Source organism: Eschrichtius robustus, chromosome 1, assembly GCF_028021215.1.
Source record: "Eschrichtius robustus isolate mEscRob2 chromosome 1, mEscRob2.pri, whole genome shotgun sequence".
Classification (NCBI taxonomy): Eukaryota; Metazoa; Chordata; class Mammalia; order Artiodactyla; family Eschrichtiidae; genus Eschrichtius; species Eschrichtius robustus.
In genome coordinates, this window is record NC_090824.1 from 120,463,894 (window position 1) to 120,564,984 (window position 101,091).

Here is a 101,091-nt window from a genome sequence, read left to right on the forward strand (position 1 = left end):
GTGAGGAGCACGGTGTTTCTCAGCCAAAACCGAGGGAGACTGGAAATTGTGCAGTACAGTAATCCAAACACCTCGAGTGAATCCCAGCCTTTAAAATCTATATCTCGTAAGAAATTCCTTCCATTTTCCATATTACAAGCTGGGGAAACAAATCTCCGGAGCTCTTCAGGGATGAGCTCTTTTTCAAATACTACAACCACTGCCACCTCCCCATCCTTCAGTCCAAGGTTGAAACACACACGACCCAGTTCTGAAGGGTCACATCTAGCTGACCGCCTCCCGGCGGGCCTTTAAAGAAGCCGCGCGCGGTCGAGCTGCCCCAGAGTCCAACTTCCGGCCACAAAATGAGAGGATGTTTTCCTCCTGGCCACACCTTCCTCGCCTCGCCCTCCACGCCCCGCGCGAGCAAGAGCGCGCGGGCGCGCGGGAGGGGCGGGGCCGCATAGGCCGCCGCAGCGAGTTTCGCCCTCCCTCAGCGGCGCGCAGGAACGCCCAGGGCCCACGGACGGCGCGGCGGCGCGCGCGCGCGCTCTCGGTGCCCTCCTCCGTGACGTGCCTGGCCCAGGCCGCGCAAGGCTGCTCTAGCTGCCAGTGCCTCTGTCATGGCGTCTGAGGCGCTGTCTGAGGAGAACCCGCCGCGGTCTCTTTAGAGCGAGGGGCGGGCGGCTGGGTATGGAGAGCGGCCCCGAGAGCCTGCAGCCGCTAGAACACGGAGTGGCCGCCGGGCCGGCGCCAGGGACAGGTTCTCCGCAGGAAGGGCGACAGGAGACCAGGCTCGCCACTGGGGATGGTCCTGGAGTATGGGCGGCGGAGAGCAGCGGCGGGAAGGGGCAGGGGGCGGCAGCCGCCGGGAGGAGCCTCTCGGACTCGGCTTCTCCCGCCGGCTCGCCTCGGGTTCTCGTACCCTGCAGCTCCCTCCCGGGCTTGGACTTGAAGGGGAGCGATTTGGAGAGTCCTGCTGCCCAGAAGGCGCCTCTGACAGGGCAGCACAAGGTGACCGCCTCCCCGGAGGCAGCCGAGGCCGGAGCCGACCATGAGTTGGGTCCGGCCGGAGACGCGGGCGCCCTCCCGGATCCCGCCGGCACCTGCCGGGCAGAGTCGGCGGCCGCGGGCTCCGAGGAACCCAGCAGCGGCGGCGGCCTCAGCAGCAGTTGCAGCGACCCGAGCCCTCCCGGGGAATCGCCGAGCCTGGACTCCCTGGAGTCGTTCTCTAACCTGCATTCTTTCCCAAGTAGCTCCGAGTTCAATAGTGAGGAAGGAGCTGAGAACAGGGTCCCCGAGGAGGAGGAGGGCGCGGCGGTGTTGCCCCGGGCTGTGCCTCTGTGCCGAGAGGAGGAGCAGGAGGAGGGGGAGGCAGCCCAGGTGCTGGCGGCCTCCAGGGAACGCTTCCCGGGACAGTCTGTTTATCATATCAAGTGGATCCAGTGGAAGGAAGAGAACACACCCATCATCACGCAGAATGAGAATGGCCCCTGCCCTTTACTGGCCATCCTCAATGTTTTGCTTCTGGCCTGGAAGGTACACTTCGCAGCTTTCTATTTCCTACAGCTTTGGGGAGGGGGAACACGGGGCGAGGGTGCTGCTGCCTGTCAGCTGATGGCTTCTTCCTTTTTTTCCCCTCATTCATCAATCCATCCCTTTTTCTTCTTACATGCAACTCATTCTGAGACTCCCTTGTTGGAAGAGTGTTCTCCTATGTATGTCAGAAAGAATTGCCGGCAACCTCAGGTCTCTCTTGTAGCGTTTAGTGATGAGCGTTCAGCATTCAGCTATGGCTGATATACTTGGAAACAGCCGGGACTAGGAGCATCCTAAACTCTTTGATTTGTTTTTTTAACCTATATTTTTCTGTGTTATTCCTTCTTACTGACTTTATCACGTATGCAAAAGAGTGAAGAAATGGGGAAGATCATCTTCAGAAGTTACCATCAATCCGTGATATCAGGGAGCAAGTTTTGATGGTTACGTTTAGTCTGTTTTCCAACTCCTGCTTGCTCCATTTGGGTGTGGATACTTAAGGACATGGTGATGGGGAAGATGTGGCCCCTTAGACAAATTCCATTTAAGGAAAAGCAGTGGCCTGAGACCTAATTACCATAACTTCTTGGTTTTCAAAGATTGTTTTTATTTTATGCATGATTTTTACTTGCCTCATTTCTTTGACTCTACTTAAATAGTCTGGCATTATTACCAGTAACCACACATCAGAATGTGTGAAGGGAGCTAAAATTATAACAACTAAAATAAGAAAAGATATATTCAAGTTAAAGGAGCAAAAGAGGGAAGGGCCCTTCAAAAGGAAGTATATCGAGGACTCAATATATTGAGGACCTGTAAATGAAGTGTCTTATTTAAGCTTGCAGTTTTAGAGTGCTGAGAAGATGCATCCTAGAGTACATATTTTACTTTTAAATTGAGGATTGTATCTATAGATAAAATGTTCCCTAGAAAAAAATAACCTGGATTATTGTGACTAGTTAGGAAGAAAATCAAGTAAAGGAAACAGTGTTTATTAAGTCTCTTCATCTTCCTTTCTAGCAAGGGCTAATGCAAAAGAAATAAGATTAGATCTTACCAGTATCTAGTACATAATGGCACTCAAAGGTTTTGAGTGAAAACTGCCTGCGCTTAAAGAGCTGTTGAGCTATTTGGAGTTGCAGCATCGACTTACTTGAAATTACTAAAGAACAATGCAAGACAATACACTATAAATACTAGGTTACAGGAAGCAGATTGAAATGCATTAGACATCCCCAAAGGTGAAGTTTTCCTTTGGTCTGGCATAGTCCCAGAGAGCTTCATGGAATTTTTAGATCTTGAAGGAAGCTTTTAAGGAAAAGTAGGATTTAAAATAACAGGAAAATGGAATTCCTGGGAGAGGGAAGGGTATAAATAAAAGGGATGAAAATAAAATGGATAATGTGTGTGTGTGTATGTTTTGGATGACAGGAGTGGTAAGTTCATATTGCAGGATAATAGAAAATAAGATTGAAAAGGTGAAGAGCCCCTTGATGAAAGCCTTTGAATGTCAGACTAGGGAGTTAAATTTCATCCTATGAGCCAAAGTCCCCAGTCTTTCTGTCAGAAGGAGTAACAGTTTCCTTTAGGCTTTTCTCACTTCCTAGTTTCTACATAGTACTGCAGAAGTTCAGAGGAAAGGGCAAGTACCGTGGTCTCAAATATTTGGGGATAGATGAGCATTGAATTTGTCTTTGAAAGACAGCATACATTTGGGTTCCCACTATATGTGAGGTACTAGAAATACAAAGATGAGTAAGATGCAAGTGTACCCTCATGTAGCTCATTAGTAATGGGGAGACAGACGTAGAAACAATAACCACATTGCAATGTAGAAGTTCTAAATATGCTGTGGAATTACAGAGAAAAGTGTAATTGGGAATGGAACATGTCAAGGGAAAGCTTCATAGAAGAGGTAACCTGTGTACTGGGTCTGATGGATGAGTACGAGAAGTTCCTTCCAGGCAGAGGGAATAGTGTGTTCAAAGATGCTGAAGCAGAAAAAGGTTTGTTCTATTTGGAGACTCCAACCTTGCTTGGAGTGCAGTGGAGGAGGAGAAGGAAATGGCAGTAGCAGGAAATAAAATTGATAGGTGGGTTAGACTCTGAATGAGCAGGCATGCTAAGGAACTTCGAGATTGTTTTATACATCTTTGGTTCTTAGCCTTTTTTCTGCCTCAAGGCTATTGATGCACACAAAAATTACTCATCAGTAATCATCAGTGACTGATGGGGAGATCGATTAAGAGAAGCAAGGTTGGCTAGAGCAGTGTTCTCAAAGTGAGTCAGGGCTTCTGAGGTCAGTACTGTTCATAATAGTACTAAGTTGTTTTTTGACTTTTTCACTCTCATTCTCTCAGCGTCAGTAGAGTTTTTCAGGCTGTATGATGTGTGATGACATCATTGCTCTGACAGTTAACAGACTCTGTGCTCGTGCATTCTTGTGTTTAAAATTTTTCTCAATTTTTATTTCTAGTATGGTAAATCTTGATAGATATAATCCACTTAAACAAGAGCTCTTTGGGATCCTTAATAATTTTTAGGACTGAAGAGGGTCTTGAGACCAAAAAGTTTGAGAAATGCTGTAGTAGAGAAAAATAGTAAATAGGGTATGAAGGTAGTTGTCAGATTTCAGAGGACCCATCATTAGGCATGTTTAGACTTTATATACAGCTGATAATAGGAAGCTACTATAAATTGCTGGATAGAGGAATGACATAAAGAAAGGGGTCTTTTCATTTGAGATTAGACTGGAGATGAGATTGTAGTGAGTGTAGCAGGAAGAATTGATGAGGATAGCTCTTTTGGATGGGAAATTCTCTGCCCCTTCCCTCTGATGAGGATAATGTCACAGCCTAAATGATGAATTGATTGCTATCTGGATATAGGAAATGAAGGATGTGATACTTTTTCTAATTGGGTAATAGAGATTGGTTGGATCATTCAAAAGGTAGAGAATGTGTTTTAGATGGGAAAGTTGATGTCAGAGTTTGGCTGTGTCAGGTTGGAATTGTCTGTTAGTGGGACATAAAAATATAAATGTCCATTGTGCCTCCAGAAACATAGAATGGGCCTCAGGAAAGACGTCAAAATTATGAGGAAAATTGAACTGGAGAATTATTGCATAGATATAAGTATGGTATCTGTGAGAATAAATGAATTCTCCAAAGAGAGTGGTGAATAGTTCTCAACTATTTGCCATCCCAGTATATGTGAGGAACTACAAGTTGCCAGTATAAACATCCTCCCTCTATTTTCTCCCTCCCTCTTCCGTCCAGTTCTCCAGTAGACATAGAGAAAACAGAGGAATAAAGAGGAAAACGGAGGAATAAAGTTGTTGGGGAGAAGGGAATGCTAAGCCGTAAAGATGAGAGAGTGTAAAAGAAATCAGTATAGGCACAATTTGAGATGTAAATGAGAACTAGAGAGAGGACAAAGTCATGATAGTAGTGTGGGAGAGAAACTCTAATTTAAAAAAAAAAAAAAAAAAAGGTCAGTTATCATTGTCAAATGCAGCAACATCAAGGAACTGGTGGAGTAGGAAAGATTTTGCCAAAAAGGACAGATAGGAGAACAAGGTCGCTAAAAAGTCAGGATAACATGGAATCCTCAGAATAGGTGGTAAAACTCTCTTCAGAGGAAAACAACAACAATCTTTTTTTCTGAAGTAATGGAAGGAAGATACAAAGACAAGGTCATGTTAAGATAGAGAGACATGAAAATTGAGGCCTCATTCTGCATTTTGGCAGAATAACAGATGATCTCATCAGTAATAGCTATTGAACTTGCCAGTAATTAAGGAGAGAAGTTGTAAAGCATCGAAGGGTGAATTTCGTGAGAAAATTATGTTGTATTTTAAAGAAGTTCTCATCTCATTGAAGATTATGCCTAGGAATTTGAGGCATAAGCAGAAAGTAGTCAGTGGCCATGGATAAATTGGGGTATTCTTTTAAAACTTCTAGTATGTCAATTTTGCTTCCCCCCCCCCCGCCCCCCAAATAGTTCTCTCATCCCTGGAAATAGGAGCAGGAAGAATGACTGGTTAGGATTATCAAGTATTGGGCTTTTCAAGGGTTGATTCATGGAGTGTCAATGGAATTAAGAGTTGAAAGTAAAACAGTTGATCATCTTTTTTGGGGGAGAATGAAGTAATGAGAAAAATCAGTAAGGAATTTCCTAGCGGTCCAGTGGTTAAGGCTCTGTGCTTCCACTGCAGGGGGCACGGGTTTGGTCCCTGGTTGGGGAACTAAAAAAAAAAAAAAATCAATAAACTGAATACATTAGGAAGATTTGAGTGATTCAAAGGAAGTAAGTGCCATGATGATTCTGGGTGAGAGATGACAGTTAAAATTATCAAACATGGTAAGTACTGAGTTGGAAATGTTGGTGTTTTAATTAAAAGTGTTGGTTTAGGACTGATGGAAAGTAGGTGATCATTACTAATCTGTAAAATAGTTGAGCTGTGATAATCCAACAAATCAAGAAAGAAGGAAATCTGTTCATTAAATTTAATTCAGGCTCAAATTTCTAATTCTCTTTAGCTGACACCAGGTAAATTGACCCAAATTGAAGTCTTAGAATACATTTTCATTTTGCTTCTTTATTTTAGACTGTTTTTGGTGTTTTTTTAATAGTTTTTCTTTAATCTTTCATTTTATCTATCATAAAACAATGCCATTTATAGGTTTATTTGAGGGCTGTGGCCCAATTAATCAGTTGTGTTTATAAAAATCAACAAGTCAGAAGATACATAAAATATAAAATTTACTTTCTGATGTTATTGGCCTATGTTATAAATACTGAAGCAGAGTGATGGGCACTTGGAAGTTCATTATGCTGTTACTTTTCGGCTGTTCCATATGATTCAAATTTTGCATTATGAAACATTTTAAAAAACTTCTCCCTTAATGTTTTTATGTTTATGAAGGTATTACTTTAATAATAGAGGGAGTCCCTGCTTTGTCACACTTCTGTTTTCTTATAGAAAGAATATAGGTTCTAAGGCCCACATACTCAAAATATATATATATATATACACATACACATATATATATAACTTATACTGTACATTGTAATAGAAGACATAGTATTGTAATATCTAATCATTATGTATCTAATTATTATGTAACATTTTAATGGAAGACTGAATGCACTATTCTGATTTAAGATGCTGGAAGCACATCCCCTCTCCTCCCTAGTCCTTTGGGTGGGAAATTTTTCCTCTTCTTTCTTTGCTTAGCAGACGCTGAGAGGATCTCCTACTCCACATCAAGGGAGGAACAGCAGGATTCTTAAGCAAGTTTGTTTACCTTAGGTTTGTTGCTCCAGACATTAAACCTAGAAACTATCAATATAAAATAAAAATTGATACATTTGATTCAGTAAAAAACAAAAAACTTAAGGTTAAAAAAAAGAAAAGGGACAAAAAGATACCTCTTCCCCAAAAAAACTTCACCAGGAACTAAGTCAAGTCAAAACACACACTATAAACTAAGGGAATTATCTGCTAGATTACTGTATGTGTCTAAGGGCTAATTTCTTAATTTACAGAGAGCCCTTATAAATTAGAAAAAAATGAGTGACCCAAGAGCAAAATGAGCAAAAGGCCATTAGCAGAAAATTCAGTGACGTTCAAGCGGACATATCCTCTGTCTCATTATCACCTGCAGAGGGTGAGCTTCTTACCAGAAGGCTTTTGCTCTAGTTCTCCCTCCCTCCTTGATGACTTTTCTTTTCTCATACCTTTTCACAGATACCTCTTCTTACTTTTGACTAGGTTTTACTTTCTTTTTTTACTTCCTGACTTATAGGAATATTGCAACTGCACAAATTTTCTCATATTCCCCTTTTCCTAAAGTAGGCACAAAGCTCTTTTGAGGATTTCCAAGTGTATTATCTATAAAAATGGAAAAACAGATGGTGAGCTGAAGATTCCATTTTAGCCTCTGCCCACCCTGTTTGTTTTTTAATATAGATCCTGTAAGAAGAGATTAAAAACTTCACATAGTGGTGGAGTTTTGTTTACACAAAAGGTGCAAGCAACACTTCCGAGGCTTTCATTTCCAGTCTCTCTTAAGAATTAGGATTGGTGTAATATCTCTGGGTTTGTCAGATAAAGTGGATATGGGCTGATGATATTATGAATACTCCCTGTGGTGGTTGTCCTATTAGTGATGTCCTCATTTTCTCCTCTCCCTTTGCTATGAGTAGTCCTTCAGTGGAAAACCTTCCCATTCTCCTTCCATCCTTGTCTCTGTTAAGTCCCAGGTGAAGGGCATTTGAGCACAGGTGGTATCAGTAATCCTAGGGCTTTGAATAATAACAGTAAGTACTCAATTATTTTTATGTCCAGATACTATGCTAAGTATTCTACATGTATTATATGCATTTTCTCTTTTAATTTTCTCAACCACATCATGAAATCCTTGTGTAGATATTGTTCCTATTTTACGTACATAGAAAACTGAGGTGCATAAAGTGTAAATAACTTACCCAAGGTAAGTTTATACCCACTCCAGAACCTGAGCTCTTGCTTCAGATATTTGGTTGGAAAGTTAAAATTCAAGGTAAGAGTAAGCCTGGTGGACAATAGGCCTGGGACAAACCAGGGTGGAAGAAGAGCTAGTGATAAAGTCAGAGAAGCAGAAATAGACTTCATGATTCCTTAGAACAAATCCTGGGGATCTGTTCTTTGTACAGATTCCTTCTGTTTTTAGCCCCCTGTGTTTTATCCCATGTCCTCTCAATTGTCTGACACTTCCAATTTCAGAGCCTTTCTTGAGTTCTGTGGTGAACGAGCTTGCCTTTACCATCAAAGTTTATTAAGTATTTTCTTTGATATTTTCAGTAGTCAAGTTTTCTCTCTCCTGCCACTACCCTAGTTCAGGCCACTTTCATCTCTCTCCTGGACTACTTCAGTAGCCTTTTAACTGTTCTCTTGTCTTATCTTATTCTCATCTGTCTTTCAAGCAATTAATATAAATGTTTCACTGTCACTTTTTCTTTGGTTAGATTTTCAGCATGGTAAGCTTGCTGAGCTGCTTAAATATAAGTCCAGTGAAATTTGAACTAAAGATGCCTTTTTTTTTAAAGTTGTATTTATTTATATTTATTTTTATAAATTTATTTATTTATTTATTTATTTTTGGCTGCCTTGGGTCTTCGTTGCTGCACGCGGGCTTTCTCTAGTTGCAGTGAGCGGGGGCTGCTCTTCGTTGTGGTGCGTGGGCTTCTCATTGTGGTGGCTTCTCTTGTTGCAGAGCATGGGCTTTAGGTGCACAAGCTTCAGTAGTTGTGACTCGCTGGCTTTAGAGCGCAAGCTTAATAGTTGTGGCGCATGGGCTTAGTTGCTCCACAGCATGTGGGATCTTCCCAGGCCAGGGCTCGAACCCATGTCCCCTGCATTGGCAGGCGGATTCTTAACCACTGCACCACCAGGGAAGCCCCAAGATGTCTTCTTTTATTATACATCTTTTACTGGGACAGTTTCACTGGAAAAACATTCTTCATTGTTCTAAAACCTTTGAATTGCGTATAAAATAGGACATTCTTGAAAATCTAATACATGTGAATATATCTGCAGTTTCTGATGGTTTTAAATAGTTTTAAATAGGCCTCAATATTACTCTGAGAATGGGGTCTAAGTTCTGATAAACATTGAGGGTAAGGGTGTTTCAAATTGGCCGAAGTTGAAAGTTGTCTCTTATTAAATTTTCCTGATTTGAAATACTGATGGCATGTAGAAAGTCAGTTAGATTTTTAGTATTTTTAAGTACAGTAATTATTCTTAATAATAAATGAATATTACCTATAAGAAATTAGAATATAAAGCATGATGTATAATAGCTTATAATACATGTTTATTTGCTGGAGCCAGAATTAAAGGCATGTTGAAAGGATCCTTAAGTTTTTTAGCCCTTATTTTGAAAAAAGCTGCATTTCGTCTCTTTGATTCCCATTAATAATACTTACAATATAATTTCTTTACAATTTCAACTTAAAAATATTACGAATACTATATGATTTGCCGCATATTCAAAATCAGTGAAACTTGAACTGAGAAGAAATTTTTTTTTTTTGTGGACACGCTGTGCTGCTTGCAGGGTCTTAGTTCCCCAACCAGGGATTGAACCCACAGCCCCTGCAGTGGAAGTGTGGAGCCCTAACCATTGGACCACCAGGGAATTCCCAAGAAATTGTATTATTTAGTGATCCTTTTTACCATAAGTAATGCAAAAACAGACTACAGCACAGGAATCAAATAATTCACGGACAACTTAAAAATATTTGTCTCCTGAGACTTCCCTGGTGGCACGGTGGTTAAGACTCCATGCTCCCAATGCAGGAGGCCCAGTTTCGATCTCTGGTCAGGGAACTAGATCCCACATGCATGCCACAACTAAGAAACCTGCATGCTGCAACTAAGGAGCCTGCGAGCCGCAACTAAGGAGCCCGCCTGGTGCAACTAACTAACTAACTAAATAAATAAATATTTTTTAAAAAAATTTTGTCTCCTGAGTTCCAACTCAACTTTCTGTTTGAATGTCAAACTAAACTTCACAGTTACAAAGCAGACATCATTTTCTTCTGCAAACTTACCTTCCCTTACCAAATGTCTTATTTTTATTAAATGTATGGATCTTAAGTTTTAGAGTTCCCTGAGCCTTAGAGTCAACTTCAATTTTTCTTTTCGCATCATCCTCCACTTTTCACCGGTCACAAAGTTCTGTCAGTTCTTCATTTAAAATATATTTCACAGGACTTCCTTGTAGGTCCAGTGGTTAAGACTCTGTGCTTGCACTGCAGGGGGCACGGGTTTGATCCCTAGCTGGGGAACTAAGATCCCACATGCTGTGCGGCACAGCCAAAAAAAAAATACACACGCACACACATATATATACATATATTTCAGATAATGTTTTATATAAGATTTCATTGAAAGAAAGTGTTGCTGTTTTTAGAAGTCTGTATATTAATTTTGTATCCTGCAGTTTTACCAAATTCATTGATGAGTTCTGGTAGCTTTTTGGTGGTGTCTTTAGGATTTTCTATGTATAGCATGTCATCTGCAAACAGTGACAGTTTTACTTCTTTTCCAGTTTGGATTCCTTTTATTTCTTTTTCTTGTCTGGTTGCTGTGGTTAAGACTTCCAATACTATGTTGAATAAAAGTGGTAATGGGAATTCCCTGGTGGTCCAGGGGTTAGGAATCCGCACTTCCACTGCAGGGGGCACAGGGTCAGTCCCTGGTCCGGGAACTAAGATCCTATAAGGCACACTGGGTGGCCAAAAAAAAAAAAAAAAAAAAAAGTGGTTGAGCTTCCTTGTCTTGTTCCTGATCTGAGAGGAAATGGTGAAATGCTTTTCACCATTGAGTATGATGTTAGCTGTGGCCCTGTCATAAATGGTCTTTATTATGGTGAGGTATGTTTCCTCTATACCCCCTTTGTTGAGAGTTTTTATCATAAATCGATGTTGAATTTTATCAAAAGCTTTTTTTGCATCTATTGAGATGATCCTATGATTTTTTGTCAATTTGTTAATGTGGTGTATCACATTGATTGATTGTTGCAGAGCACGGGCTCTAGGGCATGCTGTCTTCAGTAGTTGTGACACGTGGGCTCCAGAGCACAGGCTCAGTAGTTGTGGCGCACGGGCTTAGTTGCTCCGCAGCATGTGGGATCTTCCCGGACCAGGGCTCGAACCCATGTTCCCTGCATTGGCAGGCGGATTCTTAACCACTGCGCCACCAGGGAAGCCCCAAACGGTGTATTTCTTGAGTACTTATTAATTGGTATTGTAATTAAACATTTAACAATGTTCTTTGGCTGGTCATTTTCATACTTACCATTAGCTATATAAACTGTTCCTTATTTCTTTGTTATTACTGGGTCCCCTGCATTTCTCTCCCCCCTCTCCCCTACATCAAAATTATAGGTATCAAAATCTTGGCATATCACTTTTGAGATGTTTTACATTTCTGTTCAGGATATTAACACTTTAAGCAGGCTTTGTTATTTTTATTTTTGGTCTCTCTTGAGTCTGTTCTCAAGTACACTTCACTCTTCGAATGACTAAGAATTACAGAATAATTGGGCTGAATTAATGATGTTTTATCCTATAGTTGAATATTTGGAGTTGTAGTAGCTATTTCCTTTTGTTAATTTAAATATTCTTTTGTTAATTTAAATGTTTAATATTAAATATTTTATTTAAATATTAATTTTAATAGAAATCTAGTTAGAATAATAAAGTATTTATAGGATAAGACATAATTTATTTTCCTAGATAATAAAAGCTTCATTTTATTTGGACTCTATTAATTTGAAACTGTGTGTTAATATGTACTGAGAGGTTTTGCTCAAATTTTAGGAAGAATATTTAAACTACTTAGAGTACCTTCTAGGTGTCCTTGAATACATTAATTTACTTGTAAATGATATGTTATAGATTATTACTAAAAGAGGACCATCTGAGAATCTAGGTCATACTTCATTTGTTTGTCTGTTTTTCATCATAAGATTTAAAATTTAGAGATTCAGACAGAATGCCACAATTTTAAATTCTGTATCCTTAGCTAGCTTTCCTATAACCTGTTTTTTCTTTAATAGACTCTAAAGAGACAAAGGAAAGAAAGTCTTAGGATCATTAACAAAATCTTCAGCATTTGCTTTTGTGGTGATGGTGGTAGAGGGAAGCAAAAAGAGAAGCAAGCATTCAGGAAGATCATTTTGTGGTTAAAAAAATTAAGATCTGTTGATGGCTCCAAAGTATTAGTGGGAGGGAGGCAGGCATTTCTTCACTATTATACTCTTTTGTCCCTAGCTTTAGTGAACATCCAGAATATTTTGTTGGCTAAGATTTGGGAAATGAATATACCACTCAGTATGCTTGGGAATAGTTAAAATATTTGCGTATTTGTTGTCCCACTTCTAAAATCTCTATAAAGGTTGTCATTTCCTACTTCAAATGTTTGAAGCAAGACATGATAGGCAGTTGTTATTATTTGGAAATTTCAAGACTAAACCCTGAAATCATCTATTTGTAGAAATCTAGGGTTGTAGAATGTATTTCCCAAATACATATACTTGTTAGTGCCTTGGTTTCTTATTGACAATTTTATAGTGGGATTACTACATTGACCAAAAGAGGATAAGCTATTTGTTTATGGGATTTTCTGGTGAATATATTTCTGCACTGAATTTGTCTGGAGTAAAAGAATATATAGGTCTCATTTAAGAAGCATTGTTAGGTGAAAATCGGACTTTCAGAGTGGTCTGACAGTTATTCAGAATGTAAATATTCACAGTGTATATAAACTACTGGTTTAAATATCAGACCTTCCAAGTGGTATTGAAACACCTTGATAAAGTATTATCTAAAAGCAGTTAAAATCATCTAAAGCAGGGATCAACATACTTTTCCTGTAAAGGACCAGATAGTAAATATTTTAGGCTTTGTGGGCCGTATCGTCTCTGTTGCAAAGATTCAACTCTGTTATTATAGTGCAAAAGCAGCCAAAGACAGTACATAAACAAATGAGAGTGACACCCAATAAAACTTTATTTAGAAAAACAAGCAGGGGACTATAATTTGCCAATGAGTTTCAATTTGAAAAATATACTCTTTATGGGAACTCTCTGTACTTTCTGCTGAATTTTTCTGTAAACCTAAAACTGCTCCAAAAAAAAAGTCTATTACAATTTCTGGGACTTCCCTGGTGGTCCAGTTGTGAAGACTCTGCGCTTCCACTGCAGGGGGCGTGGATTCGATCCCTGGTCGGGGAACTGAGATCCAGCATGCCATGCGGCGCAGACCGAAAAAAAAAAAAGTCTATTACAATTTTTAAAAATGTCCTAGAAAATAAGAATAATTTAGAAACAAGTAATGATCAAAACCTCCATGGCAACTCTTGGTTTTCACTGAGTGATAAAGCCACTGGATGACTAACTCATAAGTACCAACTGTCATGTATGCTTTCAGAGGGTCTAAAACTGTTCTGTTTTACAGGGATCTTTTTTAGCACTTACTTTATTCATTGATTAAAATAAACAAAAAATTGTGACATACTGTTACTACATTTGGTAACATAAAGATCCAGAGCACCTTCTTCAACACGTTGTTGGAGAAATTGCTGATTTAAATGATCCTGAAATAGTAATTCCTGAGGAATTTTTAATTATGCTGCTATTCTGTCATTGCTATGTTAATTATTTTGTTCGAGTTTGCATCCTACAGTACTTATTTTTCTTCCATGAATATACCAAGGAGTATGCTTTTCAATAAGTCAGCTAAAATATTTACAATCATTGGCTGTAATATCTGTGTAATTCATCTGATAATTCATTTGAAAAATTCATTTAGACTGTGTTGCAGCTGACTTAACTTTTGAAACTTAAATATGACTATAACGTATATATCTACTTTTAACCTTTTTATTGTGACATATAGCGCATACAGAAAAGTACATAAAACAGAGATGTCCAGTTTAACAAGTTATCATAAAGCAAACAGTGGAACTACCATGCAAGTCAAGATATAGAGCATTGCCAGCACCCCAGAGGCCTCTTATATGTCCTGTTACAACTATAACTCCTTTTATCCCTAGGGTTAACCACAGTCCTAATTTTTATAGTATCCATTTTCTTTTCTTTATACATGTACAGCTCTAAACAGTAAAGTTTAATTTTGCCTGTTTTTAAATTTTACAGGTTGACTCATATAGTATGAATCTTTCAGTTTATGACCATCCTTTATACTGTATTCATTTTAGCTACTCAACAAAATAAAATGGCCCAGGTAGACTGAAGTAATGGAATATTGACCTGTGTTAAGCCTGTCTTCAGTAAAACTGCTGCATGGGTGACCTGTCAAAACATGTTCGGTGCCTCTTCCTGCCCTTAAACTGTATTTTCTATCATGCAGGACACTGTTGCAGGTGCATAATGACAATCAGGATGGGTGACAAAAGGCATAGCACTTGGCTTTGAAAATAGATTTCTCATTGACTCTCTTGAGATCTTGTATCACCCTGTAAATTTTATGGTGATAAGATTGGCTTTGTTGTATTAAAGATTAGCTACAAAGATTTTTAAATGTGAGTGTTGTATACCTATAGTGGATACATATAATACACATACATACTTGTGTTTCTGACTGAAGAAACACTTTATCTAAAACATTTGATTTTATAGAAAAAATACTTTGTTTTTCAGGTGAAACTTCCACCGATGATGGAAATCATAACTGCTGAACAGCTGATGGAATATTTAGGTTAGTGTTGAAAAGTGAATGATTTTTATATCTCTTTCAAAATAAACCAAAGTTTTCAAAGCTAATATATTACCAAATTTCACCTTTTTGAGGCTATTTTTAAGTTATAATTTTTAATCTCTTAATTAAAAATTTTTATCAGTATGTTTCTGTTCTTGGATGCCTTCTTTCTGACCAGCATTAAAATTCTTTAATATAAATAAAGAGACTAGTGACATCTAGAAAACAACAAGGTACATATCAATTCCAATAAACTACAGAATGGGAAATGGCACAAAAACTCTAACATTGAATGTAGGGAGTGTTTTAAAATATTGAGTAGACTTGAATTAAAACCCAGGAGGTGATTTAGAGCAGTGCTACCCAAAATATGATTCATGGACCTCTGCCAGTCTATAAAATGTTAGTTACCAGTCTGCAGTGAAATAGAGGCTTATACTAGAGTGTACAACGTTTTATTAGTCCATCTGAAATTTTTTGATAGCCAATTTTTCTTGATGAAGGAAGCAGTGTATTGAATTGCATTCTTATGCAAGATTCTTATTTCAAAACAGACCATAATACACAGTTTGCAGACCAGTTGCATTGAGTAGAACTTGTTTACAGAGCAGGTTGTTGTATGTCACCCTGCGGTCTTTTACAATTTAGCAAATAGTAATTTATATATTTATACTATTACCAAATCAGAAATCTTAATCCATATTCTTACAGTTGTTTAGTAATTAAATTTTTATTTTAAAAAATCTTATTAGCTGATTAGTTTATTTATGCCATTCCAGACAACTTAGCTAACTGATTTTTTTTTTTTGTCAGGGGTAGGTTTAGTAAAGTAATTGAGATTAGAGCTTTTGGAAGACCTTTTTCTTTATGTAATTAATGTCATTTAATCCCGTTCACTGGCTAGGGAAACTCATAGTTAAGTGTAGATTACTTTGAATATCTAGATGTCTAGAAATAGAATTTCTATTTAAACCTCTTTTACTCTAGCTTGGTGATTCTTACACTTTGTGATTTCTAAATTATATTTCATGGAAAAGGCTGAAATATGCTTAGTGCTTTTGATGAACAGCCAGTGTGACTGCCAAGGACTGTGCAAAGGGGAAGTATTAGGAGATGAGATTAGAGGTAATGGGATCATATCATACAGTACCCTAGGCTATTATAGCAACTTTGACTTTTGCTGTGGGTGATTGGGAAGCCATTAAAGGATTTTGAACAGAGGACTGATGATCTGACTTTGAGTTTAACAAGAATTCTCTGGCTGTTATGTTGAAAATAGAACTTAGTGGTGTAAAGACAGAAGCAGGGAGATTGGTTAGCAAGCTGTTAAAACTGGCAAAAGATGGTGGTGGCTTCAAGCAGGGTAGTAGAAGTGGAGATTATAAAATATGGTCAGATTCTGAATATAGAGCTGACAGAATTTGCCGATGAGTTGAATGTGGAGTGAAAGTGAAGTCAAGGGTTACCCCATGATTTTTGGTTTGAACAACTGGAAGGACAGAGTTACCATCAACTGAAACAGGAAAAAATGGAAGGAACATGTTTAGGGAGGAATATCAGGATTTTGGTTTGGGGATGTTTATTGACATTCAAGTGGAGATATCAGGGAGGCAGTGGGATATATAAATGTAGAGTCTAGAGGAGAGGTCTCAGTGCTGTACTGTAAAACTTTCTGTGTCAGTGGAAATGTTCTGTATCTGTGCTGTCCAGTTTCATAGCCACTAGGCACATGGGGCTCTTGATATCTTAAAATATAGCTAATGTGACTGAGGAACTGAATATTAAATTAAATTTAAATTAAATTAAATTTTTATTAATTAATTAAACTTAAATTTATATAGCCACATGTCACTACTAGTTATTGTATTGGACAGCACAGATCTAGCCTGTAAATACACATTTGGGAACAGACTACATATATAAATGACAGTTAGACTGAGTCACGAATAATATGAATGTAGATAGAGAAGGGAAGAGATCAGTGGACTGAATCTTGGATGTGCCAGTGATTAGAAGCTGAGGAAGAGGAAGAATGGGTAGAAGCTCAACTATGTAGAAGAAAAACCAAAGACTGATTTCCTAGAATCTAAATGAAGAGTTTCAATGAAGAGTTAGAGATTAGTTGAATCAAATGCTGCTAATAGGCCATGCAGGATGAAGACTGAAAATTGACCATTGATTGAGCCATAAGGAGGTAATTGGTTACTTCAACGAGTCCACAGGATAAAAACTTGACTGGAGTGGGCACAGGGGAAAATTAGAAGCCCTTATATTGTACATAGCCAGTAGGAATGTAACATAATCAAGCTACTGTGGAAAACAGTTTGTCAGTTCCTTAGACAGCTAAATATAGAATTACCTATGGTCCTACAACTTTACCCAAGAGAAGTAAAGACACATGTTCACACAAAAACTTGTACAGGAATGTTCATAGCAGCATTATTAATAATAGCCTAAAAGTGGAAACAACCCAGATAGCCATCAACTGATGACTGGATAAACAAACTGTGGTGTATCCGTATAGTGAAACGTTATTCAGCCATAAAAAGGAATGTATTGATACATGCTGTAATATGGATAAACTTAAAGACATTATGCTAAGTCAAAGAAGCCAAGTCACAAAATACCACTTATTATATGATTCCATTTATATCAAATGTCCAGAATAGGCAAATTTAGAGACAGAAAGTAGATTAATGGTTGCTTAAGACTTGGGAATATAAGGGGGAAATAGAGATTGACTGCTAATGGGTATAGAGTTTCTTTAAGGGGAGACCAAAATGTTCTAAAATTAGGTCATGATGATAATTTCACAATCCTATTAATATACTTTAAAAACATTGAACTCTACACTTTAAATGGGTTAATTATATGGTATGTGAATTACATTTCTATAAAGCTGTTTTTAAAAAGAGAAAATTGAAGGAAAGGAATTGAAAAGAGTATTTTAGACAAATAGAAGTATTAGTCTTAAGCAGTACAGATACTTTATCCTTAGCAATAGGAGGGAAGATAGAATGTATTAAAAATAGATGCAGGTAGGTGGACAGATGTGGGTGTGGTAACTTATAGAAGGTCTTTTGAGTGCTTCTGTTTTCTCAGTGAAACGGGAAACCAGGTCATCAGCTGAGAGTGAAGATGAAGGAGGAGTTGTTGAAGATGAGAAGGAAGGTATAAAATAGTTGCCTAGACAAGTTGGAGGTGAATGGGGAGATGAAGTATGATTCCTGGGCATTACCACTGGGGTTAGTGAGACCAGCCAACATTGGCGGTATGATTTCTTCAGTCACACTCAGCTGCATGAGTATAGGCCTGAATAGTGGAGGAGCAGGATTTAACCAGAGCTGGGTTTTTGCCAAGTGAGTATGTTGAAGAAAGAGACTAGGAAATTGAAGGTATGTGTAGAGAGTGGTTATAATGATGAGCTATAATATTTAAGTTGCATAAAGAGGAAATGAGGATATAAATATGTTGAAGAAAAATGTGATGGGATTTAGTGGATTGTAGGCCCTGATACAGCTGAAGAATTTTTGGAGCCTGGTAATAACAAAGTCGTATGATCATAGGGAATGAGTTTCTGAGATAAGGTGGAATATAAGATTTTTGTTGGAAAAGAGGTCAAGAAACAGAAAGTCCAGGGTATTAGATGGGTCATCTCTATGAGTATTGAAATTATCAAAAATTATGGCAGGATTTTTGTTATAGAGAGGTAGTGAGCTAGGAATGAGGCAGATTGACCTGAAAGTTGGTAGAGAACTATAACCAGGTGGGTGGATAATGGGTAGTATTATATGATAGCATGAGTTTTAAAACTGAGGAGTCTTAGGGAGGAGGGAGAGAAAGAATGACCATAGGAGCAAGTAGATCCACCTCCAGGCTCACCGGTAAAGAAGCATGAGAGAGAAAAGACATCACTTGAGAGGGCTGCAGTGTCATCAAGGCAGAGCCAAATTTCATTTAGGCAGAAGATGAAGGAAACATTAAGAAAAGAAAATACTTAGAAGATTTGAGAGACCATGAGTTCCAGAGGACACTGAAATTCAAGATAGGAATTTAGGAGTCATTAGTATAAAAATGGTATTTAAATCTGTGGAAATTGATGAGATCATTAAGAGAGAAAGTATAGAGAAGAGACGTGGGTCCAGGATCATCTCCTAAAGTTTCCCAGCATGCACAGATTGGGTAGAGCAGTGTTTCTCCACCTTTTTTCAGTATTGCCCCCCTAAGGAGCCTTTGTAGATATCTTTGTCCTAATCACTCACTCCAGGAAATTTTAATACCACAGATATACTGTATGTCTCTTCATGTTCTGTGGCCCTTTGAAGGCCACAAACCATTATAATATCTAAGATACTTTTGTCCCTACCCTCCAAGAACCAGTTTTTGCCCCCTTGGGGGTAACATCACCCCTGCTGAAATGCATGGGTTAGAGCAGCGGTCCCCAAACTTTTTGGCACCAGGGACTGGTTTTGTAGAAGACAATTTTTCCACAGGGTGGCGGGGGGGGTGGTGGGGGAAGTTTCAGCAGGGGTGACGTTTAATATACTGGGCTAAATAAAATATATTATTAAAATTAATTTTACTTCTTTTTACTTTTTTTAATGTGGCTACTAAAAATTTAAAGTTACATATGGGCTTGAATTTGTGGCTTGCATTATATTTCTGTTGGACAGTGCTAACCTTAAACTGTGCTGCCACTCCACAGCTTATGTCATCCTGGCTCTGCTGTCTGCGCTATCATAGACCGATGCCATTTACCTAACCTCTTGCCTGCTAGTTATTACCATCACTCTACTTGCCTTTTTCTATTCTACCTTCTGAGACAAAATGAGCTCTTTTGCTGTTAGTTCCCGTAGCTAAAGAATGCAGTTGTAATGGCAGAGACCCATGAGCAGAGACAGAGGGCATATGAATGGAGGTACTAATAGTATAAAAGGGTAAGATTGGAGTGGAAATAAAAGCATCATAAATTATAATACCTCTTCATTTTACAGATGAGGTAACCAAAGCTCAGAAAGATTAAATAATGTGCTCTCTCCATCTAGACACCTTCTAATATGATTTTTAAAATGCTGAAAGGCTAGTATTCTCAAAAGTATATCCCTTCTCCCTTTCCACCACTCAAGTGTTTTTGATAGAGTATTTTAAATTCCTACTACTTGTCTCTTCCTTTTATTTTTCCTTTTTCTTATCCAGCAAATATTTGCTGATCATGTACTGTGGACAAGTTATTTGGAGGTGTCAACAATACAGTCAATGTGGCTGCATAAATGTACTAAGAAAATGTTAACATGGTATTTTTCTTGGAAAGAAAATAACTAGTGCATCTTGGTATCTTAAATTTATCTAACTGTTAGATTTTTAAAATCCCTGAGGAAGCAGGACATAGGGTAGAGAATTTTTTAAATTATAGGGAAAAAGAAAAATTGATGAAGTAATATTTAGATCTAGGGTAGCTAAAGAGGTTTGGAAGTCCTGGGTGAGGAGACTCATCTACAGGGACAGCATGAAAGTACTATGATCCTAATGGAAGGTGGGAGAGAAGTGAGCAAGAATAATGTGAGAAGAGAGATTCTGAAAACTCTGCCTCGCCAAAAGTAAACTTTATTTAAAGCCAATCCTGCCAAAACAAATTGTTTAATTTTCTAAGCTATTTGGATTTTGTTCTCTTGAGATTACTCCAGTTCTCTGGGGGAACCAGGGATACTTTTTCATTAATAAGCAAACACTAGTAGAAAGATTGTAAAGAAACCATTAAAGGTTTTCCTAGTACCTAGCTGAGGAACTACAGGGAATGGGAATTTTGATTGTCAAAGGTTAGAGGAGGAGGGAATTTTAATTTGGAAATTTCTATTACTGGAGTATTAGAGCAGGGCCAAACATGGACATGGCTTGTTGGAGGGCTTTGGCCTCAAGAAAGCAACATGAAAGCTCCTAGTAAGTGCTAGGAGGTCTAATAAAGTGGGGAAGAAGTGTAGGTGGAAGGCAGAAAATGGTTAGGAAGATGAGGTAAAAAAGCACAACACAAACTAGAATATACACTATGATTTTAACCATCCAAGACAGTTTGTATGATGGTGAGACTAGCATCGTATTATAGTAAGGAAAATAGTTGTTGGGATGATGGTGCTGTCTGACTTTTTAAAAGATAATTTATTTTATCTTTTGAACATAAATACTATAAAAGGAGGTCAATGTTGAAGCATTTTAATTTTGCCCACAGTTGACTGTGTCTCCTCTTTTCCAAATGCTCACCTGGGATAAGTTACCTACTACCTACTGCGAAACCCTCTTCCTTTTTTGGCCTAATGTAGCTGTCAGGTTTTTGTTTCTTAATTTCTGTTTGTCTGAAATATCCTATTAATAGCAAAGTCTTATGGATTCTTTCTTTGAAATTCTTTCCTCTCTCTGTATACTGGTACTTCGGAATGTGATTTATTGCAAGCTCTTTTGTTTCCTCTACTCTCCAAATTAGCCTACATATCAGTGTTATCTTCTTAAAACACCAATTTCATCCTTCACTTGTCTACTTAAAAACAGAAAGATTCCCTTACGATCTTTCACAAGCAGCCAAACTTACTGATGTATTATTTATGATTTTCTATAATCTGATCAAGGTTACCCATCCAGCCATATTTCCCACCACTCTGCAACATAAATCTTATGTATAAACCTCCTTATAAACTGCCAATATAGCATGATGTTTCTTATATTTGCTTTTCCCATCATTCTTTCTCCCTCAAAGAATGCTTTTTCCCCTCACTGCCTTGGCAAGTTCTGCCGATTTTTCTGAATCCGCTTTAGATACTACCCCCTACAAAGGATATTTCTAAGTGCTACAGGCTTTATCAATATTTCTTTTCAAAATCACTTGGTACTTAAGGCATTTATTACATTTTACACTCTATTATACCTTATTGTTATTTTATTCTGTTTCCTGTATGTTCTTTGCCCAACCAAATTATTAGTTTTTTAAGGGAAACACTCATTTCCAAACACATTAACCTGTTGCTAAACACGGAATAGACTTTCAATAAATACTGTTTTTTTAAAAATGTTTTATTTATTTATTTATTTGGCTGTGTCAGGTCTTAGTTGCGGCATGCAGGATCTTTGTTGCGGCATGTGGGATCTTTCTTTGCAGCACACAGGCTCTTCACTGCAGCACGCGGGCTCCAGGGCACGCAGGCTCAGTAGTTGCAGCGTGTGAGCTCTCTAGTTGTGGCACGCGGGCTCCAGAGCCCATGGGCTCAGTAGTTGCAGCATGAGTGCTCTCTAGTTGTGGCGCACGGGCTCTAGAGTGTGCGGGCTCAGTAGTCGCGGCGTGTGGTTTTAGTTGCCCCACGGCATGTGGGATCTTAGTTAGTTCCCCGACCAGGGATTGAACCTGCATCCCCTGCAATGGAAGGCAGATTCTTAACCACTGCACCACCAGGGAAGTCCCTCAATAAATATTTTTGATTGAAGTAGTATTGTTGACCAATTTTGTTATAAAGGTTAGATAAGCTAGACAGAATTCTTAAGAGATGATTTATTTAGATATCTAAAGCTGAAAGATGCTCCCTTAAAAACTCAAAATCAGTCTTTTAAAAATATCTAATTCTCTATTACAAACTTTCCTAAAACTACAGATGTCTATTGTTTCATATCACCCCAAAATTTAGTCACTTAGAACAATGAACGTTTATTATCACACGGTATCTGTAGGTCAGGAATCTCGGTGTGGCTAAGTGACTCTGGCTTAAGGTCTCTCATGAGGTTGCAGTCAGTGTGTCAGTTGGGGCTGCAGTCTTTTTTTTTTTTTTTTTTAAAGATTTGATGAAAGTTCATAATAATGCAGTTGACAAGAAAATTAGTTATTTCTGAGATATACATTTTAAAGTAATAACTAGGATTATTACATATAACATTATACCAGAACATATAAGATTTTTAGAAATTTCATGTAATGTCTGAAACATTTATATTAACATATTTCCATACATATTTCCATACAAATACAAATATAAGATTTTTAGAAATTTCATGTAATGTCTGAAACATTTATATTAACATATTTCCATACATATTTCCATACAAATACAAATATAAGATTTTTAGAAATTTCATGTAATGTCTGAAACATTTATATTAACATATTTCCATACAAATAACCCAATAAAAGTTTAGTATTAGTTGTTTTGTTTGTTTTTTTATACTGCAGGTTCTTATTAGGCATCAATTTTATACACATCAGTGTATACATGTCAATCCCAATCGCCCAATTCAGCACACCACCATCCCCACCTCACCGCAGTTTTCCCCCCTTGGTGTCCATATGTCCATTCTCTACATCTGTGTCTCAACTTCTGCCCTGCAAACTGGCTCATCTGTACCATTTTTCTAGGTTCCACATACATGCATTAACATACGATATTTGTTTTTCTCTTTCTGACATACTTCACTCTGTATGACTGTCTCTAGATCCATCCACGTCTCAACAAATGACTCAGTTTCGTTCATTTTTATGGCTGAGTAATATTCCATTGTATATATGTACCACAACTTCTTTATCCATTCGTCTGCTGATGGGCATTTAGGTTGCTTCCATGACCTGGCTATTGTAAATAGTGCTGCAATGAACATTGGGGTGCATGTGTCTTTTTGAATTACGGTTTTCTCTGGGTATATGCCCAGTAGTGGGATTGCTGGGTCATATGGTAATTCTATTTTTAGTTTTTTAAGGAACCTCCATATTGTTCTCCATAGTGGCTGTATCAATTTACATTCCCACCAACAGTGCAAGAGGGTTCCCTTTTCTCCACACCCTCTCCAGCATTTGTTGTTCGTAGATTTTCTGATGATGCCCATTCTAACAGGAGTGAGGTGATACCTCGTTGTAGTTTTGATTTGCATTTCTCTAATAATTAGTGATGTTGAGCATCTTTTCATGTGCTTCGTGGCCGTCTGTATGTCTTCTTTGGAGAAATGTCTGTTTAGGTCTTCTGCCCATTTTTGGATTGGGGTGTTTGTTTCTTTGATATTGAGCTGAATGAGCTGTTTATGTATTTTGGAGATTAATCCTTTGTCCGTTGATTCATTTGCAAATATTTTCTCCCATTCTGAGGGTTGTCTTTTTGTCTTGTTTATGGTTTCCTTTGCTGTGCAAAAGCTTTGAAGTTTCATTAGGTCCCACTTGTTTATTTTTGTTTTTATTTCCATTACTCTAGGAGGTGGATCAAAAAAGATCTTGCTGTGATTTATGTCAAAGAGTGTTCTTCCTATGTTTTCCTCTAAGAGTTTTATAGTGTCCAGTCTTATATTTAGGTCTTTAATCCATTTTGAGTTTATTTTTGTGTATGGTGTTAGGGAGTATTCTAATTTCATTCTTTTACATGTAGCTGTCCAGTTTCCCCAGCACCACTTATTGAAGAGACTGTCTTTTCTCCATTGTATATCTTTGCCTCCTTTGTCATAGATTAGTTGACCATAGGTGCGTGGGTTAATCTCTGGGCTTTCTATCTTGTTCCATTGATCTATGTTTCTGTTTTTGTGCCAGTACCATATTGTCTTGATTACTGTAGCTTTGTAGTAGAGTCTGAAGTCAGGGAGTCTGATTCCTCCAGCTCCATTTTTTTGCCTCAAGACTGCTTTGGCTATTCGGGGTCTTTTGTGTCTCCATACAAATTTTAAGATGATTTGTTCTAGCTCCGTAAAAAATGCCATTGGTAATTTGATAGGGATTGCATTGAATCTGTAGATTGCTTTGGGTAGTATACTCATTTTCACAATGTTGATTCTTCCAATCCAAGAACATGGTATATCTCTCCATCTGTTGGTATCATCTTTAATTTCTTTCATCAGTGTCTTATAGTTTTCTGCATACAGGTCTTTTGTCTCCCTAGGTAGGTTTATTCCTAAGTATTTTATTCTTTTTGTTGCAATGGTAAATGGGAGTGTTTCCATAATTTCTTTCAGATTTTTCATCATTAGTGTATAGGAATGCAAGAGATTTCTGTGCATTAATTTTGTATCCTGCAACTTTACCATATTCATTAATTAGCTCTAGCAGTTTTCTGGTGGCAGTTTTGGGATTCTCTATGTATAGTATCATGTCATCTGCAAACAGTGACAGTTTTACTTCTTCTTTTCCGATTTGTATTCCTTTTATTTCTTTTTCTTCTCTGATTGCCGTGGCTAGGACTTCCAGAACTATGTTGAATAATAGTGGTGAGAGTGGACATCCTTGTCTCGTTCCTGATCTTAGAGGAAATGCTTTCAGTTTTTCACCATTGAGAATGATGTTTGCTGTGGGTTTGTCATATATGGCCTTTATTATGTTGAGGTAGGTTCCCTCTATGCCCACTTTCTGGAGAGTTTTTATCAGAAATGGGTGTTGAATTTTGTCAAAAGCTTTTTCTGCATCTATTGAGATGATCATATGGTTTTTATTCTTCAATTTGTTAATATGGTGTATCACATTGATTGATTTGCGTATATTGAAGAATCCTTGCATCCCTGGGATAAATCCCACTTGATCGTGGTGTATGATCCTTTTAATGTGTTGTTGGATTCTGTTTGCTAGTATTTTGTTGAGGATTTTTGCATCTATATTCATCAGTGACATTGGTCTGTAATTTTCTTTTTTTGTAGTGTCTTTGTCTGGTTTTGGTATCAGGGTGATGGTGGCCTCATAGAATGAGTTTGGGAGTGTTCCTTCCTCTGCAATTTTTTGGAAGAGTTTGAGAAGGATGGGTGTTAGCTCTTCTCTAAATGTTTGATAGAATTCACCTGTGAAGCCATCTGGTCCTGGACTTTTGTTTGTTGGAAGATTTTTAATCACAGTTTCAATTTCATTACTTGTGATTGGCCTGTTCATATTTTCTGTTTCTTCCTGGTTCAGTCTTGGAAGGTTATACCTTTCTAAGAATTTGTCCATTTCTTCCAGGTTGTCCATTTTATTGGCATAAAGTTGCTTGTAGTAGTCTCTTAGGATGCTTTGTATTTCTGCGGTGTCTGTTGTAACTTCTCCTTTTTCATTTCTGATTTTATTGATTTGAGTCCTCTTCCTCTTTTTCTTGATGAGTCTGGCTAATGGCTTATCAATTTTGTTTATCTTCTCAAAGAACCAACTTTTAGTTTTATTGATCTTTGCTATTGTTTTCTTTGTTTCTATTTCATTTATTTCTGCTCTGATCTTTATGATTTCTTTCCTTCTGCTAACTTTGGGTTTTGTTTGTTCTTCTTTCTCTAGTTTCTTTAGGTGTAAGGTTAGATTGTTTACTTGAGATTTTTCTTGTTTCTTTAGGTAGGCTTGTATAGCTATAAACTTCCCTCTTAGAACCGCTTTTGCTGCATCCCATAGGTTTTGGGTCGTCGTGTTTTCCTTGTCATTTGTCTCTAGGTATTTTTTTATTTCCTCTTTGATTTCTTCAGTGATCTCTTGGTTATTTAGTAACGTATTGTTTAGCCTCCATGTGTTTGTCTTTTTTACGTTTTTTTCCCTGTAATTCATTTCTAATCTCATCGCGTTGTGGTCAGAAAAGATGCTTGATATGATTTCAATTTTCTTAAATTTACTGAGGCTTGATTTGTGACCCAAGATGTGATCTGTCCTGGAGAATGTTCCGTGCGCACTTGAGAAGAACGTGTAATCTGCTGTTTTTGGATGGAATGTCCTATATATATCAATTAAATCTATCTGGTCTATTGTGTCATTTAAAGCTTCTGTTTCCTTATTTATTTTCATTTTGGATGATCTGTCCATTGGTGTAAGTGAAGTGTTAAAGTCCCCCACTATTATTGTGTTACTGTCGATTTCCTCTTTTATAGCTGTTAGCAGTTGCCTTATGTATTGACGTGTGCCTATGTTGGGTGCATATATATTTATAATTGTTATATCTTCTTCTTGGATTGATCCCTTGATCATTATATAGTGTCCTTCTTTGTCTCTTGTAATCGTCTTTATTTTAAAGTCTATTTTGTCTGATATGAGAATTGCTACTCCAGCTTTCTTTTGATTTCCATTTGCATGGAATATCTTTTTCCATCCCCTCACTTTCAGTCTGTATGTGTCCCTAGGTCTAAAGTGGGTCTCTTGTAGACAGCATATATATGGGTCTTGTTTTTGTATCCATTCAGCCAGTCTATGTCTTTTGGTTGGGGCATTTAATCCATTCACGTTTAAGGTAATTATCGATATGTATGTTCCTATGACCATTTTCTTAATTGTTTTGGGTTTGTTTTTGTAGGTCCTTTTCTTCTCTTGTGTTTCCCACTTAGAGAAGTTCCTTTAGCATTTGTTGTAGAGCTGGTTTGGTGGTGCTGAATTCTCATAGCTTTTGCTTGTCTGTAAAGCTTTTGATTTCTCCATCAAATCTAAATGAGATCCTTGCCGGGTAGAGTAATCTTGGTTGTAGGTTCTTCCCTTTCATCACTTTAAGTATATCATGCCACTCCCTTCTGGCTTGCAGAGTTTCTGCTGAGAAATCAGCTGTTAACCTTATGGGAGTTCCCTTGTATGTTATTTGTCGTTTTTCCCTTGCTGCTTTCAATAATTTTTCTTTGTCTTTAATTTTTGCCACTTTGATTACTATGTGTCTCGGCGTGTTTCTCCTTGGGTTTATTCTGTATGGGACTCTCTGCGCTTCCTGGACTTGGGTGGCTATTTCCTTTCCCATGTTAGGGAAGTTTTCGACTATAATCTCTTCAAATATTTTCTCTGGTCCTTTCTCTCTCTCTTCTCCTTCTGGGACCCCTATAATGCGAATGTTGTTGCGTTTAATGTTGTCCCAGAGGTCTCTTAGGCTGTCTTCATTTCTTTTCATTCTTTTTTCTTTAGTCTGTTCCGCAGCAGTGAATTCCACCATTCTGTCTTCCAGGTCACTTATCCGTTCTTCTGCCTCAGTTATTCTGCTATTGATTCCTTCTAGTGTAGTTTTCATTTCAGTTATTGTATTGGTCATCTCTGTTTGTTTGTTCTTTAATTCTTCTAGGTCTTTGTTAATCATTTCTTGCATCTTCTCAATCTTTGCCTCCATTCTTATTCCGAGGTCCTGGATCATCTTCACTATCATTATTCTGAATTCTTTTTCTGGAAGGTTGCCTATCTCCACTTCATTTAGTTGTTTTTCTGGGGTTTTTTCTTGTTCCTTCATCTGGTACATAGCCCTCTGCCTTTTCATCTTGTCTATCTTTCTGTAACTGTGGTTTTTGGTCCACAGGCTGCAGGATTGTAGTTTTTCTTGCTTCTGTTGTCTGCCCTCTGGTGGTTGAGGCTATCTAAGAGGCTTGATGGGAGGCTCTGGTGGTGGGTAGAGCTGACTCGGGGCTGCAGTCTTATCTCCAGGCCCAACTGAGGAGGATCTGCGTCCGAGCTTACTCACTTGGTTGTTGGCAGGATTCAGTTCCTCACAGGTTGTTGGACCGAGGTTCTCAGTTCCTCATTGACTGTGGCTCTCTAGAGGCTTCCTTCAGTTCCTTGCCGTGGGCATCTCCAAAAGGCAGCTCACAACATGGCAGGTGGCATTCCTCAGAGTGAACAAATGAGAAAGTACCATGACAAACGACACAATATTTTCTTTTATAATTTTGTAAGTGACATTTCATTAATTCTGTTGTATTTGATTCACTAGAAGTGAATCCAGTCCACACTCAAGGGAAGGTGATTATACAAAGGTATGAATACCAGGCTATAGGGCTCACTGAGGTCCATCAAAGAGGCTGCCTCCCTTAGTCAGGCCATTCTTCTCTTGTCTAAAGATCTTTTCTGACCTCAGGAAAAGAGGAGTTGCTTATCTGAGTCTTTCCCAATAATTATTCTATTCTTAGCACCTAAGCTTTAATCTATGATAGCATATCTAGGGTCTTTTAGTATTGAATTATGTAATGTTCTGCATCCTGACCCTATTAAAGTTGTAGGAAAGCATACACTACAATCTTTTATCAGGATAAATACAGAACTTAAATGAGATATAGGATACAAGTATAGCAAATATGTTCTCAATTATTTGAATAAATAATGTATAAAATTTACTCAAAGCGTAGTTTTCAGTTAAATGCTATATTAAAATCTCAACATGTAAATATACAATGTGCCATGTATAGTAAGGATTCAAAAATATTTGTTAAATACCCTTGCTTATATATTTCTGTGAATGAATTAATTTAGTGATTTAGAGTTCCTGTACCTATGGTGGAATAAAATTGTTATTTGTTAGATGTTGCCATCTTAGAGTTCTAAATAAAAGCAAAAATAATAATATATTGATGTTCATAGGAATTCCTTTATTATCAGAGTTGGAGAGATTAAAAGAACACTTTTTTTAAACTTATTTATTTATTTATTTATCTTTGGCTGCATTGGGTCTTCGTTGCTGTGCGCAGCTTTCTCTAGTTGTAGCAAGCAGGGGCTAATCTTTGTTGCGGTGCATGGGCTTCTCATTTGTGGTGGCTTCTCTTGTTGCAGAGCACAGGCTCTAAGCGCATGGGCTTCAGTAGTTGTGGCTCGTCGGCTTAGTAGTTGTGGCTCACGGGCTCTAGAGCGCAGGCTCAGTAGTTGTGGCGCATGAGCTTAGTTGCTCCTTGGCATGTGGGATCTTCCCGGACCAGGGCTCGAACCCATCTCCCCTGCACTAGCAGGCGGATTATTAACCACTGTGCCACCAGGGAAGTCCCTAAAAGAATACTTGATGCAGTCTTTAGAAGTTTATTCTGAATTTGAAAATAAAAGTTAATAAAACAGTTTATCAACTTAGTGATTTGGGAGGCTGGCTGAGAAGTTAGTTCCATGTATCACTGTTTATATCAAAATTAATTCCAGATAAATTAAAGATTTAAACGTAAAAAAAGACACATAAAATTACATGAAGAAAGTATATGTGAATGTTTGTATACTCTGAAGAGGTGAAAATCTTTCTAACATGACATCAAACCCATCAAACCCAGAAGCTATAATAGAAGAATTTGACTATACTGAAATTAAATATTGCTGTATGGTGAAAAGTAGGCAGAAAACATCACCATAAAGTCAGAAGCCATTATGGGAAAAAAAAAATTTACCATGTATAACAGGAAATGTTCTAATTCCTCTAACTGAAAAAGAGCTTTTATGGTTCAGTAAAAAAAAAAAAAAAAATGATACTTGTATAGGCAGGCAATTCAAGAAAAGTATATATAATTAATACATAGTTAAAAAGGCAAAACATGGATAAAAAGATACTGCATATATTAAAATGATGCTACATATATTTAAAAGGTATCACTTATACTAAAAGTCATTTATAGGGGCTTCCCTGGTAGCACAGTGGTTAAGAATCCGCCTGCCAATGCAGGGAACACAGGTTCAAGCCCTGGGCTGGGAAGATCCCACATGCCGCAGAGCAACTAAGCCCACGCGCCACAACTACTGAGCCTGCACTCTAGAGACCGCAAGTCACAACTACTGAGCCCGTATGCCACAACTACTGAAGCCTGCACGCCTAGAGCCTGTGCTCTGCAACAAGAGCAGCCACCGCAATAAGAAGGCTGCGCACTGCAATGAAGAGTAGCCCCCACTCGCCGCAACTAGAGAAAGCCCGCGTGCAGCAACGAAGACCCAATGCAGCCAAAAATAAATAAGTAAATAAATTTATTTTTTAAGAAGTCATTTATATATTAAAAAGGTGATACCAAATGAAAATACATGTATAAAAATATATCAATTTGGGGGAAGTATAGTTGCTTTACAATATTATATTAGTTTCAGGTGTACAGCATAGTGATTCAGTATTTTTACAGATTATACTCCATTAAAAGCTATTACAAGATAATGGCTATAATTCCCTGTGCTATACAATATATTCTTGTTGCTTATATATTTTATACATAGTAGTTTGTATCTCAATTCCATACCCCTTTCTTGCCTCTCTCTCTCCCCTCTCCTCACTGGTAACCACTAAGATACCAATTTTTTAAATGCAAAAAAATTTTTTGCTTACTTCTAAGAATAACAGACATTTAGAAGACTGATGACACCCATTCTTGGAAAGGTATTTGGGGTAATAGTTATCTTGCTGATAGCAGTGAAACTTGGTAAAAACCTTTTAGAGCTTTATTGTAGTGACATGTAAAGACGCTTAAATATAAGGAGGAAGAAAAAGAAAGTTCAAAACATAGGATGTACACTGAAAAAAATATGTGAGACCTTAGCTAACAGTTAACATTGACTTTCTCTGAATGGGGGGGGATCAATATTTTATGTTACCTATTGCTACAATTTATAATTAAAATGTATTACCTTTGTAATTAGAAAAAAAGTAATATTTTTAAAAGGCAACTTTACAATTTCTTTTTACAGGAGATTACATGCTTGATACAAAGCCAAAAGAAATTTCAGAAATTCAACGTTTAAACTATGAGCAGGTAATAGATACAATTTTTGTTATATTAAGATAGTTAATTTTTACTTACAGATACATTCATTGGTCTCTATCAGTGGCTTTTTTTTTTTGAATTTTTGAATTTTATTTTTTTATACAGCAGGTTCTTATTAGTTATCTATTTTATACATATTAGTGTATATATGTCAATCCCAATCTCCCAATTCATCACACCACCACCACCTCACCCCACCCCCACATTCCCCCCTTGGTGTCCATACGTTTGTTCTCTACATCTGTGTCTCTATTTCTGCCTTGCAAACCGGTTCATCTGTACCATTTTTATAGGTTCCATATATATGCGTTAATATACGATATTTGTTTTTCTCTTTCTGACTTACTTCACTCTGTATGACAGTCTCTAGATCCATCCACGTCTCTACAAATGACCCAGTTTTGTTCCTTTTTATGTCTGAGTAATATTCCATTGTATATATATATACCACATCTTCTTTATCCATTCGTCTGTCGATGGACATTTAGGTTGCTTCCATGACCTGGCTATTGTACATAGTGCTGCAATGAACATTGGGGTGCATGTGTCTTTTTGAATTATGGTTTTCTCTGGGTATATGCCCAGTAGTGGGATTGCTGGGTCATATGGTAGTTCTATTTTTAGTTTTTTAAGGAACCTCCATACTGTTCTCCATAGTGCCTGTACCAATTTACATTCCCACCAACAGTGCAAGAGTGTTCCCTTTTCTCCACACCCTCTCCAGCATTTATTGTTTCTAGATTTTCTGATGATGCCCATTCTAGCTGGTGCGAGGTGATACCTCATTGTAGTTTTGATTTGCATTTCTCTAACAATTAGTGATGTTGAGAATCTTTTCATGTGCTTCGTGGCCGTCTGTATGTCTTCTTTGGAGAAATGTCTATTTAGGTCTTCTGCCCATTTTTGGATTGGGTTGTTTGTTTCTTTAATATTGAGCTGAATGAGCTGTTTATATATTTTGGAGATTAATCCTTTGTCCGTTGATTTGTTTGCAAATATTTTCTCCCATTCTGAAGGTTGTCTTTTTGTCTTGTTTGTGGCTTCCTTTGCTTTGCAAAGCTCTTAAGTCTCATTAGGTCCCATTTGTTTATTTTTATTTCCATTACTCTAGGAGGTGGATCAAAAAAGATCTTGCTGTGATTTATGTCAAAGAGTGTTCTTCCTGTGTTTTCCTCTAAGAGTTTTATAGTGTCTGGCCTTACATTTAGGTATTTAATCCATTTTGAGTTTATTTTTGTGTATGGTGTTAGGGAGTGTTCTAATTTCATTCTTTTACATATAGCTGTCCAGTTTTCCCAGCACCACTTATTGAAGAGGCTGTCTTTTCTCCATTGTATATCCTGGCCTGCTTTGTCATAGATTAGTTGACCATAGGTGCGTGGGTTTATCTTTGGGCTTTCTATCCTGTTCCATTGATCTATATTTCTGTTTTTGTGCCAGTACCATATTGTCTTGATTACTGTAGCTTTGTAGTATAGTCTTAAGTCCGGGAGTCTGATTCCTCCAGCTCCATTTTTTTCCCTCAAGACTGCTTTGACTATTCGGGGTCTTTTGGGTCTCCATACAAATTTTAAGATTTTTTGTTCTAGTTCTGTAAAAAATGCCATTGGTAATTTGATAGGGATTGCATTGAATCTGTAGATTGCTTTGGGTAGTAGAGTCATTTTCACAATATTGATTCTTCCAATCCAAGAAAATGGTATATCTCTCCATCTGTTTGTGTCATCTTTTAAAAAAAATTTTTTTTTTGTATCAGGTTCTTATTGGTTATCCATTTTATACATATTAGTGTATATATGTCAATCCCAACTGCTTTTGCTGCATCCCATAGGTTTTGGATTGTCATGTTTTCATTGTAATTTGTCTGTAGATATTTTCTGATTTCCTCTTTAATTTCTTCAGTTATTTAGTTATTTAGTTAGTTATTTAGTAACGTATTGTTTATCCTCCATGTGTTTGTGTTTTTTATGTTTTTTTTGCTGTAACTGATTTCTAATCTCATAGCGTTGTGGTCGGAAAAGATGCTTGATATGATTTCAATTTTCTTAAATTTACCCAGGCTTGATTTGTGACCCACAATGTGATCAATCCTGGAGAATGTTCCGTGTGCACTTGAGAAGAAAGTGTAATCTGCTATTTTTGGATGGAATGTCCTATAAATATCAATTAACTCTATCTGGTCTATTGTGTCATTTAAAGCTTGTGTTTCCTTATTAATTTTCTGTCGGGATGATCTGTCCATTGGTGTAAATGAGGTGTTAAAAGTCCCCCACTATTATTGTGTTACTGTCGATTTCCTCTTTTATAGCTGTTAGCAGTTGCCTTACGTATTGAGGTGCTCCTATGTTGGGTGCATATATATTTACAATTGTTATATCTTCTTCTTGGATTGATCCCTTGATCATTATGTAGTGTCCTTCCTTGTCTCTTGTAACATTCTTTATTTTAAAATTTATTTTATCTGATATGAGTATTGCTACTCCAGCTTTCTTTTGATTTACATTTGCATGGAATATCTTTTTCCCTCCCCTCACTTTCAGTCTGTATGTGTCCCTAGGTCTGAAGTGGGTCTCTTGTAGACAGCATATATATGGGTCTTGTTTTTGTAACCATTCAGCGAGCCTGTGTCTTTTGGGTGGAGCATTTAATCCATTCATGTTTAAGGTAATTATCGATATGTATGTTCCTATTACCATTTTCTTAATTGTTTTGGGTTTGTTTTTGTAGGTCCTTTTCTTCTCTTGTGTTTCCCACTTAGAGAAGTTCCTTTAGCATTTGTTGTAGAGCTGGTTTGGTAGTGCTGAATTCTCCTAGCTTTTGCTTGTCTGTAAAGCTTTTGATTTCTCCATTGAATCTGGATGAGATCCTTGCCAGGTAGAGTAATCTTGGTTGTATGTTCTTCCCTTTCATCACTTTAAATATATTGTGCCACTCCCTTCTGGCTTGTAGAGTTTCTGCTGAGAAATCAGCTGTTAACCTTATGGAGTTCCCTTGTATGTTATTTGTCGTTTTTCCCTTGTTGCTTTCAATAATTTTTCTTTGTCTTTAATTTTTGTCAATTTGATTACTATGTGTGTCGGCATGTTTCTCCTTGGGTTTATCCTGCCTGGGACTTTCTGCACTTCCTATACTTGGGTGGCTATTTCCTTTCCCATGTTAGGGAAGTTTTTGACTATAATCTCTTCACATATTTTCTTGGATCCTTTCTCTCTCTCTTCTCCTTATGGGACCCCTATAAGGCGAATGTTGTTGCGTTTAATGTTGTCCCAGAGGTCTCTTAGGCTGTCTTCATTTCTTTTCATTCTTTTTTCTTTATTCTGTTCCACGGCAGTGAATTCCACCATTCTGTCTTCCAGGCCGCTTATCCGTTCTTCTGCCTCAGTTATTCTGCTATTGATTCCTTCTAGTGTATTTTTCGTTTCAGTTATTGTATTGTTCATCTCTGTTTGTTTGTTTTTTAACTCTTGTAGGTGTTTGTTCTTTAATTCTTCTAGGCCTTTGTTAAACATTTCTTGCATCTTCTTGATCTTTGCCTCCATTCTTTTTCCGAGGTCCTGGATCATCTTCACTATCATTATTCTGAATTCTTTTTCTGGAAGGTTGCCTGTCTCCACTTCATTTAGTTGTTTTCCTGGGGTTTTATCTTGTTCCTTCATCTGGTACAAAGTCCTCTGCCTTTTCATTTTGTCTATCTTTCTGTGAATGTGGTTTTCCTTCCACAGGCTGCAGAATTGTAGTTCTTCTTGCTTCTGCTGTCTGCTCTGTGGTGGATGAGGCTATCTAAGAGGCTTGTGCAAGCTTCCTGATGGGAGGGACTGGTGGTGGGTAGAGCTGGGTGTTGCTCTGGTGGGCAGATCTCAGTAAAACTTTAATCCACTTGTCTGCTGATGGGTGGGGCTGGGTTCCCTCCCTGTTGGTTGTTTGGCCTAAGGCGACCCAGCACTGGAGCCTACCCGGCTCTTTGGTGGGGCTAATGGCAGACTCTGGGAGGGCTCACGCCAAGGAGTACTTCCCATAACTTCTGCTGCCAGTGCCCCTGTCCCCACAGTAAGCCACAGCCACCTCCCGCCTCTGCAGGAGACCCTCCAACACTAGCAGGTAGGTCTGGTTCAGTCTCCTATGGGGTCACTGCTCCTTCCCTTGGGTCCCGATGTGCACACTACTTTGTGTGTTCCCTCCAAGAGTGGAGTCTCTGTTTCCCCAGTCCTGTCAAAGTCCTGCAATCAAATCCTGCTAGTCTTCGAAGTCTGATTCTCTAGGAATTCCTCCTCCCGTTGCTGGACCCCCAGGTTGGGAAGCCTGATGTGGACTCAGAACCTTCACTGCAGTGGGTGGACTTCTGTGGTATAAGTGTTCTCCAGTCTGTGAGTTACCCACCCAGCAGTTACGGGATTTGATTTTATTGTGATTGCGCCCCTCCTACCGTCTCACTGCGGCTTCTCCTTCGTCTTTGGATGTGGGGTATCTTTTTTGGTGAGTTCCAGTGTCTTCCTGTCCATGATTGTTCAGCAGTTGGTTGTGATTCCGGTGCTCTTGCAAGAGGGAGTCTCAGTGGCTTTTTGGGCATATTCTTTGTTTTCTCTTTTTACACCCTTTTAAAAATGTAAAAACCATTCTTAGCTCACAGCCTTATTTGACCCACAGGCCATAGTTTGCTGATCTCTCTTTTATGTGAACCTATATGCAATGTAGAATGAAACATAGATATCATTCTACACACCTATGTAGAATGATAACTTGGTATTTTCCTTGAAAAAATTGACTTTCAAGTGAATTTGTTATTGATTTATCTTTCCTCATTTGTGTATATTTTACGATTAAATTATATGTAGGAAACAGTTCAGCAAATGATGTCTGGGGTATGTCATTAGGACTAAATCTGCTGTTTCATAGTTTCAATGTGCCTACATTGCTTGGCATGTTCTTTAGAGATACTATTCTGTAATATAGGAGGGGACCACTGGGCTCAAAATTATTGGAGCTGTAAGAAAGCAAGCAGAGCTTCATTTTCTTCAGTATTCTTCCTTTGTTTGACAATGGAAGTCAAGAAGAAGTCAGGTTCTTACGGTGGAAGAAGTATCAGGCAGGGAAGAAACAGACATCATTGGAACCTTTATGTTTACTTTCAAAGTAACCCTTACTACATACTTTCACCAGTATCCAAATGGCAAAAAGAAAACAAAATTCATTTGGTATTGCAAAATTTCTTGAATTTGAATGTTCAGATAATCTAGTCCTAATAAAATGGAAAAGCCAGTATGTTGCATTTCATCACTGTGTAAGGTAGGAAATCCATAGCTAAAGCCAAATAGGTATGCTAAAACATTTAAATTCTATCGAATTCGTAGCTTAAAGCAAGGATTTCCAAACATTTTTCACAATGGAAACTTCTTTTCAAATGAAATCTTAGGCTAACCTTCAACATATAAAACCAGTAAATATTTTATAATTATAAAGTGTTATGGTTAAATTTATATCGTTTATTTATCAAATTTGTATCATTTCTTATTGAAATCAACAAGGCTATTATGATTAATACAAAAACTTGAAATTAGAAATTATGGATCGTAGTTGCAGTTTCACATTAACCTCAAAATTCATTTTATTTCTGTTGCACAGTCTTGAGAAAATATTTTTTATTTATTTATTTATTTTAACATCTTTATTTGAAGTATAATTGCTTTACAATGTTGTGTTAGTTTCTACTGTATAACAAAGTGAATCAGCTATATGTATACATATATCCCCATATCCCCTCCCTCTTGCGTCTCCCTCCCACCCTCCCTATCCCACCATTCTGGGTGGTCACAAAGCACCAAGCTGATCTCCCTGTGCTATGCAGCTGCTTCCCACTAGCTATCTATTTTACATTTGGTAGTGTATATATGTCAGTGCTACTCTCTCACTTCGTCCCAGGTTACCCTTCCCCATCCCCATGTCCTCAAGTCCATTCTCTATGTCTGCGTCTTTATTCCTGTCCTGCCCCTAGGTTCATCAGAACCATTTTTTTTTATTCCATACATATGTGTTAGCATACGGTATTTGTTTTTTGAGAAAATCTTGAGTGATGAGTACTTGCAAATGATATCAGCCCTTTGTTTCAAGTCTGTTTTGCAGTCTCAGGATATGTTTCCATTAAGGTGATCTAGACTCTTGGAAAATGATTGGAAGTAAAGTTTTGCTTCAAAGTTGAAACAGACACTAACAACCACTTGCATTTCTTATAAACATGTCAGACAGAAAGTACCCTGCATTTAAAATAAGCTCTAAAACTATTTATAAGGTATTGTGATTGCATTACCATTAGTTTTGAGGATAGTATGTACCAAGCTGATAAGACTGAGTCTAAGCTAGTGTTTAATGTTCCACAAGTGTGATGTAACAATGTTCTTTTTGTATGATTTTGTGTAAGCAGAAATGTTTAAGCCTAAATTTTAGAAAGACCAATGCACAGCTGCAGTCTTCCTAATTAAAAACCCTTTTACCAGAAATCATAATATAAACAAAGAGCATATTTTTTTCAGTTTTGCTTAATGATGACAACACAAGAAAATACTGTGTGTGTGTGTGTGTGTGTTTATGACAGGTTTTTATATGACTGCAAATATATTTTTAAAATATATCTTATATTTAAATTAAAAATTTCACCACGTTAACAGTACATTTAAGAAAAATTCTAAGAAACAGTTGAACTACTGGCTTAAAGGAGTAGTAATCCTTTCTTGTAAGCACCCATTTGGATTCAGGAACAAGATGGCAAAATACTCCTTTTAACTCTTTGTTTATAAATTTGTTTATTTTTATCAGTTTTATTTATGGAGATTATTAAGTGTATTAACTTATTTTAACATTATATAATCTATTAAAAATTTAGAAGATACATAAAGGTATAAGCTTGAGTCCAGGAGCTGTTAGAAATTATACTTCCCCCTGAAGGAAACTGGATGATTGGCAACTAAGAATTTAACAAATAGCAGAAAAAAATCAGTAGTATCAATAGTAGAGCTATAATCCTACAGTGGCTCATTATTGTTACTATTTTCTCACATTCATCATTGTTATGACTTTAGGAGAAGTTTTAAAACACTGAAAGGAAAAAAATGTGAGCTGATTGTTTTCAAGGGTTCAACTTTTAGGAAGACTGAGAAAATATATTGTTTTAGGGGATTATACTTATTAGAGGTGAAACTGACAAAAGCCAAAGAGTATATAACAGTGTTATCCTGTTATAAGTTCTTCATTCATAAATTTAAAACATTTGAATAATTTGTTTTCAGTCTGTATAGTCTCTTAGCATGGAATTTTATAAGTTAATTGGTAAAACAGAACTTTGTTATTATGACCTAAATTTGTCCTTCTCAGATTTCAGTGAGAGTCCCTAATTTTAATGTAAAAGGATTTATTTCATGTTCACCCTTTCTACTATAAGCCCTCCAGTAGGCTATAGTCTACTGCTATTTTATATCTTTAGTATGTAGCACAGTGTCTGATCAACAGTAGGGATTCAATAAAATTTTATCAAATTTTATATATTGGTTTTTATTTGTTCCATCAAACATACCCTCTACATTATGTCCATATTTAATATATTAAAGCGTTTAGAAAAACATGTTTTAAAATAGTCTTCATTACACACTTACATGACCGTGTTTATTGAGAAAACTGATGTGGACAGAACAACTCTTTAATTTGACCAACAAGTCTTTGTGATCCAGCCTCTTTCTCTCAGACTTCATCTCCCACCATTTACATTGATACATAATTATTACCCAAAGTCCATAGTTTACATTAGGGTTCACTCTTGGTGTTTATACATTCTTTGGGTTTTGAGAAATGTATAATGACATGTATCCACCTTTATAGTATCCTACAGAATAGTTTTCACTGCCGTAAAAATCCGCAGTGCTCTGCCAGTACATCCCTCCCTCCTCCTAACCCCTGGCAACCACTGATCTTTTTACTGTCTCCATCGTTTTGCCTTTTCCCACTGTGTCATTTGGAATCATACAATATATTTCAGATTGGCTTCTTTCACTTAGTAATGTACATGTAAATTTTCTCCATGTCTGTTCATGGCTTGATAGCTCATTTCTTTTTCTTTCTTTCTTTTTTTTAAATTGTGGTTAAAAAACGTAATATAAAATTTACTCTCTTAACCATTTTTAAGTGTACAGTTTTGTCGTGTTAACTGTATTTATATTCTTGTGTAACATCTCTAGGACATTTTCATCTTGTAAAACTAAAATTCTATACTCGTTGAACAACTCTCCAGATCTCCCTCCCTCCAGCTCCTGACAAGTACCATTCTACTTTCTATTTCCATGATTTTGACTACTCTAGATACCTCACATAAGTGGAGTCATACAGTATTTGTTCTTTTGCAGCAGCTTATTTCACTCAGCATAATGTCCTCAAGTTTCATCCATGTTGTAGCATGTAATAGGATTTCCTTCTTTTTTTTTTTTAAGGCTGAATAATAGTCCATTGTATATGTATACTATGTTCCCTTTATCCATTTATCTGTTAATGAACATTTGAGCTGCTTCCACCTCTTGGCTGTTGTGAATAATGCTGCAATGCATATGGGTGTACACATATCTCTCTTCAAGACGATGCTTTAAATTCTTTCAATTCTTTTAGGAATATACCTAGAAGTGGGAGAGGCCTTCCTCTTTGACTAGAAATTTTGTCTTTGGACTTCCTGATCTAAAAATAGGTCCCTCACCCCTCTCACTCTGTACATCCTTATCCTGTTCAATTTTTCTTGCTAATACTTGACTTTATAATTTATGTATTTGTCTCTCATAGTAGAATGTTAGTTCCATGAGATCAGGAACTTTGTTTTATCCACTATTTTATCGTTAGAACTCATACTAGTGCCTGGCACATAGTAGGTACTTAATAATAAAAATTGAAGGGATGAATAAATTGGATAAAATGGAAAATTTGTAGTAAATGTGCCTGCATTTAAATATCTTTTTTGTTGTTGTTTGATTTTCCTCATTTTTTCTCTTCCCCTTTCTGTTTTCAGAATATGAGTGATGCTATGGCAGTACTGCACAAACTACAGACAGGCTTGGATGTAAATGTAAAATTCACTGGTGTTCGAGTGTTTGAATATACACCAGAATGCATAGTATTTGATCTTCTTGATATTCCTTTGTACCATGGATGGCTAGTGGACCCTCAGGTAAGTAGAAAATCTTAAATTATATGAACACAAATATAGTAAAAATCTATTAATTTGGCAAATTAATCTAGATTTATATTTTCTGATACTTATGTTTTTGTGCTTTTACATGAAATTAGCCACATTGTGAGGTTAAGAGCACAGTCCTCCAGACTGCTAACTCTGCCCAAGACTTCTGACTATAATTTCATGGAGTTAGAGGCCAACTACGAAGCTGAGTCCACATCCTCACCAACACTTGTTATTGTTATCTTTTTGATTACAGCCATCCTAGTAGGTGTAAAGTTGTATCTCAGTGTGGATTTGTTTGCATTTCTCTAATGACTAATGATGTTGATCATCTTTTCATGTGCTTATGAGCCATTTGTATATCTTCTTTAGAGAAATATCTGCAGATCTCTTGCCCATTTTTAATTGGGCTATTTGTCTTTTTGTTACTGGGTTCTAAGAGTTCTTTGTATATTTATAATATATAAAGTATGTAAGTATAGAGTATATAGTTTTAGTGCTTAATTTAGGAGTATGATCCATTTTGAGTTGATTTGTGTATATGGTTTGGGGAAGGGATCCAAGTTTATTCTTCTGCATGTGGATATTCAGTTGTACCAGCCCCATTTGTTGAAAAGGTTATTCTTTCCCCCAGTGAATTGTCTTGGCAGTCAGAGTGATCTTTGTGAAATAAACCCTCCCCTTTATCCCTGCGCCCTACTCTTTTCCTTAAAAGCCTCCAGTGTAACTAAAATAAGATACAAAATCTTTTTTTTTTTTTCACTTTTTATTGGCGTATATTTGATTTACAGTTTTGTGTTGGTTTCAGGTGTACAGCAAAGTGAATCAGTTATACATGTACATATATCCACTCTTTTTTAGATTCTTTTCCCATATAGTCCATTAGAGAGTACTGAGTAGAGTTCCCTGTGCTATACAGTAGGTCCTTATTAGTTATCTATTTTATATATAGTAGTGTGTATATGTCAAGCCCAATCTCCCAATTTAACCCTCCCCCCACTTTGCCCCCTGGTAACCATAAGTCTGTTTTCTACGTCTGTGACTCTATTTCTGTTTATTTTTAATTTTATTATTTATTTATTTTTGGCTGTGTTGGGTCTTCATTGCTGTGTGCGGGCTTTCTCTAGTTGTGGCAAGTGGGGGTACTCTCTGTTGCCATGCGCGGGCTTCTCATTGCAGTGGCTTCTCTTGTTGCGGAGCACGGGCTGTAGGCGTGCAGGCTTCAGTAGTTGCAGCACGCAGACCCTAGAGCATGCGGGCTTCAGTAGTTGTGGCGCATGGGCTCAGTAGTTGTGGCTTGCAGGTTCCAGAACACAGGCTCAGTAGTTGTGGCACACGGGCTTAGTTGCTCCACGGCATATGGGATCTTCCCACACCAGGCCTCAAACCCGTGTCCCCTGCATTGGCAGGCAGAGTCTTAACCACTGCACTACCAGGGAAGTCCTTTATTTCTATTTTGTAAATAAGTGCATTTGTACCATTTTTTTAGATACCACATATAAGCGACATCATATGATATATGTCTTTATCTGACTTACTTCAGTCAGCATGACAATCTCTGGGTCCATCCATGTTGCTTCAAATGGCATTATTTTGTTCTTTAAAATAAGATACAAAATCTTTATTAGAGTTTTTATGATATACTGCGTGATCTAGACTCTGCCTCCTGTCAAACTTCACCTCGTGTAATTCTCCCACCTTTTTACTACCCTCCAACAACACCAGCTGCCTTTCTATTTTTCAGACATACCAAGCTCATTTCTAGCTTGGGTTTTTGTACTAGCTGATTGCCCACTGTGGAACACTGTTTTACTACCCTAACACATTGTTCTCCCAGATCTCCCCATTTCTAGTTCCTCATTATTCAGGTCTTAGGTCAGATATCACCTTGTTAGAGAGGCCTTCCCTTGTTGAAATTAGTCACCCTCTTTTCCCCCAGTCATTATCTAGAATTATTATTTATTTATTTACTTGATTGACTCTCATCTCCCAGTAGAGTGTATGTTTTTGTTGTTGTTTTTTAATTGATTAATTTATTTATTTCATTTATTATTATTTTTTTGGCTGCGTTGGGTCTTCGTTGCTGTGCATGGGCTTTCTCTAGTTGCAGCGAGCAGGGACTACTCTTCGTTGCAGTGCGCAGACTTCTCATTGTGGTGGCTTCTCTTGTTGAGGAGCATGGGCTCTAGGCACGCGGGCTTCAGTAGTTGTGGCATGCAGGCTCAGTAGTTGTGGCTTGTGGGCTCTAGAGCGCAGGCTTAGTAGTTGTGGTGCACGGGCTTAGTTGCTCTGCGGCATGTGGGATCTTCCCGGACCAGGGTTCGAACCCGTGTCCCCTGCACTGGCAGGCAGATTCTTAACCACTGCGCCACCAGGGAAGTCTGAGTGTACGTTTTCTAAGAGCTGGGCTCTTATTTCTCATTGTTAAGAACAGTGCCTGGAACATAGTAGGTTCTCAATAGATATTAACTGATGGAATGAAACATGCATGCATGCATGCATGCATGCATTACCTATAGGGGAGGAGAGATCATAATAGCAAGGATTTGGTAGTGTTTCTTCATCCCTGTCCTTTGGTAAAGGTAACTGGTATTCTGGGCAGTGAAAGGGTGGCTTACTGTAAGCAGGGCATGTGTATTTTTTTTGGCACTCTGTCTCTGAGAACATCACTGAAAAGTCTAAATATGTCCAGCATCTGAAACCTCCAAGGTGAGTCATGTTGGATCCTGGCAGATGGCAATGCCAGGTAGCCTAGATTCTTGAGGAGGATGAACTTATGACCTAAGGAACTTAAGCCTGAGTTCTTAAAAACTGGACTCAGATCATCCCTCTGACTATATGTGTAGCTACATATTGCCTGGCAAACAGTTGAATTCATATGCTTAAAGAAAAAAAGGTACTCTAATATAGGACAGAAAATTTTCATCAGACTTTTCTGGTCTACACAGTGGTTTTCAAACTCTTGGGCCTGAGAGCTGTGCTTTTTATCTATTTTACTTACTTGTTTTGTGACAGAAGGATTCTGATGCTGAGAAAGAAAACAGAACAAGGCAAAATTTGAAATCCATAGGTCTCTATGAAATATCTCTCAGAACTGGCTAGTTCTTTGTATTATGATTATGTGTACTGCAAATAATTATCTTGCAAATAAATGTCAGTCATTCTCTGGATGGTGGGCGGGCACCATAGTTCAGCCACGGGAAGGTGTTTCTCCATTATTAATTGATAATTAACTCTTTAAGAGCAGCACTGGGGGCGTCCCTGGTGGCACAGTGGTTAAGAATCCGCCTGCCAATGCAGGGGACATGGGTTCAAGCCCCGGTCCAGGAAGATCCCACATGCGACGGAGCAACTAGCTCACGAGCCACAACTACTGAAGCCCGCATGCCTAGAGCCTGTGCTCTGCAACAAGAGAAGCCAACGAAATGAGAAGCCCGGACACCACAACAAAGAGTAGCCCCCGCTCACCGCAACTAGAGAAAGCCCACGTGCAGCAACAAAGACCCAACTCAGCCAAAAATAAATAAATAAATAAAGTAATTAATTAATTTTTTAAAAAAAGAGCAGCATTGGAAGTCATGACAGTGGAAATCATACATTCAATGTGCTGAAAGAAGACAAATACTAACCTATTTCCTATTCCCAGAAAAATTATCTTTCAAGAATGGAGAGAAATAAAGTCATTTTTAGATTAATTAAGATAGTTTCCTGCCAGCAGACTATCATTAATGGAAATTCTACGCAAGGATTTTGAAAAGAAGGAAAGTGATCCCAGATGGAAGAGTGAATAGAGAGAAAAATAACATGATAAATATAAACGGTTGTTGACTGTATTAAATAATAACATTATCTTTTGGGGTTTAAAAAACATTAGCATATGCAAAAATAATAACATAAGTTGGGAGAAGGGTAAAATATTCTAAGGGCCTAGAATTAATTGTTCAAGAAGAGAGTATTAACTTCTGAATTTGATATGATAGGGGTAGATGTGATAGTTCCTATAACTTCTCTGACCAACATGGTAGCCAACTGTTGCTATTTAAACTTAATTAATATTTACTTCTTAAGTTTCACTAGACACATTTCAATTGCTCAGTAGCCACGTGTGGCTAGTGGATGTCTTACTGGGCAACAAAGATTTGGAATATTTCCATTATTACAGTGTACTCTATTGGATAATGGTCTTTTGGAGTAACCGTGAAAAGAATAGAAAACATAGTGGATAACTTCTATATTAGTAGAAGGGGGAAAATTAATCCTAAAAGAAGGAAGAAAGGGAGGTAAAGGAATGGTAGATTTAATAAATTCAAATATATGAATAATTATAGTAAGTGTCAATAGGACTAAATGCTTTAGTTAAAAGACAATGATTCTGAGGCCGGATTAAAATATATATAGTTGCTGTTACAAGAGACATATATAAAACAGTCTGAAGTTAAACAGAAAGATTGCAAATAAAAAGAGAAAAAAGAGATGCCATACTGTTGCTAATCAAAAGAAAGCTGGTGTATCTATAGTAATATCAGAAAGAACAGACTTTTAAGTCAAAAAGCATTACTAATAATAGAATGTTTAATTTGCCAAGAAGATATAATCATTTTAAATTTGTATGTGCCTGGAGACACCTGGAAAGTAAATACCCTGATTGACTGTTTATTCCTTGGACCCATGGGAATTGCCACAAAGAATAAAGGTCAGTTTTTAACAATGGAAAGCAAAATTTGTATGCATCTAATAACATAACCTCAAAGTACATAAAGCAAAATTTAACAGAATTATAAGAAGAAAGAAATTGTCATACTGGGAGATTTTAATATACCTTTCACTGTAATTGATAGAAGCAGAAAAGAGAACCTAATGAACATACATTCTTTAAAAACGTTTAATGAACTTTTTGTTTTTGAATAATTCCAGATTTACAGGAAAGTTGCAAAGATATTATTCAGAATGGCCATACATGCTTCTCAGTTTCCCCGAATCTTACATGACCATAGTACATGTGTCAAAACTTAGAAATTTAGTGTTGGTACATTACTGTTAACTATATTAGTCTTCGCATTTCACTAATTTTTTCACTAATTTTTTTGTTGTTGTTGTTCCAGAATCCAATCCAGGGTATCACATTGCATTTTAATCATTGTATCTTCCTAGTCTCCCCTTGTCTCTGCCATTTTTTCAGTCTTTCCTTGTTTTTTATGAACCTGACTATATATTCTTTTCATCCACTCATGAAATTTACAAAAATTGAACTAATGCTGGACCATAAAGCAAGTTTCAACAAATTTTTAAGGATTTAAAATATATGAAGTACAGAATAGTCTCTGACCACAGTGCAAGTAAACTAGAAATCAGCAGAAAAGAACAGTAGGGACTGTCTGGATCAAAAAATCATAATGAAACTTAAAGTATATTTTAAACTACACAACAACTAAATCTATATCAAAACTTGTGAGGTTTAGCTGAAACAGTTTTTTTTTTTAGCTAAGACAGTTTTTAAAGGGGTTTTTAAAGCCCGAAAATCGAATATTAAGGAATAATGAGACTGAAAATTAATGAGCTTTATATCTATCTTAAGAGCAAAAGTATTAAAATGGAAGGTAAATATATAATAAAGAAGATTAACAAAGCTAAAATTCTTCAAAAAGGATTTGAAGAGACACTTCACAAAAATGGATACCCAAATGACCAGTGAACATATGAACTAGTCATCAGGGAAATGCAGATTAAAACGTAAATGAGATACGACTACACACCCATCAGACTGGCTGACATTTAGAAGTCTGACAATACTAAATATTGGAGAAGATATGCAGTATAGAGAATTTTCATTCCATGCTAATGAAAATGTAAATTGACTACCTCCTTTGGAAAGCAGTTTGGAATTATCTAGTAAAGTTGAGGATAAGACTCAAGAATTTGACAAGGCAAATTCCCTAGAGAAACTAGATTTGTGAAACAGGATAAATGTACAGGAATGTTCATAACAGTATTATTTGTCATCGCCCCAAACTGAAGACAACTTGAATAGCCATCAAAAGATGAATGAATAAATGTATTATAGTATATTCATACTATGGAATGCTATAGTACAATGGAAACAAAGAACAGCTGCATACCACTACATACAGCTACCTAGTATGTTATATTTTTGCTTATTTGGTTTATTGTTTGTCCTTTCTCTAGAATATAAACTTTATGAAAGCATAGACCATCTATTTTATTCACTGCTGAGTCTTCAGTTTCTCTAACAGCACCTGGTGCATAGTAGTGCATAAAAGGCATCCAAATGAATTAACTGAATGAAATATTAATGTAGAGATCCTGCCTATGAAATTTGAAATCTTTGTATTTTTCGTTGCTAGTCTATAGTAGTACAACTGATTTTTATATATTGATCATGTATTTATTATTCTAGGTGTATTTTTATGTATTCCTTAGGATTGAAAATTCAGTTCTTTGGAAAGACAATGAAGTTGAGTCACTAAAGAAAATTGCTGTAATCAGTAAAGGTGTTACAAAAAATAATGAAAATATAAAGGGATTGTGCTCTCAAACTGCTTCTTAAGGGTCTAAGTTTTCATTTTAAGTAAATGAAAACTGAAAGGCATATTCTTTTGTGTCATTTACCTAGAATCATAGCCAAAAGATCCACTTTCAAAGAAACGGCCTTATTTGGCTCTGTATCAGAAGGTTGACAAGTGAATACATTTGTGTGTTTTAAGCTAACATGAACTGTTTAAGATATGTATGTAACATTTTCCACAGTTTCCTGCTTTAATTTATTCAATTAACTGATCTTTAGCCAACCGTCAGTCCCACTTGGATGGTTAAGAGGCTTTTACCATCCTTGAATTTTGCAGGAACAAAGAAAAATTATAACCTAGAGAAGTTGTTCTCAAACTTTGCTAGGCAGCAGTGGAATGAAAACTTAGGCACTTGAGAAACAACTTGAGTTTTGAATTCTTTTAGCTTTTTAAAAAGCTCCCAGTTTGAAAACCACTGCCCTTACTATTGTGCAGATCTGTCAGTTCTTGTGGTATTCAAAGAGTAGGTATTCATGAAGATCATTTGGATGTGGAAAGAAAACATTGCCTCTCTTTTTTTTTATCTCATTGTATTAATTTGTGTTAATTAATATATTAATTAAGTACATGTAATAATTTACAAATAAATATATTTTAGGGATGGGAGGGCAATCAAAGTAAGTTGTTTAGACAGCAGATATCTATTTTGCTTCAATAGTAAAAGCAAAGTATATGGAAGGAGAGTAGAGATGCCCAATTTTATTTTCCTATACCTTAAAACTTTGAATTTATTTTTCTACTGTACCTTCACAGACAAAGATCAACTAAGAATCATGAGGGAAATATTTTCCCTTATTAATATATATTAACTTTTCTTTAGGAAAATAACATTAGTTATGTCTGCTCATATCTCCACTATGCTAGGAACTAAGTAACAAATAAAATGGGAAACCCTGTTTATCCCATAAATTAACATCTTTTAGATTTGTCTTGCTTTACAATCTTTTTTTTAAATTTTTTTAAAATTTATTTTATTTATTTATTTATTTTTGGCTGTGTTGGGCTTTCTCTAGTTGGGGTGAGCGGGAGCTACTCTTTGTTGCGGTACACGGGCTTCTCATTGCGGTGGCTTCTGTTGTTGCAGAGCATGGGCTCTAGGCCAGCGGGCTCAGTAGTTGTGGCTCGAGGGCTCTAGAGCGCAGGCTCAGTAGTTGTGGCACACGGGCTTAGTTGCTCCACCACATGTGGGATCTTCCTGGACCAGGCCTCGAACCCGTGTCCCCTGCATTGGCAGGTGGATTCTTAACCACTGCACCACCAGGGAAGCCCGCCTTGCTTTACAATCTTAAGAAATAAAGTTGCATATAATAATTCCATTTTATTATTTTTTGCATAATTGAAATATGGCTAAGCAATATTGTTCATAATACGTTATTGTGAGCCATAAACAAAACTGGAAACTGTTGGGTGTTGATTTTAGTGCTGATTTTCTTTTTTCATAAGTAATACTTTTATATTTAGTATTATATTAGAATAAAACCCTCAAGAGTTATATGGGTTTCTTTGTTATTGTTTTTAATTTTATCATGATTAGTGAGACAGTTGTTTGTTTTGTAGATTGATGACATTGTAAAAGCTGTTGGTAACTGCAGCTACAACCAGCTAGTGGAGAAGATCATCTCTTGTAAGCAGTCAGACAACAGTGAGCTGGTTAGTGAAGGTGGGTGAGTGTTGCTATTATCTGACTTACTCTTGGCAAAGTAACTTGTCTTAAAATTTAATATCTTTCAAATGTCTTAAATACAACTTCTAAAAAATAAAAGTGATTCTACCTGTGAGAATTAAAAGAAGTAATTATTCATAAAGGTACCAGTGAAAGGTTTTTCCTAGAACCCTTTTACTTGTTTTGTAAAATCACTCCTGGATTCTAATAAAAGTCTTTGGAATCACTTGCTATCTTTGATATAATCAGTTACCCAAGGGTTACTGATAATTGCTCTTTTAAAAAAGAGTTATTATTTGGGAGTACTGAGGGAACTTTATAATTCATCCTGAATACTTCTGTTGACTGAGATGTGTATTATGGTACTCAAGTGTTCATCTTAGTAGAGCGCTACCTTATATTTCAGTACAATATAGTATATTAAAGCTCTATTCTGGATCAGAGTACACCTTTGATCATCAGTTTCCCTAATCCTTAGCTAAAATTAAAAATTGCTAAATTCATCAACATAGAAGTGTTTTTTTTGTGTTTGTTTGTTCGTTTGTTTTTTAAGCTGTGTTCCAGTCAGTGAAGGGAAGAGCAGATTTGAAACCAGAGTGCTTTCAGGAACCATAGCATTTGGGTATAACTTCACCATCACCCACTTCACTTTTTCATAAATGTACACAAATACTGAGACTGCTGTTCTCCTCAGTTTGAAGGGTTAACAAAAGAAAGAGAAATCGTGAGAAGCAGACACACAGTTCTTTCACATGAGGTATAATAAAAATTTATTATCGTCACTACATTTTAAAAAATTAAAACCAAATGACTACAAGAGTACCTAAGACCATATGAAAGAAGATGTGTACATGAATCTCATACTATATTGATTAATAAGAACCCAACTAATTACACTACTCAATTATCCAGAAGTTTAACATGTTTATGCAAGAGGCCAGTAGCAGGAAAATACACAGTGTGTTAGTTGAGGCTCATCTAGTCTTTTACTTGCAATAAACACACAGATATTCAGTGATATTGATCATTGATTTGTGTGACGCCTCTTTCACTACAACCTAAGACAGCAAAGTTTAAATTTTAGGGGAGAGAGGAGCAACAAAAGTTGTAACAAAAAACGTTTTCCCTCAGTTAACAAAATTCCACTCACTAGAACTTTCCATTCTTTATCCAAGCTCTCATTACTGTAAATATTCTTAGAAAGCAGGCTATAAAGAAAGTATCCATCTGTGGATTCCTACTTTCTCAGTAACTTTCAGTATGCTGTTCAATAGTAATTGAGAGAACAATAGGGTCCAGAAAGTGTTAACAGATGGAATGACAGCCAATAAGTGATATTTGGATGAATATATTTATAAGGTAAGAAGCTATGGGAAACACTAATGTTAACAGCATTTTCACCAAGCTAGGCTGCAATGTAACAGGGGTAGGACTTATTACACTAGCAGAATGAACAACAACCAAAAAACAGTCCCTTCATCACTTCTCCTTTTTCTCAACGTGGTTTTACAACTATTATTATTATTTCTCTGGTATTGAATCCCTGGGATAACAAAAAACTATAGCTAATTTGTATAGAATTGATAACTTGAGAAGAACATCTTGGTAAAAGCAAGTAGGAATCTTCCTCTTTAGTGGTGTAGAATTTTCAGGTAATATATATCAGAGCTGATTAATTCCTTGATATATAAATTTTGTAATGGTGAAATTCTGCTTATCATATTTCCATACTAGTCAAGGAAAAATTATATATGAAATTCAGTACAATTAAAAAGCTAAACTAGTTTTTTGTTTATAAGAAATTACAAATATGTAGTCTGTTTGAAATAAGTATTCAATCCCAATGACTACTTGTATAAGGCACTATGAAATCATTAAGGAAGTAAAAGGCCACAATGGACATTTTTTCTTATATAATATAGCAATTAGCTTTTTTTCCATTTTCTTCATCATATTTTCTTGGGTATATTGTTCAACCAAAGTAGTCTGCTTTCTTTTTCTGTTTAGCCTACAACTGTAACTTTCCTTCTGAATCATAAAATATCCCAAAGTGGTTTATTTCTAATCCTTCTTTATTAAAAATTATTAAACTTTGGTCTTAGATGATTTTTTAAAAATTCAAATATTTTATCTCCATAAGGTGTAGAATACAAGAAATATGTTTACTATCATTCTTTTTTGATGAAAAAGAAATATTATTTAGTTAATAGTCAAATAGAATTAGATATTCTTTCAACTTCTTTCAGAGAACATTTATTTTTTTCTGGTGGCAATACCTTGTAAGTAAAAGTACAGAACTTTTACATGTACATAGAATATTTATTATTTGCTACCTCTTTTGGATATTAATACTTTTTTGAATCAAGTTATAATGATGGGTTGTGGCATGGCAGCAAAAATCAACAAGGAAAAAAATAGCACAGTACCAGTTTCCAGACTACACGATAACTGGTCATTTAATTCCAGAAGATCTCTCAGGAATAATTTCTTCTTTAACAGTTGTTTCTAGGTAAAAAAAAAATATGCTTAAGGAAATTATTCCAGCATATTCACTTATTCGAGCTCACTTATTGAGCTTTTATTATGTGCCATAAACACTGAAGATTATAGTTTGAGTTCATATTATTCTTGATTAAATAATATTGATTTCCTTTTCTTTTTCTTTCTCTTTTATTTTGGAAAAACTCAAACCCATAAAACTGGAATAGCACAATGAATATATGTACCTATATACATATTTGTACATATATATGTTTCATCTAAATTCACCAATTATTAGCATATTGAATTTTTACTTTCTGTATTCACACACACAATTTTTTTCCTAAATCATGTGACAATTAATTGCAAATATAGCACTTTATCCATTAACTCTCCAATATTTGTCTCCTAAGAACAAAGAATTTTCCTATGTAATCACAATGCAGTTATCTCAGGAAATTTAACATTGATACAATACTATTATCTAATATACTGTTTATATTCAAAATTCCCCGGTTGTCCCAGTAATTCCCCTTATAGCTTTTAAGTTTTTTCAGTGTAAGTTTCAATCAAGTATCATTTAATTATCATATCAATTTAGTCTCCTGTAATCTAGAACAGAAGATCCCTATCCTCTTTTCTTTTCTTTTTGGTCTTTTGTGGTATTTACTTTTCTTTATAGTCCAGGCTAGTTGTTTTATAGACTAGTCCTCAATTTGGATTCATCTGATTGTTTCCTCATTAGTAGATTTGGGTTATATATTTTCCGTGGGAATACTACATAGGCGACATTGTGTCTTGCCTAGTGCATCAAATCAGGTGGCACATGATGTCTGATTATCCCATTGGTGGTGATGTTCAAATAGGATTAAGGTGATATTTACCAGATTTTTTGTTGTTGGAAAGATGCCCTTTGCCATTTGTAATTAATAAGTAATCTCTGATACTATGTTTTGAAACTCCATAATTTGTTTAGTTATGAAAAGTTGAAACTAGATTAGGCTTTTGAATGTTCCACTAAAATCACACAGGTGTCACTGTTTACAAGTTGGCAGAAGAATTAGGAAACATTTTTCTCTCTAAGTCTAAATTAGTCTACGCTCTGTGGTTTGGGGAGAAATAAAGTTCTGTTTGCATTTATAATAATCAGCACTAAATTTTATAAATTAATACCAGTTAAGTTCCAGTCTTCACTTTGCCATAACTAGTTTTATGTCCTTGAGCAAGCCACTTATTCTCTCTGAATCCATGTCCTGTTCTCTAGAAACAGGCAGCTGAGAAAGACTTTTCTAGTGTTAAACTTTTGAATTTCATACATGAAAGTAACATTGTGCTATATCTCCACTGAATTTTTGTATCTTTTTGAAAGGGTTTTGTAGAGAGTATGTTGTATGAATGAGGTAAGGGAGGGACATTTAGAAACATCTTTCTGAAGGAAGTGTTTAGTTACATGGATATTATAGACAGCAGTGGTACTTCTCAGCACAGGCATAATGCTTACTTTTTAAATGCTATATAATAGAAAATGCTTTAGTATATAACTAATACATTCTACTCAATGACTTAGTATTTAGCAAAGTAATGATAATAATTGAGGACGGGTCTTATTTCTAAATGTATAAAACCAGGAAGTTGCAAATGAGCTATAAATTTCCTTTGGCTGTGGCCTTCTGTATAACTTTTTGTACTTCCTGTCCTACATTACCAATTCCTTGGAATAGTATGATATATTGGTAACTTCTTACAACCACTTTGCAGCTTGAAGTGCTATGGCTTGACACTAAAAGTGAGGGAGTGGAATAAATCTATATTATGCAGCTGCCTCTGGCCCTACCAAGTTTCTACCAAGTTTATTTTCAATTTTTTGTTGAGTCAGCAGTTTCTTAACACAGATTCATCTTTGCTCCCTATATCTGCACCTCCCTGCTCACTTACAAAACTTTTTAGAGCATTCTCCTCCCCCCTATTCCTTTTTAAAGAAAGGGAGCAAAAGGAGGAAGGAAGAGAAAAAAGGAAAGAGAGAAATATAGGCTTTTAAAATATTTATACAACTGATTCTCATTATTACTGATAGTTATGTTCCATGAAGTTGCTGTGAACACTGAATTAGTGAATACCAAACCACTGCTCATAGGGGAAACACAACATTAGGTTCCTGTGAGCCTCTGGTCACAAGATTTTCATCAACTTATCAATATATAACCTTGTTTTTTGTGTGTTTCTGTTGAGAGACACCTTATTTATTTTTTGTAACATCTTTATTGGAGTATAATTGCTTTACAATGGTGTGTTAGTTTCTGCTTTATATCAAAGTGAGTCAGCTATACATATACATATATCCACATATCTCCTCCCACCCTCCCTGTCCCATCCCTCTAGGTGGTCACAAAGCACGGAGCTGATCTCCCTGTGCTATGTGGCTGCTTCCCACGAGCTATCTGTTTTACATTTGGTAGTATATATACGTCCATGCCACTTAGAGACACCTTGTTTAATATATATTATTGATACAGTAACATTAAACTCATATCCAACAGCTCTGTAACTCATGCCTGGCTGAAGCTGCAAAAATATGCATTGTCTCTATAAGGCACATCACAACCTTTGTGTGCTTAGGAACACTAGCTTCAGCATTATGCTTGGGGGCCATTTTACACAGTAAAAATCACTCCAAAGAAACACAGAAATTTCACAAAATGTGAAAAATGTGGCATTAAATAAAATGTGAAAATGACATTTGTTCACAGTATGAGAGCTGAAACAAGAAGGTGACACACTATTGCCTATTTTGACTTCAGTGGGGAATGTGTGTGTTAGGTGACTCAATTTTTTTGCTGCTTTGCACATATTCAGGAATGACCCTGAAAGTGCAACAAGTATTGATTTTTGGAGTTATAAATTTTAGATAGTAGGCAAATTAGCAGATATGAACCCGTGTGAATAATGAGTATCAACTATATGTATAGCTTTTAAATTAAGCCCCAGAAGGTTTCTTTATATCTCATTATGTTTGAAAACAGAAGAGATGATTTCTATTTCTGAACTTGATATATCTACATAATGAGTAGCATATGTTGGAGGAGATTAGGATAAAAATATCATCAGTTACCGCACTGTTTTCTGTTCAGTTTTATGCCTACTTTTAGTTTTAAGGCAAGAATTGAGCAGTTTGTGAATTGAAAATTATCTGGGATCTTTGTCAAAATCTTAAGCAACTCAATTTCTTGAGGCTACTTTTAATTTCTAAACACCTACCCACTGGGGAAGTAGTTGTTAACTTTTGCTCCTACCCACTTTTTAAATTGCTAACCCTTACCTTCTTATTGTTTTATTGGGTTTTAGTTTTATTGTGTGTGTTTCTTTTATTGCAAGGCACATGAAATCCTTTGCGGAAGTAGGTGTGGTATAAGTAAATACATTTATTGATAAAAAGAATTTCAGATAACTGTTTCTTTAGCCTGGAAATGTCTATAGACACATCTTCCATCGCAGAATTAGAAAAAAAAAATCTCCAATTTAGGGCCATCATGTTATAGTAGAAAGAGTCTTATTTTGATTGGCCTTTCTTCATACTTGGAACACAATGTAAATAGAAAAGCTTTTAAATTTTGAAATTATTCTTCCATCTAATATTATGCATTGGTTCCTAGGCTTTGTAGCTGAGCAGTTTCTAAATAACACAGCCACTCAACTGACATACCATGGATTATGTGAACTAACTTCAACGGTTCAGGAAGGAGAACTTTGTGTGTTCTTTCGGAATAATCATTTTAGCACCATGACCAAATACAAGGTATGATACAGAAATAGCTACTGTTATTCTAAGCTAAAGGAGCTTGATTTAGAGATGTCTTATGATCTGCTTCAAAATAAAAAATTTTAGCATAATATTCTTTAACCATCAAATTATGAAGGTAATAATTAATTCTTTAGGGTGGAATGGATTAGCAATTTGTTACTTAAAATCAGTTTTTTGTTTTTATTTAGGTCTCAACTCCATTTTCACAGATTACTGCATTAAAATGTATTTATTATTTTCTTTCTAAGGAAAAAAAAGATAAACCCTAGAGTTAGAACTAGGATGACTGCTAATGATGGATGTTTACATTTGAGGGCTAAAGGAGTTTAGAGAAAGAATCAAGATTTGTCTTTATGATAGTGTTTCTATTATTAAGTTATCAATGTGACTTTAAATTCTTTTTATCATGTCATTTATGGCTTTGCCAAAATAATCTTACTGATTCAATCCTCTTGTTATCTCTTCAATGCTTCCATTTTTACAGCTACCACCTAATACAGGAGTTTATCAACTTATCTCTAGACTTCTGTGGCAGAATACTGCTCTGATCAGGTCAATAATATTGCAAAAATGTTAGTAGCACCCAGTGCCTAGAGGATAAAAATGCAAGGTATTTTCTATTATCCCCTTGTGTCAACACTTTGCTTCAGCCATAATGATCTGTCTACTCATTAATAGTCATCCATCCCCATACACACTTTATGCTTTCCCATTTTGTTTCTTACTCCTAATCCCTATGTGAACATTCTCACTCCTTTTTGCCTATCCAAATTTCACCTATCTTTTAAGAAACATTTTAAATACTAACTCTTCAGTAAAGCTACTTCTTCTCTCCTTAAATCAGTGGTTCTCAACCCAGATTGTATGCTAGAGCTGCCTAGGGAGCTATTAAAAAAATACCAATGCCCAGAGCCCACCACCAACTCAACTAAATCAGAATCTGTAGAGGTGGGACCTGAGCAACAGTATTTTTAAAATGTTTTCCAGGTGATTTAAATATGCAGCTAAGGCTCTGGATCACTACTCTACCCTTCCTCCTTTACTTGTTATGGGCCATATTGTCCTTACTTTGCCCTTATTGATGAGTACCTAGTTAACAATTTTCTTTCCATGTAAATGTGTCTCATTTTTCTAAATGAAAGTAAGCTTATTGAAGTCAGGAATCTGACTTTGTATTTCCTTCAACACTTTAATCAGTGAATTGCACAAAGTAGTGTAAAATAATGATTTGTTTGCTTATTTAAGAATACTCTATAGCCCTAGCTCTCCTGCTCCCCTGTTAGTTATAGCAAGGGTTTGTTTGTATTGTTCCCATATTTAAGCTAGATGTGTGCTAGGTATGGGCCCAGATTTATCCATACGCCTCAAAAATCTAAGGCCAAAGAACCACAAAATCAGAATTATTGCTACATAATAAATACTGCTAAGTCATCTCGCTTTACCTGTTCTCTTCAAGTCCACATTTTATTCATTCATTCAACAAATATTTATTGAGCATGATTATGACTGGGTACTTAGCTAAGTATTGGACTGCAGTCTGAGCAAGACAGCTATAGTTCCTGCTATTTAAGGACCTCCTAGTTTGACAAAGGACAGATGTTAAATAATTACACAAGTAGGTATCATTTCTGTTGAGATACACTCTGTGAAGGGTACATACAACATGCTGTGAGTACTTTTATTAGGACTTATAACCTATTTGAAGATGTCAGGAAAAAAAGGGGGATGGCGTGGTTAACTAAGCAGATGGAACATGTGCGCAAAAGCCCTGAGGAGGGAAATAACCTAACTTTTTAAGGAATTCGAAGAAGGGCTATGCGACTGAAGCATAGAAAATAAGAGGCATGATGTAAGGCTCAAGAGATAGGTAGCAGATCTTGTAGAGTCCTAAGTTAAAAGGAGAAATAGGGAATTCTCTGGCAGTCCAGTGGTCAGGACTTGGCACTTTCACTGCCAGGGCCTGGGTTCAGTCCCTGGACAGGGAACTAAGATCCCACAAGCCAAGCTGTGTGGCCAAAAATAAATAAATAAATGAATGAATGAATGAGAGAAATAGACTTTGGTCTCCTGATGGCCTAGTCGTTCTTTTTGTTCTTTCTCTCTCTTTTTTTTTTTCCTCCGCAGGGGTGAGATAGTTCAATTGAGAAAACAACGTCTCTGGCTGTCATGAGTGGTTGTTTTACAACCTCCCAAAATTGAGCTTTAGACGTTCCCTTTTTTTTTTTTTTTCAATCAAGGCCATGTCCCTGACCTGGAAGTCCTTTACTCGTCACCTAGGTATTCGCAATCTTCCTTTGTGGTTGGGAAGGATGCGCCTCTCCTGGAGCATTTTCTGCATTGGGTCTGTTTCTGGACTGAGTATGCATTTCCGTGAGATAATGATAGCCAAGAGAATGTGTACATTCTGCTATTTCTCACTTCTAAGTTTTTCTCAGTAAACCTTATTCTATAGCTAAACAGTGTATCACTAGTGGTGTGTATCTCCCTGCCCCTTGTATAACATTAAGGTGCTTTGGACTTTGGGGCAAGAGTGGATGTGTATTTAATTAGGAGACTATTGTAGGAGGGCAAGTAAGAGACTGTAGTGACTTGAAATAAGATGTAGAGAAATGGAGAGTAGACAGATTCCATAGACATTTAGGAGATGTAATCAACCAGATTTGGTGATTAAGATGTGAAAAATAAGAAAGAGGATAGAAATTATTTCAAGCATCTTTTCTGACCACAATGGTATGAAACTAGAAATGAACCAAAGAAAGAAAAATGAGAGAAAAACAATTACATGAAGACTAAACAACATGCTACTAAAAAAAGAGTGGGTAACAATGAAATCAAAGAAGATATTAGAAAATATCTTGAGACAAATGACAATGAAAACACAACTTTACAAAATCTATGGGATGCAGCAAAAGCAGTTCTACGAGGGAATTTCATAGCAATACAGGCCTTCCTCAAAAAACAAGAAAAATCTCAAGCCATCTAACCTACCACCTAAGAGAATTAGAAAAAGAAGAGCAAACAAAATCCGAAGTCAGCAGAAGGAAGGAAATAATAGAGGTCGGAGAGGAAATAAATAAAATAGACATTTTAAAAAATAGAAAAAATCAATGAAACCAAGAGCTCTTTTTTTAAAAATTAATTATTTTTAGCTGTGTTGGGTCTTTGTTGCTGCACGTGGGCTTTCTCTAGTTGCAGCAACCAGGGGCTACTCTTCGTTGCGGTGCACGGGCTTCTCATTGCGGTGGCTTCTCTTGTTGTGGAGCATGGGCTCTAGGCGCATCGGCTTCAGTAGTTGTGGCACTCAGGCTCAGTAATTGTGGCTCACAGGCTGTAGAGCGCAGGCACAGTAGTTGTGGCGCATGGGCTTAGTTGCTCTGCGGCATGTGGGATCTTCCTGGACCAGGGCTCAAGCCTGTATCCCCTGCATTGGCAGGTGGATTCTTAACCACCACGCCACCATGGAAGCCCCAAGAGCCAGTTTTTTGAAAGGATAAACAAAATCGACAAACTTCTAGCCAGGCTCTCCAAGAAGAAAAGAGAGAAGACCCAAGTAAACAAAATAAGAAATGAAAGAGGAGAATTAATAGCCAATACTGCAGAAATACAAAAAAATCATAAGAAATACTATGAATAGTTATATGCCGACAAATTGGGACAACCTAGAAAAAAATGGACAAGTTTCTATAAACATACAGCTTGCCAAAGCTGAGTCAAAATAATTTGGGGCTTCCCTGGTGGCGCAGTGGTTAAGAATCTGCCTGCCAATGTAGGGAACACAGGTTCGAGCCCTGGTCTGGGAAGATCCCACATGCCGCAGAGCAACTAAGCCTGTGCGCCACAACTGTTGAGCCTGCACTCTATAGCCCGTGTGCCACAACTACTGAGCCCGTGTGCCACAACTACTAAAGCCCGTGCGCCTAGAGCCCATGCTCCACAACAAGAGAAGCCACTGCGATGAGAAGCCCATGCACCGCAACGAAGAGTAGCCCCTGCTTGACACAACTAAAGAAAGCCTGCATGTAGCAATGAAGACCCAAGGCAGCCAAAAATAAATTAATTTTTAAAATAAGATAATTTGAACAGACTGATCACTAGAAGTGAAATAGAATCTGTAAAAAAAAAAAACAAAAAAAAAAAAAATGAAAAAACAAAACCCAAAAAACCCCCTGCAAACAAAAGTCCAGAACCAGATGGCTTTACTGGAGAATTCTACCAAACATACAGAGAACTTATCCTTCTCCAACTATTCCAAAAGATTGAAGAGGAGGGAACACTACCAAAGTCACTCTATGAAGCCACCATCACCCTGATACCAAAAATCACACAAAGACACCACAAAAGAAATTACAGGCCAATATCTTTGATGAATATAGTTGCAAAAATCCTCAATGAAGTATTAGCAAACTGAATCCAACAATACATAAAAAGGATCATACACCATGATCAAGTTGGATTCATTCCAGGGTTTCAAGGATGTTTCAAACACATGCAAATCAGTTAATGTGATGTGCCAAATCAACAAAAGAAAAGACAAAAATCAAATGATCTTCTCAATAGATGCAGAAAAAGCATTTGATAAAATTCAACATCGATTAATGATAAAAACTCTCACCAAAATGGGTACAGAGGGAACACATCTCAACAATAAAAGCCATTTATGGGACTTCTCTGGTGGTCCAGTGGTTAAGAATCTGCCTTCCAATGCAGGGGATGCGGGTTCAATCCCTGGTCGGGGAACTAAGATCCCACATGCTGCAGGGCAACTAAGCCTGCGTGCCACAACTACTGAGCCCCTGTGCTCTAGAGCCCGCATGCCACAACTAGAGAGAAGCCCATGCACTGCAACGAAAGATCCCGCATGCCACAACGAAGATCCCGCATGCCACAACCAAGACCCGACACGCCAAATAAATAAATAAATAAATTTTAAAAATAATAAAAGCCATTTATGACAAACCCATAGCCAATATAATACTCAATGGTGAAAAGCTGAAAGCCTTCTTGCTAAATTCAGCAGCAAGACAAGGATGCCCACTCTCACCACTTCTATTCAACATAGTATTGAAAGTTCTAGCCACAGCAATCAGACAAGAAAAATAAATAAAATGTGTCCAGATTGGAAGGGAAGAGGTAAAATTTTCTTTGTATGCAAGACTCTATACAGAAAACCCTAAAGCCTCTGCACAAAACCTGTTAGAACTAATAAATGAATTCAGTAAGGTAGCAGGATTAGTATACAGAAAATCTGTTGCATTTCTTTATACTAACAAATATCAGAAAAGGAAAGTAAAAAAAAAGTTTAAAATTGCACCCCCCCCAAAAAAAAAAAACAACCTAGAAATAAACCTAACCAAGAAGGTGAAAGACCTAAACACTGAGAACTATTAAACATTGATAAAGGAAACTGAAGAAGATTCAAAGAAATGGAAAGATATCCTGCGGTCTTGGATTGGAAGAATTAATATTGTTAAAATGGCCATACTACCCAAAGCAATCTACAGATTTAATTCAGTCCCTTTCAAATTACCTGTGACATTTTACACAGAATTAGAATAATCCTAAAATTTATAAGGAACCACAAGAGACTCAGAATTGCCAAAGCAATCCTGAGGAAAAAGAACAAAGCTGTAGGCATAATCTTCCCAGATGTCAGACAATACTGCAAAGCTACAGTAATCAAAACAGCATGGTATTGGCGCAAAAACACATATGGATCAACGGACCAGAATAAAGAACCCTGGAGTAAACCCACACACCTATGGTCAATTACTCTTTGACAAAGGAGGCAAGAATATACAGTGGAGAAAAGACAGTCTCTTTAGCAAGTGGTGTTGGGAAAGCTGGACAGCTGCATGTAAGTCAATGAAGTTAGAATATTCCCTCACACCATGCACAAAAATAAACTCAAAATGCCTTAAAGACTTAAATATAAGACATGACACCATAAAACTCCTGTGCCAACAAATTGGGACAACCTACAAAAAATGGACAGTTTCTATAAACATACAGCTTGCCAAAACTGAATCAAGAAGAAACAGATAGGGGCTTCCCTGGTGGTGCAGTGGTTGAGAATCTGCCTGCCAATGCAGGGGACACGGGTTCGAGCCCTGGTCTGGGAAGATCCCACATGCCACGGAGCAACTGGGCCCGTGAGCCACAATTACTGAGCCTGCGCATCTGGAGCCTGTGCTCCGCAACAAGAGAGGCCGCAATGGTGAGAGGCCCGCGCACCGCGATGAAGAGTGGTCCCCACTTGCCGCAACTAGAGAAAGCCCTCGCACAGAAGCGAAGACTCAACACAGTCATAAATAAATAAATAAATAAATAAAAGACTGTGAATTTCTTTAAAAAAAAAAGAAAAAAGCAAACTGGGCTATTCATTTCAGTAACAGTCAAGTGGTCTTAGTTTGCATTCAATTTCCAATCAGTTTCTCAATCTATAAAAAAAAAAAAAAAAGAAGAAGAAACAGATAATTTGAACAGACTGATCACTAGAAATGAAATAGAATCTGTAAAAAACAAAACAAAACAAAAACACACCCAAAAAACTCCCTGCAAACAAAAGTCCAGGACCAGATGGCTTTACTGGGGAATTCTACCAAACATACAAAGAAGAACTCATCCTTCTCAAACTATTCCAGAAGATTGAAGAGGAGGGAACACTACCAAATTCATTCTACGAGGCCACCATTACATAGAATAAAACATAGGGGAGACATTCTTTGACATAAATCACAGCAATATTTTCTTAGATCAGTCTCCCAGGGCAAAATAAATGTAAAAATAAACAAATGGAACCTAAACAAATTTAAAAGCTTTTGCACAGTGTAGGAAATCATCAACAAAAAGGCAACCCACGAATGGAAGAAAATATTTGCAAATGATGTGACAAATAAAGGATTAATTTCCAAAATATACAAAGAGCTCATACAACTTAATATCAAAAAAACAAACAACCAAGTCAAAAAATGGGCAGAAGACCTAAATAAACATTTCTCCAAAAAGACATACAGCTGGCCAGCAGGCACACGAAAAGATGCTCAACACTGCTAATTATTAGAGAAATGCAAATGAAAACCACAATGAGATATCACCTCACACTGGTCAGAATGGCCATCATCAAAAAGTCTACAAATAATAAATGCTGGAGAGGGTGTGGAGAAACATTAATATGTGGGAATATTAATATTCCCACTGTTGGTGGGAATGTTAATTGGTTTAGCCACTATGGAAAACAGTATGGAGGTTCCTTAAAAAACTAAAAATAGAACTACCATATGATCCAGCAATTCCTCTCCTGGGCATATATCCGGAAAAGACAAAAACTCTAATTCAAAAAGGTCCATGCACCCCTATGTTCATAGCAGCACTGTTTACAATAGCCAAGACATGGAAGCAGCCTAAGTGTCCATCAACAGATGAATGGACAAGGAAGATGTGGTGTATATATACAATGGAATGTTAACCATAAAAAAGAATGAAATATTGCCATTTGAAGCAACATGGATGGACCTAGAGATTATCATGCTGAGTGAAATAAGTCAGACAGAGAAAGACAAATACTGTATATCACTTACATGTGGAATCTAAAAAATAACACAAATGAGTTTATTTACAAAACAGAAACAGCCTCACAGACATAGAAAACAAACTTATGGTCACCAAAGGGGAAAGCGGGGAGGAGGGATAATTAGGAGTATGGGATTAACAGATACACAGTACTATATGTAAAATAGAAAAACAACAAGGATTTACTGTATAGCAGGGAACTATATTCAATATCTTGTCATAGCCTATAATGGAAAAGAATCTGAGAAAATATGTGTAACTGAGTCACTTTGCTGTACACCTGAAACTAATACGGTATTGTAAATTATTATTCTTTAATTTAAAAAAAGAAAGAATGATTTCTGGGTTCTAAGCATGAACAACTGGATGAATGATGATGCTCTTTATCGAAACACAGAACACTGGAAGAGAAAAATGATGTGAACTTTTAGAACTGTTAGAGCTGCTTCTGAGGCATCCCTCCGAGTGGAAATGTTGGTTAAATGGTTCAGGACTGGAATAAGTTTTGTGTACAAATAGGGAGAGGGGGAGTATGAGATTTACAAGAAAAATGTGGAATTGGAAGAAAAGAGAAGGCCTACGACAGAGATTTGAGGAGTGCCAACATTTAAGGATCAACTAGTGGAGTATAAACTGGCAAAGGAGACAGAAAGAAAAGAACAAAAGGAAAATCTAAAGAATATAGTATCATGTAAACCAACAAGGAGAGAGTGTTTCAAGAAAAATGGAGATCTCAATTGTTAAATGCTATTGAAAAGATGAGTAAGATAAGAACACTTGGGGGGAAAGTGTTCATTAGGGATATGGATTTCATTGATATCTTTTAAAGAATGGTGGAAGCAGAAAAAAAAACTCATTGAATTGGTTAAGAAATGATTGGGGTCTCAGATACTAGAAACAGATTATAGGCAACTTTTGAAACAGTTTGTCTGTGAGGAGGCACAGACACAATGGCTCATAGCTATAGTAGAGTGTGGAATCCAGGGAAGGTTGTTTTTGTTTAATATGAGAGACTTGACCATGTTAAAATATTGAAGGACTCAATAGACAGAAATGTTGAAAATTTAGGAGAGGAGATAATGTTAGAAGCCTCCAAGAAGGTGAGAAAGGATAGACATTTTCACAGGTAAAAGGGATTGACCTTTGGTTTAAAAAGAGACCTCTCCATTGTAAAGGAGGGAAAGAATAGACTATGAGTAGAGCTACAGGTAAGTTTATAGATTTTGATGGCAGGAAATAGAGAAAGTTATTGTTTCAATGTTTCTATTTTCTGTAATGTGGAAGGCAAGATCATTTACTGAGACTGAGGAGGGGTAGGAAGGTTTGGTTCCAGATTTGAAGAAAGAAAATTTGAAGTAGTCTTTACAGCATGTGGGAGAAAGGACTAACTAGAGAAATTAAGAATCACTAGGCAGTGTTAAGGATGGTAATTATTACATGAATATACCACTTGTGTCATTTTTCTGCGGGAGTATTCATCAGAGTGTAGGCCTGGTGAAGGTAGTTAGTTATCCTAGATTTGGGACTTTGTGAAGTGGGTGCATCAAAGAATAGTAGAGCAAAGGAATTTAGGGGCATGATGTTATTATGTACATGATGATATTGTCCAAACTTATAAATATTTTCCTAGAAAAAAAAACAACACCATTGTTTACAAGGTAGTCCGGTTTTGGTTTTTTTTTTTGTCCATGCCACGTGGCTTGTAGGATCTTAGTATCCCAACCAGGGATCGAACCTGGGCCCTCGGCAGTGAAATCAATGAGTCCTAACCACTGGACTACCAGGGAATTCCTGGTAGTCCTATTTTTATAGAAGGGATAAATGGAAACAACTATCCTGGTGGCCAGTCACTAGGGGGAAATGGTATTATTTTCTGTAGTGACCACCAAACTGAAACAGTAGCACTGTTTTTTACGAAAAATTGGAAACTTACAGAAAAATGATGAGACTAATTTAATGTGTTCCTATTATACTCATCACCGACTTTTAACAATTTTGACATTGTATTATTTTTTATCTATTTTTATATTTTTGCTTATACTTAAATATGTATCTCTAAACAAGAACACTTCCCTTTCAAATCACAGTACCATTATTGTATCTAACAAAGTTATCTATAATTTTTAATATCATCTCATACCCAGTCCATATTCAGATTCCCCATTTGTCCCCCAAATGGTTTTATGGATGGTTTGTTCAAAGCAGGATCTAATCAAGGACCTTGTGTTACATTTGGTGAAGTAAGTCCTTTTTAGACATAAATCCTGTGTTTTCCAGGAATCTTTTGGGTCTTTGGGCTATTTGTATCTGCCTCATTATAATCCTCTCAGTTCTATTTCCTATATTCCTGTTGAACTTTCTTTCCAGTTCTGAGGGTCTTTAAATTAGACACTGCTTTACTCTGGCAAAGTACCCAATGAGTACATTCTTTATAAGAGTCAGAGACACTTTCCCTCCTAATTGACCCAGTGACTGATAACCGACTTACCACAAAATCTATAGCACTTCTTCGGTTGTTGGTGTAGAACTAGAAGCCCTAAAGGAATACTTAATACAATTTAAGGAAGGGGTTCCTCCATTTGCTTGATAAGGAAATAAGATGGAAGATTGTGCCCTTGTTCTATTAAACTGTTCAGCATTAAAACTATTATTCTGTACCACTAATTGCTGGATTGTTAGAGTTTCTGTAGTTCTTTATAAACTTGAGCCCTAGGGAATCTGTAAGGATATAAGTAAGGAAAAACTAGAAAGCTGCTTTTTCCAACAAGATATGCCTACTTTTACTGCTGCATTAGATCTTCATAAGGACTTTTAACATTTCACTTTTGAAGGACCCTGAGATTTTTAGGGCCATTTTATGCATTCATATTTAATGATCACTTTATTTTGCATCTTCCTGCCCCTGTGAACTCTTTGGAACAACTAGAGTATAAACACAGTTCATTCCATGGAATTCTAGATATACTTTCTTTTTTTAAAAAAATATTTATTTTATTTATTTATTTATTTTTATGGCTGTGTCAGGTCTTAGTTGTGGCACGCGGAATCTTTGATGAGGCATGCAGGATCTTTTTTTTTTTTTTTAATATATTTATTTTTGGCTGTGTTGGGTCTTCATTGCTGTGCTCGGGTTTTCTCTAGCTGTGGCGAGCGGGGGCTACTCTTCGTTGTGGTGTGTGCACTCCTCATTGCAGTGGCTTCTCTAGTTGCAGAGCATGGGCTCTAGGTGCACAGGCTTCAGTGTGGCACGTGAGCTCAGTAGTTGTGGCTTGCGGGCTCTAGAGCGCAGGCTCAGTAGTTGTGGCACACAGGCTTAGTTGCTCTGAAGCATGTGGGATCTTCCTGGACCAGGGACTGAACCCGTGTGCCTTGCATTGGCAGGCGGATTCTTAACCACTGTGCCACCAGAGAAGTCCCACGGGATCTTTAGTTGTGGCATGTGGGCTCTTCATTGCGGCGCATGGGCTTCTCTCTAGTTGTAGCATGTGGGTTTTCTCTTCTCTAGTGGCGCGCAGGCTGTAGAGCACATGGGCTCTTTGTTGTGGCGCACGGGCTCCAGAGCACGTGGGCTCTGTAGTTTCAGTACGTGAGCTCTCTAGTTGAGGCGCGTGGGCTTTAGTTGCCCTGCGGCACGTGAGATCTTAGTTCCCTGACCAGGGATTGAACCCGCATCCCCTGCATTGGAAGGCGGATTCTTTATGACTGGACTACCAGGGAAGTCCCTCTAGATATACTTCCAACAAAAAATAAATTTAATATCTGGATAGAATATTTTCTACTACAGATAAATAGTGTCTATAACTAGGGACCTATAATAATAATAAACTGCCAGTCTGTAATAAGTTGGCAATCAGTCAAAAGTATCTATAAGTGTATTATTCTATTAGTGGGGCTTATTTTTACTGTGATTTGCAGAAAGGATCTTTATACTTTTTGGTACCCGTATCGTATCATATGCCATTATCATCTCAGGACCAAGACCAACAAGAAGTCTGTGTTGGGACAAAAAGGATTACCTAGGAAAGGGAATCTCTAGTTTCTTTATAGGTTGTACCAATTTCCTTAGCAATTTACTAAATTCTACCTTGTGTGTAAAATATTTTTGTCATCTAAATTCTTTTGGAACTCTAGAGATGTATGAGCCGTGGACTTTTGTTTGACCAAAGGGAAGGTATGTGTCTCCTTTAACATTCTCTAGTACTATATCTCTGTTCTAACTCCTGTATCTAGACTTTGGATAGAGGCAGGGGCAAATTCTCTTGTTCGGTTAAGCTTTTTGGTGACTCTCTCAAACCATATTTCTAAAACTGGACAAAGTATTCTCTGTTTACTAGCTTTATGATTCCATTTCCATAGACTTTTTTTTTTTAATTAATTTTATTTTTATTTATTTTTGGTTGTGTTGAGTCATCGTTGGCTGTGTGCAGGCTTTCTCTAGTTGCGGCGAGCAGGGGCTACTCTTCCTTGCTGTGTGAGGGCTTCTCATTGCGGTGGCTTCTCTTGTTGCGGAGCATGGGCTCTAGGTGCACGGGCTTCAGTAGTTGTGGCACACGGGCTCAGTAATTGTGGCTCGCGGGCTCTAGAGCGCAGGCTCAGTAGTTGTGGCGCACAGGCTTAGTTGCTTTGCAGCCTGTGGGATCTTCCCGGACAAGGCCTTGAACCCATGTCCCCTGCATTGGCAGGCAGATTCCTAACCACTGTGCCACCAGGGAAGCCCTCCATAGACTTTTTTTTTTTTTTTGCCACTGTATTATAACTTTATTTAACTTGGTAAAAGCCAAAATTGATGGTTCTTAACACGGTATGTGAAGATCAAAATTAAAGAATACAAAGTACCTTAAAAAAAAAAAGCATTCAGCTCAATCCTGGTTCCTTCAATATTACTGCCAAACTTCTGTGAAAGAAGCCTTGTAATAAAGACTAACAGCAACATGGAAGATGATTAAAAAAAAAAAAAGTTCATTTATCAATTTAACAATCTTGAGAAAAAGAAAGTGACTATAATACTTGATGACAGACATCATGTTTAAGTAGAAAACACAAAGATTAAAAAAAAGTAATATCTCTGAAAATATTGCACAACTTCAGGTGTTTCCTCCAAATTTGCTTTATGTAATTGGATATAAATTAATGAACAAAAACTTAAGCAAGATACATGTGACAATTTAACAGAACCTGATAATCTAATTTCTTTAAATTTTTCTCAAACTCATCGTGGGGCTTATAAGAAAATTAACCAACATAGATACTGCTACAGTTGAATGTCAAATCTTTAAGTGCTTATGACGTACTAAATTCTTCTATAATGCAATTATGAAGAACCCTTCAAGAGACTTGTGTTTTGTATGTAGAAAAGTGTTAAAGTCAAATGTTCAACTCAATATAAAATAATAAGAAAATTTCTGATTTGTTGGGTTGAGATTACTTCTCCTTTTGCTAATGAATGATTTTTTAGCTGTAATATCACTGAGTTGAACAAATATGTCACCTTTGAGTACTTTAAGAAAAATAAACACATGCTAAATGGATAAAACATTACAACTACATCCTTACTAGGCCATCTCTACTTCTAACACTTCAGAAGCTTAGAGATTCAGTGTTCTTATATTAACTGCAAGAAAAAGATAAAAGAGAAATTCCTTCTTTTTTGAGATCACAACTATGAAGTCATGTGGTTATACAAATTCTGCATTTGTGTGCAAAACATGAAACACATTTATCTTAATTCTCCCGGCTTAGAATTGTCAGTCAACTAGCAGGACTGTCCTTCCAAGAAACAGAAACAGAGATGTGTTTTACATAACTTCAATAACCTCAGCACTACAATACAGGGAAGGAGTTCACAGGAAAGAATAAATCAAAATTGTTACAACTGAGAAACTTTTCTCAGTTTAACCATGGTGCCACTTTCATTTTTACCTAAGCATGGTGGCATAATTCAAGCTCAATAAATCAGAATTCTTAATGTTTAAAATTTACCTTGACTTTTAATTATCACCATATTAACAACCAAAATAATTAGGTGAAACACATAAGAAAGGGTAATATTAAATCCCACTTTACTAGAGTTGGTTTCTTGACACATTAACTCATTTTTTTATAGAAAAGGGATAGTGCATCTCAGCTTGCTTACACACTAGGAGATCACTTTAAATTCTGCATTTCCTAACTGCAAACAGATATAGCACTTATAACAGGTTATAAATAAACGGGTTTTCAAGCATAGAGCCAGCCCCAACTATAATAATACACTATTTAAAAAGACCTAAGGCAATGAATTACATTTCCAATGGAAAAAAAAGAACTGTACAAACAAGCTTAAAACTACTTTTTTTGTGCCAGTGTTATAAAATGTAGCTTTTAATAAAACCTTGACCCAAATGCCAGCAACTTGAGAAAAGAATTTGGGTGGGGGGAAGAAGAAAGTTATTTCATTTAGGAAAAACAGCTACTATCTTTTTCCTAATCTTCGACATACACAATTTAAACTTATACAGCTGCTTTAACACTTTACACAGTTCCTATGTACTGGAGCGGTAACAAGGTCTAAATACAATTATATTTTTGAACACTGGGTCAAGGCTTTACATAAAAATACCTTCCTACTTTTCCCCCTAAGTTTCTAAAATATCACATACTTTTCCCCAACATCTGCAGCCATTCAGGAATATTTAGGAAACTTTTGTGCATGATCTTAATCCCTAATCCCTGGCTCTCTGGGCTCAGTGACAAAAGAGCAAAACCACCAAAAATGATGGTTCACTTGAAGTCAGATGAGAGACCCTGGCTCAATTAGTCTCATAGGACGAAAGCAGTGCTGCATCAACTGGCTCCATGCAGGAGGGGCATGTGAAGGATCTCATCAACCAGTCGTCTGTACAGTCCAGATGATAGACGTGCATGCACGGCAGAAATCGAATTGGGTCCCCGTGAACAAAGTCCATCATACAGATCACGTACTCCCGGATCTTTTTTTCTGATCCATCTCTTCCAGGTTCATAAACTCCTTTAGGCAAATGCTGTGTAAGGCCTATTCTTTCAGCTCTCCTAATTTGTTCCTCTTCAGTCAGCTGAGTTGCTGGGCGAGTCTGGCTAGGTGTTGGATGATCCACCGGAACTGGAACTTGTTCCTGATACGGCGGCGGCGGCGGCTCCTGATCCTGCTCCGTCCCCTCGCCAAAGCTAGCCCGGTCGGACTGAGACTCGTGAAGCAGGGAGATGTCATCCGAAGTGGGGGACTTGAGGCAGTTCCCCATCTTCCGGGGCTGGGGTGTGGGATCCGTGCGCTGTTTTGACAGTCTTCTCCCCTCCGTAGACTTTTTAATTAGGCCTTCTGTCATCGCAGAGTCACAGAGGATGTGTGAATTAAATTGATTTTTTCCCTATTATACTTTTCTCCTATTCTTAATTATTATAATAATTTACCAGTCAACTTCACACTTCCCAACTGTGTATGGATCTATGGTTTTGACTGCACAGTCTCTCATGACATTTTCTCTGACAACAGATACTAGTTGACTTCCTGTTTTTGGAAACTCCTCTTACTTCTAGTTTTGTGGTTTACCATTCCTAAACTCTGGACAAGTACCTCTTCCATTACTAGCAAAGCAATCAAGTCCAGCTCTTGTTAGTTATTCGTTGTAATAGCACTCTCCATGAACCCTTGATTAAACTATTCTTCCCTCACCTGTCCAGTGGCAAAAATACATATACCCCTAATTTCTATCTCGTATGTTATCTTGCTCCATGTAATTCCATCTAATGTCGTACAGTTAAACTGGGCAGATCATTTTGGCAAATCCACATTGAGTACATCATCCTACGAAGATCTGTGCTTTTCATCAGCATAACTAAGATTAGGATCTGAAAGTAGCAGGAGGAGATGCTAGTGAGAGTGCAGATGCTTTCAGGGCCATTCTTGTGGTTCTAAATAGTGAGATGACTTTTTAACCAGACAGGAAATTTGAAAGTATAAAAATGGGCTGTAAATAAATCCCCACTTTCCTAGAAACAGACCCATTTTGGTCTGTTCTGCTTCGGGATTCTTATATATATAATTCTATATCCAAGATCTAGTTATTCATTTTTATTTTAATGATCCTCCTCTGCTTCTCTAATACTTCCTGCTTGCTCTTTTTTTTTAAATAAATTTTTAAATTTATTTGTTTATTTTTGGCTGCGTTGGATCCCCGCTGCTGCACGCGGGCACTCAACAGCCGCGGCAAGCGGGGGCCAGCCCTCGCCGCGGCACGAGGGCCCCTCACCACGGTGGCCTCTCCCACCGCAGAGCACAGGCTCCAGGCATGCGAGCCTCAGTAGCCGTGGCCCACAGGCTCAGCAATTGTGGCCTAAGGGCCCTAGAGCACAGGCCCAGCAGTTGTGGCACACGGGTCCAGTCCAGTCGCTTCGCAGCACGTGGGATCCTCCCAGACCAGGGATCGAACCCGCGTTCTCTGCACTGGCAGGCAGACTTCCAACCACCGCACCACCAGGGAAGACCCCCTGCTTGCTCCTGAGTAAAATAAACTACTGATTGGTTGGCCTCTGTCTAGATCACCTAGCTTCTAGATCTTTGGTTAAATAACGACATCTGCCTAGATCTTTCCCCATCGTGACTCCCCCTTGATCATCCCTTTCCCATATCAACTTTTATATCCATGTCTTGACTGTTTCCTCTACCTCTTGGTTTTAAATTATTGACAACTCACTGGAGTATATTCGAAACCAAGGTGTTTAAGTTTGGCTTTTATTAGTTTGCTTTTTTACTTTACATTTAGGGATTAGAAGTGAGAGTAGTTTAGAAGGAGATACAGTTCAAGATAAGTACTAAAGCCATATTAAAGAAATAAAATAAGTTTGTCCATTCACTTTTCTCTTTGACTAAGACTATGGTGGGAATTTTTTTTTTCCACAGAAGGCTACACTTAAGTAAAAATTCACTTAATTTAGATATTTTTAAAAGGTAGTCGATACATCAAAAATTGTCACTTTCTTTTTCTTTTTTTTTTTGGCCGTGCCATGCGCCTTGTAGGATCTTAGTTCCCCGACCAGGGATCAAACCCATGCCCCCTGCAATGGAAGCGTGGAGTCCTAACCAATGGACCACCAGGGAATTTCCGAATTGTCACTTTCTTTTAAAAAAATTTTTTAGAGGTGGGAAGGGGAAAGAAATGTGGTAACAGAGTAAGAAAAGTGATTCCACAGTACAGGCAGAGAGATCCATCTTTTCCTTTTAAATAAGAGGCAGGAAAAGGAGATAGATACAGAAACCGAGATAGATTTAGGGGCTGTTCATGTGCCCTGCATTATACTAAGGATTTTACGTTCATTATCTCATTTAATTTTCCCAACTTCCCACTTTACATCTGAGAGAACAGGCTTAAAGCCCTGAGTAACTTGCCCAAGACCACACAACTTGTAAACAGCTCCAGTCTGACTTTTAACTTCACACCCTCAACAGCTTTGCCTCTCTGGGTGGGTAAGAAAGTTACTGGTAGGTGAGACTGATGTTTGTTAAGTAGGAGTAAAGTTCATCTTTCAATTTATAAAATTCCTTAGAAATCCTCTCGTCTCACTGCTTCTGTATCACTTTATAAGAAAAGAAAACTAAGGTCCAAAGACTTTAAATAATTCAAATCCAAGCTAGTTAAACAGAAATATTCAGGCAGTGCTTTCCTCTGTATTTTAAAGGCTGGAATTACTTAACTTTTGTATTACATAATCAGGTTTTCTTCTATTTTACCAATTTACAAAATGTGTTAGTATTATGTATATTGTTAATAAAAGTAACGTATATACCCTATATAGAATTATCAGAGTATTTTAGATAGAACAGGTTTTCGTTCAGTCTTCTTTTGTGATTTAATTGCCCATTTAAAAAAAAATTATAAAAACTATCTAATGTCATTTGTTTTTATGTAATAATAAACATACATTTTATACATTAATAAACAATTTATTAATTTAATATATGCATTCTGTATTTTTTTGTGAAATTAATATTTTAAAGACTGGTGAGTGAGATTAGGCAGAAGATTTAAGGCTTAGAAAAGAAAGCTTTGTCTAGATAATATTAACAGAAGTGCTGGGATACAAAAGCAAGAAATATTCTTTTTTTTTTTTTTTTCCTTTTTGGCCGCGTCATGCGGCTTGCGGGATCTTAGTTCCCCAACCAGGGATTGAACCCGGGCCACAGCAGTGAAAGCGCCAGGTCCTAAACACTGGACCTCCAGGGAATCCCCAAGAAATATTCTTGATGGTGATTTAATTGTAGACTCTCAGGAACAAATGGGCCTAAAGTATTAAGTACTATACTGACACATGCTTTGTTATTTTAAGTAATAACCAGCATTGTTGACAGTGGACCAGTTACAGGCTTTTTTTTGATAAATGTCAAGATCTAAAAGAGGAAGAAATTGAGGCTGATGGTCCATGAGAAGACAGGTCACCTATACCAAGAAATGGATACTTTTAGTTAAAACTTTTAAATATTCATGTGCTATGGATGATAGTAGCTTTCAATAGAAACGCTCCCAGAATTTACCTATCCTAAAGTGTCATTTGGAGGAAAATTATTGATAAGATTATAGTTCCTTTCCAACAAACAGCCAATCTAATATATGATCTATACAAAATAAACTGTAAAACTTAGATATTATATAATATGTTGAAACACATTGTGATAAGTATAAAGAGAAGGGTCAGATCTATTCAGTGGAAAATTAGTTTTTCTCTTAAATTATCCCAGAACAAGGTAGACCCTAACTGGGTATTAAAAATATGTTAGGTAATGAGACTGCATGGGTGAATAAAACATGGCTCTGGTCCTCAAGGAGCTTAAAATGTATTAAGAGAGATGATTAAGTAAACAGACAACTGCAACTCAATGTATAAAGTACTATAATACTGTTAAGTCCAGGATTCTATGAAGTCACATAAAAGGGGCACTAATACCAGAGTAAGGTGGGATCATTACTACCCATGAGATGAATCCTCAAGCACTTAGCATAGTGCTAAGCATATGGTAGGCATTCAATATTTGATAAATTGGAACATACCTGATTTAAAAAACAAAACAAAACATGAGCCTGGACTTAATATTTGCTTAAAACCATGTCTTTAAACTTTATACCAAAATGTGTTTCTTTATGAATCCTTTTCATGTTGCAATAGTAATTTCAGTGACCTTGTAAATTAATCAGTACCTACAGCTGATTCTTGAATGTAACTGCTACTAGACAACAGGAAAGACTTTGTACTTTAGGAGGAGCTGTGTCCCATAGTGCTGGACACATAGTAAATGTTCAAAAATAACAACTACTTAGTTTTTTTTAAAGCTTCAGAATTTATTCAGTAATTCTCTACCCTCACCACCAAATTCTTTAAAGGAATTTCTTCTTATTATTAAGATTCTGTATAAGTGAGAACTTGAAAAGTATGATTCTTGTGCAATAATAAACACTATATTAACCAGTGGGAACTCTGAACAAGTAAATGAAAGTCTTGTCCTTGGCAAATCTGAAATAAAAATGGCTTACAAACGTTATATGGTATACTAGGGACACTTTACATATGATTGGAGTTAAAACTAATGCATATGAGCAATTAGAGATCAATGCTAAATTCTATGGTAATGACTGTAAATACATTATGACTTCATTGATTAATTCAATAGATATTAGGCTCCAACTTTATGATACAGCCTACAGTAGGCCCAGAGATAGATTAAAAAATACAGTCTGGGGAACGAGGAGGAAAACATAATCATTGTACAGTGTGATTTAATGCTACTATAGAAAAAGTACAAAGTACTGTTGGTGTACAGATTAAGAGCAGCTAATGGTGCAGAGAAGGAAAAATTGATATGAAATGGATTAGTCATATGTGCTTAATTTTTTTTAAAAACAGGCAATATGATATAATTTTATTGTGACTGTGTCTTATTTGTTATCTGATATATTTTTTAGGAACTTGTATAGTATTTTTCTATTTTGTGAAATGAGATTAAAAAACCCCTAGGGCTATTTATAAGTTATGAATTAGTTGAACATGCCAAGAACTCCTATTTCTCATCATACTGTAGTGTACCTTTTATAAACTATATTCAAAGCCAAGTAGATATAATTCAGTGAGCAAATAAGATATCTACTTGGTCAACTATTTAGTATGTTGTGCAGATCTAACTAGTAGGAATAATTATATGTTTTAAAAAGATTATACAATTTCTCTTAAATATTAACTAGCTTTGATCAATTTAACAATCCTTTTTCTTATTTCTTATTAAGGGTCTACTGTATTTGTTGGTAACAGACCAGGGGTTTCTCACTGAAGAAAAAGTTGTTTGGGAAAGCCTACACAATGTTGATGGCGATGGAAATTTCTGTGACTCAGAATTTCATCTGCGACCTCCTTCTGATCCTGAAACTGTATACAGAGGACAACAAGATCAGATAGATCAGGTAAATTTGTTGTTTTATCTTCTTCATATTGTTTAAAGTGCTCATTCCTTTCAAATGTGAATTTAGTTATCCAAATTTTTGAACTAAAGATTTGTTCATTAATATACTTGTGAAATTTTCCTGACACTTCCTAAATAGGTAGGTTATTATTCTACATGTACATTAATTGTACACTTTGGTTCAGAAGGCCAGATTATATTGAACTGTGAAGGTCATGGTAAAGAGTTTAAATTTTATTCTAATTGTAGTAGGGAAGGTATGCCAAGTATTAAACATGGAAGTGACATGATCTACTTTACCTTTTTTAAAATTGAGGTAACATTAGTTTATAACATTATATGTTTCATGTGTATAACAGTATATTTCTACTTCTGTAAAAAAATATGGAATGCTTCACAAATTTGCGTGTCATCCTTGCATAGGAGCCGTGCTAATCTTCTCTGTATCGTTCCAATTTTAGTATTTATGCTGCCAAAGTGAGCACTATTATACCTTTTTAAAAACCTGCTATGTGGCAAATGCATAGGAAGGACACGGTTGTAAGCAGACTAGCAGTCCAAGCAAGAGGTGATGATGGCTTAGCCTTGGTGGTAGAGATGAAGAGACAAGTACATATTTGAGATCTATTTTGGTTAGTCAGAAAAAGTAGAAAAGAAAGAGTCTTGAAGATAGCATACACTGGATAAAGAGTAGGGGGGTGTTCTAAGCCTTAGAGTCCAAGGTAAGGAGGAACAGACACTTACAGCAGGAGCTGCACTACTGAGCAGAATTCTTATTTAGAACTGAGACAGATGAGATTTTTGCCTGCTATTGGTTGGTAGGCTTAGAGCCACAAGTGTGTTTATTACTAGAAGTATAACAGTGATGTGACATTTTCCTCAACTGAGGCAGAAATATGTTTATGTTAAACAGTTGGCACATGTTTCGCTGATAACAATTTAAGTGCATAGAGACTGTGTTCATTTAACCATTATTCATTGAGCAATTGTATTGAGCACTATAACTACGTCCTGGGGACACAAAGATAAATCATTCAGTCCTGTCCTCAAAGATTCTGCAGTCTAGTTGGGGGGGGGCAGGTATTTGACCAACTAATGTTATATGTTAAGTTCTATAATGGTAATTTGAATAGTAAGCTATGAATGGACAAAAGCATACTCGATCCAAACAAATGCTGATCTTTCTAGGACTCTTGGCTCTCCTTTGACAAACAGCCATAATAATCAACATACTCATTTTCCTTCAGAAGATATACAGGGGCATGGTTTTTTAAGTGTTACTTAAGAGAAATATACAGGATTTTTCTAACCACTGTATGTAAAAAATAGTGGCACAGGAATGAAGTAAAGCAATAGATTGCCACAGTAATCTAGTCGTAGGGTGTTGAGAATATATGTATGATATTGTCTTTAAAAGTAGCAAGGAAGGGACTTGGCAAAGAGCAGAGTTTGAAGAATTGAGGAGAAAAATACGAAGGACAAATTCTTGATGTCAGTAAGATAATCATGCTAGATAGTACAAGGTCTTCACAGGCAACAACCTTTTACATATCCTCTGTGGTTATTTAAAATTCTCTTATTTTGAGGGTAGATTGGGGGAGGTGCACAAGAGTAGTCAAGTTTCATTCAGCACTAATTCTTAATAAAAGTGGATGTTATGTTAGATAATATAACTTTTGACCAAAGATGCATCACTTTCTCTCATAGGAAATAATCTGGGTGTGTGTGTAGGAGGAGAAGGGCATAGTTAAGTAACTGAATATGATTGTATGATGGACAGCTATGTTGGCTTTAAAAATCATCTTTTGGAAGAATATTTAATAAATAATCTTGGGAAGTTCTTATGACTTTTTTTTAAACAGAAGACCTTTATGGCATTAAATGGAAAAGAAAGCAGATTATGATAGTTTCAGGGGTTGGGAGATGGGCGATGTGTTTGTGTTTGTATGTGAATATAGAAAAAAATGATTAATATATAACAATTATATATTAATTGTTAACAGTAGTTGGCTCTGTGTAATGATATTATGGTAATCTTAACTTTCTTATTTATGCTTTTTTCCTTTGTAACAATTTTCTACAGACATGTGGTTTTTTTTTTTTAAGCTTTTCTGAATGCCTTATATACTGCTTCTAGAAAGAATTCCAAATGAATATTTAAAATATTTATAACAATGGCAACATCACTGAAATAATTTCATACCTCCCAAACAGAAATAAATAGAAAACTTCTATTTTTACATTTACCCTCTGGTATGTTTTTTAAAAGCCACTCTCATAGGTTTGTAGATATAACCCCTATATTCACACACGTTAGTTCTTGGATAAACTCTCATAGCTAAAAATGGTTATCATTTAATTTCTTAGGACTATCTTATGGCATTATCTCTACAACAAGAACAGCAGAGCCAAGAGATCAATTGGGAACAAATACCTGAAGGAATCAGTGATTTGGAACTAGCAAAGAAACTCCAAGAAGAAGAAGATAGACGAGCTTCTCAATATTACCAGGAACAGGAACAAGCAGCAGCAGCTGCTGCTTCTGCTTCTACACAGGCCCAGGTAAAAACTAGTGTTCTGATTCTTAAATATAATGATCACTTTAGCAATAAAGAAATTTGTGCTGAGATAAAAACTTTTAAGTTAGGTATTGACTCTGTTAGCATTTTTAGCATCCATGGATTTTATGACATTGTCCTAAGTTTGTGATTATCTTAATATATTTCTAATTTAGTTAAATTTACTTTTTCTGAGGTTCTGATGGGAAGATTTTCCAAATTTATTAAGTTCTTAATAGCTTCAAACAATATAAACCAATTTGAACAAATCTTTCCTATCACTTAGAAGGCAGTATGAGGTACTGCTGGAAAGAATGTAGACTTTGGAGCCAGATAAATGTGGATTTGCATTTTCTGCTTCTGTCTCCCCTTACTAGGTGCAACATGGGCAAAGTCCTCTACATCTCTTAGCTTCATTTTCCCTATCTGGAAAAAAGAAGATAATACTTAACCCTTAGGTTTGTGGTTAAGAATAAATAATGTTAGCATTTAATCCAATGTTTGACATGTGCTAAGTATTCAACAAAGGTTAGCACCTTTCCACTTTCCCCAGCTAAATGTTTTAAGCACTGAAAATGTAACTAAGGGGGTTTCTATTTCTTAAATCTCATTTCATTAAATGAAAAAAATATTTCCCTTCTTTTATGTTTGTACCATGCTAGAACTATTCCTTTGATTTGGGTATTCAAGAAAGCTTGATGCCCTTTAAGTTCTGATGAAACTTTAAATATAGAGGTCTCTATTAAAATAGGTATAACATTTCTATTTCTAGAAATATTGACTACTCCAAGCTTAAAATTTAAAACCTACCATGTTATGATTAGCTTTTCACTAAAAAAGTTCTCTCATTTCACAGAATACACATTTCACACTCTGAGTCCTCAGGGTTTTTTTTCCCTCCTTTTAAAATCTGTTTATTATAGTATTTAATGAGATCTTGGAGAACTATTGTAGCTTGCCAAAAGGTGTCACTTTCTTTAACATTTCCTGAACTTTAACATAAGTTATCTTGAATTTGAGTCTTCAGGCAATATAATGCTATATGTTATTTATTGTTTGAAGTTCCATTTACTTAGAATAATGGATACATTAATTATATCTATTCTGAATGATAGAGGCAGTTATTCAGATACCATATCACATAACAAGTCTATACACCAATAGCCTTTTTCCATTAATAATTCCTTTCACTCCTGTAGTTTTTCTTTCTAGATAACTATGCTTAAGCATCTTGGACAAATTGTGGTAATTTTTTCCTGTTTATTTTTCTTAAAGCAAAGCCAGCCAGCACAAGCCTCTCCATCGAGTGGCAGACAATCTGGGAATAGTGAACGTAAACGAAAGGAACCTCGAGAAAAAGATAAAGAAAAAGAAAAGGAAAAAAATAGCTGTGTCATTTTGTAACAAGTGTGGATCTTGTTGGAACCATCTGTATGTCTTCAGAAACAAAACCATAGGAGGAAAGGAAGAAAAACCGATAAATACCGTCTGTGCCTGATTTCCCAATGGATTTTGTTCATGTTTTTCAGGGGAAAGGTTGTTACTTAGTTACAATCAGACTTTTTCAAGTCACACAGTACACTCTTTACGAGCTGGAGTTTCATGTTACAAGTTGAAAATGCTGTGTGTTGTCATTCATGAAAAATAATGCACTTGTAGCCAAATAAGCAAATCACAGCAAATTTGTGTCATAGTGACATTCATAACTCATATCAGTTAGTAAGCTATTTCATCTTCTGTTCTAACAATGAATAGAGGTAATTGATTTTGTCTGATTCCTTCCTCAAATCTAAATATTAGCACAATAATTTCTGAAATTAATTTTTACAATGTTAAATTATGATCTAATCCGTGAGAAACCAGGGGTTTAATATAGATTTAAAAAGAAAAAGAAAAGACAAAAATAACAAGAATAAATAACCCTCAATCGTATATTGGACTAGTTCAGCCCTTGAACAGCTTTACCTTTCTTTAGGAATGTACATTTTAGATATATCTTGAGAACTGATAATGGAGCTTGGATTTAATTTAGATAGAAAAAAAAAAGATTTGTATTTCTTTTCCAATAAAAAAAAATTACATAACACCAATACTCATCAAAATCAAATCTTAATAACTTTGTAGTGTTATAAAATTTGAGGAATTTTGAAATCTTTAATATAGGTTACTTGGACCACAGTTACTATTTATTGATAGTGTGATAAGTGAGTATAAAGAGGAAACCATGTGGATGCTAGGCCTTGTAAATATGGAAATGTAGAAATAGAAAAGGAGATAGTTCAGTGTCTATCTTTTTCTAGAATTACCTTGAACCTTAAATTTTAAATCATGTTTATTTTCTAGAAAATTAAGTATACTTATTAAAACCAACAAAAAAGCACATTTTTGAAAGGATGTTAGATAATCTCTGAGTCTAGTGGAAAAGCATTAGTAAAAATCTGTTTGAGGATAAGAATTTGGAGGAATTTATGTAGAAGCAATCAGATTATTCTAACTTATGAGAACCAAATAAACCTATAACATAGTGTTTCTAGGATTCAGAAAGAATATTTATTGAACTTTATTATGAGGCAACACATATTTTCCTGTATTTCTATAGTTTGGAAAACTATCCTTAATAGTCCTTTTTATATGCTTTATATTTAAAAGTTTGTTTTAGTCATTTTTGAAAAGACTATTGCTGCTGCAAGTAGTTACGTGATTTACATTCTAAGCCTCAGTAAATTTGTTTGTTCAAGAGCATCTTAATCTAACCTGAGCATCCACTTGGAGAATGCTTTTTGTGGTCTGGGGTGACAAAAGACTACAAAAAAAATGTGGTCTTGATTTCTTAAGCTATGTCCTTAACATTCTCCGTGATCCAGGACCAGATATAAGATAAATCTATATGTAAAAAGTAAAGTCTTATTTATGGAAGAAATTATTCTACGGGAAATATCCAGGGTCAAGCTGTATCTTTTACATCCTTCTATACTGCATGTCTGTTTATGTTATACCATTTGTTATTCCTTCAAATTTCATATGCTAGCATGATAAGTCATCAGAGAACCTGTTTGGGGTATAAAACTTTCATACAAAATATTTGGTGAGTCTCTTGATAATAACCCAGAATATGTGTATATTGCTAAAGTAATCAAATGTACTACAGAATTCTCTATTGGCTCAAACAAGTTGATTTTTAAGCCAAGTTTATTCTTGATATCACTCTGTTGGTTAAAGGAGGAAACTCAAACCTCAGGGTTTGGTTTTCCCAGAACAGGTAGTAGTGACAGTGCATTATATTTTATTAAGAAGCAAAACAATAAATCCTGAGAAATTTTAAAAAACATATTTGAGGCATATTTTTCCATAATTATATACTTAACTATTTATTGCCCTTGAAAAATATATGTGTAGAAGGTCTTCTTCTGTTAATTGTTACTGTCTTAATTTGTTCCAAAGATAACACTGCCATTCTGCAGTCCCATTAGAAGAAAAAAAAAAAATTCACTCAAAACCAGCAGTGCTGCTATCAGATAAGTAAATGTCAGTGTATACTTATAAGAAATAACTAAGAAATATAATGTGTTTGTTAATTCAACCTTTTTCTATGTAATATTTCCCAGTCAGGCTTTCTTACATTCCTGGAATTCAGTTTGATATACCAAGAGTAATAATGATAAAATGTTTACTTTGAATACTGTGGGGGAAAAATTAAATGTTCCATTCTATTTAAAAAAAAAAAAAAAAAAACTTCTGAGAGATACTGTTTTCCCATCCTTGAAAGTTATAAAGAATTTAGAGCCATTATGTCTTTATTTTGCTCAAGTCAACAAATTACATATTCAGACATTTCATTGTTGGTTTAGGTACACTGGAATTTGATAGTGGTATATTAAAGTCTTTCCTTCACAGTATTTTGTAATGCTTGAAAACTGTTACATGTGCACTGCTAGTAGAAATTAGAACTTAAACATTTTTGTTTTTAAGATTTATAGGCTAGATTAGAGACACATTTGCATCAACCAGTCACCTCTTTTGCAACCAGAGCTAGCAACAGAAGCAGATGAATGAATGGATATGGTCATTGAACTGTCTGATACTTCAAAGACTTTTCCTTAAGGTTAGTGACCAGTCTTTGTTAACAGTATGAAAATTTTCTTCATGTTAATCCCATTGAATCAACAACGCTGTGATTTATAATATGTTATCAACACTAAAAAATGCATCGTGTATGTGTGTGTGTGTGTGTGTGTTTCTGAAGCAAGGATCCATGACTTCTAATAGATTCTCAAAGGAGTCTCAGATTTAAGAATCATCATCACCAAGCTGTTTGAGGCAGCTAAAATTGGAATTGGCTGCTTCCTATAATATGCTGTTTCAATGTGCATAGGTAAAGTAACTTATTTCATGTTTCAAGATGTGAAGTTAGTAGTTGAATGAGACATAGATTTAAGGTTAGGATTAGTCTTTGGAATATATGTATATATTTTTTGTCTAAAATTTCTAGTATTTGACTACTTATGTTTTGAATTCTTCCTCATACTTCTTGATCTCAGCTTAATTAAGCAAGTTACTGTCAGAGATTAGTTGACTGAACCCAACATTAACCATTTTGTACTTTCACAAAACCTTAACACTTTGTTTTTAATGAATCACCAACTCAGTTCACTAAGAGACAGAAGATCTTGAGAGGAAAGAGGACTAGAAGTAAAATATATATTTAAGGAAAGAACTATCATATTAATGTTGGCATATAAAGCAGATATTTGTAAAATTCTGCTGGAGAAAAATCAAGGCAAGAGTTTCTAGAACTGTCCTAAAACAATCTCATTTATTTAAAATTTTTTTTAAAAAAAGCAAAAAGCAAATTGATTGTATTTCACTTAACTTTCCTATTCAATGGAGTTATTGTAAAACATGATGGAAAGCTTATGGCTTTTACCTATCACAGAATATTTGGGCATACAACTTAAACTATAATAATACATTTACTAATGTTTGATAAAATAAGATGGAGGCATTAAAGATGGCATATAGTTTGTATTTTAAGGTATGGGAAATGTGAAATTCTGAATCATTTTGTCTAAAAACCTGGGTTTTATCTTGCCTTCGGCAAACTTACCATGCCTCAATTTACTCTAAATATCTAAAGGATGCTCATTTTTAGTGCTTTGCACCTTGGAATAAAGGACATAGTATAAGCACAGGGTATTATTGAAATAATCATAAGTATTACACACATCTTTTGTTCTTGAATGTGTAGATTTTTTCCCCCAATGACAATATTTCTAAAGCCAGTTTTTTGTTTTTTGTTTTTTTAATGCTGTCAAAGTTTGTAGAATTATCTTGTCTTTGAGCATGGCATCATCTCTTCCCCCAATTTTTTTTTTTTTTTTTTTGCTGTGCTGCACAGCATGTGGGATCTTAGTTCCCTGTCCAGGGATCGAACCCGTGCCCCCTGCCAGGGAATTCCCTCTTCCTCAAATGTAGTATTTTACAGTTGCTTTTGTGTTCTGTGGGCTATAGGATCAAAACCAAGAGTATTTTGGGAGTATAAAAGCATTAAAAATCTATTTTTTTTGATATCTTTCATATTTCTAAATATTTAGATTCTCTTTGCCTCTTCATGGAACAAAGTACAATGGGATCAGGTTACTAATACATATATGTAAACATTTTTGCATGGATGGAATTCATTTAGATCTCTTAAGTACTGTCCTTTTTAGGGCTATTTAAATTATTTCTGTTTTTTAAGTGTAAAATGTTATTTGATAATATACAGTTAAATTTCTTTTAGAAAGTGACCGAAAATAGTAAAATAACTAACCAGAACCAGAGTTCTTAGGTCCTGTAGTAATTGAGTGTCCTTTTTTACTGATGTCCAACACTTCTAAAGCTCTTGGGAAAACATAAAAAATTGTGGTTACTCTTCTCTAGTGACACTTTAAAACTAAAATTATAATTGAAGGCTTCTTGAACAAAATATACTGCAATATAGAGATAATGCAGGCTAAGGGACAAATTGCAGGACGCTGATAAGTTTAACTGGTTCTGAAGATCTGTCTAAATTTTAACTCATGCATGTCTTACTTAATCCCATTGTTTCTGCCATTAGAAATTAGAGTTTAATTAATTGCGATACACATATATATTTTTACATGAAGGATTCTAGTTTCTAATTTCACTTTTCTGATCTCAAAAAAATTCAACTCAAAAAACAGGGTAAAAGTCTTCAGCTATTGCCTCAAGTTTAGCTTTATCCTGTTGAGCTGAGAAAGGACGAGATTTATATTTGTCTGCTTATAATAGATTTTTTTTAGGGCATGGTACTATCCCAGATAAGGTGTTGAAATACCATGGAAGAAACATAAAACCTAAGCTTTAAACCACAGTAGATTTAAAGAACAAAAAGTTGTAGTATTATTCTATAATATCTCTACTTCATCTGATACTAATTCTAAGAACTCCTTCAAATCACTTAATAATTTGTCACCATTAACTTTACAAACCTTATATCTATCCTAACTGTAATATCCTATCTTGAGAGGCAGGGGTGCCTCCTAGATTACAGAGTGGACAAAGCAAAATTCTTCTGAAGGTGATCCTGGCTTATTTGGCTCTAGTAGTCACAGCTTTAATAGGAATTCAGGAAAGTGAAATACCTATTTAAATTCCCAAATCAGTGACCTGTCCAAATGAGCATTATAACTGAAATACCCTGCAGAGCAGTTCTAACTAATGAAATGTGTTTTAAGACTAAGATTGGCATTTAATCTGTCCTGTGTGTCTCTCAATTTTGTCAGTTTTTGTTGTCTTTTACATCGTGGTTGTATGAAATAACCATTTTTTTCCAGGGTAAATAGATGAGGATTTGAAAAGCTTCCAGTAGTTTTTGTTAAAATGCTATCTTCTCAGTAAAATGACAACTATTGTTTTCACACATCCACATATCACAAGTAGGACAATATGATCAGAGATTGATGTATGATTGCTACCCAACAATCAGCAAAAGGGATAAACTTCACTTGTGAAACTTCAGAGGTCCCCTGAAAGTCATTTCCTAAAGTTAGTGCATGTGAGTCTTTTTTCCTTGAATTGTGCAGAATAATTGGCTTGTGGCACATATTTGGAGGAGTAGCAAGTGAAATGGTATAATGACTGCAGAGAAAGTGATCTTGAAATACAACAAGAAAAAACAAATTTTCTTCTTCCACTTTATTGCCCAGCTATTTGGGTCAGGAGGTTGCTATGATAGATCTCTATGCCAGGCCAAGAATGGCCAATTGAAATAGAGTTCTCAAAGAGTTTAAATATATAGATTGTGTACGAGTGCCTATTTTTTTTTCTCCTCCTTTCCTTTACTATCTTAATGCCCTTTCTACTTCTGAAATAATTCATCTGTTTTTGCTTTATGACCAGCTTTAATTCTAGTTGTAGAATAATAGCAACCCTAGAGACTGATAGAAAAGAGCATTGAAATACATTTTTTGAATAAAGATACCTGAAAGCATCTACCCAGCTTAGGGTTGAACTGAATTTCTATGAAAGAAAGTTATTGTTTTATATGCTAATTATGCTAAAACTATTTGATTTTAAAAAGTAAGTCTTAAGTTTCAGAAGTTTCATTTTTGGAGGATACTCCTAAAAAAGGCATATTGAACACAGATGGGAAAATATAAAATATTTCTGAAAGAATTATTCAGTATTATTCAACGTTTAATTTCATGTTTGTTATTGTACCACAAGGATAGCGTCATTCTTGGATTAAAATGTTGGATTTTTGTTAACATACTTAAATCTGTAACCAGTGGTAACACCCTTAGTATTTTTTATTATAGATTATATTTTATTTCAATAAACTTTGATATTTAGACCAAAAAGTCTTTCTGCTATATATATTAATCTCATTAAGCTACTTCTTACAAATGTTAAGAGTGGGGAAATGGGGAATTGACATTAATTCACATTTACTTAGGATTCACTCTTAACATACTTGGACCAACTCTTGATAAAGACAGTGCTTTTCCCTCAAGAGACAGTGAACAAAGAAACAATTAACTCTAAATTATATAATAGTTAACTACCTGATCCCAATGGTAGATTTGTTATATCTGATACTTCTATTCTCTTGGAGGACTAAGTTAGCAAGAACTGAGGAGGGAATATTTTCTCTTTACACCATGCCAATCCTAATATAAAGTTTTTTGTCCAACAAAGTTTTTGTCAGCCGATGTCTGGCATTTCTCTGTGAAAGCTCTCTTTCTTTCTTTCTTTCTTTCTTTTTAAATTAATTAATTATTTATTTAGGCTGCACCAGGTCTTAGTTGCAGCATGCGGACTTCTTTTTTGCAGCATCCAACTCTTAGTTGTGGCATGCGGACTTCTTAGTTGCGGCGTGCAAGTGGGATCTAGTTCCCCGACCAGGGATCGAACCTGGACCCCCTGCATTGGGATTGCAGAGTCCTACCCACTGGACCACCAGGTAAGTCCCTGTGAAAGCTTTCTTAGACTCCCCAGCCTTCTAGGCAGAATAATCATTCCACACAGTGTTTTGACGACTTCTCCTCATTTATAGCACTTAAGCTAGACTATGAGCCTTTTAAGAACAGGAATCATGTTTTATTCATCTTGATTTTCTTGGCAATATTACATGATCATTGGCACTTTAAACGAACCTAATATCTACTTAGAGGAATTTTTTTAAATACCTATGTTATGTGGTAAGTTATTGCTTGCCTGTCCTTTAAATAAGTAAGATAAGTAAGTTGAGTTATTTAATCAGTTTTCCCCTTTAGCACAGAAGTTATATAGATAGAAGGAACCAAAATCCTTATTCTGTTTCCGCCTACCCCCTGACTCCCCTGATTTTCCGTGGTTATCATCCTGTATCCTCCTAGGCTGCTTGGGGAACAGCAGCCTCAACAAAACTAAAGTAAGCAGCCTTCTTCTTTCCCCATTTCATACCCTTTTTACAGGGTCTCTTTCCTCACTTTATATTATCCTATGAAGTACATACCTATTAATTTGTTGGAGCTGAGATTTGAAGCCAAGCAATCTGACTCCAGAGACTGTGTTCACAAATATATCTGGAAGGGGACAGATAAATCTAGGTCAGGTCTGTGTTCAAATTCTGACTCTTGACTTTTTAAGACACATCTGTTTCAAACCCTGCAGAAATCTTCAAAATCAGGCCTATTAGCCTCCTTTGTACTCACTAGTCTTAAAGCCAGTTAGTTCTGCACAGCCTCTTTTCTCAACTGTAAAACAGAACAATTTCTCTCTCTTAAAATTGTTATAAAGATTAATGTACTTAAATTGTCAAATACATAATAAACACTCAATAATTTATAACAGATTGTGGATAACAGACTAGGGATAACTTTTTTTCTTACCAGCCAAGAACTTTAAATGTGAAAAAACACCCCTTTAAATTAGGAAGGCCCCTTAATCCTTATAAAAGTAAACATTTTTTGATTCTCTCCCAATTATAATGCTGATCCTACCATAAGAACTGAGATCAACCTGGACTCAGAATGGCCCAGAGTGAAAAACATGGAACAAACAAAACTTCAGAATACATAAAATAATATAATCATAAATTCCAGATAAGACTTTGGAAATTGTGACATGTTCTCCTTGGAGATTCATTAGTTTACTCATTTATCAAGGAAGATTCAGGAAGTTAGACTTAATGGGAAGGACCATATTTGGACAGTCAATGATCTATATTTAAAGCTATGGCATTAAATTTTAAAATTAAGTGCAGTAGAAGTCAAGAGCATAGGACCAAGGAAGTCAGCCAGGCTGAAGTCAGCACCTTCAACAATGTCAGGGTCATGTAGGGGAGTAAAGAATAATTTTCCTTCTACTACCCTTCTAAGTTCTTGGCTGGGGCCTTGTACAGAAGACAGATTAATAAGAGAAAAACAAATTTATAATATGTTTACATGGGAGATAGGGAAAAATTAGTAACTCACAGAGGTAGCTTAGAATTCCGGCTTAAATACCATTTCAGTTAAAGACAAAAGAAAGTGTGTGTGGGAGACCAGTTATGCAGAAGTAACCATGAAAAGTACAGTAAACAAGAGCAAGGTTTGTTATGCAGATTAAAGTCTTTAAATTGGTGCCTTCTCCATTGATTAGATTCTCTTGCGATTTAGTCCTCCTCTTTCTGGTAAAGGAAGATTTCCTTTATAAGTATAAATTTCCATTACAAAAAAGCAACTTTGTTTCCAGAGCTTCTTCTGTATCTGCTATTTCTCCAAATAATTCTTATTGCCAAGAGGCATATTTTGGGGTGGCATATTCTGCTACCCTTCAATCAACTCAGGCAAAAGGTGACAGCATTTAAAGGATTCTTCATCCTTTTGAGGACTTTTCTTTGGGCTGCCAACTTTACTGAATAAATCACTATAAAGAAGTGGTGATACTTTAAATAAAATATAGTAGCCTCTGAACCCTGGCGTTCCACTGAATGTCCTAGTCCTTAAAATATGGAACTAACTGGTTACTAATAAGTATTGTATCAGCAGTACTCCCTATTTATTGGAATATTATCATGTATCAGACATTGAACTGTTTACATTCTTATTCTTACTTAATCCTCACAACAATTTTAAGAGATTGATACTATCACAGTTAAGGAAACAGAAACTTGAAAGATGAAGCAACTTGCAAAAAGTCAGTGCTAGTGGCAACTTGAAATTTAAAACTGAACCTGTCTGATACTCTATAGTCCATTCTCTTTACTTCACAATTATGGAAGCATTCACAAATTTGCATACCTAATATGTTCCAATGACCTCCTTCCTTTTTAAACCACTTCTTATATTTCTGATATTTTTCATCTACATTTCTGGTATCCAATCAAAATTTGAAGCCTGGGATCACTAAAGATTTGCTCCTCTTCTAGATGTGTCGTGGTTTTAGTCCTTACAGTTAGGTCTATGATCCATTTCAAGTTAATTTTTCTTTTTCTTTTTCTTTTTCTTTTTAATTGAATAAATTTGATGTGTAACACTGTGTAAGTTTAAGGTGCACAGCATGTTACTTTGATACATTTATATATTTAGTATGATTGCTCATAATACGCTTATATTACCTAATTATAGTACAATATTATTGTCTATATTACACTGTGCGTTAGATCTCTATGGTTTATTTGCTACTTGTTACAAGTTTATACCATTAAGTACCATCACTCTTTTTTTTTTAATTAATTAATTAATTGATTGATTGATTTTGGCTGTGTTGGGTCTTCATTTCTGTGTGAGGGCTTTCTCTAGTTGCAGCAAGCAGGGGCTACTCTTCATTGTGGTGTGCGGGCCTCTCACTATCGCGGCCTCTCTTGTTGCGGAGCACAGGCTCCAGACGCGCAGTCTCAGTACTTGTGGCTCACGGGCCTAGTTGCTCCGCGGCATGTGGGATCCTCCCAGACCAGGGCTCGAACCTGTGTCCCCTGCATTGGCAGGCAGATTCTCAACCACTGCGCCACCAGGGAAGCCCAAGCACCATCACTCTTATTCCCCACCCATCACCATCCCCTAGTAACCACCATTTTACTGTTTTTTACAGTTTTAACTTTTTTAGATTCCACATGTAAGTGATATTGTACAGTTCTTATCTTTCTCTGTCTGACTTGTCTCAGCATAATTTGCTCAAGGTCCATCCATGTTATTGCAAATGAGAGAATATCTTCCTTTCTCATGGCTGAGTTATATTCTGTTGTTAATATGTACATATCTTTTTTATCCATTTATCGGTTGATGGGTATTTGGGCCGTTTCCATATCTTGGCTATTGTGAATAAAGCCACGATAAACATGGGAGTACATATATTTCGTCTGAATCCTGTTTTCATTTTTGGGGGGTATATACCCAAAAATAGAATTGCTGGATCCTATGGTAGATCTATTCTTAATTTTTTTAGGAACCTCCATATTGTTTTCCATATTGGTTGGACCAGTTTACATTCCCATGTATAAGGGTACCCTTTACATCACATCCTTACAAGCACCTGTTGTCTCTTGTCTTGTTGGTGATAGCCATTCTAACAGGTGTGTGATGATATCTCATTGTGGTTTTGATTTGCACTTCCCTGATGATTAGTGATGTTGAACACCTCTTCATGTGTCTGTTGGCCATTTTGATGTCCTCTTTGATAAATGTCTAGTTCAGCCCATTTTTTATTTGGATTATTTGGTTGTTTTGTTACTGAGTGACCAAGTTCTTTGTATATATTGGATATTAACCCCTTATCCAATACATGGTTTGCAAAAATTTTCTCCCATTCTTTACATTGTCTTTTCATTTTGTTAATTGTTTCTTTTGCTGTGCAGAAGCTTTTGAGTTTGATGTAGTCCCATTTGTTGATTTTTTTTTCTCTTTTAGTTTGTGCTTTGGCATCATACCCCCAAAATTATTGCCAAGATCAATATCAATGAGATTCTTCCACATGTTTTCTTCTAGGAGTTTTATGGTATCAGGTTTTAAAAATTCAAAAAATTCATTTTGAGTGAATTTTTGTGAGTGGCGTGAAATATAGGGGTCCAGTTTCATTTTTCTGCATGCATTTTTCCAGTTTTCCCAGCACCATTTGTGGAAGAGACTGTCCTTTCCCTTTGAGTATTCTTGGCTCCCTTGTTGAATATTAGTTGATTGTATATGTTGAGGACTAATTCCAGACTCTCTATTCTGTTCCATTGGTCGATGTGTCTATTTTTGTGCCAGTACCATACTGTTTTGATTACTATGGCTTTGAAGTATAGTTTGAAATCTGGAAGTATAATACATCCAGCTTTGTTCTTTTGTCTCTGGATTGCTTTGACTATTCAGGGTCTTTTATGGTTCAACACAAATTTAGGATTGTTTTGTCTATTTCTGTGAAGAATGTCTTTGGCATATTGATGGGTAATGCATTGAATCTGTGAATGGCTTTGGGTAGTATGTCCATTTTAACAATATTAATTCTTCCAGTCCATAAGTATGGGATATCATTCCATTTGTTTGTGTATTCTTCAATTTATTTCAGTAAAGTTTTGTAGTTTTCATTATACAGATCTTTCATTTACTTAGTTAAATTTATTCCTTAGTATTTTATTATTTTTGATGCTCTGTGAATGGGATGGTTTCATTTCTTTTTCAGATACTTCAATGATTTCGTATGTTGATTTTGGAAGGCAGCTATGCTCACCACTATTCCACCAATGCTACACTGTATGTTGATTTTGTATCCTGCCACTTTACTGAAATTGTTGACTAATTCCAAGTTTTTTGACCAGTTCTTTGGGATTTTCTACATATAGGATCATATCATCAGCAAATAATGACAGTTTCACTTCTTTCTTTCTGATTTGGATGCCTTTTATTTCTTTATCTTGACTAATTGCTCTAGCTAGGACTTCCAGAGCTATATTTAATAGGTGTGGTGAGACTGGGCATCTTTGCCTTATTCCTGACCTTAAGAGAAACATTTTCAATTTCTCACCATTTCATTTCTAATTTTGTTTGAGTCATCTCTTTTCTTCTTAGCCTAGCTAAATGTTCATCAATCTTGTTTACCTTTTCAAAGAACCAGCTCTTAGTTTTGTTGATTTTTCTATTGTTTTTATGATCTCTATTTCATTTATGTCTCCTCTGACCCTTACTATTTCCTTCCTTCTGCTGACTTTGAGCTTAATTTGTTCTTCTTTTTCTAGTTCCTTGAGGTGTAAAGTTATATTATTTGAGATCTGTCTAATTTCTTAACAAATGTGTTTATTGCTATAACTTTTCCTCTCAGAACTGCTTTTGCTGCATCCCACAATATTTGATATGTTGTGTTTTCATTTTCATTTGTTTTGAGATAACTTTTAACTTCCCTTTTTCTTCTTTGATCAAATGAAGTGTGTTGTTTAGTTTCTACATATTTGTACATCTTCTCACTTTCCTCTTATCGTTGATTTCTATTTTTTTTTACCATTGTGTTCAGAGAAGATAGTTGGTATGACTTCAGTCTCCTTAAATTTACTAAGATTTGTGGCTAATCGTGTGACCTCTCCTGGAGAATGTTCCACATGCACTTGAGAAGAATGTATTCTGCTCCTGTTTGGTGGAATGTTCTGTCTATTAAGCTCATTTGTTCTAACATGTGGTTCAATTCCAATGTTTCCTTGTGGATTTTCTGTCTGGAAAATGTATCCCTTGCTGATAGTGGGGTTTTGAAGTCCCTAACAATTATTGTATTGTTGTCTATTTCTCCCTTAAATCTGTTATTAATTGCTTAATATAGTTCAGTGCTAGGGTGTTGGGAGTGTATATATTTACAGTTGTTGTATCTCCCTAATGTATTGACCCCTTTATCATTATTTAATTACTTTCTTTGTCTTTTCTTACCCTTTATGACTTGCAGTCTTCTTTTGTCTGATATAACTATGACTAAACCCGCCTCTTTTCATTTCAATTTGCTTGGAATATCATCATCCATCCTTTCACTTTGACCCTATGTGTGTCTATAAAGCTGAAACGAGGACTCCCCTGATGGCACAGTGGTTAAGAATCCACCTGCCAGTGCAGGGGGACACGGGTTTGAGCCCTGGTCCGGGAAGATCCCACATGCCGCGGAGCAACTAAGCCCGCGCACCACAACTACTGAGCCCGCATGCCTAGAGCCCGTGCTCCGCAACAAGAGAAGCCACCGCAATGAGAAGCCCATGCACTGCAACAGAGTAGCCCCCTCTCGCTGCAACTAGAGAAAGCCCGCATGCAGCCAAAAATAAATAAATAATTTAAAAAAAAATAGAATCTGTAATTTTAAAACTCCCTGCAAACAAAAGTCTAGGACCAGATGGCTTTCCTGGGGAATTCTACCAAACATATAAAGAAGAACTTACACCTGTCGTTCTCAGACAATTCCAAAAAATTGAAGAGGAGGAAACACTACCAAATTCATTCTGCAAGGCCACCATTACTCTGATAACAAAACCAGACAAAGACACCACAAAAAAAAAATTACAGGCCAATATCTTTCATGAATATAGTTGCAAAAATTCTCAATGAAAAATTAGCAAACCAAATCCAACAATACATAAAAAGGATAATACACCATGATCAAGTTGGATTCATCCCAGGGTCGCAAGAATGGTTCAAGATACGCAAATCAATCAACAAATCAATCGACATTAATGTTAATACCACATTAACAAAAAGATAGACAAATCTGCATGATCATCTCAATAGATGCAGAAAAAGCATTTGACAAAATTCAACATCCATTTATGATCAAAAACTCTCACCAAAGTGGGTATAGAGGGAACATATCTCAACATAATAAAGGCCACTTACAACAAACCCACAGCCAACATAATACTCAACAGTGAAAAGCTGAAAGCCTTCCTACTAAAGTCAGGAACAAGACAAGGATGCCCACTGTCACCACTTCTATTCAACATAGTATTGGAAGTCCTAGCTACAAAAATCAGACAATAAAAAGAAATAAAAAGTATCTAAATTGGAAGGAAAGAAGTAAAACCATTACTATTTGCAGATGACATGATACTTTATATAGAAAACCCTGAAGTCTCCACACAAAAACTATTAGAATAAATAATTTCAGCAAGGTAGCAGGATACAAGATTAATATACAGAAATCTGTTGTGTTTCTATACACTAATAATGATACATTAACAAAAATAAACAATTGGGCCCTAATTAAACTTAAAAGCTTTTTCACAGCAAAAGAAACCACAAACAAGATGAAAAGACAACCCTCAGAATGGGAGAAAATACTTGCAAATGAAGCAACTGACAAAGGATTAAGCTCCAAAATATACAAGCAGCTCATGCAGCTCAATATCAAAAAAACAAACAAGCCAATCAAAAAATGGGCAGAAGACCTAAATAGACATTAGGCTGAGTAAAAAACTGAAACTCATTAGGTTGGGTTAAAAAAAAAAAAAAAAAAAAAGATAGTTTTAAACTGAACAGTTCCCAGAGGTATGCAGGGCAATAAGTTCAAGCTTCAACCAGCCAAAGCAGAGAGTTCTGGGTTGGGTGATCAACTAGGGCATACATTGTTGACCACAAAGAAGCCACCCTACAATATTATGATTAAACTATCCCTTGAATGAACAAATCCTGAAAACAAAGCTCATATTTATCAAACTGATCAACAAATAACTTAAATGCCTTATATTCCTTGCAGGAAGACAACAAAATCCAGACATTCAACAATACAGCATTCATAATGTTCAGCATCCAGTCAAAAATGATTAGACTTGCCAGAAACCAAGAAAGTGTGATCCCTAACCAGGAAGAAACCTCAAATGAAAGGGACTGTAAGAGATGTTAAGTTAGCAGACAGGGACCTTAAATACTATTGTATATATATGTATTTAAAGGCAAACATGAACATAATAAAGAGAGAAATCAAGAATATTTTTAAAAAACCAAATAAAGCATTTAGAGATTTTAAAAAATATGTGAAATAAAATTTTCACAGGATAAGAGTAACAGTGGATTAGACATTGCAGATGAAAAGACTGGTAAACAGAAAAGCAAAAAGATTAAATGAATAAAAAAATAAACAAGTTCAGTGACCCTTGAAGCAACATCATCTTAGAAAATACATGTAAATGAAGTCTTAGAATAACAGTATGGAGTGTAGAAAAAACAAAAAAAGATGGCCAAAATTTTCCAATTTGATTAAAAAAAAAAAAAAAGTTACAGAGCCACAAAGCTAAACAAATCACAAATAGGAAATACACACACCAACACACATCATAATCAAATTGCTAAAAACCAGTGATAAATAGAAAATCTTAAAGCAATCAGGAGAGGAGAGGGGGAGGAATATCTCATCTTTGCACCTCCCCACCCAGAATACTTGTTAAAGTTATCCAATAATGCAAGACCCCTAGACAGTGTGCTGGCACCTTAGTAGCTGTCACCACATAACACATGCCAAGAGACTGATACTTTGGACAAAGGGCTCACTGTGTTGTACCAAGGAGAGAGATTCCTTTGGTGCTAAGTCCCAACCCAGATCCTTTGGAAAGGAAAGACAGCCACCTAGGAGTAGACCATGCCCCTTCCCTTCCTTTTCCCATAACCACCTAAAAGGTTGGCACTATGAGTCATCAGGCAGAGATACAAAGCGAAAGCTGTGGCTTCCCCCATGAAGCAAAAGGCAGATCTGTAGCACAGTAGTTTCCATCTTTTAAAAATACCATGGTATTTCTGCAGCACAGCAAAGGGATTAGTTCAAACCTAACTTAAGCCAAGGGTCCTTAAACCAGACAACCATTGCCACGAGAGAGGTCCCTAAGCCTAACAATACTGATTTAAGGCTCTCTGGAGGAAAAAAATATGAGCAGACTAAAGGACACCCCCCACCCCAGTATATCCAGTGTCAAAGGAAGGAAGAAAAGGAGAGAAGGAGGGAAGAAGGGAGGGGAAAATGGAGGGAAGGAGGTGAAAAGGAGAAAGAGAGGGAGGGAGGGGAAAAGTCAAGGAAAGAGAAAGAAGGAAAGAGGGGGGGAGGGAGGGAGGGAGAGAAAGAAAAAGAAAGAGGAGGGAAGGAAATTAAAGGAAAAAGGAGAAAGAAAAGGAGAAAGGAAAGGAAAGGAGCCTGGATACAGGAGAAGCTAATAAAATAAATGAATACACACACAAACACATTATTAAACTGAAACAAAGATTCATAGTTTGAGCCAATTGGAAATCCAAAATTTGCTAAAAGAACTTATATAACAAAAAGATAAAAACAGAGCTGATTGGCTCTTGTGCCTCTACAATGTGCGGGTTCTGAATTTAACATTTACTAAAATGTACCAATTCGCACAGCTTCATGGACTTAACACTGGGGTTCAAATTAGTTATACCTGGGGATCTCACTAAATTTGAACATGGTACCCCAATAATCATAGGAGAATAACTAAATATAAAATAGAGGGAAAATAGTTATGCCTCACTTAAACTATAGCCTTGCTTAAATTTCCCATAGCCAGCACACGCATTGCCCTAAAATATTCCAAAGTGAGCATAGACACCCACTTTAAGTCTTTGGCACTTACAAATTGGCATGACAAAATGAGACCCCCCACAGACTACTAGTTAAAGTAGTTAATGTGGCCCAGTGAGGGTTAAATACATTTTCCATGGATGGAAACTTATTATATAAGACCGAATTAATGAACAGGTTATTGCTCCCACTGCTTCTCCATTTGACAGCCTACTTTTGCCTGTTCTTAAACCTAGAAAAAAATCATGATGCCTCAGAGTGCCTTACTGCAGTCTTAATTCTTGTGGTCCCATCCATTAAGGCCTGCATACCCAATACTGAATATTACTGAAATTACTAATGCCATCCAATCAGAGACTGGTAAATATTTAGCTACTATAGATTTCTCTAGTATGTTCTATTTGGTGCCTATTTACGCAGCCTCTCAACCACAGTTCACCTTCACTTTTGAAGGGACGTAATACACCTTTACTAGGCTAACCATGGGGTCTCTCAACATCTTTGCCATCACACACAATCTTTGCAGACAGTATCTTAACTGCATTCACCTTTCTCCAGGAGCATCAGTATTACATTGCATTGATGACATCCTCCTCTCAGGAGACTCATTTGACATATTTATTAAGGACACACAAGTCCAACATCTTTTAGTCCTTTTCGAATTCTGAAGGCAACATATTACTCAATTACAAGTTTTACTTAATGTCACTGATGCCACTACTTATAAATCAGCCCATCTTAAATGGGGTTCCCTTCAACAAAAGGCTCTAGAATCTGTCCAAACTAAAGTCAACAGGCACTTCCTTCAGTGCCTTTAGAGATTCCTTTGCTGTAGAGGCCTTGACAACTCCCCACATTCCTCCTGGAGTCTCTGGACCACCTAAGACGGCCATAAATTGTCCATAGGCTTCTAATGCAAGAAACTACCCTTCTCAGCCTCACGCTATATATACCATTAGAGCAGAAATTGCTGGTCACATACTGGGATATCCTGGAAATACAGGCTCTCACAGACCCTGAGCCTGTGACCTTCAGTACCCAACTGCCCATTATGCCTTGAGTCATGGAAGCAGCACCCCACAAGCTTGGCACTGCTACTGAGGCCTCCGTGATGCAGAATGGAGCCAAACCTGGGCCCACTGGTTTATTCCTGGCGTATTCCACCTGAAAGAGAAATGGCGTTTTGCTCTCAGTCCCTTACCAGATGTCACTCCCCCTCCAGACCGCTTGGCCCCCTGGGGAGCCACTTGGGATTAACTGAGTGAACAGCAATGGTGAGCTCACAGAGTGTACAGCATTGCCACCATCACAAGTGAGGGAGCTCCGTGCAATGTTGCTGCTTCACCTCCTAACTGAGATGTCCCGATGAAGGATGAGACACAAGGGTCAGCAAAACTGGCCAAACTGCAGGTAGTCATCTTAGCACCAAATGCACTAGTCAGCAAATTGCCCCATCTGCACATTTTTATGAACGTTTGGGCCATTGCCTAAGAGTTGCCCCCTCCTGTCAAGGTGAAGAACTCAGAACCTCTTGCCTTACAGATATCCAAGATATAAATCAAAGTCACACATGCCTCTACATATATTAAGGTCATAATACAGAGCCTCACCAGACACTCATCCCCTTCAAAGTTCCAGACATTACTGATAGTCACCAAGGCACACATTTCACTTCTCAAAATACATACTTCTGGGCTCTGGGAAAAGGCCCTCAACTGCACTTTTATCTTCCCAAAGGTCCTGGACAGCCAGTTTAATGAGAGACATAATGGTCTCTTCAAATAACGTAATTTTACTCTAGTCTGCAAATAGACCCCTAAATGGGTCTCTATCTTGCCCCAGGCCTTAATCTCTCTTAATTTAAGTCTCCTTGGATAACTTACACCTTATACCAACTTAAAACAACTTTCCAATGCTTTTTCCTATCTTTAAAGGCTATGTTTTTCCTCTATGTGTATGAAGACTCATTATATATGAGGCCCTTTTAATAATGTCTCCCTGTATCTTTATGGATTTTCAATTCTGCCCCCGACCCCATAAGGGTAGGAGGCTAGATCAAGGATGCATAGTCCTTTTGGACCCATTAACTATGGATTATCTGTCAGACTAGGCACCTGCCCATCGGATAGGGGACCCTTTTGAGCCCGAAATTCCACTACCTGAAATCTTCTTCAATATCCAGATAGTAAAGGGGTGGGTAATTCTTCTGAGCTCTCACTCCAAGCCCCTCAAGGAAATAAAAATTAGTTGTCCAGGGCCATTTCCATAGACAGTGTGGACTACCAAGAAGGGAAATAGAAAATCCCACTTAGTGAATGAAAATTACATTCAGAGATAATAATAAAATCAGCAACACCATATCCCATAATGATGAACTCAAAATCAATATCAGGCAACAAAAGCCTGCCAAGTGCAGCTGCGCACCATTCCATTGGCTATTTGTTTTGTTACTTTTGGTCTGTGTGCTTTTGTTGGTTTGCAGTCTGGAGGCCCAAACCCTCCAAGTTAGTCACTGTTTCAACCAAACACAGCAAATGTTGAGGCCTGCATACCGTCAAGTGTGACTAGTGCAAGCTCTGCAGCCCAAAGGTTCTGCCAGCTTGTCTGCCAACAATCAAACCAACTCATAAAGCAAAAGGCCCATAATAATTGGCTTAATTGGAGGACCTGTCTGCAGTTTAATTCTAGATCTCTAACCACCTCAGCCATGGATATTTAAATAACAAACAACCTGACTGTTAATAACATGCACCTAAATCAGGCCATAAGATTTAAAACCTATTTGTTGCAGAATTCCCTTCACCAGCCATCTGGGGAAAACCTTGGACTGTTGGGAGTTTTTAGACTTGGCCAGCCCTATATGGGGGTTTAAATGTGCCAACTGGGTTCTGGTACTTTGGCCCAATTATGGCAGTATCAGGGATGCCAGCATCCCTTTTGCTAGCTGTGTACCCACAAAGCTTCTTGACTTAAGCTTGCAAGTAAAGCTCCCAGGTCCAACATTGCCTTCAAATTCCACAAGCAGCTTATTCTTCTTATACCATAAAGTCAGAATAACGTGAGCCCTATCAATCTGAGTGGGTATCCACTTAGGAAGGACGCACCAGTCCCACATCCCAGATGCCATTGCTGTGGTCCAGGAGTTCACCACTAGATGACATCGCCTCAGACACCATCTCTCCTGTCCAAGATCTGCGCACCAAACGCTGAGACCACTGCCCAAGCTACGCCCGTGGGTGGCCTCCCCTAAGCCACTGACAAATTAGACACAGGTCACTTATTGCTTTCCCTCTTTTGCTATGAGGGGTCCTATTATGTTTCCTGAGCTTGCTGTTTATGTGGCCCATGATCCTAGTATACTCCTTGCTCTCTGCCAAAATATATACCTTTATACTCCCATGTCTAATGGGAAACCCTGTTTCCCAGATAGCACTACAATCTGTGTCATTCTAAAAATTAATGAAAATTATTGCTTTCCCCAGGAGGCAACTACCTCATATGAGTCCACTCCCCACTGCATTCTCCTACTCCCCCCTCTGGCTTGCCACTTCTCACCCTGCATGTCTGACCATGGCTACCACACTACCCTTGCCCCTTGGTTACAAATACTACTGACATTTATATATCCCTTATTGAACTCTCAGTTCATTCCCTCCAACAATATAACTGCAGAACCTACCACCATGACCTAAGAAATACACCAAGATATTGTCATGAAAAATATAACTTAGACTTCTAACATACCTGACAACTCCAAGATATTGTAAGAGACCTCAGAAATTTCAGATCTGTTTTCATGGCTAATGCCATGTAAATGGGGAACTTAGTTATGGCCAGCCCATTAGGACTCCTTGCACTCCTGTTTTCTTCCTTTTCACTCTCATAATAAAATATTTTCTATGCCATTCAGGGCAACTTATGCTCTACTCTCTAAAATTCTCCTCTACTATTCAGGCCACTCAAATACCCCAAATAACTGAACTCGAAACTGATAAGACATTAGGGGTCAATTGTAATATTTTTTAAAATGCTATCTTAAGATATTTTTTATTGAGATATAATTGACAGATAGGAACTGTACATACTTAAGGTGTACAGCTTGATGTTTTGACATTGTGAAATGATCACCACAACCAACTAATTAACATATCCGTCACCTCACATAGCTACCATTTTTCTTTTCTTTTCCTTCCTTTGTAGTGAAAACACTTAACATCTACTCTCTCAGGAAATTTCAAGTACACAATACAGTATTGTTAACTATAGTCACCATGCTGTACATGAGATCTCCAGAACTCATTCATCGTGTATAACTGAAACTTTGTCCCCTTTGACCAACATTTCCCTATTTTCCCCTTCCTTCTGTCCCTGGAAACCATCATATTCTCTGCTTCTATGAAATTGACTATTTTAGATTCCATATATAAGTAAGATCATGCAGTATTTGTCTTTAAGTGTCTGGCTTATTTCACTTAGCATAATGTCTTTCAGGCTCATCCATGTTGTACCAAATGGCAGGATATCCTTCTTTTATAAGGCTGAATAATATTTTATTGTTTATATGTGTATGCACACACACACACACATACATTTTCTTTATCCATTCACCCATCAGTGAACATTTAGGTTGTTTCCAAGCTACAATAAACATAGGAATGCAGATATCTCCTCAAGATCCGGACTTCATTTCTTTAAAATATATATCGAGAAGTTAAAAACACTATCTTGATCAATTTTAAACCCCTGGCTAGTGGCAAGTCAGTTTCCCTTCTTGAGTGGCTAAATCCACACCCAACCACTTCCCTTACTGGGCTCTCACACTCCAGGCCACTATGCACCCAACCTAACTGCCCTGGGACAAGGTACCAGACAAGTAAGACAGTCCCTATGCCCCTAGTTAAATCATTCAAATTAGCCAATCCACAGAATAGTCCTGAAACCTAACTGACCACACCTCATTTACCATATATAGGCTGCCCGCTACAGCTCTAATTTGTTGTTACCCTGTCCCTGGGTGCAATCTCTCATGGTACCGCCTGGAAGCTTTTTCTTGTTCAGAGCTGTAAGTAACAGAGTTCTGCCTTTCATCTATCCAGGTATCATTGTATCCCACCATCAAAAGAATCTTTAAATGTTATAAACAATTAGAAAACGGCCTATAAAAAATGATCTAAGCTTCTCCCTTAAGAGGAGAGAAAGAGCAAATCGAACCCAAGTAAGCAGACAGAAATAATGAATGATAAGAGAAGGAAAAAATGGATAGAAAATAGACAAATGATAAAGAAAATAATGAAACAAAAAGCTGGTTCTTTGAGGGTAGAAAAATTTTTAAATTACTTTAGCCAGGCTGACCTAGAGAAAAAGAGAAAAGACACAAATGCCAAGAATGAAAGAGGTGACGTCACTAGAAATCCTACAGCCATTAAAAGGACAATAGGGAATGTATTAATAATTTTCTGCCAATAAGTGTGATCACTTACATAAAATGGATAAATTCCTTGAAAGACACAAGTTACCAAAATCAGTTTCAAGATGAAATAGAAAATCTTAGTAGCCTTATGTCTATTTAGAAAATTGAGTCTGTACATTTAATACCTCCTCAAAAGAAAATTCCATGCCC

The 101,091-nt window shown here is 36.6% G+C and overlaps 1 protein-coding gene, 1 non-coding gene and 1 pseudogene across 3 annotated transcripts; 1 reads left to right on the top strand and 2 right to left on the bottom strand.

Annotated features, from left to right (window-relative positions):
- Positions 1 to 603: 603 nt before the first annotated feature.
- MINDY2 (MINDY lysine 48 deubiquitinase 2) lies at positions 604 to 79,216 on the top strand. Of its 2 annotated transcripts, XM_068536344.1 has the most exons (9): positions 604 to 1,518; positions 14,733 to 14,790; positions 31,106 to 31,170; positions 40,214 to 40,372; positions 48,523 to 48,625; positions 54,760 to 54,902; positions 74,762 to 74,935; positions 77,302 to 77,496; positions 78,768 to 79,216. In XM_068536344.1, the coding sequence occupies exons 1-9, from the start codon at positions 673 to 675 to the stop codon at positions 78,894 to 78,896; spliced, it is 1,872 nt and encodes a 623-aa protein (XP_068392445.1). In that variant the 5' UTR covers positions 604 to 672; the 3' UTR covers positions 78,897 to 79,216. The 2 variants fall into 2 exon arrangements, with proteins under 2 accessions (XP_068392445.1, XP_068392454.1); XM_068536353.1 differs by lacking the exons at positions 14,733 to 14,790; positions 31,106 to 31,170.
- On the bottom strand, positions 69,169 to 69,733 carry LOC137759754 (RING finger protein 11 pseudogene; annotated as a pseudogene).
- LOC137777015 (U6 spliceosomal RNA) lies at positions 75,313 to 75,419 on the bottom strand. The gene has a single exon (XR_011076380.1). It is a non-coding gene; the product is annotated as a U6 spliceosomal RNA (small nuclear RNA).
- Positions 79,217 to 101,091: the final 21,875 nt, after the last annotated feature.

Coding starts and splice junctions, on each gene's coding strand:
- MINDY2 (XM_068536344.1), top strand. CDS start 673: ATGGAGAGCGGCCCCGAGAGCCTGCAGCCGCTAGAACACGGAGTGGCC. Junction 1,519..14,732: donor TTTTGCTTCTGGCCTGGAAG/GTACACTTCGCA, acceptor TTTGTTTTTCAG/GTGAAACTTCCACCGATGAT. Junction 54,903..74,761: donor GCACCATGACCAAATACAAG/GTATGATACAGA, acceptor TTTCTTATTAAG/GGTCTACTGTATTTGTTGGT.